Source organism: Cucumis sativus, chromosome 6, assembly GCF_000004075.3.
Source record: "Cucumis sativus cultivar 9930 chromosome 6, Cucumber_9930_V3, whole genome shotgun sequence".
NCBI lineage: Eukaryota > Viridiplantae > Streptophyta > Magnoliopsida > Cucurbitales > Cucurbitaceae > Cucumis > Cucumis sativus.
The window spans coordinates 4,208,673-4,325,360 of NC_026660.2; the positions used below are offsets into that span (position 1 = coordinate 4,208,673).

At 31.3% G+C, this 116,688-nt stretch overlaps 11 protein-coding genes and 1 non-coding gene across 28 annotated transcripts; 6 read left to right on the plus strand and 6 right to left on the minus strand.

Moving 5' to 3' along the window:
* The first annotated feature begins 2,191 nt into the window (after positions 1-2,191).
* LOC101220508 (carboxypeptidase SOL1) lies at positions 2,192-9,410 on the plus strand. 5 transcript variants are annotated; one of them, XM_004140905.3, is made up of 15 exons: positions 2,192-2,387; positions 3,015-3,084; positions 3,187-3,276; positions 3,385-3,415; positions 3,534-3,590; positions 4,053-4,148; positions 4,508-4,630; positions 5,191-5,295; positions 6,030-6,076; positions 6,718-6,843; positions 6,968-7,070; positions 7,274-7,336; positions 7,511-7,594; positions 8,090-8,153; positions 8,893-9,410. In XM_004140905.3, exons 1-15 carry the CDS (start codon positions 2,288-2,290, stop codon positions 9,192-9,194), a joined length of 1,461 nt encoding a protein of 486 aa, XP_004140953.3. In that variant the 5' UTR covers positions 2,192-2,287; the 3' UTR covers positions 9,195-9,410. The 5 variants fall into 5 exon arrangements, with proteins under 5 accessions (XP_004140953.3, XP_031743069.1, XP_031743068.1 ...); XM_011658318.2 differs by having other exon boundaries at positions 2,373-2,387; positions 3,015-3,080; XM_031887209.1 differs by lacking the exon at positions 6,718-6,843.
* A 495-nt stretch (positions 9,411-9,905) lies between these two features.
* On the minus strand, positions 9,906-17,645 carry LOC101220750 (S-adenosylmethionine carrier 1, chloroplastic/mitochondrial). Its single transcript, XM_004140906.3, has 12 exons — positions 17,499-17,645; positions 16,614-16,721; positions 14,856-14,938; positions 14,368-14,444; positions 13,152-13,242; positions 12,920-12,973; positions 12,742-12,837; positions 12,489-12,578; positions 12,147-12,198; positions 11,077-11,138; positions 10,901-10,981; positions 9,906-10,280 (listed from the first exon to the last, which is right to left on the minus strand). The coding sequence occupies exons 1-12, from the start codon at positions 17,512-17,514 to the stop codon at positions 10,149-10,151; spliced, it is 942 nt and encodes a 313-aa protein (XP_004140954.1). The 5' UTR covers positions 17,515-17,645; the 3' UTR covers positions 9,906-10,148.
* A 16,462-nt stretch (positions 17,646-34,107) lies between these two features.
* LOC101220984 (protein GIGANTEA) lies at positions 34,108-44,337 on the plus strand. Of its 2 annotated transcripts, none has more exons than XR_004217521.1 (16): positions 34,108-34,317; positions 34,676-35,105; positions 35,971-36,042; positions 36,197-36,251; positions 36,364-36,506; positions 36,587-36,858; positions 37,230-37,285; positions 37,470-37,710; positions 37,802-37,952; positions 38,995-39,204; positions 39,328-40,869; positions 41,812-41,880; positions 42,187-42,405; positions 42,874-42,966; positions 43,131-43,495; positions 43,894-44,337. XR_004217521.1 is itself a non-coding variant. In XM_031887558.1 (16 exons), the coding sequence occupies exons 3-16, from the start codon at positions 35,016-35,018 to the stop codon at positions 43,428-43,430; spliced, it is 3,513 nt and encodes a 1,170-aa protein (XP_031743418.1). In that variant the 5' UTR covers positions 34,108-34,317; positions 34,676-34,780; positions 34,860-35,015; the 3' UTR covers positions 43,431-43,835. The 2 variants fall into 2 exon arrangements, 1 of the variants encoding a protein (XP_031743418.1); XM_031887558.1 differs by lacking the exon at positions 43,894-44,337 and having other exon boundaries at positions 34,676-34,780; positions 34,860-35,105; positions 43,131-43,835.
* A 734-nt stretch (positions 44,338-45,071) lies between these two features.
* Positions 45,072-46,912, plus strand: LOC101221450 (40S ribosomal protein S18). Its single transcript, XM_004140909.3, has 4 exons — positions 45,072-45,232; positions 45,373-45,533; positions 45,887-46,075; positions 46,591-46,912. The coding sequence occupies exons 1-4, from the start codon at positions 45,230-45,232 to the stop codon at positions 46,694-46,696; spliced, it is 459 nt and encodes a 152-aa protein (XP_004140957.2). The 5' UTR covers positions 45,072-45,229; the 3' UTR covers positions 46,697-46,912.
* A 2,224-nt stretch (positions 46,913-49,136) lies between these two features.
* LOC101221215 (UDP-rhamnose/UDP-galactose transporter 6) lies at positions 49,137-53,778 on the minus strand. Its single transcript, XM_004140908.3, has 6 exons — positions 53,488-53,778; positions 52,854-53,110; positions 50,735-50,919; positions 50,449-50,649; positions 50,076-50,237; positions 49,137-49,699 (listed from the first exon to the last, which is right to left on the minus strand). The coding sequence occupies exons 2-6, from the start codon at positions 52,981-52,983 to the stop codon at positions 49,370-49,372; spliced, it is 1,008 nt and encodes a 335-aa protein (XP_004140956.1). The 5' UTR covers positions 52,984-53,110; positions 53,488-53,778; the 3' UTR covers positions 49,137-49,369.
* A 10,862-nt stretch (positions 53,779-64,640) lies between these two features.
* Positions 64,641-67,747, plus strand: LOC101221691. Of its 10 annotated transcripts, none has more exons than XM_011658324.2 (5): positions 64,660-64,946; positions 65,152-65,272; positions 65,886-65,967; positions 66,060-66,631; positions 67,232-67,747. In XM_011658324.2, exons 4-5 carry the CDS (start codon positions 66,081-66,083, stop codon positions 67,296-67,298), a joined length of 618 nt encoding a protein of 205 aa, XP_011656626.1. In that variant the 5' UTR covers positions 64,660-64,946; positions 65,152-65,272; positions 65,886-65,967; positions 66,060-66,080; the 3' UTR covers positions 67,299-67,747. The 10 variants fall into 10 exon arrangements, with proteins under 10 accessions (XP_004140958.1, XP_031743622.1, XP_011656626.1 ...); XM_031887766.1 differs by having other exon boundaries at positions 65,152-65,244; XM_011658323.2 differs by having other exon boundaries at positions 64,660-64,842.
* Positions 67,748-68,804: 1,057 nt separating this feature from the next.
* TRNAQ-CUG lies at positions 68,805-68,876 on the minus strand. Its single transcript has one exon. It is a non-coding gene; the product is annotated as a tRNA-Gln (tRNA).
* A 414-nt stretch (positions 68,877-69,290) lies between these two features.
* Positions 69,291-72,244, plus strand: LOC101221919 (light-harvesting complex-like protein OHP2, chloroplastic). The gene is made up of 2 exons (XM_004140911.3): positions 69,291-69,840; positions 71,817-72,244. Exons 1-2 carry the CDS (start codon positions 69,407-69,409, stop codon positions 71,929-71,931), a joined length of 549 nt encoding a protein of 182 aa, XP_004140959.1. The 5' UTR covers positions 69,291-69,406; the 3' UTR covers positions 71,932-72,244.
* An 835-nt stretch (positions 72,245-73,079) lies between these two features.
* On the minus strand, positions 73,080-74,726 carry LOC101222159 (putative serine/threonine-protein kinase). Its single transcript, XM_004140912.3, has one exon. The coding sequence runs from the start codon at positions 74,498-74,500 to the stop codon at positions 73,349-73,351; it is 1,152 nt and encodes a 383-aa protein (XP_004140960.1). The 5' UTR covers positions 74,501-74,726; the 3' UTR covers positions 73,080-73,348.
* A 5,786-nt stretch (positions 74,727-80,512) lies between these two features.
* Positions 80,513-88,319, minus strand: LOC101222397 (histone-lysine N-methyltransferase ASHH1). 3 transcript variants are annotated; one of them, XM_031887668.1, is made up of 12 exons: positions 88,207-88,319; positions 87,675-87,752; positions 87,456-87,512; positions 86,651-86,715; positions 85,505-85,661; positions 84,839-84,925; positions 83,904-83,988; positions 83,718-83,811; positions 83,382-83,580; positions 83,169-83,203; positions 81,691-82,183; positions 80,513-81,089 (listed from the first exon to the last, which is right to left on the minus strand). In XM_031887668.1, the coding sequence occupies exons 3-12, from the start codon at positions 87,456-87,458 to the stop codon at positions 80,814-80,816; spliced, it is 1,494 nt and encodes a 497-aa protein (XP_031743528.1). In that variant the 5' UTR covers positions 87,459-87,512; positions 87,675-87,752; positions 88,207-88,319; the 3' UTR covers positions 80,513-80,813. The 3 variants fall into 3 exon arrangements, with proteins under 3 accessions (XP_031743528.1, XP_031743529.1, XP_011656629.1); XM_031887669.1 differs by lacking the exon at positions 88,207-88,319 and adding an exon at positions 87,960-87,979; XM_011658327.2 differs by lacking the exon at positions 87,675-87,752 and having other exon boundaries at positions 88,207-88,304.
* Positions 88,320-93,039: 4,720 nt separating this feature from the next.
* LOC101222635 (protein S-acyltransferase 8) lies at positions 93,040-102,679 on the plus strand. The gene is made up of 5 exons (XM_004140914.3): positions 93,040-93,078; positions 96,137-96,322; positions 99,839-100,144; positions 100,276-100,509; positions 101,574-102,679. Exons 1-5 carry the CDS (start codon positions 93,040-93,042, stop codon positions 102,090-102,092), a joined length of 1,284 nt encoding a protein of 427 aa, XP_004140962.1. The 3' UTR covers positions 102,093-102,679.
* A 4,551-nt stretch (positions 102,680-107,230) lies between these two features.
* LOC101213348 (ethylene-responsive transcription factor ABR1) lies at positions 107,231-109,737 on the minus strand. The gene is made up of 2 exons (XM_004140959.3): positions 108,780-109,737; positions 107,231-108,205 (listed from the first exon to the last, which is right to left on the minus strand). Exons 1-2 carry the CDS (start codon positions 109,297-109,299, stop codon positions 107,511-107,513), a joined length of 1,215 nt encoding a protein of 404 aa, XP_004141007.1. The 5' UTR covers positions 109,300-109,737; the 3' UTR covers positions 107,231-107,510.
* Between the last annotated feature and the right edge of the window lie 6,951 nt (positions 109,738-116,688).

Here is a 116,688-nt window from a genome sequence, read left to right on the forward strand (position 1 = left end):
TAAGTTGGCATCATAAGCACTTGAAATGGAATTGGATTCCTTATATTGAAAAAGAAGTGGCTATTGGACGAAGGGGTATCCCATCCTATTTCTGTTCTCACCGTTCAACTTCTCCACGGCTCTTGTTTTCATTTTTCACATCACCTTTTTTAAAGGAATTAAGAATTAAAAACAAATGAATTTGAATGCATATTGGTTATTTGATTTATATGGATAATTGATACAACACAATTTTTATCAGAAAAATATTATTAAGATGACAACCTTACGTAGTAAAATAGAATTACATAAGTAGTAAATTTTATTGATTTTTCAAAACTAGTTTAAGTGAACGGTGATCGACATGATCTCCTTCTTGTAGGAGGTTTGAATCTCCTAAGTTTCAATTGTTGTACTTGAGAAAAAAAACCGATTTATTTTCAATAGGGCAATTTGGTTTAACTTTTTATAAAAGATTTATCGTTGTTTTATCCTTGGTATTTTTTGTACATGTCTCCGACCTATATCCATCTCGAAGACGAGAGTTTTAGCGGTTACGGTGGTTGAGTTCGTATACAATGGGAGATGGAAGTGAGAAGAAGAAATGTGTTGAAAGGCAAAGGGGAATGAAGAGGTGTGGGCTTCGTCTCTGGTGCGGTTGTGGAAGTAGAAGGAATAGAAATTTTGAATTGCTTAAAGCTTTAAAGATGGTTTTTGGTTTGAGATTATCATGAAAATGGTAGGTTTTATCCATCCATTAATTGCTTTGATGAAGGCTATGGAATTGGAAATGGAAGTGGAAGTTAAGGCTGCTTCACTTCCTGTCTCGTTACCACTCCAATTTCTTCCGACGTCTAAGTTTGTTTGTTGTCCGATCCGTCTCAAATCATTCATCTTTGAATTTACGAAAACTACAGTTATGATTTCAACTCTCAAATTATGTGTATATACGATAGACACTCCTAAATAGATAGAACGTTATTAAAGTATTTATTTAATAATATATATATATATACACTATTATTTTAAAAACTTTACATCAAATTTGATCGAGACAAATTTCAAAATAGAAGTTTTGCTTACTTAAACAAAATATAGTTAGTGTTCGAGTGTTTAGTGTTAATGTGATAATGTGAACATAATTTAACCGATGAAAACACAATAACTAAACATATTGAAGTCTATAGTTTGATCAAGACAGTAAAAAAAAAAAGGATTTGTATCATTTAGTAGCCAATAACTATTTTTTAAAAAAAGATTAAGCATATTTGCTCTCAAATTTTTTAAAACTATTTGACTTGGTTTTTTAAAAGAACATCGGTATAATGTAGATAACAAATGAATATTTCTTTAAGAAAGGCGAGAATTTAAATGCTTAGTTTTTTAAAAAATAAAATCAAATAATTACCAAACAACACTCTACTTATATCATAAAGCACTTGATCACAACACTATTATCACATGTATCGGTCACCATAAAAAAAATAGTTAAAGCTCTCATACAACTTTCATTTTTAATCACTTGTGATTTAAAAGAAATTGCAATTGAAAGAAATAATCACGTTAAGACTATGTAATATCAACAAAAAGTTGGTTCATTTGATTTGGGATTCAAACTTTTTATAAAAGAAAGAATTCGAAAAATAAATTATTTTTCTTTTACTTGCTTGATTTTGATATGTTATTTTATCTATTCCACATCTTTCCTCAACTATAAAAAATATAATATTAAGTAATTGACAGAAACAAAAAGAGAGGAATTCGAATTCTTGGTACAAAAAAACGTACAACGAATTAGCAATCGGGCCTTTTAGTCCACTCAACCATCCCACCCCGAATGAGAAAAAGGATAATTACTATTTTACATGGTTTAAAGAATAGAAAATAAAGAGATGAAAAAAAACCTCTTTTATCTCCTCTTTATTATATGGATATATAATTATATTGATATAGATAATTATGTATGCATAACAAAAATTATTAGAAATTTGATTTAGATAAATTAGATTTGATCCTAATATATAAAGAATACCAATATATTAAAGATTCATAGCATGAATAATAATGGATTAATTAGTAAAGTTAAGAAGTGAAGTACCATGGCGGGAGTCAGTCACGTGCTTGTCACTCGTGACTCGTGAATCGTGAACGACTCGTTTCTTCGGCCATGCGATCCGATGAATGATAAAAGAAAAAAATAGAATAAATATTTCCTTCGTACTTCATTTTTCGGTGTTTCTGTCTTTAGATCACCGGAAATATCGGAAGAGCCATTTGTGATCGCCGGAAGCTCACAAAAGGGGCAAAAATGAAGTTTCTCCTGTTCTTCTATCTTCTCTCTCTTACTTCTCCGGCTTTATTTCACCTTGCACTGGCTCGAGGCGCCTCCAACATCTCCATTTCGCCAGGTTTCTGCTTTGTTTTGTTACAATGTTTCGTTTTCTTTGTTTATTCGTATGACAATTTGATGTTCTTTTGTTTTTCAGTTGTGAAATTGGTGTGATTCGGTAGTTGATGATTTTGGACTAAGAAAATCTGTAGTCCGGCGAGTTTATTTAGTCTATTCCTGAATCTTTTTTACTTTTATGTTCCTACGTGACATTTTGATTCGTTTTCTGTAAGAATTGAGGCGAGGAAAACGAATATTTGATTTCGAAACGTTTTTTTTTTCATCTTAGATTTTCTTTTGTTCTTTATTTGATCTGTATTTTAGGCTGTGCGTCTCGGACTTCGAATTATTATGTTTGATCGTTTGAATGCCTTTAAACTGGTGTTCACTGTTCAGTTCCTTTGTTGATCGTTTGAATTGAGTTGGAATGCCTTTAAATCGGTGTTCACTGTTCAGTTCCTTTTATGCTGTTCAGTTCCTTTTATGCATTAGGTTTCAATAGTTAACGTTTTAATCGTTTTCAATTTTCTTTGTTATTCCTTTGTTATGCGTACGCCTTAATTCTGCGGCTCGGATTTCCGATTATTGTCTATGATTATTTGAGTTGAATTTGAATGTTCTTTTTTTCTTAATCGGTTTTATGCAGAGGATTTCGATAGTCATGCATATGGCAGTTCAGCTAGATTTTTACTCGAGGACAATAAATCTCAAGGAAGGTAGCTTCCTTGGAGATTCCAGTATCTTGTGGTTATTTAAATTTTGTTGATGTGTTATGTTATTTTGAGGTTTGAAGTATTTCAAAATGTATTTATTTACAGCATCATGCAAGGTTATATGACCAATAAAGACCTTGAGGAGGCGATTAAAGCTTTTGGTAAAAAATGTAGTCAAATTTCTAGGATATATAGGTAATTCTAAGAGCTGTGATTTCCTTATTGCCACGGAAAGAAGGCTAAGTTTATGTGCTGATTTCTCTTTTGCTTTCCTTTTCTTGCTCTTGGATGCTTGATCATCAGTATTGGAGACAGCGTGCAAGGGTTTCCACTGGTAATCATTCCAAAATGTTAGTTCTTTTGGTTATTCTAAATCTTCCCTCCCTAATATCTATGATTTTTAGTTTAAATTTACAAAATCTGATGAAGTGCTACCATCTGATTGATAATAGTGGGTAATGGAAATCTCTGACAAGCCAGGCCAAGAAGAAGCCAAACCTGCATTTAAGGTGAGTGGTCTACTACTTGTATATAATAGCCATTCCCGACTGCCCATGCGCACATACACCTGACAGCTTTCATTTGTGGAGAATGTTCAATCATGTTTAACTGTATGTTGTTTTACCTCCGAGTATATTAACAATACTTTTGCTATTTATCTATTTTATGGGGCTATGCCATGATCAATTGCTAAAGCATGCGTCCCTTGTCAAATTTCCTAATTATTAGTCGTTTTTGGTAAACTCTTGATATAACAGTGGTTATTGTTCAGTGCTTATTAACATAGTTGCTCTTTAACTGCTAGTACTATTTGAAAAATCATAGTTTCTTGCTTTTCACCCTCTCATTGCGTTAGTGTCTGTTTATCTATATGTTTGGCATCCTTGTGTAGAATTGAATGGAGTATTTTTTATAAAAGCACCTGTAGACTTTCTTGAGGAATTTTGAAATGATTTTATTTGATATCGCAGTACATAGGAAATGTACATGGAGATGAACCTGTTGGCAGGGAGCTTCTTTTGCAATTTGCTAACTGGATATGTGATAATTACCTGAAGGATCCGTTGGTAACTTATGGTTTCTTTTCTTCGTTTACATACTTCTTCATTCTTAACATATTCACCATTTGACATGATTTTTTGACATTTATATATTATTCGTCTTGCTTAGTCAAATCTTTCTTGTTTTATTTTTTCCATATTCCTGACATGCCAATATAAACTAGTTGCTAATTTATGTTTTCATATAACTTCTTTATCACTTAAAGAACTGCATAACTTTATGTAATAGTGAAATATTGTTAAGCAAAAGTTAAAGAAGCCCTTTTACCTACCTAAACCCAATTGATGCGATATTTGATTTCCCTTGTATAACTGGTTCCACGACAACTTTCACCTCACATAGAAGTCTCAATGTGTTTATGAAGGCTACACTGATTGTGGAGAATGTTCATCTTCATATACTTCCATCCATGAATCCTGATGGATTTTCTCTTAGGAGGCGCAATAATGCAAACAATGTTGATCTCAACAGAGATTTCCCCGATCAGGTACATCTATTGACTTCCTAATTTATTATGTGCGTGCCAATTTATGTCTTAGCAGGCTTTCCTATTTTTTTATTTAAGTCTGATGCTATTGCAGAATAGGTTGTATTCGCTGCATCTCTTTTCATTTGCTTGAATATATGAATAGCTTCATTGTTTGTTATCCGCATTTTTTTGTTGCATGCTCCAGGGTTGCTCAAAATGTATTTTGGAGTGATTTTTCCTCTTCACATCAATGGCTCATGACACCACTGCCATATTTGTATCATTTTTTTTTCTGTTCATAATTGATCATTTGATGCAATATCGGATTCCTTATTTACTGATCTTGATTAGATTTTTGTTTTTCCCCCTAAACTAAGATTTTAGACAATTATGTCTTATTTGATCGACTATTCTATTGTTCCTTTTCTGTTGCCGCATCATCCTGTTCAATTTACTTTGATTTTTTCTTTGGTTTTTGTTTTTTTCTGAGATCAATTGCTTTTCAACGTAAAATGGCCAAAACCGATTCTATGATGATATACGTTTTAAGCAGGGATTAACTGTACACTTAATGTCAGTTCTTTGTCATCAATGATGATGAATATGATAGACAACCTGAAACAAAAGCAATTATGAAGTGGATGAGAGAGAGACATTTCACTGCCTCTGCCAGTTTGCATGGGGTAAGACCTGATCTTGTCTTCTTTCTACTGAGAAATCTTAACACTTCATTGACTTCCCATTTTGTGGGGAGTTCGGTTCAAGGGAAACAATAGGATTTTTGAAAGGTTTCCTGGAAGATTGGGTGGTGAGTTTTAATGCCTCTCTTTGGGGTTTGGTAACTTGGACTTTTTTTTTTGTAATTATCTTAGTTTCATTTGGTTAGATTCAAGTCCCTTTCTATAGTTTTTTGGGTCTCTTTCTTCTGGGACTTTTTTTTGGATGCTGTATACGTACTTTTATTTTTCATTTTTCTCAATGAAAACTTGCTTCCTTGCGCATGCAAGAGGGAAAAAGAAATAAAAATTTAAATTTTTTTTAAAAAACTCCATAAATGTCTTTCTAATTGTTCATTCCTGAATAGTATCATCTGGGACATTATTTATGTACTCTTATGCCTCCATCTTTTGTTCAATGAATTCTTGCCACAAGTACAGAAAATTTTGAAGAACCTAAAAAATCTCCCGTTCATTATTTTAAATATTGTTCCAATCTCCTAGAACAGCATGTTCTCTTACTTTTTTTTATTTATTTTACTCATTTATTACAGTGTAACTGTTGAGCATTCTTCTCTTTTTATTTACTTTTTATTTCTTCAATGAAAAGTTTTGTTTCTTTCTATAGAAGATAATATTGATAAATGCAGACTTTAGAAACACTTAAAGAGGTTTTTGTCAATTTTCTTTCCTCTTTACAGGGTGCACTTGTTGCAAATTACCCATGGGACGGCACTGCAGATAAAAGGTGATAATTTTACGTTTTAAATTTTTCTTTCACTGCTGGAAAGATTTTATTTTCCCCTTTGGTGTTTCTCCCAGTGTTGCCATATTCTTTCATCTTTTATGTTTGTGTCCATTTTCTTTTTTACGTCGGTGACTAATGGGCTATGGACTAATTATTGAACTAGGACTCAGAGTTTCTTTCTTCATGTTTGTTTGCAACTATTCCCCCCTTGTGTTTTTTTGTTAACATATTTGTGAATATGTTTACGTTTACCCTTATCATCATTTGTTCTCATTCATTGTCCATGTTGAATGTCAATTTAGGGCTTCTTTTTTTCCTCGAGAAATTATTATTGCCATTTCTCTGGCACTTAAGGAAATTGGGAAATTGGTTTTCAATTATTTTGATAAACAAGCATGGCTAACTAATTATAGATGTAACATTCACTTTAAGACAGGAAAAGTATAGATGAGAACAAACAAAACGTAAAAATCAGGCTGACTAGTTTATAGAAGGCCCAATGTAGGTGGTGGCAGAAGTAGCTAAATTACAACAATATTGAATATAGTAAAAATTGTTTATGGTCAATTCCATTGTGCACATCTTCAACATGAATTACTCGTTCTTGCTCTCTTTTCACATTCTAAAATGTGGTTTTTCAGGAAAGATTACTATGCATGTCCTGATGATGAAACATTCCGATTCATGGCTAGTATATATAGTCGCTCACATCATAACATGTCTTTTAGCCAAGAATTTCAAGGAGGAATTACAAATGGAGCTGCATGGTATGGCAATCTTAAAGAAATGGTGTTTGAAAATCACATCCATGTGTCATGGTTTGGATTTTATATAGTTAATGAGTCATTTTCTTTGAAAGTGCTTTTTAGAATTTACGCAAGATTGCTACAGGTACCCAATATATGGTGGCATGCAGGATTGGAACTACATACACGGTGGCTGTTTTGAGTTAACTTTAGAGATTACAGACAACAAATGGCCTCCTGCTAATGAGGTATTAGCTAAGTTCAATCCACATCCCAAATAGAAAGGAGTAAAACATTTGTTATTCTATTACTCTTAACAAATTAGGGGTTCAGAAAATATTGCTCGTCAGTTTTCTCATGTAGATTTTAGCGATATTTGCCGTTCACACCACTATCTTTTTCATCTGACTAACTATTCAGTAAATGATTTTCCCCTTTGACATATGTGCAGCTTCCTACGATTTTTGAGTATAACAAGTTGAGCATGCTAAAGCTTGTTGCAAGCCTTGTCCAGGTACACCTTAGTTTGTCTCAGTTGCATTTGTGTGTAAGAGTACACAGACTTTTCTCTCCATAAATCGGCAATTTGTCAAAGAAATTAAAGTTCAGTTCAATGAATTTAAAAGAATGTTGAAGACCTTTGATTTGTTGGCAAATTTTAAATCATTAATATATCTATCCTATTCAGACAGGAATACATGGAAGAATTTTTTCATCAGATAGTGGGACACCGCTACCTGCAACCATTACACTCAAAGGAATAGATTATTCGGTACGTTCTAATCTTTGAGCTCCCTCTCTTTGTTTCATTATGTTATTAGTTATTTGGGGATCTCTTTTCATTCATTTTGTATTTTGTAGTTTAGCTTGTAATACCTTCACTCTCCAAAAATATGCATTGTATGCGTATTGCTTTTAATCACGAATTAGAAACGAAAAAAGAAAAAACGTGATTGCCTTTGAATCTCACATCACATGAATCGGATTTTGGAATCATTATAACTCAATTAGATTTAGACCAAATAAGGATTAGAAACAATGGAGAAGAGGATCATGGAGAGAGAGAGAGAACGGTTTGTTTGTTTGTTTGTTTGTTTGTTTGTTTTGTGCTATTCGACATTGCAATTGTAATTTTTAAATCTCGTTTTCTAAGATCATAATCATGCAGTAGAATTAGAAACAGAGAGAGGAAAAACAATGGAGAGAATCGTGAATCCTTGTTGAACAATTATGTACCTGATAAATATTCTTTAAATTTAATGGACAGGTTAAAGCTAGTCAAAAGTTTGCCAACTACCACCGCTTAGCCGCACCAAGACAGAAATATGAAGGTAAGTGCTTTTATTTCCCTTTTTAACTGTTTGTGTGTGTCTTTGATATTATTGAAATTCTCGATGTCCTACCCTCATAATTAAAAATTCATATATCATTTAAATTAAACATCAAGACCCAGACTATGATGAATCTCTATTATTATTAACAAACAAAGGTTTTTAGGTCCACTTCTTTCAACAACCTCTAAAGGGATCCTTAATTATCTCTTTCCAAGTTCATAATTACTCTAGTCATGCAATTAAGCTCTAAAGGGATCCTTAATTATCTCTTTCCAAGTTCATAATTACTCTAGTCATGCAATTAAGTAAACATCCCTGTATCGTGTATTATAAGGTTCATGGCCAATCAACAATTAATCCGTGATCAAGAGATTATGAACGTTATTCACACAAAATCATGAAAAGATTAAGAGCAAATAATCAGGATGCATTTCATTTCAAAGATTAATTCATAAACTTTCTCTACATCTATCTCTTGGATTAAGAGTTTAGCTACCCCCATATTTCACAATCTAAACACATAACAAAATACAAGGTGAGAAGAAGAAAAGCTAGTGACCCGTGTTATTATCAGACTTTGATAACAGTTTTATGTTTTTTTTTTTTAATATCACCCCTTTTCAAGCCTAAAGTGCAACAATAAACATTTTATAGATATATTATATTTATAGCTCATTCCAATTCAACCAGAATGATTGTGCTTATTTTTGGTTTAAACTACGGAATACAACTGCAGTAACTGTGTCGATGCCCGGGTACAAGTCGAAGAATACAAGCATCTGGCTGGAAGAAGGAGCAATGTCTGTGGACTTTGTTCTTGATCCAGACACAACAGCCAAAGGAAAAGTAATACGAAACTGTGATTGCAACTGTGGCAATAGGGTGGACTTCGTGGCCTATATTTGGGGACACTACTTTGAGGCGTATATTTTGTTGGCGGTTGTTTTGGTATTTATATGCTTTTTATTTCAGAGGAGAATGAAATCTAGACTTTCCAAGCAAAGATTGGTTGCATTACCTAAGAGGACTGTGGTCTAAACCCCCCCTGTTTTTTGTTTTTTTATCTTCCTATATTATTTCCAGTTACTTTTTCATTACTGGAGAAATGATATCCACATGATTGTAGCGTAACAGTTTTTTAGGTACTTCCCCAAGGGAAAGAAGAAGAAAAAAAAGGAAAGGATCTTTGGGTAATGTTGATTATCAAAATTTCTGAGTTAGAATAAATTTTGATTCTGCACCATTCTAATTTTACTCCTATTTTCCTTTCTCTCTGTGGGGTCTCAATTTTTGGGCAATTGAACTGTTACTAAGTAGAAATGTCAAATGACATTTCTGAAGATTTTAGGCTCCTAAATTTCGAGTTTTTCTATTAAAAAAATTGATAAGAGTACTTCCAAATTTTGTTGTACTTTCAATTTCAATTTCAATTTTGACAATTTACTGACTAATATTGAGTGTCTAACTAGTTTATCAATTTATTTACTTAAGAAAAAGACCTTATTAAATTTTAATATTAAATTTACCATAAAATCTACCTAAATATCACAAACTATAGGGAATAAATTCTAGGATTAAATTAAACTTTGTCCAACCTATCTATCACCAAATTAGCAATTTATCCAAAAGCATAAATGGAAGTTAGCTAATGGTCATGTTTCACGAGAGCAAACCTGGGTGCTCCTGTATTCTACAAGTAAGAAGCAACCGGAAGTAGTAGATCTCAATGAATCAATTCCAGCTTTAGAGTGGAATCATACCTTTGTCAACAATATTATAATTAAAGAACAGGAAGAAAAGAAGAACAAATGAAAGTTAGTTAATACTTAATAGATATCAACCCCATAATTTGGTGAGGCAAAGAGGTGAAACTATTCTTATTTCGAAGTGCAATCAAACAAATGAAAGTGGAAAGTTGTATCATTTTTCTTAAGATTTAAATACGAAATGATGATAATGTGGGAACCCTTAAAAATGATGACCTGAATCATATCATTGCGGTTCGATTGGTTTCTTCTCAGGCACCGGACGCCTCTGGTTAGCAAGCATCTGTTTTGTTTTTTCAAGAACGCCAAAAAATATAGCGCCTCCTAATCCTATCCACAACACCCTTGGCCCCATGCCCTGCAATATGAAATAGGACAGAAGCTTGGGTCATTGTGTCTCTTCATCCTAAAGTTGTAATTAGATGGGTGTTCTATCCCTCGTGATCAAGTGGAGCCGTTTGAATGATTTAAGAGGGTATTTAGGAGTAATGAATAACTCAACTCTACCAACTAAACCAGAATTCACTATTGAAGTTTGTTCTTTCATATTTTTCCCTTTGTTTCTTAACTCTAATATTATACAAAATACTCTTGAACTTTTTTATAGGTTTCATTTATACCTTTAGATTTTGAAAGTTCTAAATTTAACTTTGAAGTTTGAAATTTGTTCTAAAAATACAAATTTCAAATTTCAAATTTGAACTTTAAAATTGAAAATAGTCGCTTTCCAATTTCCGTTCAAATAACGAGGAAAAAAACTCTATATTTTGAAACAAATTTCAAACACAAGGGTAAAAACGAAAGTTCTTCAAATCTGAGAGAATCATTGAAACCTATATCAAAATTCTCTGTCAAAAAAATGATGATAATAAATAAATAAACCTTCTATCAAGACTCAGGAATATTTCCTATAATTTAACCTAATAATAATAATAATAATCCCTTTCCATCGGTAGGTCTGAAGAAGGAACAACAAACCTTTAAGAAGGCACGTGCTCCTTCTTCCTTCATTATAGTCCTACAGCAATCTCGAATACCTTGATATTGGCCATTTGATCCCTGTGTAATATTAAAAGTTAAGAATAAAAAAAAACGTGTCAAAACTTGAGATGGTTTTCCACCAAATAAAAAGTTGGTAGTACATGAAACAGTACCTGAACCATTAATCGAGTTTTGATCACATCAAAAGGAGTGGTTATAGCCCCAGTAACGGCACCTACAGGGGGGAAATGTCGGGAAGAATATGATTAAGCATTCGTACTAGTTGGGAGGTTAAAAATTTACTGGGATTGATAAATTGCTCCTACATTGTAATAGTTTTTCTTCTCCCACAATGTGTTAAAGCACGATATGCATGATTAGGTTTTTTCTTCATTTATGAAAACAACAAACTTTCGTTGAGAAAGAAAGAAAGAAAGAATGCACAATGCAAGGGCTTAAAAGAACAAGCCCACAAAAACAGCCCCTAAAGATAGGGTTTTCAACAAATCAAGATGTTACCAAGCGAATAATTGCAAAAAAAAAAAAAAAACCAAAACCAAAAAAGCTTCCAAACCAAAGCCAACAACGAAACATGAAACCTCACTAAAGACCAAACCTCGCTAGGGTCCTTGTCCACCCCCCTAAAGTCTAAGTCTGCAATCAAACATCAGTCAAGAATAATTTAGTATCATAAGGTGTGTGCTAAGAATAATTCTGGATCATAAGGTGTGAGCATGTCATTGTGGTGAAAGGGACTAGAATAGAGAAACTAGAAGATGAATATGGAAAATTTTCTAGAACTACAATAGTATGAAAACTTTTCCACACCACCTCTACTCGTTGCTTGCCACAATTAGTAGCATTTGCAAATTATTTGAGGTCCATGAGATAAATGAATATATCATGTATTGGACTCAGATGAAAAGAGCATAAGTATAGTTATTAGAAAAAGCTCCGAGCCCCTACATATAACGAGTCCACCTAAAATTTCCGTAGTTCAACATACTAAAAGTTTTTATAAATTCGTCAAACATATGCACCGGTGAATAAGAACAAGATCTGTAATCAATCTCATTGGGCTGAATCTAGACACAGAAATGAGTGCAGTTCTTCAAGTATTCAGTTTGCAGTGTTTCACAGATGAACCAATAGAGAAAAAAAGATGTCAAGTGCTTTGAGTATAAAATGTCCCCAGAACTCTCATGGAAACAAAAGGGAGAAAAAATGCCAATCGATGTTCTACCAGAAAAGGCACCAATTATAGCATTCTCGGGGTCATTTGGATCTCTTTGCGCCTGCATCAAGATGAACAATATTTATTCTCCTCAACAAAATTGTACATTGTCCAGCAGTTCAACTTAGCAAAACAAGGGATGGAAAAGTAGAAGTTAATATAGGTTTACAGCGTTATTCCAATTGCCAAGTACTCTGAGCTTGAAAAGTTGAAGAACACAAGACCGTCTTATGGATTCTTTTGTGCATTTATATTGAAAGAAAGCTCTCCCCCACACCAAAAAAAAGGAAAGGAAAAGAAGAGGCAACGGAAAGGAGTCAAGTCCTGATTAGGTACTTGTATTGAACGTACCGCTAGCTTGTACCCTATCCTAAGTTGTTCGTAAATGCAGAACTGAATGGCATCAAATGGCAAATCTCGTAGTAAGAAAGATCCATAACCCTGAGACATTAATGAAAGAAATGGGAAAGTGATCAATTACCAATATGTAATCCCAAGAAAAATACATTCTCTTTCTCGATAAATTGGCAAGATAAATATTGATTACTGACAGATAAGAACGTTTGGTATAGTATGAAAAGACCAGTAACAAAGTGAGTATTACCGCATAAAGGCCTTTAAAACCTTCCCTTGAAACAATAACTTGGACAGCATTCGATGCTGATGCAAAGTGGCTAGTCTGCATCCTTTGCTTAACTACCTGGAATCAATGAACAAATAACGAGCTCAGCAGTCAGCAGGCATGGACAGAATATTGTAATAGAGCAACTAAAGTTAACTACCTCTGTTGGTACACGAATGATCGATGAAGCCACTCCTCCTACGACACCTGCAGTCTGTATGTAGCTTGAACACCTATTAAATTAACAAATAAAGAGCTCTACCAACATTCTGATGTAATAGTTTGCTCTAAAATAGGTCTTCTTTAACAAAATAGCAAACATAGCCAACGGAAAAACACTGCTAGATTCAAATGGTATTGTAAACTGAAACATGGTTGGTGGTAAATCTTACCAAATGAGCTAAAGCATTGAGGTTTTCAGGGAGAGAATTGAGCAATGTTTGCTTGGTAGGCTCATATATACCAACGAAAATGGCAGTGGCACTGATAATAGTGAAATTATAAAACATTTAGCACAGACGTCATATGACGAGAAATAAGAAAAATTACTGCATTATAGAACCAACAGTAATGGTTTCAACACTAAGTATTTCAATAAATTAATGGCTGAACAACAATTGTAAGCGACTCAATAACAGGCAGAAATCAGGGCAAAAAAGATCCATGGTGCAACAAGTTCTGAAAGCAACAATTGATATTTGGTTTTCACTCAAATGGCAGAAAACCATAGACATCACTACAGACCATAATATCAACATGAACAAAAGAATTTAAGGATTAGTTAAATCACTTATGGGATTTGATGGGGACTGTGAATCCTCATTTGAAAGATCTTCATACAGTGACTTGGAAGGACAATTATCCAAAGAAAATTCAAAATTTTCTTTGGGAGTTCAGTCGTTGATTCATTAGTATAGCAGATAGTTTGTGGCAGAGGATGCCTAATATGCACTTGTCCCTGTCTTGGTGTGATGTGTGTGAATCTCCGGAATATCATTATTTTGCATTGTCCTTTTGCTTCCAGTTTTTGGCTCATTGCTCTGAAAGCTTTCGGATGGTCTTTGACATTTTCTAGTAATGTTTTTGCTATTCTTCATCTATTTTGGTGGGCCAATCGGTTTTGTGGTAGAAGGAAGTTATTATGGTTGGCTATAGTGCAAGCTCCTTTTACATCTTTCAGGTGAAAGAAATGGTCACATTTTCAGGGAAGTCTCCTCTTTTTAATCAGTTTATGGACATGGTTCTTTCTACTGTTTCCTATTGGTGCAAAAAATAAGCATCGTTTTGGTCTTTATACCTTATCTAAATTACGGTGTAATTCAGTGTTCGGAGTTTTACTTCCCGTTTCATTTAACAACGAAATTGTTTCTTTGTCCAAAAAAAGGTGTTAGGGAAAAAAGGACTAAAATTCAGGTTAAAAAGAAAAGGCATTTGGAATGCGAGACACCCTTTTTCAAGTTCCTCACATGACAAACTTTATTTCAAATTCTCATTAAAGAAATACTTCTCTCCGGGCTAAAATCAGCTCCAACATTGCATATATGATACATTTATCCAACATTCTAGCAGAGGAGATGGTGAAAAATATCTGGGGGTAGATATACTCACGGTAACATCCCAACAAGATTTCCAGCCAATCCAGAATAAAGACCCTTTAGTGCAACCTTTCCTCCTCCGTGAACAGCCTAACAAAACCATTTTAGTATAGTTAAGAAAGCATCATGTGCTACACATTCAAAAGCGAACATATGACTGGATAAAAGCACGAAGATCCCTATAGTTGTTCAATGAGCGTAAGATAATTGAATCAGCAGACAGGTAGTGCTGATGACTTAAGGAAGGGAATGAAAAGCTTCAGCAATACCGCTGTCGAGATTGTATAATTAATCAATCCATGACAAATAATTCCAATAAATCGGTCTCCGAGAGGCAAAATATTTGAAGAGACAAAATAAGAGCACAGCACTTAGGGCAATATTAAGTGAACAAAATAATTACAAAAAAACACTAGGAACCAAAAACTTGAGGCGGTTGTTCTAGGAGCCTAAAAGATATACACTCTCCAACTGAAAGAAACCTCTGCATATAAAGCCTACCTGTAGACGAGTTTTTATTGTATCAATTGGATATAGCGCAGCTTCAACAACGAAGCTAGCAGCACCGCCAGCTATAGCACCTTCTGCAAAAGTCCATAGCAAAGGCAAGCAGAGATGATACAAAATTAGAACAATCCTTACAAAAAAAAAAATTAGTTAGAGATCAATATAATGTTATTTTAACTGTTCACAGCTTTACAAGATATTGTGACATATGGAACAAACTTTAGAAGCCTTGAAGACCAAAAGAACTAAAATAACAAAATCCTTCGGCAGAGGTGGGGAGGAAGAGGAATGATTCAAATGGCCTTTGCATTGTACAGATTTTGTGGTTCAGGGGAGTTTGAAATGATCTCTTAATACACATTTTACATTGGAGAATGGATGCGTAATTTCCTCAATAATACCATGTTGAAACTCACAACCTAAACCATGCACACATGAATCATGATGGTTCTCAGGGAGATGGATTAGTTAGTAGCTTTATTCATCTCTATGTGAATCTGAAACTACAGGGGGACTGGTTTTCCAAGCACCTTGTAAGTTCCTGTTTTTCTCAGAATAACCTTTTTTTTCTTTATGATGAGAACTAATTTCCTTGATAAATGAAATGAATGTACAAAATCACGCAAAAAACCAAAGCAGTTGTAAAAAGTTCCTTTTAACTGATGCTAATTAAAGAAAGCTCGTAGTTACATAAAGATTTGTACCTATTTGAAAAGGCAGTCATCCTTAAGGAAGATATTCTCCCGTATTACACATCAATCCCAAAAACACAACTTGGTGCTCGATAACTATAAGGAATGTACTTAACAAATAAAGGTAAGATTTGTAACTTTGTCTCATCATTATTTACCCACGAAGTCCACTAGCAGATTGTATATGATCCTTTGAAAAATACGTGAAGGATTTTTAAAACTTAATATTATGAAATCCAAAAGGAGTTTTGCATTACTTTTTCAGCAGTGGTGCAAAGAGATATATTGATCAAGAAACTTGTTTAGAAAATAAAAGAACGAAGAAAACAAGATGAAGTGATAATCAAAATTTCATGTTTGCTAAGCAGATAGAAGAATTTGAAAGGAAAATGAGAGAATGGGATCCATAAGTCGAAAGAACCATGTTTGATTGATGTAACAAACTTCTCATAGAAGTTCACACTTACTATAAGTACAAAAATGAATACTATTTAGCCAACCTAAGAAAAGGTCAAATAGTTAAGGCATGTTCCTTGTTCAAGTGGTCAAATATTTGATCCCCACTGTCGTTCAACTATATATGTATAAACGTGTATAACCACCAACTTAAAACTTAGAAGGCAACAGTAAAAGTGAAAACTTAAAAGTCAAAAAACTGAAAAAGAAATTTCTGAAGAAAGTTAAAATTGAGTATAATCAAAAGGGAAAAAAAAAAACTCATAACTCTGCAATACTGCATCTCAATAATAGAGAAAAAAGCTCACATAGTAAAATATTATTACTCTTATTATTATATGGAACCTTAAATTTTACTTTCCTCCTTGGGTTTGCTCAATTCGAATAATCAAGTAATACATTGTGAGTTTAGCTTGAGCCTTGCTCTAGTACATGCATGTTTTGAGAGTGTTTTGTTCCATTTTCTATGTTTTTACTACCATTCAAACGTGCCTTTGCATATTGTGCACTGAGACTTAAACTTATACAGCAGATCAATCATCCGGAATGCTGAAAATTTCCGCTAATGAATTTATTCAAGTATAGTTAATTAAACAATGCATACCATATAAGGAACGTACAAAATCAAACTCCTCATTGTCTCCAACACTAAGTGCAGCAGATAATTTGATGGCCTTATTTTTAGCATCTTTCACCTCGTGCACCAAAACATCTGTATGATAAATTTAAATTAGTTGTTCGTTGCAAACTGAACCAGAAGTACGAAGAATTTAGGTGAAAATAATACTGATTATTAAAATAAAAACAAGGTTACATAAGTTGATGGAGCTTTAAAGAGATTAATATCGTAGGCAAACAAAAATTCCACAGAGATCCAAGCCTTGAAGCTGAAAGTTTATTTTGAGTGCTACCAGGCGATATATTTGGAACAGTAATAGAGAACCTCCAACAAGGAATTCCGTGTTCGTGGAACAAATCTCAGTTCAAGCTCCTTAACGTCATACTATCCCAGATAACAAACTACTCCTCCAACGCGTCGTTAAACAATGTTTTACAATGACTACACTATTCGACGACGTCTGCAGTTCTCTCAGCAAAGAAGAACCTCAAGCTCATAAAATTGATCCAGAACAAATTTATGATGATTCTTCCATCCACGCCAAGAAAAAAAAACACACACACATAGAAAAACAACAACGAGTTAAAATTTAAGATAATTAACAGTGCGAAACAGATTGAAGTTAACAAAAATCTCCGCATCGATACTTCAGACTATCTGGCTTCAATAACGAAAGAACAAAATGAAGAAATTAATACATAGAATGATAGTGAAAAAAAAAAAAACAAATATGAATTGTTGTTGTGAAATTCATGACATCAGGCAGAGATGAAGGAGAATGAATGGAAGCTCGTTAGCTTAGGCCGATTGAACAAGAAGAAAGAGATGGAAGTAGAAGAGGATATACTGTGGTTGAAAAATGAAAATTACCAGGAGAATCTCTCATTCTGGCCGGCTGCTTTTGGAGAGTGGAGACACGGCGCGCCAAATCCCCATTCAAAGAAAGAAAGAAGGTTACCTTTCAGTTTTTGCCTTTTGGATCGCTGGAATTGGCTTTTACGGCCCATTTATTCTTTAACAAAACAAATCTTACTTCATGTAGAGCTCTACGCATGTGGTTTCGATTTCCAATCTTCCCCATAAGTACCAAAATTGACGTATGGTAATATTGTTAAACTAATAATAATAACTAAAAGCCAAAAAATTACACACAAAAAAATTTAACATTTTATTAATTTTTTGATTTTGTTTATAACATATAAAAGTGACACCATACTAATGATAATTTTGAATATTTAATATTGAAATGTATTTTGAACAATTTTGTAAAGAGTTTAAATAGAAATGAACTTTTAAAAATATTTTTTTATTAATTCAACCCCAATTTAAATTTACTTCGTTTTTTATAATATTATTTTTTTCTGTTTTCTTAAATTAAAAAAATTGACAAATAATTGACTATGGGATCAAAACCAATAAGCCCATGAAACAAAAAAATTCTTTTTTCTTCTTTTTTTAATAGTTTATCCAAAATAAATTTTTAAAGAAAAGGTTAAAAAATAGCAAAATTTATAAAAATATTTACCCTTCTTAAAAAAATCAAATATAATAATTTTTTATCTTTTAGTTCCTTTTTGTATGGAAGCTTTCATTTGATTAAGTACTATTCCATTTGAATTATACTCAACAATTCTTTTTTCCATAACAATTCAAATTCAATAACTTACGTAATGTATGGGATAAAAGTTGAATATGGATAAATAAAGAGTTAAGAAATCGACTTTTGTAATTCTAATATAAGAAACTAATAAGATATAAAATTTTATTTTTATTGGTGGTAGCCACCAATTCACTAAACCAAACAAGGAGTAGAGTTGCCTTTTTTCATACTTTCACTTCCTAACTCCTTGGTCAAACTTAATTATATATATATATATATATATATATATCATTTTTTCACATTTTCGATTTTTTGTATTTTCATATTAATTTTAAAGTGTTAGACTACAATATATTTAAATAATGCTTTTTTGTTACTAAATTTTGTCTATGATATAGTGGCACTCTGCCTCTCTTTAAAGCCCTAAGTATTGGGTTTGTATCTTGTCTATTCACTTTTTGTTATATGGTGCTTCTCTATATGATGTCTATATCCGCCATGTCATTTATACTTTTCGACTTGATACCAAACACCAAATTCAATATACAATATGCTTAGAATAAAAGAAAACGTATTTAACTGACAATGACCACAACTAGACTTTTGAAAATACAAGATTAAAAGAAATAATAATGATGTGAAATATATGGATGTAATGTAGGATTTAGATTAAAGTTTGATAAAATTTTATGTAGCCATTTATAATAAAATTTTAATTGACAGATATTCAATTGATTCAAAATACTTTTCATAATGTTTTTGAAATGTTACGTTTTAAAATTTTAGTTTAAGTCTTTTAACTTTAACTTAGAGAATTTTCTTATAAATAGAAAAAAAAACTATTTACAAAATACGTGAAAATAACTTTAATTTATAATGAAAATTAAATTTTGCTTTATTTACTATGTTTGGTAAATAATTTCATTTTTCAGTTATATTTAAAAATACCGCTTTAATTTATGGTTTTAATGTATAAAACTTTTATTTGAAGCTCTTAACATATATTCAAGATTTACTTTAAATTTACAAATATATTTGACATAAAATTCTTAGTTTGAATCAAATGGGCTTGTTGAATGCAACTTTTTCGACTATTCATAAGTTGCCACGTCATCATAACGGAAGTCAATGTTCATCATAAAAATTACAAATTGAATCGAGTAGAGTAGTTAAAGTCAATCGAATCTAAAGTCCAACTTGATTAAAACCCATATTGAAATTTCGAACCATTTTTTGTCGAAGAACAGCTTAACCCAATCTCACGTAAGATTCATGAAAAGGTTTGGACAACTCAAAGTGAAAGCTCTTTTAATAACCTTCCAAATATTCAAATTATGAAGGTATGAACAATATAATTGCTACAAAGATTTGTAAAATATAATCCCAAGATTTGGGGATAATCTAAAGCTCCAAAGATAGAAGCTCTAAATTCAACTTCTCATCATCACCAAATATACGAAGAAAAAGCTTTTAATATTTGAAAAATATGACTTCTCTCATGATTTGAAGATTATAGTACATGAAAGTTTCAAATTCAAAAAATTTGAAGATCTCAACTACAAGTTTAGAATCACGTAGGTTGATTCAAGATTATATATATATATACACTAACAAACCGAAGTTCTCTCGATGCTAAAATCTATCAACGTAGATTCCAAAATGCGTCGGCATAAGTTATTTAGACGTACATCCACATGTCGAAAAGAATGTCAACATAACTACGTTAGGGGATCCATTCCCAGCGCGCAAACAACTCAACGTCGGAAATTCCTTTCTCTCGAATGTTGCTATTGTCGATGGACGAATGACATCGAACAACCTCGCACCTGACATCACATTCATCTACATTGGGCGTAGGTCACCATTGGCGTCCTTTAAAGACGTCGGGAGAAGCCTTCTTCGGACGTTGCATCAGGAAAACATTTCCCCGACATGTTGAACAACATGTCTAGGGACGAGCATCATTCCTAACACTGCGTGCGTCGGGAGATATTTTTAATATATTATTTTTTCCAATTTATTGAATTGTTATTTTTTCAATCGTTCACTAGTATTCTTTTTTGTTCCAATTCGATTTAAATTGAATAAAATTGTAAAAAAAAAAAAAAGAGCAACAAATCATTAAATAATTGTATATTATAAATTAAACGTTACATCGTCATGTGGTAAAGAAATTACATAGAAAATAAAAAAGTACATTGATCTCCTAATGCCGCGGACGCCATATTCCTACAAGTCTACACCTAAAATGACACAAAAATAAATTTAGATATATATATCACCAAATGCAAATTAAACAACTTAAAAGTTGAAAAATACTTATTGCAAGTGCTCACGGTCTCCTCTGTGCCCGACTCATTTCTTCAATTATCTTCTTCATTTGTTTCATCTATCGAATATTTTCTTCCATTTAATTTGTTAGGCAGGCAACTCTGACGTTCTTTTATGCTCTACAATCATACATTTAACTTTTTCAATTCAAAACTAAGTTTGCACTAAGAGGTTATTGTAGGAATCTCAACCACAAATTATTTCAATCTTTGCAAGTTATCTAATAGCTCTAACAAACAAAACTACTAAGAAATAAACAACTAAATTTGAACTAAAGGCTACTACATCTGCAGCCAAAATAAATCTCAACTACAAGTTACACAAATTTTAAAATAGACCATTACAACCCGTCAAATTTTCAATTCTAACTCCCCCTAAATTTTCAATACAACCCGTGCAAATTCAAATTCAATCACAATCTCAAATTCCATCTAAAATTAATTCTTAAATCCTAAAAACAATTTGAAATCAATATTCAATATTAAAACATAAAACTAGGTAAAAAAAACTAAATCCTAAAATTAATTCTAAATCCTAAATCTAAATATAAACCAAAACAAAAACTATACCATAACTAACTTAAAGTTAAACCGAAACTTATAGAAATTAGGAGCGACATTAGCAGACAACGACGACGAGCACGATGGACTTCTCTTCTCTTCTTCACTGTCTCTCTCGCAATCTTTCTTTTCTTTTTGCTTTTGGTCCTATGATTTACATAACTGAAAGGGTGATTTTACAGGGGCACTTCCGATGCATAACAGGAAAATTCTATATTTTAAATGTCATTAGTAATGTGTCATAAATAAAACTCATATTACCGATGCACTATTAATGGTGTCGGGACTACTTATTCACGTTCATGATGCCATGCAACAAGCATCTAGGGAAATGAGATATAATATGTAATTGTTTCCTTTCTACCAACGCTGTGAGTGATCACGTCGAGACTGGCTTCCATATTTTTGACGTTCCCATGCATAGCGTCAGAAAGGTGAAACAAACAAATAATAATTTCATTGTTTTTGATGCCATAAGGACCACGTCGAAAATATTGAAGCCAATCTCAACGTTTTTCAACACCGCGTCAGGGAAAATGAAACTATTATTTAATTGTTTCATCTTTCTCGACGTGTATGTGTTCAATGTTGGGGATGATCTAGTGTTCTCCAACGTTGTTAACAATACGTCGAGAACAAATCATGTGCCCGACGCACCCCTAATGTCGTCAATGGAGGCCTTATTTCCTCTACGATTCTTGTGCATCAACAGAACCCTAATTTTATGTAGTGATACTAACAAACTCAAACTCATTTGATATGGATCTGAAAGCTAAAGTCCTGTTTTATTAATTGATTCATTTTGAATATTATGTTCTTTAAAATTAGGTCTATTTTTATTCGTCTTAACTTAAAGTATAATAGTTAATTTTTTTTATCTATTTTCAAAAAATAAGTAAATAAAAAAATTGTAAAAATGGTAAAATGGACAAATTATTACATTTTATGGTAAAATCAATTGTAATGAGTTTTTGTCTTTAATAGTTTTCTATCGTACGAAAGACTTTGTAATTTTTTATTATCTTTTAAAAAACCTTGAATAAAAATAAATTTTTTAAAAAAATAATTTAATAAACAAACTATTTATCTTTTATAAAAAACAAATAAAAGACAAAAGAAAAATCATTACATTCTATTTTCGTAAATATTAGGTCAATTTTGTTGTTTGTGATAATTTTCTTTAAAAAATTATATGTTAAATAAGTATTTATGGAATTTAATTTAAAAAATGAGTAACCACAAACCAAGTTGTTAGTGAACATAGTTTAAAGGAATAAACCAATAAATTTAAACGAAATTATTTTTAAAAAATTATGACGTATAAATATTTTGTTTATTATTATAAATCAGATAATTTAAGACGTATTTATGTTTGGAAGAAAATGATGAAAGAAAGTAACAAATACTTTATTGAAAGACTTGACAAACGCATGCTACACGTGTACCACAAGTTGCCGTTACCACGTGATTCAGTTTTAGAGGTCCACGTAATGCATAATTCAACCAGACATCTAAAATAATAATAACAACATTAAATAATCTAAAACTATAAAAAGTAAGTTACATTTTTTTAGGAATGCATATGGATTTGGTTTCTATCTTTTAAAAATATAACTTTTATTATTTTTATAATTTAGAAAATATATTCCCTTCTATTTTATTATCATTATTTTTTTAATTTTATAAATACATTTGTAAGAAACTTTAAAATAATATTATTTTTAAAAATTATTGTTCTAATTTTAAATTTCATAATAACAAGTATAAATTGTTTGAATTATCTTTTTAAATAAATACTCCTAAAGTAAGAATTTACGTAACCAAAAGGGTTTATTAACTTGAGGACATTTTATGATGGTTAAAAATTTATTAGTAAGCGTGAGTCACCCGTTTGCGTTGATTACCTGTTTAAAAAAAAGAAAAATGTACATTTTTAAATTCGACACTCAAATAAAAACATATTTTTTTCACTCTTCTTGTATTTTTTTGTTTTGTAAATTCTCTTTTTTTTTTCATTTAATACATATTAATATTGGGATATTATGAGAAGAAAATAAATTATATACTTATATACACACATGTATGTGTTAGTAAGTTAATTTTAAAATGGTGCATACCACTCAAATTATGTGTACCATTCCACGTAATAACACATAATACATATTCTTTTATCTTTGTTTGACCCAGATTGAGGGTATATTTTGTTCTACAATCAAAATTAAAACAGTTGTGTAGTGATGCATTTTCACAAAAAGTTTAGCAAAATTTTAGATTATATCGATAGAAAATACAATAAACTTCTAACCGTCTATTACAATGTTAGAAAAATAATTTAAAGTTATCTTTTCGTCTATTTTTCTTAAAGTCACGAGAAAGAAAACAATATTTTATATTTTTTCTCGTAATTTAATTTTTAATTTCTGCACACCATTTCATATAAACTATAGACCATCTAACAAAATAAATACAACATAAATCATTTTATTTTTCTTTCATCCAAACCTCATTTTCAAAACGTTGGAAATGTGTTCTTATAAATACTAAAGCTTCATGAATGAAATTAATGTTAAAGGTTTTTCAAAAAGCAAACATTGACCAAATAAAGCTTTTTAAGGAAAAACTCAACCACGTATTTCCGTATATAAATAAAGGTAACAATAATGTTATCTCCAAATTAATTTTTTTTTTATCAATTTTAGTGGATTATGGTACGAATAAACCATTCAAAATAAACTAAAAAATTTTATGTTCAAAATCTCATATAGAAAATACCAATAGCATAGCATTACATATATAGATACTAAAAGAGTGTGAATGCTCGACATTTTATTAATATTGATGTAGAAAACAAATATAGAAAACATGTACCCAGAAAACGAAAAAGACAAAAAAAAAAATCTAAATTTGTCAAAAATACACCATTTACCATAACAAATAGAACTATTGCTTTTTATTGTTATTTGTTTTCTAACCCAATATCATGTTGTCTAATATGATATCATAGTCATAAAAAGCAAGTGGGTCTTGAAAAAAAAATGTAGGTCACAATTCGAGAATGGTAAACCCAAATGTTGTCTTGAAAGAGTACGTCTGTGACAAAAAAGATTTCACAATGGAAAAATAACAAAAAGATTTCACAATGGAAAAATAACAAATCTTTCAATTTTAAGAAGATGGATAAATTACTTATCTCATGGTTTCGAGATAAAATTATATGTTATCTAATAATTTTAGGTCATGAGTATCATATGTGTCTTTCAACTAGTTGATATAAATGGAACTATGTTGAGATGCTTCTATAAAATCCTATTTAGCATTTCAAATTGGTGTAGCTACATACCTACGATATATTGTAGATAAATAAAAAAAATCACGATATAAGATATGTTTTGAAAGAACAATCACATCGTTTGTTTCATTATAACTATTTATTTAATAATGGTTACAATTTTTCTAACAAAATGGTTTGCTTATCCTTATAGTCGATAACAAAAAAAAAAAAAAAAATAGTTAGATACATCTAAATACGTATATGCTAATATATCTTACTAAATTATCCAATCATAGTTTGTCACATGACAAATTACTCTTACGACTTTTTTTTTTTGTGCGACAAGAGTATGATGCATACATTTGAAAAGTTATCAACTTATTGCTTAATAAAACAAAATACAACAATCTTATAGTATAAATATATTTGAACTAATTATTACATTACTTTGTCATTATAGGGTTGTTTGGAGAGTTGTAATGTAATTATGGTTACTAAGAATTAGATAAGTGTAAAAAAATGTGATTAATTAAAGATGAAAAGGAAAACAAGATCGTAAAGAGTGAAAATGGTGGAAAAGAGAGTTAGATTAGAAACGGTCAAAACACAATAAATTTTATATTACAAATCGAACTCAAAATGTTTAATAATCCAAGCACGAATTTTAAATTATGTTATAATACAAATTTATCTCACCAAACGTCCCTTAGCATTTTGTTTGGAACCTTACTATTACGTCTTCTAATTGCCCCTGGGATTAAAGAGGTGTGAACTTCATGTTTGGCCCTAGTATTATGATAATACTTGTTCTCCCTCTTCCTTCTCCTCTTCCTCACACCCCCTCTCTTACTAACCTCCAAATATTTACAAGTAAAAGTAGAAGTCCAAACCATAGCGAAAAGTCTTAATAACAACTATACAAAAGGAAGCAACGTCGACAAAAACTAAAACTAAGATAATAATCTCCCCCAGGTACAAAGGATTGTAACTCTTACATTAATATAATACTAATACTGATGGGTTCAAACATCTCATAAGCGGCTTCAAGTCAAACAACCTAAGATGGGTATTCTATTTTCCCAATAAAAATAAAAATAAAAATTTGAAGTGGGTAACTAAAATAAAAAATGCAGTGGACCAGTGATTTGAAAAAGAGAAAAAGAAAAAGTAAATTTAACTTTAATTTAGGGGACAAAAAATAGAAAAGAAAGAAGGAAAAGAGTATTGACAAATTGACAACCTAATGGTGTTTTTGATCAGTTGGGCACTTGGCAGTTCAGTGGAAGGGAAACGATGCCCTGTATTATATTCGTGCGCTTTTACTTGTGTGTATCTTGGACCGTCCAAAACCTTTTTCAGTTTTATGGAGAGCGACAATTGATGGGTCACCCTCTCACACATCGAACCCTGCCTCAACGTGGTCGATTTTTCTGCTCACACGTACCTTCCTTTCTTTATTCGCTATCTTTTTCGGACCCAACGACGGTGAGTCACCAATCCTGTCCTCTCACACCCATGGAACATAATCATTTGCTTTCCCTCTTCAATGCTCTCCTCGGACACGCCCACTCCATTTCCAAATAATATTCGCAACTAACCTTCATCAATTCCATTTATGTACATATCCCCTAATATCTTACTCATTCATTTCATAAATCATCTTACATAACTTAATCTTGTTTGTTTACTCTGAAATTTCATCTCTCTAATGCATCTAAACTCTAGAATCAATAATTTTATAATATATTTAAGTGAATGCTGAAGAGAAGCTCTACAAAATTTTAAATTATTTTATTTACAAGTCACAAGAGAGGTTATACTTGTATCATAAGCAACTTTATTTTATACTCATTGTTAACATTTACTTTTGAAAATTTTTAATTGATGGATCATATCAGATACGAAGTTCTTTTTATTTTGTTTGAAATTTATTGAGCACCTAACACTATAGGAAATTAAACACTTAAACTTAAATATCAATACACCAAATTTGTAATTTTAACTTGGGTGAATTCTATAATTAAGGATAAAATAGTCCAAAGAGTGTAAAAAAAGACTGGAGTAATAGTCTTGGTCGGACTCGATTGGTCGAGATTGAGCCTTTTATGTTAACTTGAGGGTCAAAGGCCCAACACAACTTATGCTAATGGATGAAATTTAATGTTCCTAATAAGGATATTAAGTTTGGTCAACCTTGATTGAAAGATGATTCACATACAATTTATCAAATGTAAACCCTAATAAGATAAGGAATGAAATATAGTGGATAAAAGAGGCTTGAGAAAAGTGATTAATGGGACTTTGAGCAAAAATAGCTCGACTGACCTTGGCCTCGACTGGAGATGAGGTCGAGCTAATCTTTTTTTATTTAACACGATCAAAAGCGCACTATGACTTATTTGGATGATCGTATATGGATCAAATGTCAAACCAACCTCTTCAGTCTTGACCGAGGATGAGCTAGGATGGGGTCAAGGTTGATCTTCTCCATTTAGGTAGCTGGTTAAAAAACTTCTTAAACTGTATGTGAGTGAGAACAAAACCTCTTAAAAAGACACATGTTGGTTTTGTGAGAACAACCTTCACTTTTTAGGGGCCGTTTGGGACAAAGGTTATGTAAGATCATGATCACAACTTATTGCTAAAGTAAATACTCATTAAAAAATCTCCAATTAGCTACCATGGACACTATTTCAAAATTTATCAATTTATTATAGTATTTACTATTTACTACAATTTTCACTATTTGACATTCATCAATTTTAAATTCTTTGTTACAACGTGTACTATATATTTCTCAAATTATAATAGTTTACATCTCAAACACGTATACTATTATAATATGAACTAAAATAATTTACACATAAAACACAAACTATTATAACTTAATTAACTTGGGCTATAGTAACTCACTCATTCCCTTAAACACCCTCTTAAAAAGCCGTTCAAGATAAGCAAAGTGGATGTTAACATTTTTAGGTCGTAGATGATGGAACATCAGTTGCCAAATCTGAATATAAATTATGGTCAGGGGACGTTACACCCTATATTGAATTCTTACACCATTGTGATTACTTATTCTCTATTTTATAATTTTCTTTATTGACTTACGCATCAAACCATTTATTCTTTGTTTTGTAAGTCTCTTTTTTTTCAGAGTACAAATTCAACTGTTGTTGTTATACGAGGGATATGTGTGTGCATGTTTTCTTTTTCTTCTTTTTTCTTTTTTTTTTTTTTGCCAAAATTTGACATCAACAACTTTTATTGTGATTTTTTAAAAATTTTATAAAAGGGAAGATACTAAGACAATATACTGTATGCTTTATTTTATATCAAATCTGAAGGAGCGACACAATTGTTATCATTTGATATTTTTAACTTTTTAGAAATAGTTTTATTTGAAGAGACGTTAAAAATGGTCATCCTAACATATGTTTGTCCAAAGTTGGAAAAGAAAAACACACAAAATTAAAACCTACTTTTTAATTGAACTTTAATTTCATGTGATATTTATTTCAATTAAATGTTGAATATGAAAGGACTAAGTACAAGATAAACACTAATTATATAAGCTTTTTATTTCAAGGTAATTTCCTATTCCGAGCTAGAGTAAATTGAGTATAACATATCATGATTTAACATAATGATTACAAATATATTTGTATGGTCACATTATTTTGCTTCTTTAGTATAATTCTAAACATAAATATAAAACACAACAACATGCTAATTAGATTGATTGATATATTTTAATTTTAAACGAACAATCTAATCTATTGTCATAAAATTTTGTCTAGTCTTTCTATTTAAACTGTTTGAACCATTTAAATCAAATGTAAGAGATGAATGAACCATTTAAATCAAATGTAAGAAATAATATTTCATTAATTGCGTCCTTTAGCCCTCATGTTATTGAATAGACAAACAGATAAAATGGTAAACTTCAACATTTTTCAATTATAATATATGTGTTTATTATATAGTTTTATGGAGAAAGACAAAGAAAGTGGAAGTTACAATCAAAATCAATCATGTCCAATATATATATATAGATAGATAGCTATTATTGATTAAATAAAAAGAATTGAGAAGGTTGTTCGGTGGCCGACTAGCCGACCAACGACCACTTGATTACATCGGCAAACCAATCATATTGTTAATTTTGTATCCTACTTTTGAGTCAATCCATTTATACAACAAAAATTTCTTTTAAATTCTCACTTGTTAAAGAGTTTAAACTTTCAACCATCGTTTTTAAAAACAAGTTATTTTGAAGAAAAAAAATAGAGTTTTTGGAATTTATTCAAAACTATTTTTAGGTGTATTTTAAATAAGTTTTTTTTTAAAAAAAGAGTTTATTAAAAATAATTAAAATCAATCCAAACGAATCCTTAAATCACAAACGAGCACCTTCGATTCTTCGATTACACTGTGTTATTTAATTATCAAATTCAAAGTAAACTTCATATTACATAGGTATGATTTTAATGCTAATATTATTTGATAATTTGGTAGTATGAATTTCATTTTACTACATAGAGTGAGATGTGCATGTTTGGCAACTCAATATAATTTTAGAAATAGACAAAGTTTAGATATCTATCCATGAGTTTTAGTAATACATGTGCATTTGGTTCAATTTTTTTTTATCTTAAATAATAGACTATGAACAATAAGTTTAAAATTATCTCGTCTATACTATAAATCAGAATGAACAAATTTGAATTAATGATTTAGTTTATATTTTAAATATAATATAAATTAAAGCAGTGATCCACTTAAAATAAATATGAATTAAATTAACTTTATTATTTATCTTGAATTAAATTAGTAATATACACCAAAGCTCTAGTGAATTAAAATAATTAGAAAAATAAGTTAAAACAGAAAAAATTGCAACTTTAATCTTTTATCATTGGTTTAGAAAATTAAAATTTAGTCCATCTAATTTATTTTTTAAAAAATCAAATTTTGATGTAACAGATATAGATTGAAGGCTCTCTTTCTAAGACTAAATATCAAATTCATAAATAGCATGACAAATACATAAATAGTTGAAAATGAGGATTTTATTCAACTATAATCGACAAAATCCTAATTATTTCCTATAAAAAACTAAACCCTAATTATTAACCACTTGACTCTAAGTGCTAAATTATCACCGATCACAAAATTTACCAATCTAGCTTTCTAAAAAAATATCGAAAATAAATTAAAAATTCTTTCAAAATTTAGAAGATTTAAAATTTATGGATTTTAGATTTGTATAATTAATTGGTAAAATCGACATGACTCTGGTGCTAAATCGTCAAAGTCGATTGCTCTCCAATGTTAACACAACTCTCAAATGGCAACTTGATTATACATTAGTTGGAGAACGAATTGAAACGGGTAAAAATTGCTAGAAAAGAGAATCTATATATATATATATATATATTTTTTTTTTTTTTGAAATCGGAGAGTTGTTTTGAATTTTAAAATAACAACAAAAATTAGTTAGGTAAATAATTAAGCCAAGTTAGTTAAGGAAAATTGGAAATTTAGCCTTTGAGGTTTACATAATCACTTATTTTACTGTTAAAAGAAAAAAAAATAGAACCCAGAAACTAAGGGGAAAAAAAGAGAGTTTAGAATGAACGAATGAGAAAGGAACAAATAAGGATGGTGGGGTCCCAGTTGGCAGCATAGGTTAGGTTGAGAACATGCATGTTGGTGTTATGACATATGCATACATTACATTACATACATAGTACACATGAGGGGGGGCCATTCCATTAGTACAGAATGTGGGACCCAGGTGGATCCAGCCGTCAGTAATGAAAATCGAGATCTGAGATAAATTCCTCGCATCGCAAAGGGCCACGTCAGAAGGGGAAGTGCAAGGCCAAAGTTGAAAGATCTACATATATCCTAAGCTGCCCTCCAATTGGCTCTTTCTCTGTGGGACCCCACCAATACCAAAAATATCTTCGAGATACTTTGTGCAAGTGGCCAGGACGCTAGATATTTTGTGGCTCTCACCGTAAATATTGTTGCCCATGAATCTGCCACGTGTCATGCGTACTGCGGAGTATCCTCTACGCGTTCCCCGCCGCCCACTGCTCCGTCCCTTTCATCTCCCTCTCCCTCTCCCTCTCCCCCAAAATAATAACAGTAATAATATAAACCTAAAACTTTTGAAACCCAATGCCCTTATTCATCAGCATTTTATAATATGATATATATATATATAATTCTAAACCTATGATACTCAAATTCTTATTTAATTTAAATCTGTGCAACTATTATTATTCACCTTTGTCCCTCAATCTTAGTAATACTTTTGTTGATTCCATTGCACACTGTTCGAAGTCTGACCTACAACATTGCTTATAGTGGTCAACTTTTTCTCTGTGTTCCTTTGTATAAGCTTGTTGTGGTTCATTAATAATTCCAGGTATTGAGTCTTTTTTTTAAAGTGTTATTTACATTTCTAAATAATTATTTACATCAAAACTATTACAAATTTAGTCCTTCTATACTCCTTCAACTTTGTTGTTTACATAATTGAAGAGATACTTTTTTTTTTTTGACAATATGATATTTTGAGATAACTAAAAGAAGTAAAATAGTTATATATATAATATACACACATACATGTATATTATAGAAACTATGTATTATTTTGTACTATGGGAATTAGGTATATATTGTTAACCAATTACGTACTGTTAATCTATGTTCTACTTTGTTATGAAAATAGGCATGTTTTTTAATGATACAAATAGAGGAAAGATGTTTAAAACACAAACTTCTTGATCTTTAGTACATACAAATGAGTTACGTTGACACAAAAATATGAGTTTATTAGATGGAGAGCTATTATTGGAATCTGTGGACATTTAGATCCTATATTTTCATTAACTCAAAAGCTCTATACCTATTAAATAACAAAATCAACTTTTTTTTCTCTTTATTTCTTTTCAATGTTCTTTTAGCACGGCATTTGGAAACAAAATAAAATTAAAGATATATACATCATTATCAGTCATATTTCAATGAAACTAATTAGCTTAAATATTCAAGTAGTTGTTTTTCTTAAGTTGATGCATAAGTTTGGGTTGTTTGACGAGTATATGATTGCCAAATATAAAAGCATATGAGGTATTTCGAAATTGTTCTAATTAATGAATGACAAGTTTTTATACTTCATATGCATAATATATATATATATATATACACGATGATAAAAATAACTCGTCACATAGTATTTTAAAACTAATAATAATTGTAACATTTAATAAATTGTTTTTATTTAAAAAAAAAACATTCTCAAACTTTAAATAGAATTGAGGGAGAAATATAAAGATTAAAGCTAGTCGTTTTCTAAAACAATGTTTGAAGTTTCATATATAGAAATTGTTTCTTATAGTGACGTATAACCTAACTTTTATTTACCCACATTTTAATTTTCAAAATTTAACTTGATTTTTGAAAACGTGATTAAGAAATTGACGTTTTGTTTTGATAAACTAAAAATAAGAAATAAAATTAGTAACCAACAAAATGAAGCATTATAAATTTTCAAAATATTTTGTTTTTTTTTTATAATATATATATATGTGTGTGTGTATATAATACATATGCATGCACAAATTCATAAACTAAAATATATAGTCGTTATAAAGGTAAAAAGAAGTGGAGAAGCTTTATTTATTATCTCATGACATGCATTGAAACTTGAGTGCTTCCACTTTGGGGAGTGCAATGACCATCTTTCTCCACAAAAATGCATCTATTCCCCCACTAAACTACAATATTCAAATGTATTTTTTAAAAATTTATTATTATAAAGTTAAGTCAACTCTCTAAGCACTTTTGAAGATCATATAATATAACATATATGATGAACAAGTAGTGGTCATATGGTCAAATATATAATATGTTTTATACATGTTTAGTAGTTGAATTGGCATTTCGATTCATGTTGGGGACAAAATAAAGGAAATTTTCAATTTTATTTTATTCCTTTGCATCATCAATTTTTAATTTCATGTATTAAATTAAATATCATCAACTAGTTAGGTATTGCAATCTATCGTGAATTGTTATTTTACCTACTAATCTAAAATATATGTAAGATTCCTATTCATTTAAAATAAATGTAAATTTTTTAGGGTAGATTTCAAGAGTAATATCAAGTTTTGCACAAAGGGTAGTTCAATTGATTCGATAGCAAATCATTTAATAACATTTTAAAGAATAGTTTTGGTAGTTGGTATGTTATAAAATTTCATAATTAGGCTCGAACATTTAAATTTCGTCTAATTATAAAAATTATTTTTAAAAGTTTGATCAAAAGTACTCCAAACAGCTTTTAATCATTCAGAACTATTATTAACTATACGAAACTTATATTTAAAAGTGCAAAATTAAAGATTGAATTAATTTTAAGTGATTAATGGTATGTTTAAAATATTTGTTCATTAATATGTTATTTATGCATTTTGACAACACTTTGAAATTGATATACTTTTTTTAAAAAAAAGTTTATATAAAAGGTATATATGTATACTTGAGGACCATCGATAACCATCTCTGACCTCATCTCGTCTGATGATCTCATACTACCATCTACCACGATTGCCATCAAGCAACCTAGCTCCAATCCCAACATTTTTCACCTACCTTCAGCATTCGCGCTACTGATCAACTTCCAACCTTTGTTGTCTACATTCAATCACATCTCCGACGAACATTATTAGCCAACTCCAGTCACTATCGCAACTAATAAATTATTTAATAGTATTTTGAAATTAATAAAAAAAAAATTAGCATATAACGAATCAATCAAACTTTTGTACAAAAAAAGTTTTTGAAAAAAAAAATTGTCAAACATGTGTGTTTTTATTTTAAAAAATTTATTTATATGTCTTATCAAGAGGTTGTTTAAATGAAAATTAATTTTTGAAAAACAACTTTACCTAAGTTATTTTAAATATACACTAAATGTAATTTTTTAAAAAAATGGTTTTAAACATGCATGTTTAAGAATGATAAACCATTTGAAAATCACAAATTAACAAAATGATTTTTTAATTTTAAAATCACTCCAAAATACAAATTAAATATAAATACAGCTTACCTTGTTAAATTAAATTGAAACATCTCTTATCCATATGAGAGCTTAACATGCTTTGTTTCTTTTCTAACAAGATAAAATCGTTATAATAAAAAAATTCGAACCTTTTTTATCTCACTCATCAACTAAAAACAACAAACCCCTTCGTTATTTTTTCTCGTTTATCATTCAAGTAATTACAACCATAGTCAACATCACACATGAAGTACTTTTTTTAGTAGAATTATTGAGAATTTAAAGAGTTGATAAATTTTTGATAAAAACAAAGTCATATCAATTTCAGTTGAGTCACGCTTTCTAGTAGAGGAGTTTTACATTATTTATTTATTATTAAAAAAATATTTTTAATAAAAAGTTGAAGATGAGAAGATTTAAATTTGAAAATACATGTGTCGTACAAATTTGTTTATTTAAAAAAGAAAGATAGAAACAAGAAAAGCCACGTGGATAAAGATGTGATGCATAGATGGATGGGCATGCATAGTTGATGGACATGACGCGGCACTACGCCTAGTCCCCAAGGCGAGAGGAAAATATCAGTGCCACGTAAGCAGCCAACTTAAGCCTAGAGCCTTGCTAAAGATCTGTCATATCTTCCCTTCTCTCTCTCTCTTCTCTCCAGCTTTCTCTCTCTTTCTCTCTCTCTCTCTCCTTCTAAAACCAAAACTCAACCGCTGAAAAAACATCTCTAAAAATTAAACAAATATATAAAATTCACAATCTCACTTGTTACAGTGATTTGTTTGATTCCTCGCCCGCCGGAGTTGCTTTTTCTGGAGCTCCTTTCACTGAAAAACTTCCAGGTTTTTGTAATTTTTCTTATTTTTATTTTTGGTATTTTTTTTTCTTTTGTGTTTTTGATGTTAATTTGGTTGAGTTTTATATGATGTATCTTTCTTAGTTTCTGATTCTTAATTTCTGATCCATTTTGAGATTTCTGTACCTTTATTTTCGTTGAAATAGAGCTCACCTCCTTCTTTAATGAAGTTTTTATGAGATTATTTGGCTGTATTCACTAATTTGTGTGTTTTGGCTTCTTTTCTTTTGTAATTTCTGTCTTATTTCGGTTCATGTAGACAATTTTTTGGGTTATTTGTTTCATATTTTCAGTATTGTTTCATTTCTTGATTCCCCCCTGATTTTATGGCTTTCTCTGAACAGAAATCAGGTTTCTGGGCGTTTTTTTGTAGAAGACGTTGGCAGCTTTGGAACAGATTCGAAGGGGAGGAAAATTGGAAGTATCGAGCTGGCCATATCATCATACCTGTAAATTTTCTTTGACGGAGCTCCCCAGTTTCCTTGATTTTCAGTTTGTTTTTTGTTTCAATTTTTCTAAACGAAACAGGCTGCCGATTTGGGATGTTAAGTTACGATATTTTGATTCTTGACTGGTTGAGAGGCGCTGGATGTTAAAAGGCTTGAGGTTCATCTTTTGGATCATTAGTGAGAGGCTGGCGAAAACTGTGAACTACTCCCAGTAGTAGAGTATTTCTTGTTCTATATGATGGCTAGTTCATCTGAAAGGTGGATAGATCGTCTCCAGTTTTCGTCTTTGTTTTGGACTCCACCTCGAGATGAGCAACAAAGAAAAGTGAGCCAAGTTTCTATTCCTCCATCTAATTTTTTAGAATTCATTTTTCGAAAATTATATTTGCCTTGTGGTTGGTTTTACTTTTGTCTAGACTGTTTTAACGTGGGAAAATGGTTGGTTCTTGAAACTTGCCCATTTTGAGCTATTAACAAGGATGGAATATAAATTATCGCTATATGCTGTGTTCATATAATTTACAATTTGTTTTACAGAAGCTTCTCTCTCTTTAGTATGTGTATCCATGTAGAATACAAAAATAAATGGTTATGAAACGACTGTCATTTTTCTCCATCATCTGTTGTGGGGTTGGCATTTTGCACAGTTTCTTTGGGCTCGTTGGTTGATTTCTTCTCTACTTTATTGGGTGTGGAATAAAGGTTGTTAGGGGATGGGGGAGGAGGATCTCGTTAATCCACCCTATTGTAATAAGGGCATAATCTTGTAGCATGCTAGTTTCTTTGCCATTTTATGAATATTTGGCTTGAGTGTAATAATATAGGATCTTCCTACTTCTCTGTAGTCGTTTGTCACTGGGCCTTTTTTTAAATGGGATATTGGTTTGATTTTATTGGATTGGAGTTTCTTTATGTAGTTGGGCTTGTTTATGCTCTTGTTATCTTTTCACTTTTCTCTAATGAGAGTTTGGGTTCTTATAAAAAAAAGAACATAAGATATCATTTTTTCCTTCACATTTGTGTACTTTTTCAATGAAAAATAAACTTTACCAAATCTACGTTGTTTTTAATGTGGTAAACTTTTGTCAAATGCTTTAATATGTGAGACTCAACTTTCCCTTTTAATCAAATTATATTTACTTTCATGATAACTGTAACTAACATGTGTCCTCTTACACCTTGGCATTTAGGCTGAAATCACTACATATGTAGAATGCTTGGGTCAGTTCACATCGGAACAATTCCCCGAGGATATTGCGGAGGTTTTTCCCATACCCATTTTCTCCTCATATTTTCTGTTATACAGAAACATACTCAATAAGCATACGGACACGGATGAGAAATTTGAAATTTTGTGGAGACTTGGGAGATTTAGTGTTTATTAGTGTAGCTTATTGATGTGTACTCTTGCTGCAGTTAATACGTAGTCATTATCCATGGAAGGAAAAGCGTCTTATTGATGATGTCTTGGGTAAGGGCTAATCTATCTTGTCCTTATTAGTTTAAAGATTATTTTGTTGCCATTAAATGTTCTATGAATGAGTACTAAACAACTGTCTTTGTCCGTTGAAAACAATGTCCAGCAACTTTTGTTCTTCATCATCCGGAGCACGGGCATGCTGTTATTCTTCCAATTATTTCTTGTATTATTGATGGTACTATGGTTTATTGCAAGGACGGTTCTCCCTTTTCTTCTTTCATATCCTTATTCTGCCCGGACACAGAGGTGAGCTTAAGTGAGATATTCCTACTTTATCTCCTCTTTTGAGCTTGGGTTCGTTGCCTCACATATATTGTTTTCTCCAGCATGATTATTCTGAACAGTGGGCTCTGGCATGTGGTGAGATTTTGAGAATTTTGACTCATTATAATCGTCCAATATATAAGACAGAACAACAGAGTGTGGAAGGAGAAAGAAGTGGTTGTGACAATCATACGACAACCAGTGACTCAAATAATGTGCCACCCGGCCAGATGCCTTTGAATCAGGATAGGAAGCCCTTAAGGCCTCTATCTCCATGGATTACTGACATCTTGCTTGCGGCACCTCTAGGCATCAGAAGCGACTACTTTCGTTGGTGAGTGGTTGTGCTACATGTTTTACTATTTACATCAGAAAAAGTAGTAGGACTCGGGAAGTTAGCAGTAAACAATCACGAAAATCAAGTTTTGAATCCATGTACTTGGATGATATATAATATAGGGTCACATTTTATTTTTTTCAGATGCATATCTATCTAGAAGTATTTAATAGTGGCAATGGTGAGGTAGAGGTTAAGCCTTGGACTTGGTTCTGAACTTATTTGTAGTTCCAAAGAGTTTAAATCCATCTAGATGGAAAGAAATGCTGGTTTAACTGTTGAAGTCAATTAATGCTCTAAACCCAATCTTATTGGTCTTTCTGTTAGATTTTTTTCACCTGATCTTACAATGGTTTTGCATCCAACAGGTGTAGTGGCGTCATGGGAAAATATGCAGTTAGAGAACTAAAGCCACCTACCACTGGTTTGCTCATTACCATTTTAATCAGCAGAATGAATTTTCTTTATTGTTGTTAAGTTTTTTTTCCCCCTCCCTCCCTCCATTAATGCATGATATAAAATTTAAAATTATTGTTTAAAACGTTGGTACTTGGTTAGTATTCCATATTGAGATAAGGAATTTACAATGCCATTTTTTCCCCTCTTAGCTACATCTCGTGGGTCTGGAAAACATCCGCAACTTGTACCGTCAACTCCAAGATGGGCTGTTGCTAATGGTGCTGGTGTTATATTAAGTGTATGTGATGAAGAAGTCGCTCGATATGAGACTGCCACGTTGACAGCAGCAGCTGTTCCTGCACTTCTACTTCCTCCACCAACTACAGCTTTAGACGAGCATCTAGTTGCTGGGCTACCTGCTTTGGAGCCTTATGCACGGTTATTTCACAGGTCAAATTCTAATTTGGAAGAAAGAAACAAATGAAGTTATTGGATCTTTTCAACTTAGCCTCAACGGCATACTCACGTATTCTTTACTTAGGTATTATGCTATTGCTACTCCAAGTGCTACTCAAAGACTTCTTCTTGGGCTTTTAGAAGCACCTCCTTCATGGGCTCCTGATGCACTTGATGCAGCTGTTCAGCTTGTGGAACTCCTTCGGGCTGCTGAAGACTATGCATCTGGAATAAGAGTAAGTTAGTTTTAGTGGTTTTGCTGTTTTTCTTGACATAATTTCTTTTTCCTTTTCACTTTCTTGAAATTATTCACTTCTGTTGGACATTTAGGAGGAAGAGTAAAAAAGGGCAAAAAATTATATCAACAAAGTAAAATAGCGCAATTCTCGAAAAAAATCTGCTAGGCCAAGAATATTATGTTATGCTCGCCGATTAGGATTAAAAAAATTTATCATCAATATTTTTAATCTCAGTCGTGATAAAAATAAATTGTGAGTGGACATTATAACGAGAATATGCACGATCTTTGATCACTCCCTCACAAAGACTTTATTGGGATGCTTACCAGTGGGTAGCCTTTTATTACTTAAGCCAACTAGTCCTTATTTCCACATAAAAGCAAGCCACCCAACTGATGGAGGGAAATGGAAATTGGGAATAAATTTAAGATTTGTTGGTTGATTCTCCAATGCACGCATAGTTTATGTATCATTTGATATCTTTTTATTGCAGATGAACAAAATCATGTCATTCTCTTTTCTGAATATCTGTTTCATGATGTTGGATGGGGAAAAACAGATTTTCTAAGAACTTTGTGAACTAAATACAAAATTATGGTCTTATTCTTTAATTGGCTGACTTCTTGAGAGTCTTAAGATTAGACCAATGTAATTAAGCACACAATAAACCAATTTTATTAAAAAAAATATAGTACCCATCCATAACTTCATTGAACCCTACTGCAGGGTTTGTTCCACTCAAGAAAGATTTAAATGTTGAAGTGGTATAGATATGGTTCGTCTCGCATGCTTGCATGGTTGGTTAGCAGGTATACATAGTTATTGAATTACCGGAATTATCTCCAGTAAATGGAAAAAATAATTATAGTTATTTGCTGATTGTAATTTATTGGTTAATGGATTTCCTATGTCTATATCTTCTTTTCTTTTTATTTTTCTCTAGATGAAATATGATACAATAACAATATTTAGCTACATCCTTATGTCCCTGTTTCATATGTTTCTCTCACATTGGTTAATGGGTTTTTCCTTACTGCAGCTTCCTAGGAACTGGATGCATTTGCACTTTTTACGTGCCATAGGAACTGCAATGTCAATGCGAGTAGGTATTGCTGCTGATGCTGCAGCAGCGCTACTTTTCCGGATACTTTCCCAACCTGCATTGCTTTTTCCTCCTTTGAGGCAAGTTGAGGGAGCCGAAATTCAACATGAACCATTGGGTGATTATATATCGTCCTACCAGAGACAGGTACGTAGTGATCAACCCTGGAGAGCGGACTGCACTTACACAAAGTTATAACTTAGGATGTTGTGAATCTTATTGTATTACAATTATAGTTTCTAACATTCAAACTATATTGGCTTATGCCAGATTGAAGTTCCAGCAGCAGAAGCAACAATTGAAGCAACTGCTCAAGGGATTGCATCCATGCTTTGTGCCCATGGCCTGGAAGTTGAATGGAGAATCTGTACCATTTGGGAAGCTGCTTATGGCTTGATTCCATTAAGTTCTTCTGCAGTTGATCTTCCAGAAATTGTTGTCGCAACGCCGCTACAACCTCCCTTACTATCGTGGAATTTGTACATACCACTTCTTAAGGTCCTTGAATATCTTCCCCATGGCAGTCCATCTGAAGCATGTCTAATGAAGATATTTGTTGCTACAGTAGAAGCGATTCTTCAAAGAGCATTTCCATCTGAGTCTTCAACAGAGCGTACAAGGAAACTCAAGTATCTTTCTGGAATCGGTTATGTCTCTAAGAACATTTCTGTATCAGAGCTCCGGATGATGGTTCACTCTCTTTTCTTAGAATCGTGTGCTTCAGAAGAGCTTGCTTCACGTTTACTTTTTATTGTGTTAAGTGTTTGTGTTAGTCATGAAGCTCAGTCAAACGGACGAAAGAAAAGAAGAAGTGGTAGCAGTAATTTTCAGGATGAAAAAATCGAGCCCAGTCAAGATATATCCAGAGAAAGTAGAGAAACAAAAGGCTGGGGGAATAAACAAGGGCCTGTATCAGCTTTTGACTCTTATGTTCTTGCTGCTGTTTGTGCTCTTGCTTGTGAACTGCAGCTGTTTCCATTGATGTCACGGGGAAGGAAGCGTTTGAGTTTTAAAAGTTCGCAAGATATTGCTAAGTTAATCAAAATAAATGGATCTTCTTTGGAACTTCAGAGTAGCATCGACTCAGCAATTCGTCGTACTCATAGAATTTTATCGATTCTGGAGGCTCTCTTTTCTCTGAAGCCTTCTTCTCTTGGAACGTCTTGGAGTTATAGTTCAAATGAAATAGTTGCTGCAGCTATGGTTGCTGCTCATGTTTCAGAACTATTTCGACGGTCGAGAGCTTGCATGCATGCTCTCTCTGTTTTGATGCGATGCAAGTGGGATGAAGAAATTTATACTCGGGCTTTGTCATTGTACAACCTTATTGATATTCACAGCAAAGCTGTTGCATCTATTGTCAATAGGGCTGAGCCATTAGGAGTGCACATAGTGTCTGCACCAATTTCTGAATACTCTCGGGTGTCTTCAGCAGGCCGAAAACTAACACAACACGAGGACCATGTCTACTTTGAGAACGGACAGCAATCTATCCCTAAATGTGAAGAGTCGTGTCATGTTAGGGCGAAACTTTCATTTGAAAGAGCTTCAGATTCAACTGTTGACTTGGAAAATACGTTGGGCAAACGAATAGCAAGTTTCCAGTTAGATGCTTCTGAGCTAGCGAATTTTCTCACAATTGATAGGCATATAGGATTCAATGGATGTGCACAAATTCTTTTAAGATCAGTGCTGGCAGAGAAGCAAGAGTTATGTTTCTCTGTTGTTTCACTTTTATGGCACAAGTTAATTGCAACGCCCGAAATTCAACCCAGCGCAGAGGGAACATCCGCCCAACAGGGATGGAGACAGGTAATCTAACTGTTGGCTTATTTCTGCCCATTGTATGTTTGGTTTAGGTACTGAGGGATCATAAACCAGATGAACTCTTCTTCAAGTTCTACCACTGTAGGCAATCAACAACTCTCGTCATATTTGGGACATCAAAACATTAAATTAATTTTTTTTCTTAGACGGTGGCTTATGCCCATTGAACTAGGATTTTTTAAAAGTATTTTGAAATGGTTAATATCACTCTTGTTTTGTTCAAAATCACTTTGAATTGTGTCCTAATTATTCAAAATCAATTTAATGCTTGATTTTATACCTTTAAATATTACAATTAATTCTGAATTATTAAAAGCATATTTTGACGTCATTTTGAATATCACTTTCGTTTTGTTCAAAATCACTTTGAATTGTGTCCTAATTATTCAAAACCAATTTAATGCTTGATTTTATACCTTTAAATATTACAATTAATGCTGAATTATTGAAAGCATATTTCGAAGTCATTTTGAATTTGGCAAAAATGATTTTAACCATTTCAAAATCACATAAAGTCCAATCATGCTTTTATTTATTGAAGTTGTGATTAAAAAAGATAAAAGCTTCAGTGCACATTAAATGATATTTATAATGTACAGCCAACTAGTTATTTTGATATTGTGTGAGGAGATTCACGTTGCATGATATAAATTACTTTTTTCTGCATGTTTTTGGGTTAATGAGTGATTTAAGATGATATCAGAGCAGGTGGTTCAAGGAGCTCTTGTGTTTAAGCCTCTGCAATGTTATTTCTTTCCCATTTAATATTGATTTGTACTGGTTGAGTCTTCTTTATATTTCAGGCCCACAAGTGAGTGGGAGTATTAAATGATACAATATTAAATTTCACTTCACTCATAAGTTAATCTTTTTGGTCAATTAATGATTTGAGAAATTCTTATTAGCAAATATGCTTCAAATTTATAGGTAGTTGATGCACTCTGCAATGTTGTATCTGCATCCCCAGCAAAAGCAGCTGCAGCTGTTGTACTCCAGGTCTATTCTCTAGTCAACTCGTTCATTGCTTAAATTTATTCATATATCATTTTGATTTAAAGTATCATGATTCCGATCCTTGGTAAATTAATATGCTAATGCTGCCATCAATTTATCGAGACTGTATAACAAAGAAGAATGCCTTTTATCGTGTTGCCAAGATTTGTTGCTTAAGGAAAATTTTCTTAAAAAATTAAAATATTTTCATGAAAATGGTGCTTGAATTAGTAGCTCAAGTTCCTGGGTTTACCTCTGTTCAATGCTTCATGTATTTTAGTTACTTCTATTGCTTTCTGGGATTGTCAGGCTGATAGAGAATTCCAGCCGTGGATTGCTAAAGATGATAACCAAGGGCAAAAGATGTGGAGAATCAATCAGCGGATCATCAAATTGATTGTTGAACTCATGAGAAATCATGATAAACCGGAATCGCTAGTAACATTAGCAAGCGCATCCGACCTTCTTTTGCGTGCTACAGATGGAATGCTGGTGGATGGAGAAGCTTGCACTTTGCCCCAGCTGGAGGTGATATAGAATTTCGACCTTCAAGTTTAACGATTTAAGACATGTTTGGTAGTGATACTAGACATGTTTGGTAGTGATTTTGAAGTATTTAAAATCCTTTTTATCATGTTCAAAATCATTCCAAAATATGTTTTCAGTTATTAAAAACAATTTAATGTTTGACTTTTACACTTTCAGGTGTAATTTCTATACAATCAAAATTGATTTTGAATGATTGTTCTGAAATCATTTTAAAACATGGCAAACATAATTTAAACACTTTCAAAATCACTCTGTAATATACATGTACACAGAGTATTAAGAGGAGAAGTTTGGGTATAAAACAAAACAATCTATCTTCTAAGAGAAGAAAAATTATGGAGATGGGAAGGAGGAATAATTGAACACTGAAAGATAAGATGCATTGTAGTTGTATTACTATGTACTTAGTCGCTTTTTTGTAATTAAATTTCTCGTTTTGACGGACAGCTCCTTGAAGCAACAGCTCGAGCAGTTCGACCAGTGCTGGAGTGGGGAGAATCTGGGTTGTCCATCGCGGATGGTCTTGCCAACCTTTTGAAGGTAACATTTTTCCATGTTTCAAGTACTCGGTCAAATAAATTTCAACTCGGGGAAACTTGACATCATAGTTAGACTTGCCAAATTGATCATGCCTATAAAATCAGAAATCATAACCTCAATTGTCAATGAACTGCACATTGATAGAAATGACTTTGTCCATACAGTGTCGTCTACCAGCTACGGTTCGGTGTCTTTCTCATCCAAGTGCACATGTCCGTGCTTTGAGTACATCAGTTCTTCGTGATATTTTGCAAACTGGTTCATATGTCCATAGATCTACACCAAATAACATAAATGGTGTTCACAGTCCATCTTTTCAGTACTTCAACAGGGAAGCCATTAACTGGAAAGTTGACCTTGAAAAGTGCTTAACATGGGAAGCTCATAGTCGACTTGTAACCGGAATGCCCATTGAGGTTCTTCATGTTGCTGCCAAGGAATTAGGCTGCTCTATTTCTTTGTGATATTAACTAGGGCATTGGCAGCAATTTTACTCTGACGATAGGCGAGAGGCTTGCATAGAGAAATAGTAAGTATTGATTGATTCGAAACAAGCAGTTTCCTATTAGCTACTACTAAGCTTTCTCATTCTGTTTGAGAAATAAAACCTCATAATAGTTCCTTATTCTGGCGAGAGGTTCGTACTTTTTCATATGATGAGATGATCATGTACAGTAACATTATGACAGGGCAACCAAGTTTCTCACCTATCCTTGTTATGTAGCTGTATCTGTTTTGTATGTTATAAAAACCTCGTGTTATTTCAGTGATTGGTCTACCACATGTAATTTGGATCTTCTTAGTTCTTACATCAAATGAATTAGAAGTAGCTTGAACTTGGCAGGTTCTGTCATCTTTCTCCAGGAAAATGCATACTTCTCTCCATTTTATTTTTCCTAATTGTTCTCTACCCGGTCGGTTTTGCAGCTATCTCAAATAAGGGTTTTTAGGTTCGTATATTATGTTCATCCGGTGTCGTTTGATAGTTTTGTCAGAGCAGCAAATGGTTTTGAAGCAGACATGGTTGTGCTCGGTTAAATCAATGAGACCATCTATAGGAAAGCCGACCTCGGCTGCCACGTTACCCGACATTCAGTGCCCCTTTCTTTTTTTGAATCGGGACGAACACTTTTGAGGTAATCATCAGTTAGGAGCAGGCAAGTTTAGTCCGAGTTACCAACTGGGGACACTTTTGTAACAAAGAGATGAGATCAGTAAGTAATAGTAATCGCACAGGTTTTTGCTAATGAGGTCAAGACTCATGTTTGTACTATTTGTCTATATCTACTTGTGGCACTAAAAAGTTCTTAACCAAACTATAATATATTTTAGTGTATATATTGTGATATTAGTATTATTTTTGAAGTATCAGAATATGGTATTCTGGTTTTAGGAAAACTTCATTTTTTTCCTTTTTAAATGTACGTTAATCACCAAAGTGAAGATATATGTCTAACAGTGAGGATATATGTTTTAAGTAATGTCAATAGAAAAAAAGAAAAAGGAAAAAAGAAACAGGAAAACAATAGAGAAATGCCGATGGAAAAATATCACACAAACAATTTTCATACAAAAAGTTCAAATAAAATTTAGGTTTTTGAAAACAAAATGTTAGATCAATACAAACCACCTTAGAACTCGTTATATTTTGTGGAGGTGACAAAGGTTTTGTTTGTAACAAAACTAACTTTCAAATTTGATTTATTTTGCATTGTATAATATTTAATAATATTTTTTTAAAAAAAGTAAAATTGTTATGATACAATCTACTTCTACCTATAAATTAAAACACGAACTTCGAGTTAAGGTTAGGAATTCAATTTGTAACAATTACTCGGAAAAAAAATGAATTGGTAGAAAGCAAAAATAAAGATAAATGGAATCAATTTGTAACAATTCCGACCTTAGAGGTTAAATGGAATCTCTATATGAACAGCAATTTTGTATAATATTTATAAAATAAGAAATAGTTATTGGCAATATCGATTTAAAATCACTTACGATTCAAATTGTTAAGTAAATGGGCCAAAACGAAAAAACAGGCCCACAAATGGGCCGATTTAAAAAGTTTATAGAATGGGCATTTAAGAAAATATACAAAGGGCAAAGTAGTCTTTTCAGAACAACAATCAGCCCTAGAAGAAGAAAGCCCTAATATAAAACCCTAATTTTGAGGTTTGTTCAGTTGGTAAGTCGTCGTTGCAGCCTCTTAGCCAAGGAGAAGAAGCATCAGTACGAAGCCGCTCAACCTCTTCTCTCAACAATGGTAAACCCTAACGCTCTATTTCATCTTCACCATTATTCTTCTATTTCTTCTTCTATTTCTTCTTCTTCTTCTTCTTTCTCGGATCAATCTCTTTCTCTACCCAAAGTGTTCTTATGGTTTTATTTTGATTCTCGATTCAGTCGTTGGTAGCGAACGAAGATTTCCAGCACATTTTGCGTGTGCTTAACACAAATGTTGATGGGAAACAGAAGATCATGTTCGCTCTTACTTCCATCAAAGGTATCGGAAGGCGTTTCGCCAACATTGTCTGCAAAAAAGCCGATGTCGACATGAACAAGAGGTATTTTTTCTTCTTCTTGTTTTTTAGTTAATTATTGTGTGCATGTTTGTTAATTGATTGTTATAAGAACAGTCCCATGAGTACTTTCTTGTTTATAACGTTGCATATGTATGATATTCTGTTCCTGTAGCGTCCAGATCCAATGTTATGATTAATTTAGTTGGTAGTTGGATAGAATTTTAAGGTTTCTAATTTAGATTGGAGTATAAAGGGAGAAACAAATATGTTTCTAAATGCAAATACGCTCGGAGAAGGATTTTAAATTCTGGAAACGATATTGTATCTCTATTTGTTCTTGTTTTAATTGGCTTGTATTTCTATTTGTGTTTGAAAATGTTCGCCTTGTACTTTAGAGCTGGTGAATTAACTGCTGCCGAGCTGGACAATCTCATGGTGGTCGTTGCGAACCCCCGACAGTTCAAAATTCCTGATTGGTTTTTGAACAGACAGAAGGATTACAAGGATGGAAAGTATTCACAGGTTGTGTCTAATGCTCTTGACATGAAGCTGAGAGATGACTTGGAGCGTTTGAAGAAGATCAGGTGATTCATATTTGCAATTATTTGTTTTTGCTTTCGTTGAGCATGAAATGCTAGATTTCTATAAACTCTTGATATACTATAACTTTATTGCCATTTGACTTCATTAGTTGAACATGTTAAGAAATAGTGTATCGGTAATATGCTATTAGGAAATAGGAACTGATTAGTTGTCTGACTTGGTGAATCTTATGAAGTTTCAAGTACTTGGGTTTTTGAGAGTGTATAGATTGATTCTCTCTGGTGCTATATCCTATTCAACAGGTTGCCAAATTTCTCGATTTGTCAGTGGATAACTTACCAATTCAGTTTGAAGTAGTGATTTCTCTTTTGTATAATCTTTTCTGTTCTTTTCCCATGTCAGTTTGCTCTTCTTTTGATCTGTATTCAAGAAATACTCAGGGATTGCGTTTTCTCCATCCCTGTTGTGATTTGATTGTCCCACTCAAACTAAACTTTTTGAGTCACTAGAACTAATATATCCTTATTACATAAATTCTGAAATGAATATTTTGCAGGAACCACCGTGGTCTGAGGCATTACTGGGGTCTCCGTGTCCGTGGTCAGCACACTAAGACTACCGGTCGCCGAGGGAAGACTGTTGGTGTCTCTAAGAAGCGTTAAACAATGTGTGTTTTTATTTTGGTGGGCAAGCAAATTTTCTGTTGGATGCAATATTTTAGATTAATGGAATTAGTTGTTTTGAGATTGGGTTTACAACTTTTTTGGATTTGGGTGTTGGGGTTTCTTTAAGCCTCTCTCCCAGGTGTTATATTTCATATCCATCATTCATTTTTGCTCCTTATAATAGAGATTGAAATCCCAAGTTGAGTTTCTTTATTTCTCTCCGTTATCTGCTTTGCATTGTGTTTTGGTGTTTACTGTTGATTAATCTTGATTTATGTAGCTATTTTATTGTTATTTGATTTTAATAACCATTTGATTGTTATTTACTTTGAAAATAAATAGACCATTTCTTAAGAAATTATTTTTGAAATTTGGTATTTGGTAGAGAATTCAACCTGTTATTGAAAACAAGGAAATGAAAGAGAACAGGTTATTAATCTCAATCCTAAAAACATAACTGATACTGTTCTTGTGAATGTGAAATCAGTTATGACGATAGTTATTAAAAAGAGATTATAATTGATTGATACTGAGTTATTTTCATGCAGTTTGTTAGGGTAATGGTGTGGGTTAATTATGGTTAAGGTTACATGATGTTACCTCCATTAGTTCCAGATTCTTATATGCATTTCTTTTATTTGCTTGACTTTCTCAGTCACTAACATCTTAACGTAACTCAAATACAAACATGAGTTTCAACAATGAGAAAAACAGGATGCAACGCCTCATAAATTCTCTATCCATTCTATGCTTTTTAGGGCATTTAACATAATTCAAAAGAATAAATCATTAGTTCATCCAATTGGACTTTACACGTACAAGATAAGGAAACATGGATAAAGACACAATAAAAGAGTAACACAAAAATTGTCCCAAAACTCCCAATTTCTGCTTAAGGTTTTACTTTAGGTTCAATTCATCACTTTTCAAGCATTTGCATTTCCACTCAAGTGCTCGGTTTCAAATAAGGCTGGTCGAGGAACCCTAATCTTCAAAGGAAAAGGAACTTGGCTTTTTTGTAATGATAACGACTTGTGGCATTTTAAATACGGAAGTTGCAATTGATTGAGTATAAGGCATAGTGTGATCATATTGAATTTTTGCCTTGGAGGGGCCATAAGTCAAATTGGAACAAAAATCTAGATATTTTCGACAAACGCAATTATAATTAATCATAAAAAAATCATAATTACACCTAAAAAGATGATAGAATCACCTAAAATAAATATGCAATAACTCGATGGACTAAATTAAGATTAACCGAGAATCTATTTTCTACGTCAACTAACATAATTTTAAGGCTTAAACTCGTGTGAATAGAAGATCTAAGAGAATCACGAAACATCCAATTGATATTGCCTTTTTGCTGAATATCATTTCAAGAAGCATCAAAAGACCTCCTAGCTGCAAACAATTTCCTCCAAGATACTAATAGATTGTAACCAAAGGTGAGATTGAAAAAATCACAAATATTTTCTTTTAAGAGTTGTGGACAAAAGACTATGAAGGGTTCTCAAGAACTTGCCAGCCAGCTATGCATGAAGCTTCGTTAACTAAAGGTAAGAAAATCTTCATACTTTCTCTTGCTCTTTTGTTTTTATAATCTGAAAAGGTATCTCCTCATTTAAACTTGTTTAGTAATACATAACTATTTTATTTAGCCAATGTTATACTAATAATTGCACCATGGTTTAAATTAATTCACTAAATTAAAATTAAAAAAACAATCAAAAGCTTAAACTTTAATTTATTTTTCCTTATTATAGTTATTATTTTATTTTTAAAAACCAGTATTTGTTAGATGAAGCCAAGAAATAATTAATCAAATCTAATTTGCATATAGGTAATGTTCATTCGACTTTGGATCTTACCCAATTTTTATCTGTCCTTAAAAATGTTCATTCTAGCCCCAAACTTCTATAAAGAATTTATTTTAGTCCCACCATTATTAGAATTTCGTTAACTCTTTAACGTAAATCTAAATGGACTCAAATTCTCAACCAAGGCAAAATAGTAAAAGACCAAAATATGAAATGAAAAATAACTTTCTAATTTTTCAATAAAAAATTGTTTGGCGACCTCTTTCAAAAAAATCAGAATGGTAGATTTTTTAACACAACTTATTTAGTAATCAAGTCATAGAAACCTATACAAGTCACCAAACCATTTTGTTAGTTACTAAGATGCAAATAGTAGAAATTAAAAAAAAAAAAAACACTTTTTAGAAATGTTCCACAGTTAAAATGAAAGCTTTTCCAAAATTTAGAAACCAAAATGAATAATTAAAGTTGATGGATCCAAATAGGATTTTAATATAAAAGATGATGGGAGTTGGGAAAGAGAGCGCCCCCGAAAGCTTCAACTAAAAGAAGAAAATTAGTAGGCTGTGATTTTGATAATAATTTATAAAAATAAAAAAAAGAAGAAGAAGAAGAAGAAGAAAAAAGAAAGAATTGAAAATTCCAATAACACTTTCTTCCCTATCCTGAATTACACAAAATGGCTGTGAGGAGGAGAAAAAAAAAAAGAATAATAATGAAAATTAGGGAGAAATGGGGGAGATGAATAAATATGAGAAATATGATGAGATCGTCAATTTCTAAACTCAGCAAATTAAATTAAATTTTTTTTTTTTTCTTTTTGGAAGGCAATGATGAACCAAACTCTGCTTTAGACCTTCCCATCATGTTCAGCAGAATCTGTTAAACCACCATGTTTTTGTTGTCTAGCGGTTGGTAGCGTGTGGCTCCGACGTTCTTTTCCACCGGGTTTCGACGAGGCATTACCGTACCAAATCATCCCGATGACAGCTATGATCATACCCAAAACCACCTGCATGTTAAGCCCTTCCTTTCCAAAGAAGAAGAATCCCATGATCAAAACAAGGATTGTTTTCATGTGCCCAAGAACTTGGAATGAAACAGCTGTGAATCTGCCTATGCAGATAAATTGGCTGAGATTGGTTCCCACAGCGATGGAGCATGACAGAATTATGAAAATCTGTGAAATCACCCAAATGGGGAATAGAATATGCTGAGTAAAACCAAGTTCATCAACAATAAAATATAAAGTATACGTTTGGGAATGATTTTTAAATAAAATCATCAAAATCACTCTTTTCATTTATATAAATTACTCAAACAATTTTGATTTTAGGGTGTATTTGGTTTAACGACTCTTGAAAATAGTGTTTAAAATGATGCTTTCAAAATGCACTTTTAACGGCTTTTATTAAAAGAGTTTTTAAATAAAAGCTACTTTTTTTCTCTAGCCAATCTAAACCGGTCCTTAATCCCTCAAAATACATGTTTTATAATGATTTTGAAAATGAGAAAAGATACTCAAAATTTGAGAATATAAGTAATCAATAACTTACAGTAGAGGCCAAATTGTAGTCATATTGATCTACCCTTTTGGTCGTCAACCAGTAGTCGAGAAAGGGTCCGACCACTAGGAGGGAGCCTGCCTGTGCTGGAGCCGTGTGTCCTAACAGGTTGAAGGAACTCAACGAATACTTCCGTTGGAGGAAATGCACATACTGCACATCAAAGTTGTAACAAAGTCATTATTGTTGTACAGGAAATTTGGAACAATGTTGCCATTTTTTGTTTTTGTTTTAAGGAATGGAATGAGCCTGAGTTAAGAAAAGGATGATATTTATGCTTTATGCAACAAACGACGAAATCCATTAGCATGTTCTGGAAACAGAAGAATTAGATATAAATGTTAGAGGAATGTGAATAACTCACATATTGCTGCAGAGAAGTGCTCCACACGGCGATAATGGCCGCAACAAAGCCTCTGGTATTAACACTGACATCAGTAACAGTACATACTCCCACACCTAAGAGAACAACTGCAATGCTCAACTTCGTATCTCTGGAGTACCGAATCTTGTCCAAGACAACTTCCAACAAGCAAGAGACAGGAATCATACTTAGCTTCGCAATCTGACAACAGAAAAGAACAATACGAAATTTGAGAATAGTTAATGATAATCAAATTAAGAAAAGAGAAGAGAAGAGTTGAATTTACCTGATAAAATCCCACTGAATTCCACATCAGGCTGACATTCATTCCAACAATGGAAAAGTTGGCAAATAGTACAAATTTTAGAAGCTCTGGTAGAGGGAGATGGGATGCTTGAATATAACCAAGCCACCTTAGAATGACAGTCATCAAGGTGGTCGTCGCAAAATGCAAACCTGTTAAAGTTGTGGCTGCAAGGTATTGATGTATACATAATTAGAAACAAATGACCAACGAGCAGCCTATTCTGAATACATAAATCAAATGTAATGATCACTATTACGACCTACAATTTTCCTCCACCAGTTATCAAACTACACAATCGCACTTCAAACTTAGTGGTTCAGACCCATAGCTACTTTTTCTTGTTTCAATACCAAACTAGAGCAGTCGGATAGAGACTTTTCACCAAATTTTTATAATAATAAATTTGGTTAAATTTCAGTCCATTACTTTCAAGTTTTAGTTTTATACTTTCAGTAAAGTTACTTTAGCCTTCGTACTTTCAATCAACTTTAATTTTAGACCCTCAAGGTTAATTTTGATCAAAATTGGTTAAATAATGACATTATTTTCATACCAGAGAAGACACTACATGAATATGTTTTCACAATTTATGAACGGAGTGCTAGTAGAGACTAAATTTTGTTCGAAACAAATCAACGAAAACAAATTGTTGGAACTAATTTTAAGATTTATTGAAAATTAAGTGACTAAACTTTTAACATTAAACTAAAGGAACCAAAAGTCCTAATACCAAAAGAGATTATAATTGTTTTAAATAGAAAAAATTGTAAGAAATATTTTCAAGTCTATAAATGATCCGACAGTGTGCCAATGATAGATGATAGTAGTCTATCAATTTCTATTGCTGTCTCTTATTGGCGTACAATAAAATTTTGCTATATTTGTAAACCGTCAATAACAAAATGGCAATTTACCAATAAATTTTAAGCTTTACCTACTCCAACAATTTGCCATTGAACTTTAATACAAAAAGTGCTCAAAGCAGTAAAGCAGTTATATACATACAACATTCCCAGAATTACAAAGCAACACTGTTTTTTCTTTATTAGTTTCCCCTCCTTTTTCAAACAGGAAGCAGTTCACAACATCAACAAGATTAATAATGAGATCACTTAGGGAGTTATATGTTTCCTAACAATATCACTAAGATGTTTTATACTCGGTAAAACTCTCAGTCGTTCAATGCATCAATTAACCTCTCTTCATGATTAGTGTGCAAGCGCATTCTGCCTGATGTTTGATCCATACCACACGACATAGTTCTCTACCAATTTTCAATCACATACTTTTGGTTGAAAAAGTAAATGAGCTAAAGCTAACCTAGAAAAGATATAATATAGTGAGATGTCTTTATTTAGGTAAAATGTAAAGTTTCAGAAAACTCCAAAAACATATATCCAGTTATTTTATGCAATAAAAATCAGCTATATCTTTTAATTTTGAGCCTCCCTCCCTCATATTTTGCAACCAACCTATTTTACAGTCGAGCCACCTGGAGATCATTCTATTCATAACCTTGGTTGTTGTTCAGGAGGACATATCTAAATAATCTAATAATTTTGTAATAGGGACATTTATACACATACATATTAGTTTCTCATTTCTACCCCCTCCCACCCCCTAATCATTATTATTTATAATTATTTTATTATTTATTATGATTATAGCCATGTATATTCAGTACAAATTACAGTTACGTTTTCTATTCCATAATTAGGAAGAACTGAAGATATGAATTAGAAGTGTGCCTTAAGAAGGACAAGAAAGTGTACAAATTTAGACAAAGGATGAAACTTGAGAGTGTTATTATTTCTTAAGGAATCATATGGACAGCAGCAGAAAACAAACAGAAGTTACTAAAGATGGTAGGAACCTTCTTAAAACAGGAGATGATAAGACCAGTAATGGAAACAGAGAATACCAGATCATAGGCCAAACTTGAGAATAAGAGAATGTCACTATAATCTTAAGCAACCATATATAATTCCAGTACGTAACCCCTACTCTCTACATCTAAAAGAAATAGATATGATAAACTCAAGGAACGTATAAACAGAAAAAAATATATATATACGGAAGAGATGAAGAAAACAATTACCAAAACTGAAGCCATAGGTAGCCATGAGAGCCTTATTCACGATTATAATTCCAACAGAAGTTACAACGTTAAACATCCATGCGGCTGCATCTACAGCCGCTTTCTTGTCAGCTTTGCTAGATGGAGCCATTTTCGAACCAAAAAGGAAAAAAAAATCCTAATACGACTTCGGTAAAAACCTTTATCCCTCAGCTTCCATGAAAATTGGATCACATCTACACAAATTCCATAGTTTACACCAGAAGTAACGATATACACTGTAAATCCAAACAGCATCAAGTGAGAGAAACTAAAAAAAAAACATAAAACTCACACCGATTACACAAAAACATTAGTAACAAATTGAAACCGAATAGAACAAGTGAAGAATAGTACAACAGATCCAATAGGAAAAAACGAAAATTAAAAATTGAAAGAAAAAAAAGCGCGATCAAGGTAAAAGGAAAGATGGTATTAAACTGGAAATAGATCTAGATAGAGAAAGAAGATCCAAAATAATAAAAGAATTGAGGAAAAAGAAAGAAAGAAAGACAGATCCATGGGGGATTGAAGAAAGCGGAAAGGAATCAGAGTTGAGGAGAGCAAAAACAAATGGAAAAAAAGGAAATAGAATGGAATTAGGAAGAAGGCATACCGTCAAATGGATGGAAGCATGAAGAAAGAGAGTGAGAGAGAGAGAAGAGGGAGGTTGAATTGAAATGGAGGAGCTGAGAGTTGGGATTTCGAATGGGTATGGATTAATATTGAATGAGAGAGTTGGCGTTTTTGTGTAATTGCTGAGATTCAGAGTTTATTTATTTATTTATTTATTTTAATTTTTTAAGGAAATGAAAAATGGAAACGGGAGGGAGGGAGGCGGGCAGAAGAAGAAGAAGAAGAAGAAGGTCAGTTGGGCAATGAAGGGCTCGTGGGAAGATTTTGATGCCCACGATTTCTTAGTTGGGCTAATAGTGGGGGCCCACTTCCATCGCTCTAAACTTTATAGTGTGTTAACAACTCTTTTACTTCCTCTTTCCCTCTACTTCTCATCTTTCTTTTATTTTCCCAACCTTCTTTTTTACCTTCTGTAAAACACCTCCAAACCAATAATAATCTAAATTATTTATAAAATACAACAAATTTGTATACATCTCTATCCATATATCATAATATTTGGTAGATATTGGTCCATCAAATTTTAATTTTATCATAATTTATAAATATTTTCTTTTTAGTATACTCTAATTACATACAAAATTAAAAGTTCACAAATATGACACACATTTGTCACTAATTTGACACAGTCAACTTATAGGTTAATATTTATATAGATATAAAATACATTTGTATAACATCTAAATTAGTAGTATTAATAACAAAATAGCAATAAATTATCTTACCAAAAATTTAAATCTATACTATTTATTATATAATGGGTTAGAAGGAATCTTTTCTTTCCTTTTTAATCCTACATTATTAGTAAATATCTATTTTGTTTATTTTGTACTTTGTTGGTGGACCCAACTTCTACAATCTACAATCTACGTGTCTTTTAAATTATTAGGTTCTTCGTTGATTGAATGTGACTGTTCAAATGTAAGTATCATAGGTGAAATTTGACGTCGATGATACATGTCTGTTTAGTTAAAATTGGTACACGTCAAATCAATGCATCCATTTTTGTATAGATATGATTCATATACAAACTTGTACATGTTAAAATTGTAAAAATAATATAAATTTTGAAAAATCTACCAAAATGTATACATAAAAAACATAAACTACATATAGAATGATCTGGATTTTCACATGTTTTTTTCGTGAAAGTTTTTCCCTTATGATATTTGGCTTCGTTTTGCCTAAACGTTTGTAAGAATCACAAAACACACGTGCTTCGTTATGGAGCATCAAATTTATAGAGAGTATTATGTAATAACTTATTAACCACAACAAAAAGGTCTAAATCATCGATTCATTTATAAAAAATTTGTAAATTTAATTGATACAATTTTATAGTGCATTTTTTTTTTCTCTTTCAGTAAAGTTAAATTGATACAATTAATTGTTACAAATGTTGTTTAAAGATGAAGTGATAGGAGGTTCAATTATTGAGGATCCAACAAAAGTTTGGTGCAGTGAAAGATGATGAGCAACTAAAAACCAAACTATTAATTTGATTGATGCTTTTAATGAGTTGAAGGAAACGTTATTGTGAAAAATGAATAAAAATAAAAGTTAATGAGTAGACATCAATGTATATGATAGGCAAACAAGGTAAAATTTCACTAAATTAAAAGTCACATTGTTAAAGTTAGTACAGTTTATTAAAGTGAATTAATCACAAAATCTAATTTTATATAGACCAAAGGAAAATTCAATTTTTTTGAATATGTTTAAATTTTGGAAGGGAAAAAATATATAGTTGTAATATTTTGGGAAACTTCTTTATCGTTTTGTATAATAATAACAATATTGTATTTGATTTGTATTTTAACATATTTTCAAGTAATGAAGAAAAAAACAACAATTTCTACCTTTTAGCTAAATTTTAAATGTTGGGGAAATTTTAGATTAAATTGTTTTTAGACAGTTTTATATACTTTGAAAAGAAAAACATCTGGCCGATTAATTCATATGAAAAAATAAGATCAATAAGTAAATATTTTAAAAGAAGCAATTCATAAATTAAAAATAAATAATAAGTTTAAACTTTATGACCATTTTTTAAAATAGCAAAATAAATTAAAATATTTATAAGCTTAAATTTTGGATTATATTAAACATACAAATAGCGAGCATATAACGATTATCCATAATAGAATTTACTATCAATTTGTAAATATTTGGTAAAGTCTACTATTTTTAAGAATTCCCCTATAATATAACCATATTAAAGAAATTTGAGATTATACAAATCCTATTAAAAAAGCAAAAAAAAAAAAAACAATACACATGTTAGAGTACATGAACTAAGAATGAAGGTCAAATGCATCTAAAAATATTAAAATTAATTAAAATTAAGAAATAGATGGAACACAATGTAAACAAAAAAATATAGCAATATTTAGATCAAACTCTTAGAGTTAAATGTTGATATGAACCTATCACCATAACTAATAGAAGTCCGTGATGTGGTTGAATATATTTTGCTATATTTTTAATTTTTTAAAAATATTACACACTTAATTGTTCTTTTTTAAAAGTGTTATCCGTGTAATTACTTGTAACTCATGTTTAAGTAAGAGATTCAAAAATTAAATTACATTTTAAACTACACATTAAACAATATATTTACAAATTTGAAGTGCTAGAATATTAGTGGGTCTGTCTTCACAACAACTTAGAATGAAGAAAAGTTTGTCAAAAATATTATGATAGGAAAAAGATTTTATTTGATTTTTTAAAATTATTTTATAAAAAAGATTGTGAAGAATATTTTATAAAAAAAATATTTTTTTCTTCTTTTTAAAGATTATTTCTTTAACAAAAATGCTTATGCAAGCGTCTTAAAATATTCTTCACAATCTTTTGTTAGAAAGAATTAATTGTAACTACCTAAGTTGAATATAAACGTTCATGAACAAATTTAAAAACTTGATTTATGTCAAATAATTTGTATGATTATTATTTTGTGACATCATATAAGTTAAAATATATTATATAATACATATTTTAATTTAACAAAACTTATTATATAAAACACTATATTTCTTAATGTTTATCTTTCTTTCTAATATATTTATGCATTTTTAAACTTCAAATTTTAAAAATGAATATATATATATATATATATATATATATATATATATATATATATATATATTATGAATTTACACAATTTGATTGACAAAATTGGAAAAGCAATTTTGGAATAAAGAATGTAGTTGACAACATACAATATAAATTGCCTCCCTAACATTTAAACCTAAATAATAATAATAATAATAATAATAATAATGAAGATCGTTTTGAAATTGATTGTGGTTGGGATTCTGTTGTCCCGAATCCCATAAAGTTCGTTGCCAACTCTCCACGTGTCCTACAAATATAGGGCTTCATGTGATAATAATATTCCACAATTAATAACTTTAAGAAACTATGTACTATGTATTCATATAATTATTTATGTGCACCATCTTAAAATCTACCACTTTAGACTTTCCATGTATAAATCTAAAGACAATTTAATTAATATTTTAAACAAATTAAAGGACCATTCTTTTTAATACGCTAAATTTATTTTTTACACTGAAAATGAAGTTCTCCTGTATATCCATATACAACCATAACAATTTTTCATACAAAAATATGCAAACTAAAGCTAAATATCTTATTATATGTTAAATAAAATTAATATTTAAATACTTTTTTAAAATAATATATAATTATTTTTACATAAGGAATTGTAAAGAAAATGATAATGAACTAATTAATATATAATTAATAATATTATATATTGTGACAAACATAATTGTATTAAAGCGTGGGAAAATAATTGGACTTTACCACCTAAAGCTTGATAATAATATAATTACTATGCGAATTGAGTTATACTCATCTTAAATCGAAAAGATCATTCAAGATTGTCAAGATGTATTTATTTTTCACAGTAAACATTCAAATTTATTGTTTTTTTTAAATTCTACCTTCTATTAAATTCCAGCTAATCCACTCACTAATTTTAACAAAAGTGATAGATAAATATATGGAAAATAAATTTTGCTATATTTAATAAATATTTTCAATATTGTGTTATTATTAAAAAGGTTTCTTATTATTATTATTTTAATTTTTTTATGTATAATTTATAATTTATTATAACGTAATTATCTTGATATATATATGATTCTGATTGCAACAAATTATGTCTAATCCAAAATTTTGACAAAAGCTTAAATTTAAAACAAATGTGAAGATGATAAAATTGAGATGGCCAAGGAAGGATACAATTTTTTTTAGAGAAGTTAAAATCCAAAAGCTCCAAATAGTTTTAGCAGGAACTAGTGGTTAAGATTATTCTCATATCTACAATTAAAATAAAAAACAAAATAAACTTTTTAAAAATCTCTTTTAAATATATTTGAACACATCCTAGTTTTTAGTTAATATATAAAAGACAATAAATTAAATACAAATACAAATTTGAATAAAGTTTAATTATAGTTCACTTAGTAATTTAAAAATGTGCATACATATTTTCAAGTAATTTGATAAGTAATATTGAATAGGTTAGTCGTATGGGTCTACTCAAATTTGACCTCAAGCTTTCATCTAAAGAGTCAAGCCCAATATGGTGTAAGCCCATGAGCGAACTTTCACTTTTTAAGGTCAGGTTGACTTAGGGTGAGGGTGACCATATACATTTTAGACTATGTATGTCTTTAATTAAAAGAAGATGATAATCTCTAGCTTTTAAATTCAAACCAAAAAGATTGTTGGAACTTGGGATGATAATTGATAAATACATAAAGCTATTTTTAAATTAATCTCTCTCTCTCTCTCTCTCTATATATATATATAAATAGGAGAGATAAAGTCTATTGGGCCTTGTTTGGGCCCACAAAGACAAGATTCAAAATTGTCCAATTTATGCAAAGCCATAAGTGGCCTAGAGGAACTCCCTTAGGGACAAAATAATGGTTCTTCATGCATTCATTGAATTAATCCCTTTTTCTTTCTTTTTATCAAACTGTTAACCCTTGTCATGACTCATTTCCATTTCACAAATGTCAAATCTTACACAAACCTTTCTTTTGATTTTACATGAAACTTTGGAGTTTACTAATTATTTATACCCACATAACTACATTTCTTAACTTATTAGTATGTGATGAGTTGTTTGCTTTCAATTTCTATTACGGATTTGCTATAGATAACATAAAAATAATTATGTTTCATTGCTGCTTTTCGGATAAAATGGTTGTTTAATAATGTCTATGTTTTCATTCTTTGTCTTATCTTTTATTCTTTCACTTCTTTTTTTTTCTTGAACTTTCAAAGATCGAATAACAAGAGCAATGCTTTAGTATTTGTTTCATGTTATTCCTTCTTACATTAACTTCTTTTTTTTCCTAATTTTAACATTTATTATAGGTAATATAAAGTTTGCACATGATAAATCTTCTTTCACGTAAAAGCAAGTAAACCATAAAAAAAAGAAATTAGCTTGGGAAAAATGTCATTTTTAGCGAGGAACACAAAGGGTTATTTGAACCGATGTTTTCAACTATTATAACATTTTAGTTATCATTGGAATGAAATTAATTGTTTTGATAACTTATATGTTAACGTAGGCTGAACCAACAAAAAAACAAGAAGAAGTGAGAGGTTGTGAAATTATACATTAAATGTAAGAATGTTAATAGAGGGGTAGCGTAGGGCATGAAGGGAAAAAGGTGAATCGGAAGCATTAAATGTTAATTGATTAGAAGAAAGAGTAAAGGAGAGGGGCAGACATGTAATTAATGAAATCCCAATTTTACAAATGATTTTTTTTGGGTTCAAAATCTTATTGGGTGTTCCCCTAAATAGAAGCATGCCAATGAGATTTTATGACTCAAAAGTTATTCTCCAACTCAAAATTTATTTTTCAACACTTTCCAATCAAACCTATCAAATTTAATAAAAGCACTTATTTGTTCCTTCTCTCTTTGTAAAATGATTTCTATTACCAAAAATAGGTATTCACAACTACTAAACATACTAACAAGCACATCTAAGTGATTTATTTATTAGCTTTCTTCTTATTATAGTTTATATACCTTATCTAAAATTTATAATTTTATTTATTTAGTTTAGGTAAACAAGTGTCCAAATAATTAAGAGAAAGGGCGAATAAGAAGTGTGGAAGAAGGGAGATATGGAAAATAGGGCCAAATAATTAAGAGAAAGGGCGAATAAGAAGTGTGGAAGAAGGGAGATATGGAAAATAGGGATGTAGAATGGTATTAACCATTTTTGTTTATATACCAATGTTGAAGGGGTTACCACGTGTATGGACACAAAGAGACCACTTATTTGCATGTAGTAATAGTTTCTCTTTCTGTACTTGTGTTTTACTTTTCATTTTCTTTGCGTGTAGATCTTTGTTTACAGAAATTCAAGACTTTCTTCTTTTTTCTTTCTTTACTGTAATTTTTGGTTTTATTCTTTGGTTTCATTCAGATGATGGTGAAATGAAGAGAAGAGGAAGAAGAAAAAGATGAACACACAACGTTTTAAAGTGGTAAGACAAATGCCTACGTCAACTGTGCTTTGGGAGCAATGTATTATTTCTGTTTAGTTTTGTTGTGTATGTAAATATTAATGTGATACAAGGTATTTATAGGTTTCTCTATGCCTCTTAGTTAAAGCTCTAGTTAAATCAGAAGTTAAAACTAACAAATTTAGGTACATGAATGTTACACTAAGAGACAACTGTTTTAGTAAGAGTTTCTAAAAAACACGATCATTTTTAAACTTTTTTTTTAGTTCAACAATATTTTTTAAAATATTTTTCTAGCTTAAAAATAAATTTAAAATAAAACTTTAATGGTTTCCATCCAAAAAAATTGGGGAATGTATTATTTATTTCATTTTAGAAGTTTAGGGTATTTTTGAATATTTTGTTTGAAACTTTAAAGACATTTTTGACATAAAATGTAAGGTTCATCCACATTTTTATAAGGATCTTTTTAAAAAAAATATAACAAATCGGCAAAAATATTTCTACCGTATAGAACAATTAAAAAAAAAAAAATCACCGATCACAATGAAAAACACAAAAAATGTCTCATTCAACACATGATTAATTGACAATGCTCGTAATATATTTGGTACACGTGTACTAAGATTCGTTTAGATTTGAACAAATATATTTAGTGCATGTACCAATATATATCCAATGGTTTTTGTTCAAGATCATGTATACCAAAGTCTTTTATATTTGATACACGATCTTAAATTAGTACACAATTTTGAACAAAAAAATACAAAATTTATGATTGATTGAAAACAAATATTATAATTTTAAAAAGAATACAAAATAAAAAGAGAAGAAAGAAGACAGAAAGAAATAACAAACCTGAAATATTTAAAAGAAATAATCAGTTTGATCGTTTTTTTTATTTTGTTACACATATCATAAATATTTGGATGTTTTTATTATATTTATGAAAATTAGCCTTCGTACACGGTAGCAATCACTTTATTTAGTCTTTTATGGGTGACCAATTAAATTCTAGTTATACTGCCTCGTTTTCTTTTGTTCATACTCTTTTAAAAAATATTTTATTTCCGTTAAAAAAAAGCATATATATAACTAAATTTATGTCCTGCAATGAGTTGTATATATAAAATATATATTCTTTTGAAACTAAACTTTACGTATATATATAAAAGTATATTGATGTAATTACTTTAATTATATAACTTTGTCATGATGTGTTTTTCAATTTTGCCTTTGCCTTTATTTTAAATGACAATAAAATAATCTTAATATATAAATAAACATAAAAGGCATTTAACCTTATTTTATTTTTGTAATTTTTTTAATCTACAATCCCTAACTTTTCTTTCAAAATTCCCTTTTCCTAACTCTTAATCTACTTCTAATCATTTTGTCATATGCTTTACTTAAAATTAGTGAGATAATCACTTAAAGTTTATGATAGGGTCACTTTTTAATGGAGCTTAGGTTGGGCGAGTCTATGTCTAAGAAATCTAAAGAATTTGCATGTTATCGAAAGAAAAAAGTAAAGTCTAACCAATTTTTTAAATGGTTGAACCAACTCTTTTTTTTTTTTTCACTTAAAGGGTAATAGACAAGTTGAACTAAGTATCATTTGTCCATTGTTATCTTGACATTATTTTATGTACAAAATAGTTTGTAAGGCCCTTAACACGAGTCAAACGATGAGTCTTGTATGGATCAATGACACTACTCTATAAGATTTTAAAAATTATGTCACTTGATTATTTAAGCATCAAAGTTCGTGTAACTCGATACCACATTTGCTTAGAGGGTTTTGTAAAAGAAGAAAAATGAAAATGAAAATAATAACAACAATAAAAGGGATTGGAAATGAGTAATAATTAAATGAAAACATAAGGCGACCGTATTAAAATAGTTGGACTATTTGGTGTCGATTAATTATTAAAATTGTCTCCATTTATTGGAAAGAGAATTTAAAATAAATAATCCCTATCGGAAATGACGATTGACCCTCTCCTCCTCTCCCCCACTTCCTATTTTCTTTTAATAAAATTTCTTTATTGCTTCACTACAATCATCCATTTCTTCCACGCTAATAATTAACACTATATGTCTGTTACTCTTTACTAACCATTTCATTTTCTTTATTCTTTTTGGTTACGTGGATCAAATTCTCACATTGGTTACATAAGAGAACGATCTTTAGTATATAAGTGAGAATAACTATCTCTATTGGTATGAGATCTTTTGAGATGGTACCCAAAACAAAGTCACGAGAGTGCATATGCTATATGGACAATATCATACAGTTATAGAGATATTTGGGATAGTTTTTGAAATTAAGCCATTTATAAACTCGTCTTTTATTTGCAAGTTTATTGTTTTGTTACTTGTCATTGTTTTAAGAATCGAGTCAAATTTTAAAATTTAAGGTCATATTTGATAATATATTAGTTTTATGTATTTTTTTTTTATTTTCTTATCGTGATTTTTTTATCAATATTTAAGTAGATGAGTTGCATTTTTAGCTAAATTATAAGAAAACAAAAAAAAAAAAAAATTAAAGAACTTTTTTAAAATTTTAGTTTAGATTTTTTTTTTTTAAAACAGGGATAAAAAGTAGATATTAAAGTAAGAGATGCTTGAAGACATAATTTTCGCTTCAAAAGTGAAAAGCAAAAACAAACTAGTTGGTTTAAATAAAGTGGCTTTTAAAATAAGATATTTTTAAAAATAGCAAAATAAATTAAAATATTAATCTTATTTACCAAATAATTTGAACAAAAATGCATAATTCTTCATAAACCCATACATTTTAAATAAATTTTTTTTTGCATCAAAATAAGTTTAACCAACCCACAAATTAATCACACAACATTTTTAAAATTTTTAAAAATCTAATATTGTTTTCTCTCTATTAATTTCATTTTGAGAACACACATATAGATTTTAAACATGATTTTTTTTTTCTTATAAATAAAATTACTTTAGCATCAATGCCAAAAGTTAGATCAATCGTAAAGTTTGTTTTACAAAAGTTTGGTCTGAATACTTGCAAGACAAAAGAGGGTAAGCACGGGTGTGGTGTGTAGTCATATACACATCGAAGCTCAAGTCAGTTTTGTTTTCTAATTAACTAGACTATAGAAAAGTAGTAGAGTATTAATTCATGGATACCGTCAACCAATAACCTAGGGTCATTTTAAACAGAATGATGATTCGAAATTGGTGTTCGAGGGCACATAATTAATCCCTTTTACACTATAATTATAACAGACTCATTAGTGCTTTGCTATCTTTGTGACACTCTCTTTCATATAGAATTTGAATGGTTTCACATTCAATCGCTCATAGGTCTTCATCGTGGGTCTTCTCAACTCTTCTTGGTACTGCTCTAAAGGTACGCTCTTTACGTGTTCTCTTTCTTTCGCGAGCATTCTTACGAGGTTAGGCTATTCATTCTTCTCTTACTCATCTTGAGTATGCCTCATGGGCCCTATTGAGCTCTTTAAGCTCCTCTATAGGTGTTCCTCTGGAGATCTCCTTCTAGGTTCCTTTGAGCTCCTCTCGAGCCTATCGCATGAGTCTCATTGAGCAATCTAAGCTTTTCCATGGGTGCTCTTAAGCTTTTTTCTAGATTCCCCCAAGCTTACTCATGTCCAATGGGTCCCACCAGTGGCGAATCCATAAAATTTACATAGGAGGCACTGGACACTATATAATAAACACACTAAAAATGTTAAAAAAATATCTCGACGTTCACTGCTCCAATAACATTCACTACATTTGTAGAAATAAAAAAAGACTGAAAATTTTCACATGATTTTTTTTGTAAGTAAATATGTGAATTTAAAATTTACATAAAAAAAGAAAAGAAAAGAAAAAGAATAATACATTTTTCATGGAATATTGTCGAGGGAATGAAAGTTTGGATCACGTTTGTTGCATTTCTTTTGTTAGATAACAAATGAGGGCTAGGAAATAAGATAGAGTTATATATTGTGGAGGGAGTGAGTTTTTTGAAGATAAGATTTGAAATAATACATTTTTCATGTAATATTGTGGAGGGAGTGAGATTTTTTAAGATAAAATTTGAAATCACAACAAGGGATTGTGCAGGGAGACACAACCACGGCAGCAAAAGTAGAATTTAGATAAAATGAAGTTAAGTTTAATGTATATTGTAATCAACACTCCAAATTTAATATTAAAATACAAAAATCGATAATGTGAGAGGACACGTGTCTTGAGTTCCAAAGTGTTTGAACTTACTGGTTACATTCAGCTCCATGAGCTTTCCCCGTAGTTATTTCTCTTAAACTTTCCCTATAAATTTAATGATAGATGAAAATTATAACACATGTTTAAGTTCACGGAACTAAAATAAAATAAATTATAAATGTAGTGTGGAAATTCAAAATTGATAAATTTAAGATAAAAATTAATGTTTCGTATCACAGTATCATTAATTATATTCGGAAAAAGAAAAGTTGAAATTAATATTTTTTTATTTCAAAAGAAAAGTTAATAATAAAATAAAAAAGAAAATAATAGATGGGGTCCATCACTATCATGCGCCTGAGAGTCACCATCTTTGTCTTCCCTAAAATAATGTAAGCCAGAGACGGCTCTGACTCTTTTTTTTTTCCCTTCCCTTTCTTCTATTCTTTAAAATATTCTCTTCTCTCTCCCAATTCCTCGCCGATTTTTATCTCTACTGCCATTTTCAGGACCAAAATCGTCAGACCGCCCGATTTCACTTTCCAAACGCTGCCGATTAACTCGCCTTACTCTCACTCGCTTCCAATCTGCTCTCAGGTACAACCACCATTTTCTTCCTCTCTCTCTTCGATCTCATTTTTAGTACCCCAGATATCGAATCACATGGATCCCTCTTCCAATTTCTGTTTGTTTCGAAGAAAGTGAGTCCGCATTTTTTCTTATAAATTGTTTGATAATTGATCGTTCTAATCGATACTGATCTTCTCAACTGGAACATAATTGCTATTTTTTTTTTAATTCTGAAATGGCTGTAATTTAGAGTTCGTGAACTGAGTGGTTATGGCCAGTGAGATGTTCGTGTTGAGGATTTATTTTTGTTTGAAGCTGTTTCCGATTTTTGCGCAGGAGATTGTAGATTTCAATTTGTTATCGGAGTTTTTGGATGCGTTTGAGAGTTCTTCAGAAGAAAAGCAGAAAGTTATATATATATCTTATCGAGTTTCGTGAAGAATAGAATAACGGCGTAGTAGTAGCTCTTTATTTTTATTTTTTTCCCTCTTCCGCCGATTAATTTTATTTAGTTAAATTATTTATTAATTCGTCTGTTCCTTGTTTATACTTCGTAGCTGCAATGAATTTGTTTCGATTTTTTTTTCATCAATAATTGATAATTTGAAAATTCTCTTCACCGTATGAAATCGCGGCTGGATCCAAAAACTTAGCAGAGTTAAGCAATATATTAAAGGTTAGATTTCAATAGTAGAGAATGTTGAAATGTCCAGCTGTAGCTGAGTGATGAATTTCGTATCATATATTCATATGTTTTTATTGGCTGCTGTCTTTATAGTTCATACTACGATTCTGACAGAATTTTTGTGCATTGAATATACTACTTTATGCACATCCTGGATTTTTTCTCTTAATTCTTGTTGGTACATTATTAGGCGATAAGTGTGGAGAACTTTGTAGAGTAATTTGTGACTGATGAAGGCATAAAGATGGTGATTTGTTTTCTTCTTAAGTTAAATTTCGTAGGAATATGTTGTTTGTGTGCCTCGTGATCATCGGATTATGGTTTCTGTATGTATTTAAATGCTCTTGGAAACTAGAACCATTCTAACTTTGTTCTAAACATACAGCCAATCTGCACAGATCGGCAGAAAGAAATTTTACCATCCAGAGATTAATCTTATGATCAAGGAAAAATTTCATTGGTGATAGGTATGATGACCATTCTGTATATGAATTATAGACGGATTAATGAAGATTCTCATAATATTCTGAGTAGGGATTTTTGTTGAAATTCTATTTAGGTTCCCAGACGAGTACAACTGATGTTATTGGCATTAGAAGGGGGAGGGTTCTTTTCTTCTTCAGCTTCTGGTTATAGCAGTAGCTTGTCTCTTCTTCTTTTGGGTCAGAAGAGCGAAGATAAATCCATGAGAGTGTTGCCATTGTTGGTGGACCGAGACCCTGACGTTAACATTCAGCTGGCTTCGACAAAGACGTGGATTTCCTGGAGGTGCGCCTCCCCCTCCTTTCGTCGCTGCTTCCGTCATAATCCTGCAGGGCCAACAACTCCGCCTCCTTTGAAGAAACCGGCCACTACACAGCGCCAAGACAGTTTAAGAACATCTCCTATTTCTGACAATGGAAAGAATCATGTTCCTAGTTCAGATGAGGATAATCTTGCAAGAAAAATGGTGCTTAAAAGTAGCTTGAAAAAAACATCAGATGCTAATATAGATTCTGTTCGTAATGCTGATGGAAATGAAGCAACAGGAGGAAAGGGTAGTTGCGATTCTAGTCATGTAGAAAGAAGGAAAGTACAGTGGACAGATACTTGTGGAAGTCAGCTTGCTGAAGTCAAAGAATTTGAACCAAGGTATGAAAACTTCATAATTTTAAAACCCAATTTATAGAAGAAGCTTGAATATAGTTCCATGTGTTCTTTATCATAGCCAATGTCCCATATAGCTTCAATGTTCATCACATCATTCCTTCTGAAAATGACATACATTGTTTTATTATAATGGTCACTTCTAACTTCTAACTGCTTGGCAACCTCACCCACTTTAAAGCCTAGTTTGAATGGAGATTGCAGTTCTCTATTGTAGGTGTAGTTTGAAAATTTTACAAACTGTACTGTTTTGCATCTTGACTTTATATCAAATTTGTCCTTGTATCAAATATCAAATGCATTGTATATACTAATTTTGTTCAAGTTAACAGAAAGTTACATTCAGCACATTTTGTAAGCTTTTTCAAATGAAAGACGTGTTTTTTTAACCCATTTTCAGAACATGGAGATCTAATTGTTACTATCCTTATGCTCCCGGAGCCTGATATTAACCCTTGTTTTAATGAAGTATAAGATAAATTGATGAAGCACTTGGCTTACTCAAAAATCACTATTCAACTCCGTTGCTTGGATATTACTGAAATACATGCTATCTTAAGTTTGTGTCTTAATCCCTAAATGCAGTGAAATAAATGCATCTGATGATGAAAACGATATGGGGAAACGAAGGTGTTTATGCAGTATCATGTAATTCATTCAAAACCCATTTTTACAATTGGTGACGTTTGCTCAAGATCCTCAAAGATCTGCTGACTTGAATCAAATCAAACTTGTTGGCTCGAGAAATTTTCATGACAGAGGGAAACTGTGTCAGAGATTTTAGACATGGAGGAACCATCGGAAGAAGTTTGTTGGTTCCCATGTTCTTCATGGTGATCATTTATTCGTGGTGGTAGTGCTGATTTTTTCAGTAAGTTTTTCTTTTATTTTTTTCTTTTCTTTTTGTAATTTTCTATTCACGTGGATGAGCTTCAATTTTTAGCACTTTTTCTTGCTTTTTTACTGTGTATCGTCACTTAATTTTTTCTTCTACTTTGTTACTATACTCTGTTTCTTTCGTGGCTTTTTCTCTCTATGTGAACAATTTATTTTTTGGTATATTTCGTTATTGTTGAGTATTTAGAAAGAAGCTTTTGATTAGGGGCTTTTGTTGGTTGATTGCGATTAAGACAAAGTTAATTATATGCAATGGGTATATCCATAAGAGCTCTGTTTTTTCTTATTTAATGCTCCTATTGAGAGCAGAAAAAAAGTCTAGTTTGTCATAGATTGGAAGACTTTTCTATTTCTTCCTTGAATAGGTTAAGATCAAAGTTTTACATTTGGTTAAATTAATAAAGGAATTTTTATGAGTAAGGTCGTTAGGGTTTATGTTGAAGGTGGTCAATATCTTACCGTTGTTGAGATATTTAGAGATGTGTTGTATTTGATAAATAGTTTTTTTTACCTCTAATGATTTTGGGGCTGAGTTTCAAACCCTAGACTTTTTGATATGGTAATTAGAATCTGATTGGCCAAACTATGCTCAAATTGGGCAAATATGCTTGTACGGAACAATAAGCGGCGGGCCAAATAAGACTTTGGCTAGTGAGAGCCATATCTTTTCCAGTTTGAGATGTAAAATGTCATTGAACTATCCTTCAAATTCTTCATTTTTAGCTCTTTAACCTTTGATTTGAAGTTTAAATTATAAACTTTTGAAATTGCCACAACTTCGGCCAATTTCTACTAAAACGAAGAGAGTAAAGCTACTTGCTATGAGTTATTGAAAATTTAGATTGATTTTTCCTACATGAAAGTCTGACAAAGGCAGCCAATCTTTCAATAATAGTTTTTAAAATACATCAATAAGGTAAATCTAAACTTGGTTCAACTCATTAAAACATGAATCTAAACTTGGTTCAACTAATTAAGACATAACGATTAACTAGATCGTACAATAAAATACTCATTTATTCTACTCATTAGTATAATTTTTTTTAAAAAAACATTATTGAAAAATGGCAGCAAATAAGAATTAGTTCAAATTCCAACCTAAAATCACTGAGTAGATTAAACTTTAAAACCCAAATATTGCCAAATTTAAAATAGTTGAACAGTATACTCAATAATTTGGAAATTACAATAATGGTAAGCAGAAAATTTGAACTATATTATAAAAAAAATATGAAAATAAAAGATGCCTAAAAGTAAGGAAAGGTTCCACCGAGATTTGAACTCGGGTTACTGGATTCAGAGTCCAATGTCCTCACCACTAGACCATGGAACCATTTTTGATACAATGATTTTGAATACAAACATTTTCAAAAAATCATTACTTTTTTAAAAAAGGAAATATATAAATAAATTTTAGTTCTTAAAACTTTTTATGTTTAGTAAATTTATGGACTTTAAAATATGCAAATCCATACACAAATCAGCACCAAATCTCAAAATACTTGATTATATAATTAATTTTAAGTTCAAAGAAACTAATTGTTTTCACAAATTTGATTGTTAAACTTAAATTTTTTAAATATTATGTTCCACGTCTCTAAAATTTTGAAAAATGTAATAATTTTTAAAACTTCACAAAATGATATTTTATAAAAAAGAAAAAAGAGTTTGAAAGGCTGAAAATTGATCAATGGCTTGTATTTTTCTGAAACTTGGCGACATCATATCCACACCAAACATATCCCCTCCTCAAATCCTAATCCCTTTCTCTTAAACCAAATCCCTTTTTCATCCTTTGTTCTTTTCTTTTTTATTCTTTTGACTTCAATTCTTCCATTTCACTTCCACTCACAATTTTCTGAAATGTCTGGGGCTTGTTCATTCCCCTTCCCCAGTATCAAAATCCCCTCCACTTCCTCCTCACCGGCCGCCACCTCCGCTGCCGCTTCTTCCTCCGCCTCCACCTCCTCTTCAGCTTCTTCTTCATCCTCCCTCCGATTCTCCTCCTCCAAGCCTTTCCTCTTCACCATTCGAAGCTCTCAGACCGAAGGCCCTCTTCGGAGACCCTCCGCTCCTTCTCTCAGAGACCCCTCCCCGCCCTCTCCCCCTTCCCTGACGCCTCCTCTCAAGCCTACTCCTCCCCCCCAATCCCCTCCGTCGGATAATGTGATCACATTGGAGTTTCAGCGGCTCAAGGCTAAGGAGCTTCAGGAGTATTTTAAGCAGAAGAAGCTTGATGAAGCTGATCAGGGACCGTTCTTTGGCTTCATCGGGAAGAATGAAATTTCTAATGGAAGGTCCATTTCATTTCCCCATCCTTTTTTTTTCTTCTTTTTCTTTGATTCTGTTGTGGTTGCTTAAATTTGAACGGGATTTATTCTTGTTTGTTCGTTATGATATTTCTGAAGCACTAAAAAGAAGAAATAAGTTTTGAGAATACAAGCATAAAATTTTAATTTTTAAGAGAGAGTACTAAAAGTGAAATGGTTATTAAATTGTATATGTTTAACCATCAGGTCAAAGGCTTTTCTTGATTTGTAGAAGTAAGCTACACTGTGGTGTCAACTTCCATAAGGCTTCAAAAACTTATTTGACTAGTCCCCAGTTAATTTTTGCTTGTAGTTGCAAGTTTTGATTATGTTCAAGTGCCAAAACTCCATTTCTTTCTTTTATCTTTATGGATAACCAATTCATTTCAAATAGAGTCGTTTGCAACACTTTCTCTGTTTGAGCATTCATGGTTTGCATCTGATTGAGTTAAAAACAGTCCCTATGTGTACCTTTGTTTCGTTCCATAATGTACTGGGTGTCATAGTTGTCAGTAGGGATTTACACGGGATGAGGTGGCTTTCGAAGATGTCCAACCCAACTCTTAAAATTCGAGTTGGGTTGGTGATATGGAAACCTATGATTTGAAAATTAGGAACCCACCTCTATTATAAATTCGAGTTAATTTAAAACCTCAATTCAAAGATGATATGAACTGGTATGTCTTTGTGTTGCCTCGGGACCAATCACACGTTTCAGAACTAAGAAAATACAGTTAGCATTACGTTCAAGATCAGGAAGTGCACTCAATTGAGGAGAGAAGATTATAATCGGAATCAGTTGACGCTAGAAGATGAAACCAATTGACCTTTGACATCTCATGACTTTAAGACTGTTGTGCAAGTCTTTTATTTGGATTTGAGGATTAATCCTTCAAAAGTAGGAGGAGGGGTTGATATGAACCGAAACATCAAATTATTGGTGAACCTCTGATAGCAAATTCCAAATGATATGAAGACCCTATCACTAGAGGATTTGAAAACCTTAATATTTGAAAATTAGAAACTCAATTAGTGAACCTCAATATCATATTCTAAAATCCCAAATCAATTTGACAACAATCCAAAGGAAAGGACTAGAATTGAATTACCTTTTGATCGAAAATCAAAAAATAAGGAGAACTAGTTCACTCAAGGTGATCAAACTTAAAAAAGGTGGTGATAAGACTATCATCAATTTCTATTCATAGAAAAGCTCTAAAACTTCAATTGTCGAAACTAACTTGAAAAACCTAAAGGCAAGACTTAAATATCCTCCCAATAAAATCCTAATTTATTGTGAAAGGGCTAAATTAACCCTACTTAAATGTTATTAAAAAAATAAAACTGAAAAATATTTAAATTGCATCACAATTTTTAAATAAAATCTAAGCAATAATTTGATGTTTGGTCGATTCATATTAGTTGCATTGGGTTAGTTTGTCAAATTCTTATTAATTTAAAATACTTGATTTTATCGGCCACACATGAATAATAATTAAAATCTTGTAAAACTTAAATGTTTAATATCAAATATCCATGATATCTATCCTAAACTAAACTTTGGACAAAGGCGAACAACGTAACTATTCTAAAAGAAAAACATTGAAAATTCACAATTATCCATCCATAGTCAGTCAAATATTAGTACGTGGTTGGGTTGGGTTGGGTCAACACAAAAGTTAATAAATAAAAGTATTAATCGAGATCCAATCCAAACAGACGAAAACAGAAAAAATTAACTTTAACCCAACTCCAGAACAAAAGTAATGCAACCCTATCCAACAAATAGAAAATCTTTAACCCAACCATAAAAGTAACACAACCCAACACTTACTGGGTTAGGTTGTTTGGGTTGTCTAGTCATTTCAATACCTTTAGTTGCTATACTATCAGATATCAGTTGTTCCGTTTACTGTTAATGGGTGATACCTCACTACTTTCCTTGGTTGTTTTTTACTAAACAGGTGGGCTATGTTTGGCTTCGCTGTTGGATTACTGACTGAGTATGCAACTGGTTCGAACTTTGTTGATCAAGTAAAGATCCTTCTCTCAAATTTTGGGATAATAGATCTCGAATGACGCGATGTACGAGGTCAATGTTGCTATATTTTTCCATTTTCTGTAATTTATGTATCTACATCATGTAATTCATCTTATAGTCTTCATGAGAGTTTTGTTGTCTGTTACACTTAATTGCCATGCAAGTGTGTGTGCTCCTTGCAATACTTTACTGTTTTTCAGTTATATATAAAAATCTTCCCCCCATTTTTATGAGTCTGTAATTCTAATTCAGTTGGAGCATATTACCTATTCAAACCTTGCTAAAATTCTGTACCTTCATTTATTAGAGGTTCCATTTACATAATAAAAACGTTGAAACTATGATTCATTCCTTCTTACTTTTATTACTAACACTGCTTCCTGTTGCGTCATTTATCAACTGGAGATAGTTCTGCTTCTGACCGTCGTTTGGTTTCTGTCGGTAGTTCCCTTTTGTATTTAGCCTTTGACTTACTGTCTTTCCCTCTCAATTCATCCTTTGTTGTATGTCTAGTTGCCTTGTTTGAAACTTGGTTGAGCAGACCTATACGGGTGCAGTAGAATGGTTGTCTGCTCTCTTAAAAACGTGAAAGGAATCTTTACCCTAGGACTGTGAATCGCAAGAGTTGGATTGAGTTGAATTTTCAAGAGAATTGATTTGTTTAGTTCATTGGTTCAGCCCCAACTAAACCAAAAAATAATTTCATTATTTGTTTCTCATTCATCGTTGTGCTCATTCTCACTTCTCTATTTCTTCTTTGCATCTTTTGTTTGTTGTTGCCCTTCATTATCGTCTTTCGCCGTCTCTCTATCTCAATCAATATCCCTTGTTTCATTCTCTCCCTGTTCTTGAATGGAGTTGTCCATCATCCATACTCTTCCTTTTCGGGAGCTTCCAACCATCGTTTGTTGTACCATCTATAACAATTTTGTTTTTATTTCTCTTCGTTCTGACCATAAAAACTTCAAACTTTTTATTGGATGGTTGGAGTTTAATGTCTTAATCAGCTAAACTATACTCATTTTAACAATTTAACAATTATACCTAATTTAACTTCCCTTGTTCCATAATATGTTGATGATGACTCAAAAAGGCTTGAAAGCTATGGTGAATAATGATGCACCTGGGTGGAATAAAATTTTCAAAAACTTGAAAACTTGGTAATAAGTCATTGGTCGAAAATGAGTAAAAGTAAATTTAATATTATAATCGTCCCATAGAAATTAAGCAACGTATTTAAGTTAGATTAAGATTGTGATTGAAAAATTCAAATTTCACCAATATTTATAAAAAGAAAAGAAAAGAAATAACAACGAACTTAATAACATCACTCTACACTTGGACCTATTTCAATAATTGGCTCAGCACACTATTTACATTCCCTACAGTTGAAATGTTGGTGGTGCATCTCATCAACACGAAATGCCAATGCCAATATCGCAGTTGTTGCCAAAACTACTCATCCAGCTTATCTTGATACTCGTCATTGTCGCGCAACTTCATGTCACAAATCCGATCCAACAACTCGACCACATTAGACATAGGAGGCCTTTCTTTAGACTTCTCACTCGTGCACAAACAAGCAATCCTAAAATACTCCTTCACATTAGACTCCACTAATTCGTCGTTGGAAATAGTCGCATCAACCATTTCCATATGCCTATTTTGGGCCACTAAAATCCTAGCCCATTCTATTAAGCCCACTTCTCTTTCGTCCAACAACATGGGCAAATTGGGTCTTTGGCCCATAGCAACTTCAAACATCAAAATCCCAAAACTGTACACGTCAGCCTTCACAGTGGCGACCGTCACTCCAGCCCTATACTCCGGCGGCATATACCCCATGGTTCCGGCGAATTGAGTGGAAACGTGGGAGTTAGAAGTTTCAATCATACGGGCGAGGCCAAAATCAGCAATATGGGCCTCGAATTCAGAGTCCAATAAGACATTACCGGCCTTAATATCTCTATGAATAATGGGCTGAGGAAGGCCATGTAAATACGAAAGCCCATTAGCAACCCCTCTCATGATCTTCAATCTGGTATCCCATGGCAATGGCTGCCGTGAGGCCAAATAGCCATCGGAATCCTGATCGTCGGATGAGGTTTCGTACAAGCAATTATCTAGACTTCCTCTCTCGATGAATTCGTAGATCAAGACCCTATCGGAGCCGGAAACACAGTATCCCAAGATTTTAACAATATTCCGATGGCGGAGTTTACCTAGAGTTTCCATCTCGGCTCGGAATTCTCTGAATCCTTGGAAGGCATCAGGATTGAGTTTCTTGATGGCGACGGTAGCGCCGGAGGAGAGACGAGCTTTGTAAACGAGGCCGAAGGAGCCATCGCCAACGACTAAATCGTTGCTGAAATTCTTGGTAGCGGAACGGAGTTCAGCCATGGAGATTCGGAGGGAAGAATCGAAGGAGGCGCTCTCATCGACGGTGACGGAGGAGAGATCTATATTGCGGTGGCGGACTTGGCGTTGACGAGTGGTTGGATGATGGGATTTGAAGTGTTTGCAGATGAAGAAGATGCAAAAGAGGAAAAGGGTTGCGACGGAGAAACTAGCGACGGATGCGAGAATTAAGACCGAGGAAGATTGCATGGCCTGATCTGATTTTGAATTTGGTTTTGATTTGTTGTGATCTTGAGAGAGAGAGAGAGAGAGAGAGAGTGAAGATTGAAGAAATTTCAATGGCGGAATGAATGAATAGAATGAGAGATTAGGGAAGAAGAAGAAGAAGAAGAAGAAGATTAGGAAAGGGAGGTTTCGAGGAATGTGGAATTTGGTAAACTCTAAAAACACAATAATAATTTCACTAATTTGATTCAAGTGTTTCAAACAGTCAAACCTCCAAAGGAAAGGTAAGGAAAAGGCCAAAGGGGTTTCCTTTCATTTACCAAACACACTATCTAACAACTAAACTAACATAACATCAAATCTAATTTACTTCTTTCTCTTCTATATATTCCCATCAATACTCACTCTTAAATCCCAATTTAACCAATTCTTTTGGAGCCTACTCCTATAATCAATCATACAAACCTTTGATTCATTTCTGTGTTTTCACCCTAAATGGTAACAAATCTAATGTATTGATTTTGAATATGATAAAAGTGTTTTTTTTTTTTTTTAAATTACTCTCAAATGTACACTTAATAAATAGTTAGGATGTAGAGTTGTGTGTATGTGTTTTTTAATCAAACAAAATGTTATGTTATTAGCCATGGTAGTATTTTGATACATTTAAGTTGTCCTTAAAAAAATGAATTGATAACTTATTGAATTGGGGTATTGATGAGACTATGTGGACCATATGAACTTGTTTGACTAATGTATTCTTATCCAGATTTAAAATGTGGGATACATGATTGGAATGTTTCAATTTTATGAAGATATAAATAAAATGTAGACTAATATTTCTAAAAAAATTATAATCAAGCTTTTGTTTTAAAATTTTAAACTAAGATTAGTAAATAAATATTATATACCTGCAAAAAGATTCTCTATAATGTAAATATTTACCTTAGTAGCATTTTGTGGTTTAGTTTGTTGTGTGTTGTATGTTTTTATAAAAATACCAAGTTTTTTTAAAAATAGTACAAAACGTGAAAATATTTACACTATATAGAACAATTTTGAAAATTGAAGAATCTCACATACCCATAACATGAAATAACAAAAATACCACTGACACGTGAAAAAACAATTAAAAACGTTTTTGTACAAAGTCTAAACAATCATATACCTTCGTACTTAGTCTAAATGATCTTAGTATACGATCTTGTACCTAATTTAAATGATTTTGTACTAAATCTAAACGATTTCTTGTACCCAGTCTAAACGATCTATTAGTGATAGTGATTTATCTCTGTTTATCTAGGATAAACAACGACTTATCGTTTAGATTTTGTACCAATATCGTTTAGATTTTGTACCAATATCGTTTAGAATTTGTATCAAGAGAAATAATGAAGAAGTAAATAAATTTTAGAAGAGAAAATGAAAAAATCGCAAACAAGAAAAAGTGAGAATATGAAGAATAAGTAATAATATAAAGAGGAAACGAATAAATCACAAAACATAACAAACAGAAGTGAAGTGAATATTAAAAAACAATAAATGACAAATATGAATTTATTATGAACCGTAAATATTATTTGAATTGGTTAGATTTATGTAAATTAAGCAACACCAATTTATCTCTTAGGTCGAGGTTGAACTAATAAATACTTCAAAGAAAATATAGGTAGGAATGTGAAGTTAAAATTTAATAGCATGCCTCTAATTGAATCAAATGACTTTATAGTATTGTAAAACAATAACAAAAAGAATAGATACATATACAGTATTTAAAATGAAGGGTAGAAGAAGAAGAAGAAGATGATGGTATTATTGAATGAAAAGGGTTTGGCCAAGTCAAAAAAATGTTGCATTAAGTCACTGCCCCCATGTGTTCATATAATACTAATATTTTACAATCTCACCCCACATTTCATTTTCATTCTGGTACGTCCCCTTTTCTTTAAGTATAGATCGGACTGAATCTTTTCATTCTTTCATATATAAGACAAGAATCGATAATTTGTTGTATAAGTTTGATTTAATCGATCTTACATTTTCAAAAATAACAAAATTTAAAATATTAGTTATTAGTAATCAATCAAATTTTAATGAGTTTTAAATTACAAAATTAAAGTAGGTATATGAAATATTGTTAATTTATTTTAGTTAAATAATTAAGTCAATAAAACTTAATTCAACCAAACTGAACAAAAACTTAATTCAACCAATATTTGTACTGAAAATGAAGTTAAATAATTAATTGAATTTACTTAGATAAACTAATATGAAATAGGTAGGTATATTGAAAATAAAAGTAAAAATAAATGGAGAGGATAGAAAATTGGTTGTTATAGAAAAGCATAAAAAGAAAGAGGTGTTAACCATGAGAAAAGATGAATGTTTGGGAATTCTTGATTTCCTCATCCAACTAAACCTTTTACCAAATATTGGTTTTTTTGTAGTATTTTTAAAATGGTTAAAATCACTCGCCTTTATTTAAATTCACTTTAGAAATACACTTTTAATCATTTAAATTAGTTTAATGTTCAATTTTGTTTACGCTCTCAGAGGCTATTTTCACATTATCAATATTGGTTTTATAAATAGGAAAGTTTTCAAAATACAAAAATATAGCAAAATCCATAAAAAAAATTTATATTTTCATTGAGTTTTTTTTTTAATTCACCTTTTAAATACTTAAAAATGTTTAATGAAACTAAATAACAATAATAATAATTAAAAACATATTTCATAGTATTTTTTAAATTAATTTTAACAATAGTAAAATCACTCATTAATTCACCTTACTAAATTTAGTTCTTCAATACTAAACATTTTTAAAATGGATTAAATAATAACAATAATCACAATTGAAACATATTTCTAAAATTTATAGCAAAAATCCTAATAGATGCTTTTTTTTATAGCCTCAACAATAAACTAGTACTTATAAGAATTATAAGATTTATTGAAAATATAAAAGTTAAATATAGAAATTAACTTAAACAAGTTTAAAATATAATTTTTTTATAATTTAATAATCTTTTTAATATACTTTTAATTAGAAAAAAATGGTATTATCTAAAATAGAAAAATAAATAAATTATTTACACTTCATCCAACCAAAATAAAACTACTAAAAACAAAATTTATTATATTATATTTTTTTTAAGAAATAAAAATTTTATCAAATTTTTTACTTTCCACTATTTTTATTAAAATAAATAGATTATCTTTTCGGAATCTAATAAGTTAACCTATTTGAAATTTAATAACATAGCCATAGTGGTAGGTTGGTTCCATTCTTAAACTTGGTGTGTATATATTTATATATTTATTATTGTCTATACAAGAAATAAATTTTAGAACTGAAAAAATAATTTTAATTTTGACATAATTACAATAAGTAACCCTCTTTAAATTAATAGTTAAATATAAAATAATTTTTTAACGCGTGATAAATATAGCAAAATCGGTTCACTCCAAGATCTATCAAGAATATAAGATTGATTTTAATTTTATTTTGGAAACAATTGCTACACTACAATTCAATTTATTAAACCTCCACTTTCAAGAATATAAGATCAAATCAATTATCGTTGAGTTAATATCACTTTTAATCTTTATTTTATTTGTTAACACGAGTATTCGTGAAAATTTTGTGTTTGAGTTAGTAAATGTCTGTTAAAGGTGAGATTATAATTGAAAAATAAATATAAACACAAATGCAATTACTAATAATTAATAATTTCACAAGTTGAGACTAAAGAACCAACCAATAGAGTAGTTTGTTTGACAACGCAATCCTATAGTTTATTAATCCATTTTACTATACAATTAGATGTATATTGAGTTATTATAATACCCAAAAAAAATGCTTTCAATTAACTCAAGCAATTCAAAGAGAAAAAAACTAAACCAAACTTGGTATGAGAGAAAAGACACATTGACTAAGGGTTTTAATGAAAATAAGAAAAACAAATTCAAATTCTGTCGAAATGTTCAACAAAGATCACAAATATTCAAATGTGATGTTTAGGGTCGTGTCGAAATAAAATGTAAATAACAATTCTCTTTCTTAATACCAAATTAACTTAAAATCAAAACCTTAGATGAGCTTAGAAGAAAGAAGAAAAAGTATTTGTATAGTAATAAGTAATAATAAAGTAAGCAATCCATTACTTGAAGAAGTAGAATGAAATCAAATTTTAATTTTAGTTTTACTAAATAAAAAAGAAATAGGAAAATAAACTTTTTTTTAAAAAAAAAAAATTGATTAATATGATTTAATAGAGTTACTGATAAGAAAGAGAAAATGTCCATTGACTAATAGGATTAATAATAATAGAAAGAGATGAAGAAGATTAGCAAAAGGATACTATGAATATTCTTAATTATGCTCTTCTTCTTCATTCATAAAATGGTCAAATGTCAACCATTACATACTCCATCATGTAAGTCACTCATTTTCAATTTTAGATATGAATATTTAATCATTATTTGTAGTTGTATTCCAAGTTGATGATATCTATTTATTGTCAATTCCTCTAATATTTACCTAAGTCAACAAGAGCTCAATTCAATTAACATCGGATAGAGGGTTTGAGTTTAAATCTCCACTCCTATCTGTACTAAATAAAAAGGAAAAAAAAAAACATTTACTTAAGAGCGATGTTGAGTTCTTTCCAGCTTTAGTATAATTATCTTAAATTTAGAAAGTTTAAGGAAGTTAAATAAACTTCCAATAAATTTATGTTTCTTGTAACAATTTAAACTTCAGCTAAATTTTCTTTTTGTACTAAGAGTGAAATAAAAAGGTGTTAATAGTACAAAAGCACTGAAACGATGCTCTAATAATCAGGGTCAAAAAAGAAAATTACTTGTAATAAATTTTCACCTAAGAACATTAAGAAATTGTTTTCAAATGAAATACACATTAGCTCATTTGGTACATTTGAAAATATCTCCAATTTTTTTTAAAAGGTATTTTCCTCTATCTAAAGTTTTTTTTTAAAAAAAGAAAAAAATCACGTCAATTCCTTGTCCTAAAGAAATCAAACAATAAGGCCCAATGTTCAATCACCAAATGAATAAATAAGTAAATAAGTAAATTGATTGATGAAGTGGAGAACATCAATGGAAAAGGTTAGTTTAAAGCATTAAGGATATTTGCTTCAAAAGAAAGAAACAAAGAAACAAAGAAACGAAGAAACGAAGAAGAATGAAAGGAAGGGGACCCCACGCGGCATTTCACTTTCAAACCCTTTTTTTTGAATTTTTGATTTTTTTTGCCAAAATCAAATCCGTGAATGAAGACAGAGAGAGAAACAAAAAAAGAGTCTTCCGTAAATTTGGTCAACAAAATCACACATACACTTCAATTCCACCGTGTACAACACATCAACTTCTTTTCACTTACTTCTTCCATACACAATTCCTCTTTTTATCCCTTTAATTTCTTTATATTGCATCTCAAAAATCACAACTTTTCCATTTATTATTTCATTCCAATATAGGGTTCACAGTCTAATTCAAACTCTTCAATTAAGAACCAAATTTAAAATATTAGCAACCAATATCTATATATATAAACTTTGTTATATTTACGATTTTTAAAATTGTAAATACAGTCATTAAATTTGTGAAAAACTTAAAAGGTATCTAACAGAAAACTCTTCCTTTCTTAGATGACATTATTCCTCTAAATTTTTGTCCATTTAGTACCTAGTATAATGGGTTGTAGGGTTATCTCATCTAGTTATAATGTTCTTCAAAGTAGTCATGACAATTGATTTTGTAAAACCTTTACAAAATCACTCCCAAATCTGTCTAGTCTAGTTTAATCTATATACTTTCAACAAATCTAAAATTGAGTCCTTAGTGCTTTCAATAAACCTTAAATTTAGTCCTCAAAATTACTTTTTATCAAAATCGGTTAAACAACAATGATAAAGGCAATGCTAATACTCTTTTTTTTTTCTCTCTTTTTAGGAGGGGGGGAATCAAGGATGACCTGATTTTATGACGAAAATTGGACATGCAAAACAAAGATAAATGGACAAAAATGGTATTTTGACCTTAAAATAGATCAGATTAAATGGTCATTTCAAACAAGGGCAGCACTAGGTAGCAAGCAGCAAACAAAAATCCTTAAGAATAGAATGAGAAATAAGCTCATAATTGAAGGCTTTGATTACCTCTAACCTGAAAACGCTTCAATAACAATTGCTCCGAAGACCTTGTAGGATGCCTCTTACAAGAACTCGTGTCCCTCAACCGATCAGCTAATATGTGACGGAAAATGGTTTACCAAAGTAACTAATTCAGTTTCATATTGTCAGAGATAAGCAGTCTAATTAGTTAACAATTTCAGGTCATTGTCGCCGTCTGCTTCGAGAGCTTGAGGTTCAGTAGAGACACCTGACCTTAAAGGAGTGCAAGCAACATTTCTTACTATAGAAGAATAAAGATCAAATTCTGCCTTCAGTTTCAAACAGCTTGCTTCTATCCACTTTTCCGCAACACTTGTAGCTACGCTGTCTTGGCTATCTCTTTCATATTCTTCAATGGCAGGTCGTATTTCATTGTACAACGAATCAAGTTCGGCACTCACTTTATTCTTTGTTTCCTGCATGACAAAACTTCGATGTATCAGTAAAGCAATGGTTTTAAAGCTTAGCGAATTGTTTTCTTTTTCTCCATGTGTCGAAGTGATTCTAAAATGATTAAAATCACTTCTTAATTTTCTTTTTAATTTTCAAAATCATTCATAACATACTTTTAGGACATGTTTGAGAATAAATCTGAAATAGTTAAAATCACATTATTCATTTTTAAAATTGCTATGAAACATGCCTTCAATTATTCAAAACCAATTTAGACAATGTGAAAATTTCATAAATTTAAATTAAAAATGAAAATAATTTGGAGTGATTAAATACATATTCCGTGGTAATTTCGAACCTGAAAAAAACGACTTTAATGTTTCAATATCATTCCCAAACATATACTAAATATTTCAAAATAAAATTTAATAATATGAAAAACGTTTAAAATTGTACAATTAAACATTGAATTGATTTTGAGTAATAGAATGTGTGTTTCAAACTAATTTTTACTTTAAACACGACAAATGAGATTTTAACCACTTTAAAATCACTCTTAAACATGCCCTAGGACATCAAAAGAAAAGATTGTGCCAACAAAAACTGGTAAAATGCATTTATTACCTCGTACTGTAAGACTTCATCCTGTGCTTCTTTCATCTCTAACAGTCGAGCAACATATTTAGCATCTACTTGCTTCAGAGAAATTTTTTTTGTCCTTCCATTAGATAAGTTTCTTGAACGTTTCTTGGCCACAGGTCTAGGTCCAATGCGATAGTTATGGCAAGCAGTATTACTTCGAATACGAGATATCATCGCATTTTGATCAGAAAATTTCTGCTGCGTATTTTGTGGATGATCTTCTGGCTCCTCTTTTGCATCATTTTTAATTTCTCCTACAACTATATCTTGCAATTGAACCGTATCCTTTGAGGTATCAATAAATGCAGTAGATCCCAGCTGCTGTTCAGCTCCCAAATCATCCATGATCATTGGGTCCTCATTTTTCAGGTAACCTTCAAACTCAGAATATGTGTTAGTCACTGCTGTGTGGAGCTTAACGTAAGGCTCATCATCCTCTGCGGAATCGTAAAGTGGAATTTTCTCAACAGAATACCTAAATCCGAGCAGGACGGTTAACGGCTGTTTCATGAGAACAGAAGCAAGAGGAGCATGTAACAACTAAAATAAATAAATGAATCCATGTAGATAACTGAAATAGTGTTGACTGATTGGGACTAAACAATATACATAGGTTGGCATAGAAATAAAATGCTTCTGAAATCTGGTCAGGAGTTCAAAGATCATTTCAGTCGTAACCCACCTACATGGCTTATTAAGTATTTAAGGTTTCCCAACTCTTAGTAATATGAGGTTAACATCCAAATTTCTATTCTATGTATACACAAAGACCAGAGAATTTTGGGGTATTGTCTCAAAAATCATAGTCGCTTTCCCAGACACCTTCTTAAGAAGGAGGAATACATATATGATACATAGATATGGCATGACACAGAGACAATGACACTATTTCATTGAAATCCAGGACATAGAGGAAACAACCAGGATACATTCGATAAAACATACATTTTTCTAAATTATCTATCATATGATATCTAATCAAGAAGAAAATTCAAAGTCAATGAGTTTGTACATGTGTATGCTTAAAAAATTAGTTTAATGTATTTTGCTCTTTTTTATTATTTTTGTCGTATATGTGCCTATTTTAGTATGTTAAACTAATGTCTAACATGTCTATTGCTCTAACGAGTGTTCAATACATGTCCAACAAGCATTGGAGTGCCCAAGTGAACGACATGTGTCTGGCACAGACATACTAGCCAAATTGAAGCATCTATGCTTTTTAGCATTTGACCATCCACACAATTAATCAATGGATATAATTGGGATCCCTTTCTTAATATTTTCCTTTGTACAACCCAACTGCAATCTGGCTATAGAATGTGAGGTTTTCTCACTTGGCCCACAGTCCAGTCCGTATCCAAACCTATTCTCTAACATTGACAATTTAGGAAAAAGCAAGCTTTAAAAACTGGTAGGGGTAGGTATGCTGAAGGTCAGAGGCATAGAAAAGGTTTTACCTATCATCGTCATCTTCCCACAAATAGGTATCCTCCTGACAAGGAAAACAGATTGATGTACTTTCAGCAAATACAAAACAAATAATAACAATAATAATAACTTGCACTTTCCAATTTGTGATGAATTTACCCCCTCACCAGGAACCCTGGTCATATATCATCTTGTTTTCCTTATTTTAAAAGTAAAACTACTTCATAAATAAAAAAAATTACCAGGAAGCCACGAGACTTGGCTCCGAGGAATCCTGAACAGCTGCTCGCACCACAGAGGCAGCGAACCTTGGCACCTCCATACCATTCGAAATTATAATCATATGCCAACTCAGTCCCAATGGAAATATCTTGCTTTGCAAATATTCCAACCCTTATTTCACCCAACACATTCCACTTCCTTGTTTCACAGTTTGGGAAGCTGCAAGCTTACAAAAAAATAATTGACAACAACAAAGAACAAATAAAAGGTAGGTATGTTTACTGGCAAACTTTCTTTCCCTTCCCCTGGTATACGTACCACATAAAATATGGCAATATTCAGCATAAACAACTCACCAAGAATGATTTATAAATCTAGCAAGACTTCCCTTTCTAGTGGCATCAATTGATTCAGAGGCATTGAGAGAGATGATGTAAGCATCTTTGAGCCCTATCATAAAGGTACAAAAAATAACGATCTAAATTTATTTATATTATATATAATGCATTACAGATGTAACTTTGATTAAATTGATACGTTACCCTGATTTTCGTAAGTGTGGGATCTCCGCTTCGCTTCCTTCCAAGAAATAACTTCCCCACAATATTCAATAATAAACTGTCCATTCTACATTGTTCCCAATAAACAAAAAGAAATGGAAAGCAATCTTTAGAGAAGAAGGTTCGATTTAGTTAGTCAAGTAAAGATACATTTACAATTGAAGGCCCCTCATTTAAGTCTCTTGTTGTCGGCACAAGAATACCTATGCAGAAGCAATCTTAATAAATTCGATGTTTGTTACAATGCTACATGAGAGTTAAGTAAGTAAATAGAAATAATAGGACTTAAAGACCCCATAGTATTGATACTAAAATCTAGTTGGTGCGAAAGCTGCATTTAAAGTTGGTTACTTTTTTTATTTTTAACAAGAAACAAAACTTTTTATTGAATAAATGAAAAGAGGATACTGCTCAAAGAATATAATGCCACAAGGGAGAGACAGTTACTATTTAAAAAATTTAAATCATCAACTGAATCCTGTTTCAGAACCAAATTAAATTTTCACTAGTATAAGAAAACTAGGAAAAAAAAAGTGAGTTGGATACCCAAGAACCAACAAAGCTACAACATCATCTTAAATAGTTTGGATGGTCGAGGACTTTAGGTTGCGATTAGCTTTGCTTCTCCCTTTCGTGTGCCCACCTGCGTTGTGCCAAGTGAGTATCTTCCTATTGTTTGGGGTATTTTGTTTGAGAGATGATATAATTTCTGGAGAAGTGGAAAGATCTAATGAGGATAGGCAAGGGGTTGGGTTTTATGCCTCTTTGTGGGCATCCTTAAATGCTCTTTCGTAATTATGTTTTTGGCATGATCTTTCAAGAACAGTAATGGTCTAATGCGACATATAAGAATACAACAATGTAAATGAGATATTTAAAAAATACATCTATCTACCTTGTCAAGTAAAATTAAATACCTTGATGTTCTCATCAGCTAAAAGGCCCCACCCACGGCCTTCTGTTTTGAACAACTTTGTTTTTGCGTACTCACATTTCTGAAATCTCTGTTACATATTGGTAAAGTAATTTAGTTTAGCTCAAGAAGTCAAGAATACAATTTATCGTTCTAATCCTCAATCCAAGCTCATAATAACAGATGTTTCCAATACAACCAATTGTAAAATTAGATTATATAACAGCATGCTTGGTTATTGAACTAAAAATTGAAATTGGGAAACAAAGAATTGGATGAAAATAGAGTTGTGTTTCCTATTTTCCATGTTTATGGATATGTGTTTGGTAGCATATTTAGAAACTAGATCCTAATTTAAATACGTTTCCAATGTATCAAATAATATATTTATAGACGGTAAAAATAGTTCTAGTTTACAACTAAATATTAGGTTGAATCTCGACCAATATTAGTTTACTTTATGTTATATATTTAACATTTTGTATAATCTACAGTATATTTTATTGTAAATATAATTTAACTAAAATGAAACAAGTTTATAATATGAAGTACTATATTTATCAAAATTTTATAGTTTTTATATATACATATATATAGAAAAGAAAGAAAGAAAAAAAGAAAGATTGTATAAGAAATATATATACATATAACCCGATAGCTTCATGGTTACCTGATTCCTGCAATGAACACCAGAGGGACAATGTCCAGGAGTACACTCAGTGCTAGTTAATACATTCAAGCACCCCTCCCCACAAGCACTATCGTTATCATTATCATCAAACTTGCATTCGCAAACTGCAATATCCTCCTCCTTCTGCTTCTTGTGTCTAAGTTAGAAGAAAAAAAGAATTAAAATTCATATACTTTTCAACCAAACCTTTATTTTAATTTCATTAAAATGACAAAATATCCAAAAAGGAGTGAGGCAAACCTCAAACCAAGGCAAGGGAGTACAAGTTTTTTCAAGATTTCCAATTAGCAAAAAGAAAAGGATAAACTACAAATATTAAAAGATTTGGGATAACTGTACTACCATTGGTTGGCCTGAATCTCAATAGAGCAAGCTAAGAAAGTAATGTGATTCTAAAATACGGGCACAAGTGGCATCGTGCCCGGCATTTCTTTTCTTTTTTTTTTTGACACTTGGTGCCTGTATAAACTTTAATTTCTTAACTACATGTTTATATGGTCAAACAAGTTCTCTAGAAATAAGATGAGATGCACATAAAAGGCCTTGGTGACCATCACAAAAATGCTCATAATATTCAGCCACAAGCTTCATGCTTTGAAGTTAAAAGATGACAAGGCTTTTGATGTTGCAAGATGAGGCAATCAACCAGCTAAAGGAACTTGATACAATATGCCAAAATTGAAAGGCCAATAGTCGATGAAGTGATCCTCTCCAGGTTTATAACTAGCCTTGCACATGCATTATAACAATTAGGCAGTTTATAGCTACTGGGTTTTTCTTTTTTTTTCTCTTTTTTTTTTAATTTTGTCAAAACAAGAGTTCAGAAATGCTCTTTGCATTCACATTTGGAGGAGATCCTTAATCTTTGTTTTATGCAAGCTGACATTCAGCCACAAACAAGAATAACTGAAAGAAAGTTGTTGAAGACTAAAGAAGTTCGTCGCTTGAGGTGCATGAGAAAAGAGTTGTCTCATTGTCAAATTAGATATGGTGGACGGCTATAGCTGCTTTGTCCCACTTAAGAAAAACCATGTTTATTAATTACAATAAAACTCATGAAAAATTCATTGAATTATACAAAATATTGAAAAGAGGGAGATGGTGAAAATGGTTAAAATATCTTACTTCCGATAACAAAATTCATTTTGTTTGATATCTTTGTAATCTGGCAGTCCTTCAATATTTTGATCCTTCAAACACGATAAAGCTTTTATTAACTTTCTTGTAAAGATCCACACCGAAAGATAAATCCATATATAAATGAATGCCTCGTTTCCATGAAATATTAACAGGAAAAGATAACAAAGAAACATCAATGAAAAGCTCATCATGAAAGCATGTTTTACTGAGATCTAGGAGAGTATGGTATATATACATTCCAGAGTATCTAACAGCAATCCATCTTCCAGTGGTTTACATCTTTATAAACAAGAAAATATATAAACTACAGTACAGACTGTTGATGACACTACAAATTTATTTCCAAAGCCACTGCACTTGAATTACAGTAAAACATACAAGATGTGTGTTGAAAAGGCCTAACCAATTGAATCAGGACTAGCATGAACATTTTGGAATAAGATGAGTTCTTACATCATGCCAATATCCCCAAAGGAAAAAAATCATCTCTTAAACTGATTTCATTAATTCCTCCCTCATAAGATTATTGCCAAAAGGCATTTCAAAACTACTTCATGGGCTATTCACTCCCCATGCAACCTACCAAAATTGACACATAATTTACCATTCCATCAATATTTTGCCTAAATTTAGCCCGCTTTCACAAAAAAAAAAAAAAAAAAAAAAAAAAGTATCATCAGTCGATATTAGACAAAATTTATGGCCGATGGTCCAGGATACAACACGAGAGATAAATAGAAGATCTTAAAGAATTAGAAAATGTTTATTCAGAAACAGGACTCAAACTAACCATGGAGGTATCTTGAATCTGGAGTCATCTAGGTTCTGCCAAGACCACGTTCTTCATCTGCCACATTAAAAACATGCATAAGGCATTGAGGTAACCATGTACCGCAATCTAAATAAAAAAACAGAACAATATGTTGACTGGAGACGAATTCCCTTTCAACATATTAACTCAAATTTTAGCTTTGGAATAGAAAAATACGACTAAAGTTAATGTAGTTACAATTCCAGATTCCTTGAGATTTCAACTAAGTAATCCTTCATTATCCATACGTAGGCAGGTTTCACATTTTCCCGAATCCTGATAAATATGAAATTCTACAACACATCAGAAAGATGCAAAACCTATCCATATCGATAAACACTAAGCTTAATGTAGGAAACAAAAACAAAAACCGTGAAATGAGGGGGAAATAACAAGTAAAAGTGCTTAAACTTGCAAGTTTCTCATGCAGCAGCCTAAAGTTTCAGAATCATTGTGAAATGAGGGAGGAAATAAGAAAATCACGTTGAAGAAATTTATGACTGATTAAATAGTCTAGACGCAGTCGATGTGAAGTGCAGAGAACGCAACGATAATAAATAAGAATGCTGAAGAAGGACATGGGGAATCGAATCTCCAACAGGTGAATGATCAAGTTGTAAACAAGATTTGATCAATACAGAGAACACAAAATCCCTAAATTGCTAATTGTAAGAACGGAAAGAACTGAGATTTCAATAACATTCAAATAAAACAGAAGCAGAGAGAAAACCTTGCGGATTCGACGCGATAGGGCTTCGTGCACGCGCGTAGATGAACTAGACGATATAAGTTCTTTTATAGTTTCTAACAAAGTTGGTTCGCGTGTAACAAAAGACGCTAAATTACAAAATGCTGCTGAATTTTTTAGTTTGAGGATAAAATATTCCTTAATTTTCAATAGCTTTAAAAATATATATTCTTAAACTTTAGAAATTGTTTAAAAATACCCATGTTTCGTAAATATCATTAAGTTTAATCAAAGTTAAATAAACAATTTCATTGATCTAAATTTTAAATCAATTTTCTCACCTACTAATTAGAATGATAATGATAGTTTTAATTTTGTTTAATTATTAACAACAATAATAATAATAATGAACCCAACCATTCTCAATGCTTATTATTGTAGTTAGCATACACTTAATTGTCAAATAAAAAAAGTATTTTAGCCTTAATAGACAATATTACTCATTGATATATTGGTGTGAGATTTTTTCTTAAACTTGGTAAAATTTTGTGAAATTTTATGTTTTACCCCAAATTTAAAATGTTGACGTTGATAGATATATTGAAGTGTTAGTTTTACTAAATTTTGATTTTGAGACATATTTCTAAAAAGAGTTCAGAAAATAAATTTAAATTAATAAATAAATATTATATTATTTTTAGATAAGTAAGTATGTGTATTATTTATATTAGTGTCGCCTTAAAAAATATATATATTTTGTGATTTGTAGATATTTCTACAATGTAATGAATCAATTCAAGTTTTCTATAGATATTGACCCATCTGAAAATATCAATAGAAGTGTATGAAAATTTAAACCTATGATTTTAATTTTTTTATTTTTGTGCTAATAAATTCGGTATAAATATTGGATTAGTGAGACTATTTTTAAATTTTTCTAAGTTTAAGAGTATTTATGAAACTTTTCAGTAGTTACTTTTAAACAAAATTTTAACGGTTTTCATTTAAAAAAATTGTATTTTTGAATAATTTTTTAAAGTTTAAGGGTATTTTTAAAGTGTCAAAATGATTTCTTTTTTCGATTGTAACAATTACAATAATGGTGCAATTGAATTGGACACATCTAATTTGTCAATTAGTATGTGTTAGTTGATTACAAATTTAGAAGTGGGTTATAAAGATGAGTACAAACAATAACACCAAACATAACAAAACCATCAATCTATTTTATTAAAGGACAACTTAATCTTGCTAACAGTGTACCAGCCAACATAGTCATGGTCATTGAAGTTATTTTGTCAGAGCATAGCTCAACTCGCAACATCAAATATATATGCTTTAGGGAGAAAGATGAAAAGCAAAGTGTTGATAAGTAAAGCCTCAAACACAGAAAAGTTCCACATCATGAAAAAAGATAAGATCCACAAGGCCTCATTACTATGTAATTAGGATCCATATCATAACAAAGCCAAGACGGAGAAAAATCACTCCAACACTAAATCTTCCCGTTTGATTAGACCCATTTTGCTAAGGAGTAAGCAACAGCATTACAGGATCAGGGAACAAACTCAACGAATCAAAGATTCATCTGCATCAACACATCTCCAATTTAAACTAAAATAACCCCAATAACAGAATTAAGCAAGAGATTGTGGTTAATGGCTTTAACTAAGGTTAAGAAATCAGATTCAACCTTAACCTTAAAGATGAGTCAATTTGAAAGGTCACCTGAAGCCAAATCTTGAACTTCAACAACTGCAATTGACATCTCCCAACAACACGCAACCAACCTTCAAAAACTTTCCCAAACCTCTCTGATGAGTGAATAGATGCATCCACGTTGAGCTTAATCTCACCGGTAGCAGGAGGCAGCCATCTGATCTTCATTCTCTACTTCGATTTAAATTCCCCAATATAATCCAACACGCTAACAACATTCTGTTCCGGATCCCACGCCGGAAACCCCTGATTAAGAGAGTTTTAGTCTCTCCAAATGCTCCAACAACACACTCAAAAAACCTCCACATCCCACATCCATCGTCCTAGACACGTCTCGGCAATGGTATAGTAAAATACTTGGAATGATATATTTGTTTGCAATACGGAATGGCTCAGCGTTCGCCCCATCTTCAGAAGGTACGCTAACGAGTTTCTTCTTTTTTACCACAACACACACCAACAATTCTTTGGCTCATATAGGATGGTATGGCAAGAACGGTGAATAATTCTTTTACACATTAACCAAGACTTTACCAAGCAGGCCAATTAAGCAAATCAACAAATTAAGAATTGCATTCACATTTGACTTGAAAGAGTGAATTCAAGGCAACCAATTATATCAACAAATTAATTGCAAAACTAAATAAGAGATGGAGAGATAATTTGACACATATAACTTTACTGTAGTTTTGCACAACTGGCTTGCATCCATTAATAAAACAATAGCTACACCTCTCTTTTTACGAGTTCAAGAGCAAACTCAATCGTTTCTACGAATCACAATCAAATCGTAAAAGACCTTTTTTAGGGATTAAGAAATACCACTAAATATTTGAAATGAGGAACATGGTGAAAAAAAATCTCACAAATAATAGATTTACATATTAAAGCACTCAACAAATCAATCCTCACTATATAAAATTTATGTTTCGAGAAGAAAATTAAAAAAACAAAAATTGAGATTATTGAGAGAATAAGACTAAAGCTTTTTAAGTTATGGAGCATTGGAATCCAATAGTGGTGATTTAAACTAAAATAGCATTTCGACAAACAAAGGTAATGTAATAATATCTATCTTTTGAAGCAACAAAAAGCAAGAGCTAACCAATGTCAAAAACTAGCGGTTGGACCTGAGCAAAGATCTAGAAAACTCTATTGAAGTAAAACTAATCATGAGAAGAGTAAAACTAACTGGAGTAGACCTAAGCATAGTAACTTTGGCGGCACTTCAACTCTTAAGTTTTTCTCTTGAATTGACCGGAGTAATGATAATTAATAGGTTGGCCTTAACCTCTAATTATACTATTCCTTAACAAGCTTAGTTATTTCCAAACTCTTGTCCATTTGCCAGCTCCGGCTTTTAGTGGTGCTCATGTAAACTTAAGATTTAACTTAATCATGCTTAACTTGGTCTCTACAAGTGGCCCGTTAGAACACTTACGAAATTTATGAAATTTTCGTGCTTCTTTTCGCCAAATCTTTCTACTCGTAACACCTTAATCACATAGTAACACATCTTACAAAAAGTCTTGCAGCTTAATATTTTATCGCAGACTAACTAAGATACAAAGCTCTTATTGTTTAGAGTACTCCAAGCATCTGTTTCAAGATACTTAGTCAAAAATTTACTTCTTATTTCTTAGTTTAGGTGTGAGTCTTACAAGGTATGTTTCGAAGAATCGGGTTTGTGCTATGAGGTGCACTAATCGGGCTGAATGGGAACTTGCGGGCCCGACATGTTACTAATTCCCAAAAAACTGATCATGTGACGTAAGCATAAGGTTACACACATGTTTTTGCGATTTTGGGGTCATGAAACTGAAGTGGCATTAAGGACAGGTCATCCGTACAAAAACCTCCAACTATCACTTATAAATACACCCTTACTTGAAAAATAAAAATTACCTAAACACGTGTTATCATAACCCAACATTTTTCATAACTCAAGGATTATCATAATCCTCCCCCAATAACCTTCTTCTTCCTCCAAATGACCCCTTAATTATTACTTCTAAAAGTGCTATCCAATGCAATTATCTTAAAATGTGATGATTTATGGTAATACAGGATCAAAATTGGGAAAGCTACCCCTTTCTTGGAACAAATTGGTGAAGGGAGGTGACAAACTTAGACTACCTTACATTTGAAGTATGAGGATTCGAACTAGAACCTTATAATTACTAATCTATTTGATTGTCAGTTGAGCTACGCTCTTGTTTACACAAACTCTTTTAAGTTTGTATAATGGTTTTTGAACATCCAATGTAAACTCAAGGTAATTAACACGATTCTTTCACTTTAGAGGTAAATATTTAATCTTCTAAAAGAAATAGCTTTAAACACATGCAAGAAAGAAAAGAAAAGGTTAAATCATATAAAATTTTTGAACGAGTATGAACCAGTTTTGCCTCGTATACCATAAATCATTATTTTCAATTTAAACAATAAGAAAGTATGTACGTGTGTAGTTGAATCTATTAGAACATATGTATCCAACTAAAAAGTTGGAGATTTAAATTCTTAGTATCAAATCTAGTTGAAGTCAAAAAAAAGAAAAAAAAAGAAAAGAGAGAAGCCATTTGAAATGCCAACTCCATCCTTATTGTTTATCAAAAGAAAAAAAGAAAGCATAGAAATGAATTAATATTGGAAAATAAATTAAGATTCAAATACTAAATGACCATAAAATCCAAGTCAAAGGGGAAGGTTAAATATGTAATTTCGGTAAAGAAAAGATAAAAAAAAGAGCACGAAAATAGAAGTGCATTAGTAAACGAGCAGCGTGAAGGATGAGTTTTTTTTCCCTTTTCTCGAAGGCTTTTTAATTCAGTTTGTTATTTCGTTCGCAAGGAGATTTTCCTCACAAGTTGGGGGGGAGAAAGAAAGAAAGAGGGCGACCACTGTAAAATCTTCAATTCCTCATTTCTCTTTCCAAAATCTCTTCACAATTGGAATCAACAATCGCCATTACCCGCAAAAACCCAAATCAAAGCTTAAGTTTGCTCCATAAATCGCCGTCGACTGATCGGGGTGAATCGTCCCCTGTGACTTTTTTACCTCGGTCGGTCTGAATGCCGACGAAATGACCATCCATAAGTTCCAAATATTTGACTCTCTTCCTGCTTAGTTTCGACGGGGAACTCCGTGCCTGCCATCATGGCCAAGCGCGTTTATCAAGTTTGGAAAGGGAGTAATGTGAGTTTCTTATAAACTCTGCCTTTTTTTTTTTCCGATTTGATTGCGTTTTTCTTCATCTGGGTACTCTCTGATTTTTCATATTTCGACGGAATTTAGGTGGGTTATGTTTGGATTTTGTATTGGTTTTCATTTTCATTTGATGGAGTTTGGATTTTTGGTCCAATTAGGTTTCATTGGGTTTTGTAGCTCATTGTTTTGATGGGGTTTGATTAGTAAGTGGAAGCAACGAGGATAAATTCCAAACTTCCTTTCCTGTTTTTGTTTTGTGTATTACTTTTCTTGGCCTAGAAATTGTCGAGCTCAATGGCTTAGTTGACTAGAGAGCTTGCTTTCCGTTCTTGGAAGCAAATGGAGTTCTTTAGATCATAAGTACTCGCTCCCTCAGTTCCTTACACCCCTTTCAAATTTTTGCTACGACGAAAGAGCAATTTATTGCATAGGAATAGGCTTTAGGGAGATTGGACAGGCCAAGTATGGTGTAGTCGTTTATGTGAGTAACGTGGGGCCTCAAGACATTTTAGGTGACGTGGCATGCCTTTGTTATCTAAAATTGTTGGTTTAGAGTTTAGTACAAAGGTGGAGTTTTCTGAGGCCAGGTTCCGGTTTGTACCTTTTAGCTTGGACGTGTGTGTAGACTTTTGTCTACGTTATGAATAATTGTGAGTCTCTTGGAAGGATCCATTTTGACGGTGTTTTATTTATAGACAAGAGTTGGAATGGATTGATTGTGAATAGAACTGGGATTTTTTTAATAACAGGTGTCTTTGACTAATTCTGGGTGAAATTAACAAGATCATGGGAGGCCTTTTGGAAGATTTTCAAACTATGAGTAAAAAGTTGTGAACGCATATTTCAAGTACCATTTAAATTTTAATGGATTTGGTTTTGTTTGTTCCTCATATTTAAGCTATTAAATAACTATATGTCATCAATTGTCATTTACAAAGAAACCAGACCCATAAACCTAGGGATAAGCATCTCCGTCACGGATGTTAACATGGGAAGACTGTTAGATCCACCATAATAAGAATGGAAATAAGTTGAACTCTGTTTAGTTTAGTGGTTTGGAGAGCATACCTATAGTTGTGCCCACAGTCAACCACAGTTTGATTACTCCAATGATGGAAATAAGATTAGCTTCTTGGTTAAAGTATCAGAATGGTTGAATGGAGCACAAAACTTGACATGGGGTTGAACCGTTGAGGTCAGATAACATATCAAAGATGTTGGCAAGAATTAGTTTACACTCTTGCTGTCACATTCAAGGTAGACATGTTTTTGTATGTATGTCCTTTTCTTTTTTCTATTCTATGTCGTTCTATCTTGGGCTTCAAACAAAGTCTATAATTTTGCTGACCGGAAGTCATAATATATTTATATTGATGTTTAGGATGGTACACCACAATTTCACCTTTAGAGAGGGGGGTTCTCTCCTGATTGGCTACACCAATATTACATCAAAAGCATAACCCCAAAACAGCAACTTAAAATACTTTTATAGTGACCCCTCCTAACGTATGTGTGTCTCAACAAAATCAATAATAGGAGAATTTCCCTTACTACTCCTCCCAACGTATGTGTGTATCACTGGAGGTCTAACACATGCCTTGGAGAAGCCCTAGATTGCATAGTGTGTTGCTGTTAGGATACTGCCTACCAAAAATACTCAGGGACACTAAAAACAACAAAGAACACTAAATATAGAAATATATATTTCAATATCAATGAAGAAACTACAATATACCTCGATACATTTTAGAGGGCTGATAATACTCTCCCAAATTTTCCAAAGGAAATCCCACAACATTCTTCACAACTCTAACCATACTCTCTCATACTACTTATTACCAAAAAACCTAACAAACTTGATGTCTAATTAATAGAATGTCCCTTTCTACTAATCATACTAATTATCCCAATATATTCCTAACTAGGAGCCTTACAGTTGCTTTGCTCTTGCGGATTCTTTTAGCTTCTTGGATTCATCTAAGTCTTCAGTGCTGTGGTAAAACTACTTCAAGACTTGAAGCTTTTGAGGCTATTCAAATTAGTTAACGTTTTCAGGATTATAATTTTGGCCTCCTTATTTTAAATGAAAATCATTTTCAGTAGTTATGGAAATTTTCATTAGTAAAACCCCTCGGACACCCCAGCATTCAATGTATCTGATATTGACAATATTGCTTGAATGACATGTAAAAATGTTGTTTATATCTATCTTACATCATGTTTCAGTTTTCTAAATCTCATCCTGATTCCTGAAATGGAAGGAATCATATAGAAAAGTTGGAATCTGAACGAAGATATTGACAGATTTACACTTTTACGTATGGTAGTTGCTTAGACTTCAAACTCATCCTTCTTTTCCTCCATATCCGAAAATCATCCACGCATTTGTTAGGCACCAATTGTATATCAAAATTGGAGAAAGGGTAAGTTGGTAGATGCAGGGAGACAAGATCGTTCCATGAAGGGAAGGGCTTTGAGCGATTTCTTATTATGGGGACCATCAGGTTGTTAACTATGATGGACTGGAGAGACAGGAGAGAGAGAGAGAGAGAGTTTAAAAGTAGATGTTGTTATATTTCCTTTTTCATGTTGTCAGTTTTAAGGTATTTCTCATAGAGAGAAGGGAGAGGCCTCAGCCTTCTCAACAGGGTGGTAGTATTGTAACGCCTTTGGGCTATTCTCACTTCTGATATATTCAGATGCCTTACCTTGTCCTCATGGTTTAATATGGAATTGAATTTTTTGTTCAGTTGACTGATCTCTTGTGACTCTTCTCCACTTTTGCGACTGTGGCATCTCTAACGTTGAATTGGATTTTTTTTGTAACCTTTTCTCATAAATTGAAATACTCATTCAGTTGCTTTATTATTGGTTTCCAAGTAAAACCATGTTTGATTTCATTCTATCCGATGAGAGAGATTCTTGTTTTATTTGGATTAAGAATAACTGTGGAAAGTTTCTGCTTATACAATTGTATTTTCCTTTGTCTAAACATATGTTTTATTCTATACATTTTCTGAAAACTTGTTTGACACCTCTCTTGCAGAAGTTTATCCTTGGAGGAAGGCTAATATTTGGGCCTGATGCAAGGTCACTCATTGTGACTATTTCATTGATCACTGTTCCCGTTATAATATTTTGTGCATTCGTTGCAAGGAATCTTGTGCATGAATTTAAACCATATAATGCTGGATATGCAGTACTGGTAGTAGCTATTGTGTTTACCATCCACGTAAGTAGTATTCTCTGACTTTTCCTCTGGTCGAGCTAGTGTTTTGACATTTATTTGAAGTCAAGACTGTTTTTCATGTTTATGTTATGGATTTATATGCTTAGATGGTGAATTATGGATTTATATGCTTTCTTCCTTCAAGTTTGTAATATTTGATCATTTGGACGGCCACATTTTTTTTGGGGGTAGAATCTAACAACTTTCATTGAGAAAAATAAAAGAGTACAAGGGTATAAAAAAGCCCACAACTACACCCCTCTAAAGAAGGGATTTCCATCTAAGTAGGATGTCAGAAAATATTTACAAAAAAGCTTCGGTATCAAAGTCTAAAGTGAAACATGAAACATCACTGAGGACCAAACCTCATTAAAGTCCCTATCCTATCCGTATCCATATTCCTGAACTTTCTATTGTTCCTCTCTCCCCAAATATACCAGCAAACCACAGAGGAAGAACTCCTCGATCATCACACGAATATTCCTCTGGCCAACTATCTGAACATCAAACTCCTATACTAAACAATTCCACAAAATTGACACTCCCAGAAAATTGATGCAGGTATTTCTCTACCTTCCAATAAAAAATATTGTAGAAAGGACCAATTAATGAGAATGTCTTTCTGACAAGCCTATCCAGAGTGTTCACTTGACCTAGCAAAACTTGCCAAGTAAAGAACTTGATTTTCTTTGGTATCCTCCAAACCACATCGAAGACCGGTTCACTAACATGAGATGGATCTGGCAATAACCTATTACAACAAAACCATTCAATAGGGTTAGGACTCCAAACATGAATGTTCCTTCTCCTAGCCCTAGAATTGCATTCATCCAACAAAGATAGAAAAGAGGCAACCTCTGTTGTTTCTCTATTGGATAAATGACGACGGAACAAAAAAAAAAGGACATAAAGCTCCCCAACCAAACCAAGAAAACCAGAGACCAGACAATTTTTAAATAAAGACAAATGATATAGATGAGGAAACGCTGAGCAGAGGAGACTATTCTCCACCCACTAATCTTTTCAAACATACATATCCTTACCATCCCCCATAATGCAACTGACTAAATGGGAAAAAGTGGGAAGCTTAAAATACCTTTCCATGAGTTTCAGGGTGTGTGTGCCTTTAACCCCTTTAGCCACCCAATGATAAGGATTGGCGTCATGTTGACTCACAATAATCCTATCACACAAGGATTTGGGCTCAACGCTCATGGCAAAACACGAAAGCCATTTAGTCAACAGAGTTTTGTTGCGAAGCCTTTAATTTTCAATCTCCAAGTCCAACCCTCCCTGATTCACAGGTGCCTTACAACCTCACACCTAACCAAGATCTATCTAATCAGAGTAAGTTTACCACCTTTAGAGAAAACAGCTTCCTTCCACGAGGCAAGGCTAATCTCGTACGAATCTTCTCGATAATGGGGTTCCAAAAAGACCCCCAAAATAAAAACCAACTCTTGGGCATATTTTTTTCAGCCTTTATGGGCAAAAAACTTTAATATCACTCAAAATGAGGCCACCCAGTAGTTAGATGTGAAATTTTGAGACCTTTGGCATCGTTCAAAATTGGGTCCTCTCTTCGTAGGCTATAGCATTGGCCCTTTTTTCAACGTTTTGGGTGGCGTTTGGGATTCCATCCCAGAGAAGGCAAGGTAGGAGGAAAGAAAGGAGCCAACCCTGCAACCAATCACATCTGCCCACCTTTTAAGCTTTCCTTGATCTCAATTAGTGCTCAAAATTTAACAGTTGCTCCTATTAATTTTAAGCCCAAACATGGCCTTAAAATACCCCACCATATGATTAAATCAAGAAGCAATTCTCATTTGGACTTTAAAAATGGTCACTACTCAAGATTATCAGTATTATATAGCTTCTATGGGCACTTGAGATGTTGGAATTTTTTTCTTTTTGATAAGATACAATGTCATTGATTGAATGAAAAATCCAAAGATATCAAAGGCACAAAAGGTCCATTTCATAGGGTATACAAAAATGTGTCCAGTTTGCAATAAGGAAAAGAGGAAAAGCTATGGCTATTAACAACTAGTATCTTTCCGCAAAAAGGAAAAAAAAAAGCAGTGTGAACGTGTTAGACCTCCTATTATCCATACCTACAGACGCAGGGGTAAAAAGGAGAATAATCAAGATGACAGCATGGCCATTTCATAGGGTATACAAAAGATGTGTCTAGTTTGCAATAAGAAAGGAAAAGCTATGACTATTAACAACTTGTATCTTTCCACAAAAAGAGAAAAAAAAGCAGTGTGAACGTGTTAGATCTCCTACTATCCATACCTACAGACGCAGAGGTAAAAGGGGAATAGTCAAGATGACAGCATGGCCAATGATGACAAATGCGGGCAATATCCTTTGAGGGACCCACCAGGGGAATTGGGGTACTCAAGGAATGTTTTTGGGGATTGCTGAGGCTAGGCTATATTTTGGGAAAAAAGCTGCTGAGAGCTTTTGGAGAAGAACCATCCTTCTCGAAATTGCTGGGAAAGTCTTTTATTAGTTTTCCTTGATAATACCTTGCTGTTCTTATTTTCTTTTGTTCTGGAGTTGCATTGTGAACATTATCTTGTTTTGATTGCAATATATATATCCACAGAGTACTGTCTCTGTTTCTCTAGATTTGTTCGGGATTTTCTGAGTGCAGGAGGAAGAGTCCTAGCAGAACGATAGAATCAAATAATGTCCTTTGTCAGTCTGAATTTTTCCTAGAAGATTCTAGCATTTCTCTCATCCCAATACCAATCCAATCACCCTTTGTATCTTAATACCAATTGGAAATATTTTATTCAGTTTCCAATTTGGATTGGTATTAAATGCATTGCCCAATAAAATATAGATATATAGTTTATCTTATTCAGTTTCCAATTGAAAATATTTGCTGTAGTCATCTTTCGGATTTGGAGTTTTCCCTTATTTCATTCATTAATGACATATTTCTTATCCAAAGGAAAAAGGGAAAGGTAGTAAGGAAATAGAGGAGGTGACAGATCAGAGTAAAACTGAGAGATTATATAGGTTTTCATTCTGCATATTAGTCTCTAGAGCCATCTTATTAAAATAAAAATAAAGCCTAAGAGGGCAGAAATAAATTCTGGGTCGACTGTTTCATAGTCTTGTGACGAAGAACCCGATGGCTAGAAATAATTTTTTCCTTATTTTATCACAAACATCACATGGCTTCTACACATCTTGGCACAGCAGAATATACAAAAACGTCTTGCCTCCAAGTCCTTCCCCTGGAGTTGTGGCACCACGGATAATTATAATTTTCAATGAGCTAATTCTCTGGTGCCAAATAGTTAAACAATATGCTACTATGGATATTTACTGTGTGACTGCATATGACATTGTTTCTAGGCCAGGATTATAAGTATCAGCTTTAATTTTGATGCCTAGTACTCTTTTTAATTAAATTACAAAGTTCCAGTACACTTTTCTTTTAGAAGAAAACAAAAAGTGTACAAGATTTGATATAAAGTGGTCACTTGGTTGTTCTCATAGGTATTGGTGCTGCTTTTCCTTACGTCCTCCCGGGACCCAGGTATAATTCCACGGAATCCACATCCCCCAGAAGATGAAATTCGTTATGAGTCTTCTATGCCAAATGAGCATGGGGGAAGACAAACACCAAGCCTTCAGTTTCCTCGAACCAAAGAAGTTATAGTCAACGGTGTTGCTGTGAGGGTGAAATACTGTGACACATGTATGCTCTACCGTCCTCCTCGTTGCTCCCATTGCTCTATTTGCAACAATTGCGTTCAAAAATTTGATCACCATTGCCCGTGGGTTGGTCAATGCATTGGTCTTGTATGTTCTTAGACTTCCTCTCAATTTCATTATTAACCTTTAAGTTCTATACTGTCCTAGCTAAATTATTCTCAATTTCTATTTTCTTTTGCATCTTAATACCAATCCAATCACCCTTTGTATTTGTGCAGCGTAATTATCGCTACTTCTTTATGTTTGTGTCATCTTCAACCCTTCTTTGCATCTACGTATTTGCAATGTCAGCCTTTTACATTAAAGTTCTGATGGAGGAAAATAAAGGCACAGTTTGGAAGGCGATGAAGGAGTCCCCTGCCTCAGTGATTCTAATGGCTTATTGTTTCATCTCTCTGTGGTTTGTTGGTGGACTCACAGGCTTCCATCTGTACCTTATAGGCACGAACCAGGTTGGTTAAGTTCTGCCTTTGTCTATAAATCCAGTTTTTGCATCCACTGGTGTTATAACTCAATAGTCTAATTAGTGGGTAAAATTCATCTTTATATACTATCCTCTCTTTCCCTATGTGGGAAAAATTGGGGATTTGGTCAGGATTCTACTGTGTGTTTTTACCCAATTATAAATAGATTTGCAAGCTTACTTATTGAATAACACCGGGAGAACTTATTAAGTTCTAGTGAGGCTGAATTTTCGATTTTAAAATTTTGCTTTATATTTAATGATAACCAAAATCTGCCTCACGGCTTTGAAGTTTTCTTCTGAAAAGGTAGGAATGCTAGGTCGCTGAATTGTTAAGGCTCCATTTGTACCAACGCTGTTTTTAGTTCTGTTTTTTAGATTTATGATCGTTTTCTCCCAAATTTCATATTTTAGTCTTTTGCAATTCTTGAAGAAACGCTTGTAATTTTAGTCAAATTAAAAATAATAATAATAACAAAATTTGAAAAAATGGAAACTTTTTCTTTTAGGCCCTTTAGTAACCATTTGATTTTTTTGTCCAGAGTTTTTGAAAATTAAGCTTATAAGGCTCCCATTTCTCCTCTAATTTTATTTCCTTGCTTATCTATTTTCTACCAAAATTTGAAAAAACCGAACTAAAGTTTTGAAGTGTTTTTTTTGTTTTTGTTTTTGGAATTTGTTTGACTAAGAATTCAACTATTTTACTTAAAAAATATGAGAACTATCGTAAGAAATTGAGAGAAAATAGACTTAATTTTCAAAAACCAAATAGTTATCTAACGGAGTCTTAGTTTTTAAATTTGACTTGGGTTTTGAAATTAAGACAACCAAACAAAAGAAACTTTCTTTAAGGTAGAAGTATTGTTTATAAGCTTAATTTTCTATAGTCAAAAGTAAAATAACAAATAGATTATCGAACTAATCAGATTCTCATTTTGAAGTTGTGAAAGTTGTGGCTGTAATTTGCAGTACACTGGGTGCCTAGCATTGTATTTTGTGTATGCGTGCATGTTTAATTTGTATTAACCAGCTTAAATCACTCTATTTTTCCAGACCACCTATGAAAATTTCCGGTACCGAGCTGACAGCAGGTTGAATGTCTACAATCGAGGTTGTCTGAATAATTTTCTGGAAGTATTTTGCTCAAAAGTGAAGCCCTCAATGAACAACTTTCGGGCCTTTGTACAAGAGGAGGTACCGCCCCCTCCAGCCCCTCCTCCTTTGCGTGAGATGGGTGCAGCTGAACAAGATGATTTGGGTGGGGATCCACGTTCAAAGGTTGAAGATGATCTGGATATTGGTGAGGACCTACTGAAGATTTCCCAGCGACGTAACATCGAAGACATTAACGAGGATATACGCAGTAGAGGGAGCACTGGTCCTCAGCTTAATGTCTCAGAGGTAGACTCTAGTTTGGGCTCCGATCATCGAGCCCCCACCATTCGATCAGATGCTCGACACTCAAGTTGGGGTCGCAGAAGTGGAAGCTGGGACATCGCATCGGACGTTCTTGCCAATGCCAATGTTACCGAAAGCAGAGGCTATGCCCCTTCGAAAGAAACTCGTCAGTGACAAAGTCTATCATATCCTATAAGCATTCCCAATACAAATTATGATTCTAACAATCAAGTCGAAATCGTCAAGAAGCAGAAGAAGAAACAGAACTTCACACCGGGTATGAATTATACTCTTATATTTTGTGGTGATGCTGGTTATTCTATTTTGCAAAGTATAGGGCATGCTATGCAGCTGCTTATTAATTGTTGTCGGAGGAAGGTGAAAGAGTGTTTTCTCTGCCCAAGTCATTTCTACTTCTCATTCTCCTCTTTGATGTTGATAATTTGTGTAACATTCTCTATGAACTGAATTATTTTCCTGTGTGGTTTATTCTTTGTGTAATTAATCACTACATGAAGCTGGGACTTCAAAAAAAAGAAAAAAAAAAAAGAAAAAAAGAAAAAAAAAAGATCTAATTGTTAATGCTCCCCTTTGAAGTTTGAACTCTGATGTATCAGTTGATGAATTGGATGGGCCAGAATTGAGACAGAACCATCTTCATAAATCTAGATGGCCTTTGAATTATTGACAACTAGAAATATCCATATAACTGTAGATCTTTGCATACACTAAATATGGATTTTTGAACTATTTAAGGTCCATTTAACTGTTTAATATTTACTCAAGTTTTCATACTGTTGTAATTTATAATGGGTTAAATTATTATGTTTTGTGACATTCTATTTCAGTCTTGTATCTTTGAATATTCAAATTTAGGCTTATATACTTTGAATGAAGTATTCAAATTATAGAGTTTTTCATGTATGATCCTCATGATTTTTTAGTTTTTGCACTTTCTATTTACTTGGATCTAACATTTTTTTCTCCTCACGAAATTAACCTCTACTCAAAATCATCTTGTAGTTTGCTTGAAGGCGTAACAATTAGAACTTAAGCTTTGGTGAACTAGAGAATATGTTATCCATTCAATTACACATAAGTTGTTCGTTCAAATAAATAAGTCATGTAAATCACTCTAAAAGAACAAAGGTAAATATAATGAAGGACTTAAAATAAAATGTTAAAAAGTTTATGGGCTAGAAGAAATAAAAGAGAAAGAAGAATGAAGAATGAAGTAAGACGTAAATATGATAAGAAGAGTAGTAGGGTAGATGGTTTGGAAAGGGTCATAGCAATGATGGTTTGCCTCAATAAGAGGCACAATTTTGGTGGTCATTTTAAAATAAAAGTAGAAACTATTATCCCAATTTAGACCATCCATTTTTAAAAGATAATTAGGTTTAGAAACCCAACAATTTTATTTTTGCACATTTTAACTTCTACATTATTTGTTCCAAGTTTGGTTTGGGTCACTTCTCAATTTCAAACAACATTTCTTTTTGCTTTTCTTTTTTTCTTTACTCAATCTTTTGATTTTTATTGATCTATCCTTCTATTAATTAAAAACACAAACAAAAAAAACAAAAAAAAAGAAGAAAAACAAGAAGAAATTGTTAGGTATTATTAGGTTCCACTTTAGGTGTTAGTGTAGACGTTTCATAACTATTTTTAAAAAAAAAAATTCACCAATGTTTTCAAAAATCGGAACAGATTTTGAAAACTAAAAAAAAACATTTTAAAAAATTTGTTTTTATTTTTAAATTTTGACTAAAAAATTAATTGTTTTACTCAAGAAAGTTGTATTATATTATAAGAAATTAGAAGGATGGAGACTCTATTTTCAAATACAAAAAATCAATTGATTACCAAATAAGGTTTTAAATTTTATTTTATAATTGAATTATAAACCCTACTTCTATTTATTTATTTCTTTGTTTTCTCATCCACTTCTTCAAATTGTTTTTTAAAAGAAAACATTGAAAACTTTCTATTAAGAAAAAAAGATTGTTGAAAACTTGTGTTTACGTAATTAGCCAAAAAATTGATGAAGAAGTTTACAGAAAACAAACACAATTCTAAAAACAAAAGGTTGACTAAATGAAAACTAATAAATTAGTTTTCAATTTCTTTTTGAAAAAACGATTAAGACCCGTTTGATGACTACTTTGTTGTTTGATTTTTTATTTTTGAAAGTCATCCTTTTCTTCTAAAAATTAGGTATGTCTCTCACTCTTTTGATATTAGACTAAAAGTTAAAAAATATAAATAATTTTTTAAAATCTTAAATCCTCTTTGGCAATTATTTAATTTGCAAATCATTTATTTTTTAAATTAAGTTTACAAATATACTTTCTTCAATGAGTTGTTTGTTTTGTTATTAACTCTGCATTAATACTTTCAAGAATGAAGTCAAATTATGAAAATTTTTAAAATTAGTTTTCAGATATTTGTTTTTGTTTTTAAAATTTTATTGAGAAAACAAGCATAGATTTTAGAAATAGAAAACTAAAGAAAACTTGCTGCCAAATGAGTCTTACTCGTTTTCAAATTTAGAGTTGGTTTTTTCACATTTATAAAAGAATTGATAGTAACAGTTGTAAAATTTCAATTCTCATTTGTTAATAATTTTAATTTCATGAAGGTGAAAGTATTTATAAACTTAATTTTAAAAAACAAAAAGGAAAAATCAAATGATTACCAAAACATGATCTAAACTTTTACCATTAATTACACTGTTTTTCTTTTCTTTATTACTTGTTCTCAGAATAACCCTATAAATTGAGAAAACACATGAACAAGAGAGATATGAGATAATGAAATATACTAAGCCAATTTGATTTTGAATTTATTTCATATTGAAATTTAAATCTTTAAGTTCAATTTCAACTAAATTCACCTATCATTGCTTTTTAAATTTAAGGTTAAATTTGTTTGTAACCTTAATTTAAATTTACAGTTAAAAAGTTGATGAAATTAATTCTACTCTCTAATAAATTTAGGGTGAAATTTGATTCCCCCCATAAATGTTAAACCATTTTGATTTTTTTTAAAAAAATTGATATATACCCAACAAAAAAAAGTTCAAAAAACTACTCATATGGATAGCCCTTTATTTTGTCCAAAAATAATATGTTTGTTATAAGTTTATATAATTTCCTTTAGCTTTTTCCATTTTTTCAAAGCAAGTAGTTGAAAAAAAGAATAAAAAACAATGAACAAGAGTTTGAAACCCATATTTCAAAGAAGATTATTTAAACTTTACTTAGATTCAAATATAAATAAATAAATAGAATAATCAAAAGTACAAATAATTGAGAAGAAAACGAGAGAAAAACAAACAAAACTCAACTCATGAATTAACCAAAGCAAACTTTTAAAACAAAAAAGCATACTATATTCAAATATGATCATATTCTATAATTGATTCTGTATGCATGTGTTTTCAGTTTGTATTTTTAATCACTTGTCTTTCATAATTTTCAGTTCAACACTTTGAAATGTTTTCTTTTTTTTAAATTCTCTTGGACACTTCTCTGTAAATAAAAGGATAATAATAAATTATCTAATTTTAAAATCTGTAACTTGATGAAGTATGTCGCCGATAAACGATAGATTTCTAACTATATCTCATGCATGCATCAATTTAAGCAGGAAGGTCATGATTTGAGTTAGGTTAATTATTGAAAATTTAGTTTCTGAAATAAAAGCTTGACCTAAAATTGATTTTCTTCTTCCTTCTCCGGTTAAACCCTTTGTACTACGAACCGTGGAAGATAGAAACAACAACATACAGTGTTCTGCGGTAGGTGAACCACCAATCCCTCCACCGACCTTCCGAGACACGTGTGCCCAACCCTAAACTAATTACGCACGTGTCATTACTGTCAAAGTCCACAATGCGGACACCTCACCCTCACACCCTTATTATTATTCATTTTCCGACGCACCACTCTCGCCCTGGATCCCACCTCCCTTACTTTTTCGTCCACGTGGCATCTTTATAATTGATTATGCAAAAATAGATAGGGCTTTTATTTATTTATTTATTTATATTTCTTGTTAAGGAAAGGACAAAGTGTAGATTGTTCATGGCGTAAAGTTCACATCATCCACTACTACTTTTCCTTTCTTTTCTTTTTTCTTTTTCTTTAAAGGTTTTTTGTGAACTTTAGGCTTAGAAAAACATCTTACATCTTTTATTTTATTTTAAATCATAAAATTACTTCTTATATATAAATATAACAAATTAATTAAGTTATTTTGAAATAATGAGAGAAATTAGTTGTGCAGATTGTATTGATATTGTATCTTTCTTTCACACAAGAAAAACACTATATATACATATATGTATGTATGAGTTTTAAAATAGATGTGAAAGAATTTATTTTGTTGTATAGAAACATGTGCCTCTCATTTATGAATAAGGAAACGACATGTGTTAGGACCCATAAAGATATCTTGAAATTTTTGGGACGCAAATTCCTTTTTCCCTTTTTGTATTATTGCTAATTATGTTAATTACTTGTTCATTCAATTAAATTCGATTTCTTATTCTGGTTGTTTGCAATCCACAAATTAGTTCAATCTTGAATATACTCAAATCCAATCATTTTAGTTGAAAACAATCAAACAAATATAAATTCAACTGACTTAAACTTTCACTTAAACTATGAGTAAAATATAATGGACATTGTTCTAAAAAAACAAAATTAAAGTCTCCAAATTTGAATTGATTAAATATAAAACAATCTACTATTCATTTAATATAAGTAACCACAACACCTTAACGATCATTATTCATCAACTTATAAATTGAGGTTGTCCAAGTGAAACGAGATGGAATTCAAGTGCACTAAAAGGTTGGAGTAAGAACGAACAAACGTATGTAATTACTAAGTATTTTAAAATATTATTGAGAAATAAAAGGCACTAAGTTAATACTACCATAGACCGAACCGTCCAAAGAAAGTGGTAATAATATGATCAATCATTTTCATACATTATTGCATAGTTGACCAGAAGTATAAGTAATGGATACAAATTGCGTCAATATATCAACAACAAGAATATTTTCACATACATGGAATAATACTATGATAATTTATTAATTCTTTTTTCTCCCTTTTTGAATAAAATTTCAAACAACTCATGAACGAGACAATTGATATTCTTGTTTACAGTATTACAATTTTTTTTATTTCATATATTCTAAAAAGAAAAATAATTAAAAATTAAATCCACAAACTTGTTAAATGCAATGCAAGTTAGATTATTCCAACATGAAGATGAATTTTTAGATAAACATGTTTGAATGAGTTTAAACTGATCAGTTAACTAACATAATTGAACATTCAATGTAATGAAATAATGCCATAATGTGGCCTTTAAGGGTGAAGAAAATTTCATGTTCATCATTATATATAAATACATGCAAAACTTAGAATAAAGAAATTTAGTTTTTTAGGAAAAAAATGAAAATGAAAAAGTATCATTTCTAAGAACTGAAAAATGGATGGACAAACTCTCGAGCAAAAAACCAATAATAAAAATGCTTTTATTTTACTATGAAAATGGGGGAAAAAAATCGTATAATCAACCGGACGACGAAGAAGGATACTGGCCGCCGGAATCATCCCATGAAGTAGCCGGAAAGTAATCGGAGCCACCCTGATTTTGATTTTGCGGCGGCTGTCGGAAAATCCCCATTTGCTGCTGTTGCAACGTCGGAGTGAACAAAACAGAATTCGAAACAGAGGACATCGACGGTACCGGAGCCGGCGACGACGAGGATTCAAATGGAGGCAAGTGCGCATTATAGAACATTTGTTGCAGTAAACTCGAAGGCTGCCCGAGAATATCGCCGGGGTTCTGAAGCAAATTGGAATATTCAATGTAATCTCGGTAATTTTGGCTCTGAAACGTCGCCGTCTGCTGCGGAGCAATTTGGGGCGCGGCAGCCGCCGGAATGTGTTGCGGCGGATGAATTAATCTGACATTTTCAGGGAAATTTAGTTTTGCTCTATTTCCTCTGAATCTGAGGGCTGCTTCGTCGTAGGCTCGGGCAGCAGCCTCCGCCGTATCGAAGGTGCCAAGCCAAACTCTCGCCGCCTTATGCGGGTCGCGAATCTCCGCCGCCCATTTCCCCCAGGGACGTTGTCGTACTCCTCTGTATCGTCGTCTTCTCTCGCCGATGACTACCGCGTCGTTGGATGTCATCGACGACGCTGCGAAGGTGGCAGCGGGATTTGAAACGGCGGTGTGCGGTGGAGGTGGAACCTCTTCTTTGACTACAGAAAAATGGAAGTAATTAATTAACAATGTGAACAAAAAATTTAATACCCAAAAGGAAATATTTTGTACTGTTATATTGCTTATTAATTAATATTACAAACCCAAATTTTAACGAAGATTATAATCCACCATATTAACCTTCACTAAATATATCAATGCTTAATTATTAAGGTTTGTCTAAATCATATTATTTTTATTTTCCTCAAACTTTCGTTATTTTTTCCATTGTTTTTTTAGTAATAGTATATAGATTAGAAATAAACAACAAAACTTAGAAATAATTCATGGTTATTTGAATATTTGGTTTTAAAATTGAACTTACAAAAATGATCCCACTTATAAATTAAATAATTTTGTTATTCTTCTCCTACCATTATTTCCTATGTTTCAAGAAGTTAAACAAAAAATCTAGAGGATGATAATAGAAAACACGAAACTGTGGTAATATGAAAAGTTCCCTTTCGGGTTATATTCGAATGGTTTGTTTTGTTGTTATTATTTGTTTGGTTGATTTGTAAAAGAAAGAAAGGTTGATTGAAAACAAAGTGGTTGGGAATGGTGGAGACGAACCTGGAGGAATGGAAGATTGTGGTTGAGAAAAATGATGATCAAAACCCCTAATAAAACTAAAACCCCTCGAAGCAGAATGAAAATCATGCTGTGTTTGAACACTAATTTCTTCTTCACGCATTCGTTTTTGGCCAACCCAATAACTACTCATCCCCGGAACATAGCTTAGCTCCGAACCCGAAGAACCCGATGCAGATGTCGTCGAAGAAGAAGAAGAGGAGGAGGAAGAAACAAAACCCCTCGGAAAACCCTGCCCCCTGCCGTAGCCCCAATCGGGAGCCGCCTGCCCAGACATTACATTAGTTAACGTAGACACAATCGTGGAAACTTCTCCAACGGCAGAGTAATAATCGCCGTCATCACGTTGACCATATAATAGTCTATGAGGGTCGTCGCTGCTACTGCTGCCGCCGCCTCCGCCGCCACCAGTGTCACCGTCTCCATCTCCGGCGCCGCCACTTGGAAATTGTGCCAAGTCACTTCCAATTCCTCGCCGATTCGCCACTTTCAAGGAGCACATACAAATTCTTTATTAAAAATTCGAAAACCCAACAAAGAAAAAAAAAAAAAAACAAGGGGAAAACACAGAGGATTTTTGAATTTGAATTTGAATCGGAGATTTTAAAGAGAGAAGAAAAATTGGGGATTTTTAAAAACACGAAGGGGAGCCGAAATATGAACAGTGGAAGTCTCTGTTTTTAAGAATTTGTATTTGAGATTTTTGGGATGATTAGTAATAACCTTAAATCCATAATCCAAAAGCAAAAAGGAAAAGATTTTTCTGGAGAAAAAAAAAGTTCTTTTATTTTATTTTATTTTATTTTGACTGATTAAAAACAGGGGAAGTAATATTTGGATATGAAATTAATAAATGTCGGTCATATTCGTTGTTTTTTTTAAGAGAGATTGAGAGAATTCATATTGGAATTGTTCTCTGATTTTGCCGACTGAAGAATGTCCCAACCTCTTTCTATTTTTTCTTTTCTATTTTCATTTTATGGAACTTCTGTTTATATCTTTCCTTAAATAAGAGATAATTTTTTGCTTCAACAAAAAAATTAAAAATAAAACTTATGTTGTTGTTGTTATTATTATTATGTAAATAACACACTTAACCAAGACAATGAGTATGTTTAAATTTAAATTATATATATGTCAATATTTGATTCATTTTTATTTCTTTCTATTAAAAAGTTGATTAGTTTTTTACGTTAAAATTTACCTAATTTACCTTTAAACTCAAATTATGATATAAAACTAGACCATTTAATGATAGGTCTAATTAGATTTTTTCGAACATAATGATTTAAATTAAATGTTTTTTAAAGAAAAATCAAACTATTTACCCTATATTAAAAAATAACACTAACAAATTAAAATTTATTAGACTTGATTTTTGTATAAATATTTTGTTAAATTTTTCTTTTGATAGTTTTCTTTCAATTTAATTGGTCTTTTAAAAAATAAATAACGAAAACCATCTCACGAATTCTTGAGAGAACCCAACCCAATTCTCGGTGGAAGATTTCATGTGGATGGAGAATGAAATGGGAAGCGAAGATGGAGATGGAAAATGACATTCCTACTTATATATTCTAGTTTCTTTTTTTTTTTTTTCATTTATATGAAAAAAATCAAGTTGTAGTTTTGTTTGATGGAGTGTAAATAATTTGTCAAACTTTTTTATTTTTGAAAAAGTTAGTTTTTAAAATTCAATTTTAAATTTAGAAAACTAAAAATATACATAGAATTTTCAACCAATTTTTTTAAAATTTTAATTAAACAAATTCCAATATAAAAAAGTAGTGAGAAAACGATACAATTAAAAAGTTAAAGAAACAAATGGTTATCATAAAATGTCAAAAAATAATTATTTGACCTTATTTCATTAGAATATACAAGAATGTTGAAGAAAAAAAAAAGATGATATTGATTTAACCAATTTTTATTTAATGTGTAATGGAGGAGGAAGAAAAAAAGGACAAGTTCTTTTAATTAGCATGTGGGTGAGATGTAATTATAATGTGAATGTATGAAGTAATATAATTGAGATAACCAAAGTTTATATATATCAAAAGTAAATCAAATACTTCTTTTTAACTTTCAATCTCCACCTTTTTCAGATTCTATTTATTTAAAGCTATTCCATTACTTTCTTTTAATATAAATTTAGTAATTATTTAGTTGTTTTGATGTATGGTTGATCAAACTGTGTATGTTTATTATATTCACAATTTTCGTTCACATCAGATACAAATAATTTGAAAAAAAATGTAAAGAGTTGAGCTTGAATCTAAGAGAGTAGAGGATGATTTTATCATTAAGTTAGCTATTAGTATTGATGTTATACAATACCTATATGTGAAGACCGTATAATACAACTTGGTTTGTAATTTTGAAATCATATGCTTGAACAACACATTATGCCTACATGAATAGTAAAGAAAATGAGTCGTAAACTTTGCTTTAATTTACAATTTAATTTATCATATACACAAGTAGGAGCGACATAGTTTCATTACTTTTGACCTTTAACTTTTTCATTCCATAAATTAGGTCCACTAATTTTAATTATATGACGTTATATTTTTAATGAATTTTTTATAAAATTAAAACAAAAAATCATATGTAAAATAATGTATTAATAAATATACAAAAAAAATTCAAAGAAACTCCTCCATCACTTTATCCTTTTCACGTGTGAAGACTCGTAGGATTAGAAAGAACCAAAGCATGTCAAAACAAAATTATAATGTTAAAATTAAATTTAAAACTCTCAAACATGTTTATAAATATAGCAAAATATCGCATCTATATTTATATTTTATTATGATATACATATCAATAATCTATATTTGATTTATCATAATTTATCTTATTTTGTTATTGTTTTTTTTAATATTTGGTATCATTTTACCGTATTTAAAAATAACTTTAATAATAATAATAATATATTTTTAAAAGAAAACTAAAGGTGAAGAAAAGTACATATCAAAAGAAGTTCAACATCAACTTAGCACTTTTTTTTCTTTTCAATATTCTGTTTTTTGTATGGGTTCATACACATTTATTTGGACCCCCACAAAAAAAAAAAAAAAAAAAATCAACTTTTATATTCAAATGTATTATAATTTATCCTTCTATTTATAATAACTTATTCACATACATATATATATATGATAGGGTGGGCAGTAGTTATTTCCCACGTGTCGAAAAGCCATTTATCATTTTTATAAAAACTATTAAATGTGGGTTTTAATACAAAGTGTACTTACAAAATTAAATTAATGAACTTTTCTTGCACCTTAAGATCTCTCTTAGTTACTTCCCATTTTTTACAATAATTTTTTTTTTTTGTCTTTCTCTCAACCTCTGAATTTTATGCTATAATTTTCAAACAACTTAAAATTAAAAATCAAATAAGTACCAAATAAAACCTAAATAAACTAGACTCCATTCAATAATTTAACTTAATTTTTTAGAATTTTGTTCTCGGGTGGATTTTATCACTAATTTATGTTATATTTTGAATTTTTAACCCAATTCTAAAACCTTTTTCAATATAGTTTTTTATAAAATAATAATATTATCTTGTTTCATAACTATTTTATTTTTTATTTTTTAATTTTTAACATAAAATTAAGATTTTTGTTTTCAAAAACAATATGTTTAGCCATATTTTTTAAAGTTCAAATACTATTTTTATGCATATACAAGTTCCAAGGCAAAGGCAAGATAAAAACTAGTCAATAAATATTTAAATATTCTTCATCAAGTTCAGAAAAAAAAACCCCAAAACCAAAAGAAATAAAACCTAGATTTAAAAAAAAGTTAAAAATGAAACAAGTATCAAATGGTATCAAACCATTAAATCAACCTACACAACACAAACATCAAATTCTGCCAATTTTATTTTTCTTACACAATTCAAGTTTGTGTGTACTAAAAGAATTAAAGTTTTATTAACTTTTTGTTTAAGAAAAAAAAAAAAGAAATAATGAATGAATGAAAAGATAAGAATGTACTAGGTTAGGCTTGTGCATATTGTTTAGCTTTGTCCACATCCACATCAAAGAAAATTCTAAAAAGACAGCCATTAACTATTAACTATATAAATTATTATATTTATTTTTCCTAATTTAAAGAAGAGAAAAAAAAAAAAAAAAGGTGGATAGAGTTTGGGATCTGGTGGACTTTGACTACATTATTATATGATAATTCATTCAATTAGAGGAACCCAAGATGGTAAGAAAAATTTAAAATAAAATAAAATAAGTCTTATTAAATTATGTCTAATATAATGATCAAGCTTTTCATACTTGCAAGTAACATTTTTTGACATTTCCAACTTGTTAAATTTAGAGATCTTTTTATCACTATTTTTAATTAAAATATCCTTTTCTTCTTTCACATTTCATAAAAAAACTAAGAAAATAAATTGTGGAGGGTTAAGTTGCAAATTTTGAGTTGGGCAAGATGAATAAAATAAGAAGTTAAAAGGAGAAAAGCATAAATAAATAATAATAATAAAAAGTTTGTAGTTTGGCAGTAAAGTAAGAAACTTCTCTTTCATTTTTATTTATATTTATAAATACGTAGGTTTGTCTCTTAGATTCGGTGCTTTTTGTCGTATTAATGACTAAGACATTTTCCGTCTCTTCAAATCTAATCATTTTTATTTTTGCAAAACAAAATCCATTTGATTTCAATCAAATATTCATTATCCAGATAATAATTCAGAGATCATTGCTTTTCAATTCTCTAATTTTTAATAGTGACATTTTAAATTATAAAACGATTTTTTAAAATGGTTTTCTGTAATTTAAAATATCAATAACAACTACTTCACCACCTTTTAACCTATTTCTTTTAAAAAAAACACATCAACCATAAAAAGATACATTTTAAAATTAAAAGAATAAAATGTACTAGTTTTCAAAAAATAGATTATCACGGCTAAAAACATAAATGGTTTGATCTTGATAATAAGTGATTTTATTTGAATTAAAATAGCGTTTTGAGTTTAGTTTTGTATTTTTATATGTTCAATTTTAATAATACATTATATAAGTTTAGTTTTTTCAATAATGTAATTTTTTATTTGCTATAAAAGTTTACATTTTGTGTTTTCTTGGTGAAAATTGTTATGATTATTTAATCATTTTTAATAAAAATTAATATTAAACTTACAAAAACTAAAATTAAGCCAAATTTAAAGCGGATGGACTAAAATGGTATTTTAATATTTTGTTTAAGTAAAAATGTTTTAAAAAATTAAAGAATTAAAATATTATGTTAATTATTTTTTAATCAACATAAGTTTAAGTTATTTGTATTTTGGTTATGTTAATTAAAAACATCTTTTAATCAAGATTTCCCCTTTTTAATTAATTAAAATAAGTGGAATCATTTTTACCATATTTGTAAAAAAAAAAAAAAGAAGTCAATATGAACCATATTACGTTATATATTTAAGGTCAAAGTCCAAATCAGAATTTGGTCAAACTTTGAAACCGTACAAGTGGACTAATGATGTGGCAGTGGGACCCATTCAAGAGACTTCGTTGGCATCCCCTTCCCAAGTCCAATCATCAAACTCATTCCATATTGCAAACTTTTCGACGCCTTCTTTTGCCTAATAACAATCTATATTTACGATAACTACAAAATGAAGTGAACCCCTACCAAATATTTTTTAAAAAAGAAAAACCTAACCAACCAAATCAAATATTTAAATGCTTGTACGGAAAAATTATTTATGCAAATTGTGGGATTAACTCATAAATGGTCAATTAATTTCATATTTATCTACATCTAACTAAATCATTAAAAACATTAGAAAAAAAAAGAATCTCACCAAGCTAAGTAACATTATTATATATAGTTGCACATTTGATATTAATTGAATACATTGCAAACATTGAATAAATTAATTAAGGGGTGTTCCCACTTGATAAATATATTTTAGATTATTGTTTTTTATTTTATTTTATGCTTTTTGCATGCCAACACAATATATATTTGAAAAGAAGTGTATGAAAATGTCAATTACGTGTATGTTTTGTTGTTAGATATTATAGTATGATAATTAAGGGAATTTAAAGGCATTTGAATTTGTTTGACGTTTCAAAGTTGTTTTGAACACCCAATTTTAAAGAATAACGTTGATAATTAATAATAATATAATGCCAATGCCAAATTAGACTCATTAATTAATTTTCGATTTTATATTACTAATTATAAACTTATAATTGAGTAAATCACAAAACCACCACGTGACCATTATAACTAAACCCAACAAATCTGTATTTTTTTAAACAAAACAAAACAATACATTATTCAAAGGATATTTTTCTACTAACCCTAATATAAAACATTTTATTTCTTTTTTACTTAACAATGCTTGTACGTAAATTTAACATATATGTTGGTTTAATTAGTTGAGTTATATCCAATTTATTTTATATAATAGCCAAATTCTAAAGTCTAGAACAAGTTTTTGAAAAATACTTTATAAAAGTTTTATAACTTGACTTTGGTTATTTCTTAAAATATCGACAAAAAATTATATCGTAAAACAAACCATTTAGCAATATAAGAAAAGTTTATAGGTTTAATTTCCAAAATAATTGATTTGTTTAAATTAAGATGCATCTGAAATAATTAATGTTAACAGGCATATAGCATGTATGATAAATGGAAAGAAAGGTTAATTTTGAAAAGTGGAAGAAAGATTTGGGCAATATATTACATATGATTAGTAATTAATATAACGAAATGGAGATGATCGATATTAATTAGAATAATTATGGAGTTTTGTGATCAGGTTTAGAGGTAAGGGAATGGACGTAGTCTGCTTTGTGATCAGGTTTCCATCTCCTAACAATTCTTTTGCCTTTTTTGCCAATTGTTATGGGTAAAAGAAAAAAATGTATTGTATTATATACTCATTCCATAAATATGAAAAACACATTTTAAATACTTTTCGAGACCGTTAAAAATATAACGATGACATACAATATATTGATAGATATAGCAAATAACGTAATTTACCAATATCACAAAAGCTAGATTTAGTAGTCATGTTGATGGTAGAAGTCTACCCGACGATGAAAAAAACATTCCAATTTAGAATAAAAATATACAGAACAATAATTATTTTAATCTAATTAAATTTCTACAACCATTGATTTTTTATACAAACTAAATTATGAGAAAAAGAAGAATTAAAAGCATATCAACCATTTATTTTTAAAACAATTTTATTGCTTTGATCACCTTTTATTATTTATATCTTGTTGAATTAGTAGTACTTCTTTTTGTGTATCATTGCTTATTTTTAAATTTTTAAATTTTTTGTTTAAACATGTTTTATATTTTACAACAACCTATTTATGTATTCATTTACTTAAAAAAAATCGATTTGTCTACATTTTGTTTTTTTTCTTTTCAGAAAAAGTATAAATATATAACCACTTTTAAAAAAAGTTATCAATAAAAAATGTGGAATTTAACTATAAAATATTACCGTACTTATCTTTTAAAAATAATACAATAAAATAAGATCCATTATTACTCGTGTTCTATTTATTTATTTATTTATTTATTATCATACATATCGATATTGGTTCATCTAATTTAGATACTTGGAATTAATTATATTATAAGGTTTTTGTTTTTTTGCTCAATGTACATTCTAAATTAATTTTGTCACGTTTGTTTTATGGGAAGCAATTATGATTTATGAATAATTTGATTTTTTATTTGCTTTCGGTTAATAGATCTGTGCCTATGTCGGCTAATTTCTTTTTTTAAGTAAATTATATGATTAACTATAATTTAAGTATCATTAGCATCGGATTCCCCTTCATTCTTTGCCACGTGTCTCCTATTTGTCCAATAATCCACT

Excerpts from the sequence above, each read along its gene's own strand:
- LOC101222159 (XM_004140912.3), bottom strand. The coding sequence starts at position 74,500 with ATGCAATCTTCCTCGGTCTTAATTCTCGCATCCGTCGCTAGTTTCTCC.
- LOC101221691 (XM_004140910.2), top strand. The coding sequence starts at position 66,081 with ATGTTATTGGCATTAGAAGGGGGAGGGTTCTTTTCTTCTTCAGCTTCT. Across the intron at positions 66,632-67,231 it reads GTCAAAGAATTTGAACCAAG|TGAAATAAATGCATCTGATG; the intron begins GTATGAAAACTT and ends CCCTAAATGCAG.
- LOC101222397 (XM_031887668.1), bottom strand. Across the intron at positions 83,812-83,903 it reads CCACACTTACGAAAATCAGG|GGCTCAAAGATGCTTACATC; the intron begins GTAACGTATCAA and ends CCTTTATGATAG. Across the intron at positions 82,184-83,168 it reads TGGGAAGATGACGATGATAG|GTATTCTGTTGAGAAAATTC; the intron begins GTAAAACCTTTT and ends GCTCGGATTTAG.
- LOC101220508 (XM_004140905.3), top strand. The coding sequence starts at position 2,288 with ATGAAGTTTCTCCTGTTCTTCTATCTTCTCTCTCTTACTTCTCCGGCT. Across the intron at positions 3,591-4,052 it reads AAGCCAAACCTGCATTTAAG|TACATAGGAAATGTACATGG; the intron begins GTGAGTGGTCTA and ends TTGATATCGCAG. Across the intron at positions 7,595-8,089 it reads TCAAAGGAATAGATTATTCG|GTTAAAGCTAGTCAAAAGTT; the intron begins GTACGTTCTAAT and ends TTTAATGGACAG.
- LOC101220750 (XM_004140906.3), bottom strand. Across the intron at positions 12,579-12,741 it reads GTTTTAAAGGCCTTTATGCG|GGTTATGGATCTTTCTTACT; the intron begins GTAATACTCACT and ends TTAATGTCTCAG. Across the intron at positions 10,281-10,900 it reads GAGCACGTGCCTTCTTAAAG|GGCATGGGGCCAAGGGTGTT; the intron begins GTTTGTTGTTCC and ends TTCATATTGCAG.
- LOC101221450 (XM_004140909.3), top strand. Across the intron at positions 45,534-45,886 it reads GATGTCGACATGAACAAGAG|AGCTGGTGAATTAACTGCTG; the intron begins GTATTTTTTCTT and ends CTTGTACTTTAG. Across the intron at positions 46,076-46,590 it reads GAGCGTTTGAAGAAGATCAG|GAACCACCGTGGTCTGAGGC; the intron begins GTGATTCATATT and ends AATATTTTGCAG.
- LOC101220984 (XM_031887558.1), top strand. The coding sequence starts at position 35,016 with ATGATGGCTAGTTCATCTGAAAGGTGGATAGATCGTCTCCAGTTTTCG. Across the intron at positions 36,043-36,196 it reads TCCCCGAGGATATTGCGGAG|TTAATACGTAGTCATTATCC; the intron begins GTTTTTCCCATA and ends CTCTTGCTGCAG. Across the intron at positions 36,252-36,363 it reads TCTTATTGATGATGTCTTGG|CAACTTTTGTTCTTCATCAT; the intron begins GTAAGGGCTAAT and ends AACAATGTCCAG.
- LOC101222635 (XM_004140914.3), top strand. The coding sequence starts at position 93,040 with ATGGCCAAGCGCGTTTATCAAGTTTGGAAAGGGAGTAAT. Across the intron at positions 96,323-99,838 it reads CTATTGTGTTTACCATCCAC|GTATTGGTGCTGCTTTTCCT; the intron begins GTAAGTAGTATT and ends TTGTTCTCATAG. Across the intron at positions 100,510-101,573 it reads ACCTTATAGGCACGAACCAG|ACCACCTATGAAAATTTCCG; the intron begins GTTGGTTAAGTT and ends CTATTTTTCCAG.
- LOC101221215 (XM_004140908.3), bottom strand. The coding sequence starts at position 52,983 with ATGGCTCCATCTAGCAAAGCTGACAAGAAAGCGGCTGTAGATGCAGCC. Across the intron at positions 50,920-52,853 it reads TACCTATGGCTTCAGTTTTG|CCACAACTTTAACAGGTTTG; the intron begins GTAATTGTTTTC and ends AATACCTTGCAG. Across the intron at positions 49,700-50,075 it reads ACTACAATTTGGCCTCTACT|ATTTTCATAATTCTGTCATG; the intron begins GTAAGTTATTGA and ends GTGATTTCACAG.
- LOC101213348 (XM_004140959.3), bottom strand. The coding sequence starts at position 109,299 with ATGTGCTCCTTGAAAGTGGCGAATCGGCGAGGAATTGGAAGTGACTTG. Across the intron at positions 108,206-108,779 it reads ACAATCTTCCATTCCTCCAG|TCAAAGAAGAGGTTCCACCT; the intron begins GTTCGTCTCCAC and ends ATTTTTCTGTAG.
- LOC101221919 (XM_004140911.3), top strand. The coding sequence starts at position 69,407 with ATGTCTGGGGCTTGTTCATTCCCCTTCCCCAGTATCAAAATCCCCTCC. Across the intron at positions 69,841-71,816 it reads AATGAAATTTCTAATGGAAG|GTGGGCTATGTTTGGCTTCG; the intron begins GTCCATTTCATT and ends TTTACTAAACAG.